The sequence below is a fragment of the Podarcis pityusensis genome (assembly GCF_964106645.2).
Source record: "Podarcis pityusensis genome assembly, chromosome: 2".
NCBI lineage: Eukaryota > Metazoa > Chordata > Lepidosauria > Squamata > Lacertidae > Podarcis > Podarcis pityusensis.
In genome coordinates this window covers 116,960,988-117,083,056 of record NC_138029.1, presented here as the reverse complement: position 1 = coordinate 117,083,056, position 122,069 = coordinate 116,960,988, and the positions used below count along the sequence as shown (strand labels likewise).

The 122,069-nt window shown below is 47.4% G+C and overlaps 5 protein-coding genes and 1 long non-coding RNA gene across 6 annotated transcripts; 1 reads left to right on the top strand and 5 right to left on the bottom strand.

Moving 5' to 3' along the window:
* Nucleotides 1–4,962: 4,962 nt before the first annotated feature.
* Nucleotides 4,963–10,127, bottom strand: LOC308469787 (uncharacterized protein). The gene is made up of 2 exons (XM_080992731.1): nt 10,012–10,127; nt 4,963–7,205 (listed from the first exon to the last, which is right to left on the bottom strand). The coding sequence occupies exon 2, from the start codon at nt 7,188–7,190 to the stop codon at nt 5,730–5,732; it is 1,461 nt and encodes a 486-aa protein (XP_080848857.1). The 5' UTR covers nt 7,191–7,205; nt 10,012–10,127; the 3' UTR covers nt 4,963–5,729.
* A 1,064-nt stretch (nt 10,128–11,191) lies between these two features.
* LOC308469964 (uncharacterized protein) lies at nt 11,192–16,883 on the bottom strand. Its single transcript, XM_080993119.1, has 2 exons — nt 15,992–16,883; nt 11,192–14,137 (listed from the first exon to the last, which is right to left on the bottom strand). Exons 1-2 carry the CDS (start codon nt 16,245–16,247, stop codon nt 13,338–13,340), a joined length of 1,056 nt encoding a protein of 351 aa, XP_080849245.1. The 5' UTR covers nt 16,248–16,883; the 3' UTR covers nt 11,192–13,337.
* Nucleotides 16,884–27,258: 10,375 nt separating this feature from the next.
* Nucleotides 27,259–58,276, top strand: LOC308470186. The gene is made up of 2 exons (XR_013982233.1): nt 27,259–28,226; nt 57,423–58,276. It is a non-coding gene; the product is annotated as an uncharacterized lncRNA (long non-coding RNA).
* Nucleotides 27,433–42,380, bottom strand: LOC308471807 (uncharacterized protein; the record flags this gene model as incomplete). Its single annotated transcript, XM_080996095.1, has 4 exons — nt 27,433–30,540; nt 33,042–33,228; nt 35,520–35,900; nt 42,219–42,380. The coding sequence occupies 4 exons, from the start codon at nt 42,378–42,380 to the stop codon at nt 28,733–28,735; spliced, it is 2,538 nt and encodes an 845-aa protein (XP_080852221.1). The 3' UTR covers nt 27,433–28,732.
* Nucleotides 58,277–59,965: 1,689 nt separating the features above from the next.
* On the bottom strand, nt 59,966–75,903 carry LOC308469399 (uncharacterized protein). Its single transcript, XM_080991789.1, has 4 exons — nt 75,771–75,903; nt 73,041–73,421; nt 63,781–63,967; nt 59,966–61,884 (listed from the first exon to the last, which is right to left on the bottom strand). The coding sequence occupies exons 2-4, from the start codon at nt 73,404–73,406 to the stop codon at nt 59,993–59,995; spliced, it is 2,445 nt and encodes an 814-aa protein (XP_080847915.1). The 5' UTR covers nt 73,407–73,421; nt 75,771–75,903; the 3' UTR covers nt 59,966–59,992.
* A 994-nt stretch (nt 75,904–76,897) lies between these two features.
* LOC308469507 (uncharacterized protein) lies at nt 76,898–120,570 on the bottom strand. Its single transcript, XM_080992071.1, has 5 exons — nt 120,438–120,570; nt 88,205–88,585; nt 87,624–87,810; nt 82,544–85,908; nt 76,898–77,583 (listed from the first exon to the last, which is right to left on the bottom strand). Exons 2-4 carry the CDS (start codon nt 88,568–88,570, stop codon nt 84,437–84,439), a joined length of 2,025 nt encoding a protein of 674 aa, XP_080848197.1. The 5' UTR covers nt 88,571–88,585; nt 120,438–120,570; the 3' UTR covers nt 76,898–77,583; nt 82,544–84,436.
* Nucleotides 120,571–122,069: the final 1,499 nt, after the last annotated feature.

Sequence of the window (122,069 nt, the reverse complement as noted above, 5' to 3'; positions counted from 1 at the left end):
CCCTCGAATTTGCAGCCCGCTGCTTCTGATCCTGGAGGTTCCGCTCTTAGCTGTCGGGGCAAATGGATTAGCCCTATGAGATCCGGTGCGCCGCAACCACAGTGTCGTCCGCGACTGGACCTAACGGTCAGGGGTCCCTTTATGAGATCTGGTCCATTCCTAGCCCTGGAAGAGCAGCAGGGAACAAGTCTTTGCACCCTTCTCTAGGGGTCTTCACACGCCACCATCGTGTCCCTGCGCCCACAAATCGCTGAGCTGTCCTAGCTCAGTCGGTAGAGCGTGAGATGAATAATCTCCTGGTTGTGGGTTCAAGCCCCAAATGAGAGAAAGTGGAAATAAAGTGTAATGTTACCTTAAAATCGTGTGCACAGTATTCCAATGGTTAAACACACACACACTTTCCCCCTTCTATACCCCTTCGTTTTCTTCTCTAATAAGTGGGGCTTTTTTATAGAAAGCTGTATCTCACATCAAAATTTATTACATTATTGGAATATATCTGGCATCTTATAAGCTATCCAGGGTGTTGCACTATTAAGTCTCCTTGTGATCAGGTGTTCAGTCACTGATTTCTAAATCCCCATCAGGAAATATTCCTGAAATAACATTTCATGAAGCTGGGACGATGCCACTCTGCAGCCCAAATGCCTGGCTGGAGGAGGCAGTCCAGTTCCCAGCTCATGCAATCGCTTAGCTCCAGCAACAGATGCCAGGATCAGGCTCTGTTATCTTTCCATACCCTCTATCATTTCTCTGATAGGGACATCCCGTTCTATGATGATTATTTTACTATTTATAACTCACACATCTTATCAGGTTGCCCTAGCACTCTGGGCAGCTTCCAACATATATAAAAACATAAAACATTTTAAAATGTCCCTATACGGGATTGCCTTCAGATGGCTCGGGGGTCAGATAACTCCATACCCTCCAGAATTTCTCCAATGATAAAAGGGACATCCTAAGGAGAAGCGGGACATTCTGGGATCAAATCAGAAACCGGGATGGCTTCTCTAAATCAGGGACATGCCTGGAATATAGTGGCACTTGGATGGTCTGTCTTTCCCTGCTTTTTCCTTTGCTGCCTCTGGTCTCTGGAGAGCCAGTGTGGTGTAGTGGTTAAGAGCGGTAGTCTCGTATTCTGGTGAACCAGGTTCGCGTCTCCGCTCCTCCACATGCAGCTGCTGGGTGACCTTGGGCCAGTCACACTTCTTTGAAGTCTCTCAGCCTCACGCACCTCACAGAGTGTTTGTTGTGGGGGAGGAAGGGAAAGGAGAATATTAGCCGCTTTGAGACTCCTTAAAGGGAGTTAAAGGCGGGATATCAAATCCAAACTCTTCTTCTTCTTCCTCTCCTGCCTCCATTCAGCAGAGGAGGGGAGGGGTTTTGGCCTTCATACTCCTCCCCCACCCCACCCCCCAAAAAAACCAAAAGCTCAAGGGGACACACAAACACCTTTTTCGAGTGAGGACCAAAAAACTGCAACCTTTTATTATTTTATTACTTATTTTCACAGTTTAATCAATCAGTTAGTTTTATTGTTTATAGCCAATGGCCACCACAATGCGATAGGAGCACAACTCACACAGCTGCAAAACAAAAGACATTGCATGCACCAGACCAGAACAAATATATAGTGTCTAAAATTTATTTTCACATTTGTTTCAATGGGAAGGATATAGGGCAGCATAGTCCAGGTGGTGAGCTCCAGATTACAGCTTCCATCATCCTTGACTGGTCATCCCTGCTGGCTGAAGCTGATGGGAGCTGGACAACAACATCTGGGGACACCTCAATGACTATTCTGTGATATACAGAATCTACAAAGGATTAAGGCACTGATCCAGAAGACAATGAACTGTGAATAGGCCCCACTGAATTATTTTGCAGCAAGTGTAGCTAGGAGGAGAATGCATTGGCATCAGGGTTTGGAAGCTGTTCCCTGACACAAATCCCCTTATTTCCTCCTCTGGAGATCTGAGGTCTACAAAGCAATGGGTTGTTTTATTCAGAATAAGCTCACTGAAATCAATGGAACTATCATCATCATCATCTCCTCTATGGGTGCCACTAAATGCTTTGAGCTTTTTGCTCTCCTAGTTTTAAGGCTCGCTGGTTTCTCTAAGTCTGGGGAAAGTGCTAAGGATGATGGTTTAATTTCCATAAATGAGAATGTTTTAAGATGGAGTTTCCTTTGACAGTAGCCCTCATGTGATTGGCTGACTGTGTGTCACATGAGGGAGGCATTCCATTCTGTTGAGACTGTTATTCCAGTAACTGTTGTTTTTAACTGCTTTTCTGTTCTTTTCTCTCTCTGTGCATGAGGGAGAATTGCTGCTGAGAGAGATGTCTCAGGATACTATTGTGTGTCAGTGTGATCTGTCTGAAGTGAAACAGTGGAAGATCACTAAATGCTAATAAGGAGAAACCTGTTCAAAAACAGAATTACTGCTGAGGTGAAAGTAAAAACCTTTCGTAAGAAACTGTAAGACAATTCAAGGGAGAACATGCCCGTGTTTGAATAAGCATGAGATTGTAAATATATTTTTCTCAGTTATATGTTTATGAAAGTAAAGTTCTTTTGAATATCAAGAGTCTGGACATTGTAGTCTGTAAAAAGGAACCATCACCTAGAACAGCTATTTAGCTTCTTAGCTATAAGCTACTCTGTTACTTTGGATATCATCAAAATTCACACACAGACTATAATGTTGCATACAGTATAATGTTACATACAGTATAATGGACCGGGAGCAAAGTTCTGTGAAGTGTTACCAGTCACCTGTTGAGTGAAACCGGGAACTGACTTGTCTGTTTTGACTGTTGGGCCCATCTTCCCTTGGAAATGCAATGGTGTCCAGCACGCTCCTGCTGTGCAGTGCTGAGTCATTCCGCTTCTCCCGGCTACAGCAGAGTTTTATCAGCAGTGGTATGCCAGTGTGTAAGGATTTATTAGCACGACAGTAAAGCTCTGACACAGCTTCTTTTATTCTTCTACTCTGCCTCACCCTCAGTTGACAGCTTGAGACAGAAATCTTTGGTACCTTGCAGATACCTTATCACTCTTTTGACACCATTCCAGGCAGTTACACTCGACTTTGTAGCCTCTCTGCTGAGCAGGTTTATAGCAAAGGCTATATTTGGTCTGCTCCATTGGGAAAGATATAGCAGACTCCCTAGAGCTGACTGAAAGACTTCGGGTTTCTCAAACTCAGATCTTTCCCCGAACTGTATTTCACAAAGTTCGTCTCCATGGGTGTTCTAACACCTGCACACTCCGACATTTGGAACTTCTCAAGTAACTGCTCAATTTTGCCTTTCTGACTGAGTAAGAAACTGCCGTCTTTGGTTCTATCAATCTGGACACCTAGGTACATTTTTACTGGTCCTAAGTTCTTGAGCTGAAAGTGACTTCCAAGCTCCTTGGCAAACTCTTGCACTTGTTTCTGAGTCATTGCCAGGTGGATGATGTCATCAACGAACACCAAAACCAGCTCCTGTTTCTCTACACACCCTTTAAGGTACAGGCAGCTGTCTGCAAGAATCTTCTGGAAACCCATGCTTTCCAAAGCATCATTCAGGCACATGTTCCAATTTCTGGCCAACTGCTTTAGGCCACAGATGGACTTGTGTAGTTTCCACACTTGATTTGGTTTTTTGCCTTCGACCCCTGGAGGAGGTAACATGTACAAATCCTCCTTTAGATCAGAGTTCAAATAAGCAACATCCACATCAAAGTGATAGACCTCTAAACCTCTCTGGGCAGCAATTGCTAACAGCATGCGTAGTGTTTCACTTCTGGAAGTTGGTGCATACATCTCCATATAATGCAACCCTTTCCTCTTTGTGAAATCTCTCGCTACCAGTCTCGCTTTGTACTGTAGCTGTCCAGTCAATGAGGGCTTGACCCTGTACACCCAATGACAGCTCACTGCCTGTTTTCCTTCTGGCAGTGTCATGGTGGAGAACAATCCTAGGGACCTCATAGAGTTTAACTCCTTTTCCATTGCCTCATGCCACTTATTGGCTTCTTCCTGAGGTAATTGCAAGACTTCCTCAAAGCTCTCTGGCTCACATTGAGCCAAACCAATCCACACACTAGTGGGTGAAAAACTTTCGGGAGGTTTTCTTTTTGTGGCGCGAGCAGATTATCTTAGCGCTACTTCAGATGCCCCCTCTGACCCAGATGTACTGGGTGCAGCCTGTGTGTCCTCAACCTCAGAAGGCTCTCCCTCTGATTTAATGTGTCTTCTGTGTCCCACAGGCTTGCCTTTGGGAGTTGTGGGCTCACTCTTTGCCTCTTGCTTTACTGCCTTAGGAGATGCCTGATCATGGTCTGGCTCCCCAGCAGATGTGGGTGCTAACTCTTCCTCTCCATCAGAGTCAATAGAAACCTCTGAGAGAATGTCAGGATTTCTGTGGATGCGTGCCCACCCATTTTGCTCACATAATTCAGCACTCCTGCTGAACAGAACCTGTGACTGGTTGCCTTCGGGGTAGCAAACCTCCATCCCTTTGTACCTAGTTCATACCCATAAAAAATCATTTTCCTGGACCTAGAGCCACCCTTTCAGCATTTGGCACCAGGACCCAAGCTTCATACCCAAAAAAGTGAAAGAAATCTACCTTTGGCTTCTTTCCCCGCAACAGAAAATAGGTGTGTCACCTACAGTAGAGTTGTAGGTTCAATTTAGCAAGAAATTTGCTGGTTTCCACACCTCAGCCCAGAAACTCTGTGGTAGGCCTGAATCGAACAGCATGGCCTCCACCACTTCCTGAAATGTTCGGTTCCGCCTCTCTGCTACACCATTTTCCTGTGGCGAATAAGAGTTCGTCAACCTATGACGAACTTTCTTGCTGAAGAAATTCTGCAACGCAGACCCAGTATACTCTCCACCCCTATCCGATTGGACTTGGCACACTTTTAGAGAGAACTGAAGTTTGACCGCAGCGACCCACTCCTTTAACATGATGACAGCTTTACTCTTTTCCTTTAGAGATATCACCCAACCCATTCTGGAGTAGTCATCAATTAAAGTTAACACATATCTGGCCCCACCAAAACTTGCAACAGGCATGGGACCACAAACATCAGTGTGAACCAACTCAAAAGGTTTTGTGGTTACCCTGTCAGACCTTGGATAACTGCACATCTTGACTTTTGCCTTTTTGCATGCTCTACAATCTAGAAACTTAGAACATGACTTCATATTGCACCCCTCAGCGCACACTTGCAGCTTCTTAACGTACCCCCAATTACAATGGGACATCCTTCTGTGCCACAAATGTTGACACAAGTGGTGAGTGGGTACATTCACACAATTTGACTTCGCTGTCTCGGTGTTACTCCTGCCTGTCTGTCCCATCCAGAACATACAACCCATCCTGGCATGCAATACTGACCAGCAGTTTCCCTTTCTTGGAAATTGAACACATATTATTCTCAAAACAGACTTTGAACCCATCTCCAACTAGAGATGACACAGACAGCAAACAGCACTTCATTCCTGGTAACAGAAATGCTTCAAGATCAGTTTGCAAACAGTTTACAAACACATTTCCAGCAGTTTGCAGCAACTTCCGTGAACCATCAGCTAAAGTAACAGTTTTCCCTTCAGGAACTGCTCTGCAGTTGCGCATTTGGACACCAGAGGGAGTCAGAATATGATGACTTGCACCGCTGTCAATCACCCAACGTTGATTGCTGGCCAACTCATCCTTCACTGTTGTCATGAAGCAGCCACATGGTATGACCCCTTATATCTGTTGCTCCCTTGTTGCTGTCGGCTTCCTTTGTAGTTTCTTCTGGTGCTCCACTGCTGGCCTGTTCCCCTTATCTGGTTGCTAGGAGCAACGGCCTTGGCAGCCTTTTGATCAGCTTCTTGGGGGCATTGTCTCTGCAGGTGGGCCTCAGATCCACAACGGTAGCACCGCCTAGTAGTAAAAGCTGGAACAGTGTCCTCGGCTTTAGCTGCACCCCCACTCCTCGAAGCAGAACCACCAAGGCTTTGGCCCCCCTCTCTCTGTCGTTTTTCCTCTTCATCGCACAAACGACTGGCCACAAACTGCATAGTTAAATCGGCCTGGGGCATTGCCTCAAGAGTTAAACACAGATTCTCATAACTCTTATCTAGGGAACTCAGAAGTATGTACACTTTCAACGCTTCTGGGAAATTGACATTTAACTGTCTCAGCTTGTTGAAAACAGCCAGCATCTTAGTTACATGCTCTTTGATGCTATCACCAGGCTTCAGCTTCAGGTCAAACAGACTTCTAGTGACGTGAATCTTGCCTCCTGCTCTCATCCGGTGATGGACACGCTGCAGCGCCTGCCAGACATCATGAGCACATTCCTGACCCTCCACAAGTGGCAACAGTGAGGAGTCAATGCTCAGCACTAGAACTCCCATTGCCCTCTGATCCTTCCTCAGAGCAGCAGCAGCCACAGCAACTTCGGCTGCAGCAGCACCGGGAGGAGCTTGGGCTGGAGGGGCTAGGGTACATTCCCAAAGACCCTTGGCTGTAAGCCAGGCCTTAACTCTTCGGGACCATTCTTCCCAATTTTTTCCATTGAGCCTCTCAAAAGGAACACAGTAGCTTTCCTGGACTTCAGCCACCCTTGAGCTATCAAGCCTGTGAGCTCTGGGACTCCTCACAAGTTCCTGGAGCCGAAGCGAGGCCTCTCGGGGCCCCTCGGCCTTCTGGTAGCAGAACCGCTGGAAGCTCTGCCGCTCCATCTCCGACCTCATGTTGGCGTCTTCTTCCTCCTCGTCCAGGATCTCCTCCTTCACTTTCACAGAGGAAATCTGCTCCCCTCCTTCCTCGTGTGCCTCCCCACTCAGTTCTGGCAGGGTCTGGTCTGTCCCCCCTGCTCTCCGGTTGGGCCATCGACTGGCACCCGCAGCTCCCCTGAAGGAGGCTGGAAGGACACCATGCCTAGAGAGGGGAGGACTGGGAGCCTGTGGGGTTTCCCACCGTGAACGAGGGGGGTGCATCGTCTTCAGGAAATCCTGCCACTGGGCATCCCAGTGCTGCTGCGGCTCCTCCTCCTCTGACTCCTGCTTAATTTGATGTAAATCTGCTTGAGATAGAAGGTCCCTGACGGTCCCAACTTGGCCCACAGGAGATTTTTTCCCTTTGGATTCCAGTCTCGCCCTTTGAATGGGTCTCCTCGGCCCCTTCTCTTCCATTTGTACGCTGCCCTGCTAGAAAGGAAATCAACACACACTAAAGCAACAGTATAGAATAAAACTCAAGAATAAAAACGAAAGCATATTTTTTAACCATTACAGTGGTGCCTCAGGTTACATTGCCTTCGGACTACGTAACCTTCTGCTTACCTTTGGGTTACTTCCTGGTTTTGACGCTCGCACATACACAGAAGCGCTAAACCACACAGCCGCATGCATACATTCGGGTTGCAGATGAGCCTCCGGAATGGATTATGTCTGCAACCCGAGGTTCCACTGTAGTCAGTTTTTGAAATATATTATTACTCCTAATTCTTATGTTCAGGCTGTGAATGACAATGTCACCCAAATGACCCCACCCATGCACAAGAGGAAGTTATCCAGACCTGGGAAAACCCCAAGGTTTATGGAAGTACAAATAATATTTGGGGGTAGGAGAACCAAGGCAGTGGGAGGGAAATCCAAAAATAACCCAGTGAGAGGACTGAGCATGTTCAGTGGACAGGGAATGCTGATCCAGGCTGCAACTTCTAGCATGTTGGAAAGGCAGCAACAGATCTTTCTATAGGGTTAAGGCTGTGACAGACCCACCTAACATTTAAAGTATATGACTTCACCCAAGAAACCCAAGTTCTTAAGGGTGCTGAGAACTGTAGCAATAAACTATAGTTCCCGTGATTTTCTGGGGGAAGCCACGTGCTTTAAATGTATGATGTCTGCACAGCCTAAGAAACAAGCAAAGAGAAGGAATATTGACCAACAAAATCAAATAACCCACTTCATGTGGCCTGCTGGTCCCTGTGGTTTCCATCTCTTGGCCTCATCATGTGATGAACCTCTCTGTCTGTCCCAGAGAGAGAGAGAGATGTCTAAAGAGCCCTTAAAGGTAAAGGGACCCCTGACCATTAGGTCCAGTTGCGGATGACTCTGGGGTTGCGGCGCTTATCTCGCTTTATGGCTGAGGGAGCCGGTGTACAGTCATGTGGCCAGCATGACTAAGCCACTTCTGGAGAACCACAGCAGCACACAGAAACACCATTTACCTTCCCGCTGGAGCAGTACCTATTTATCTACTTGCACGTTGATGTGCTTTCGAACTGCTAGGTTGGCAGGAGCAGGGACTGAGCAATGGGAGCTCACCACGTCGCGGGGATTCAAACTGCCAACCATCTGATCGGTAAGCTCTAGGCTCTGTGGTTTTGACCACAGCACCACCCGCGTCCCTTAAAGAGCCCTTAGAGAGATCCTTTAAACTCCAATCTCAGCAGGAATCAGCACAGTGCTGAAATGGGATAGAAGCCCTGATCTGGAGATAAATGATCCTGCTGGCTGCTCTTTAAAGAGGATTTCTAAAGAACAATCAGCAGGGTCTTTTTTCTTAGAAAAAAGAGCAGGGTCTTCATGTGCTCTTATTTTCCCCCACCCCAGAACTGGGGTTGGAAGGTCTAAACATGCTGATTGTGTTTGCAAGACTTGTATGTATGCTAGATGGCATGTCTGGTGAGTGTGTGCAGCACCTCTGGCGTGTGTGCATGTGACTTTATGGTCTGCATCTATTTTATGTGTGTGCATGCATGTGCATACATTGGCCACAGAGCTCACTGGAATGTGGCCTCCAGAATCAATGCAGCTTTAAGCCCATAAATGTTTCGTTCCTCCTGCTCTTTAGGAAAGAACAATCAAATTTGACAGTATCAGGAGGAGAGAACTCCTGGATCTACAGAGTTAATGTTCTCAAGATCCTATGGACACAAACTGCAATGAGATTTCCCTTTAATTGCTTTGAGATATTTTTCTGAAAAATATGAAACAGTATAGAAATGAGTAATAATCTGAACATGAATAGCTAATTTCAATTTTGCCTTCCTCAGTCTTTTACAATACTGTCTTCAACGTTTTTATTATCATTAATTCATTTACATGTGCCACACTTCTTAAGAATCCTCCTTTCCTCTGCATTCTCAAAACTGTCACCCACTTCAACTCTTTGTCTGAAAACTCAGCCGTATTACTGGGGAAGGTGGAAGATAAAACCTTTAACAAAACATGCTTTAAGGCTCTCTCACTTATCTACACGCAGACACACTAGCTTTGATAGCTTGGGGGAAAGTTCAGACGTGTTCTCCAGGGAATGGATCTATCAGCTGTTTTATTAGCCCTGACTAATAAAGGCACAGTGTACCTTGATTTGGGGCAGGCAAAAGAAGCCATTTCCTTGCTAAATGAATCGGATGGACATCATTGCCACAAGATGCGACGATGGTGGTGGCAAAGAGAGCTTTACAAGGCGATCTGACCAATTCATGAAGGAGGGTGATAGGTTTATCAATGGCACTGGCAGAGAAAGGGGGGCAGTAGTGGTCTGCAAAGGGTGTCACAGTAAGAGCCCCCCCCCCGCTGCACTGCTCTTCCTCCCCCCCCCCCGCCTCCCCTTCCCTCTCCGCCGTGGGGAGGACTGTAGAAATGGGCTGGGCTCCCTGATGAGGGACAGGGAGAGGGGCGGCAAAAGCCCCAGGTACGCCGCTGATCCGTGAGCGACTATATGCATCGTCCACCGCGAAGCAGCAGCTGCCTTGGACCCCTCATTCTGCCCCTTGAGCTCAGGACTGAAGGGAGCAGCTCCCCAGGGTCTCCGGCAGGGTCCGTGCCAGCCTGAGCCAGAGATGTTTGCCCCTGTGCCCTCCTGCAGATGCCCTGCCCCTCAGCTGCGCCCCTTCCCCTTCCTGCCCGGTTGGGGGGCGCCCTGCAGCCTCTGACTCCACTCGGGGCCTGATCCTGCCAGGCGCACGTGCTCTCCTCCCCCCCCTCCCGCCTCCTGCACCTCGGACTCCTCGCTCCGTCCCCGCACAGAAATCCGGCTCCTCTCCGGGGAAACTCGCCAGGCCACAGGCCGCTGCTCCTCCGCTCTCCTCGGCGGGGGACAGGAAAGTGCAGCCGCTCTCGAGTCCCCCTGGCTGGCCCCGTTTCCTGCCTCTCTGGGCATCGGAGCTCGCTGGCTGTGGGTTGGGCCCTGGGAGGCTGCGAGGCTGGATACGCCCCCTTGCGCTGTCCCTCAAAATTTATTGTATCATTGGAATCTACCTGGCATCTTATAAGATATCCAGAATGTTGCACAAATAAGTCTCCTTGTGATCCGATGTGCAGTCACTGGTTTCCTCATCAGTAAATCTTTTCAGAATGCTGGGACGATGCCACCCTGCAGCCATAGCTGTCAATTTTCAGATTTGAAAATAAGGGATCAGCAGCGGACTCGAAAATAAGGGATCAGCAGCCTCACCTGTCCCGGGGACAGTCTACAGGATATCTAACAATCCGGAATAGCAGCGGGAAATGGCACTGGAATAAGGGAATTTACGGCAAAAAAAGGGAAGGTTGACAGCTATGCCTGCAGCCCGAATGGGTAGCTGGAGGAGGCAGTCCAGTTCCCAGCTCTGCTGGTTGGGATCATGCAATCACTTAGCTCCAGCAACCGACCTTTCCAAACCCTCCAACATTTCTCTGATGAAAATAGGGACATCCCATTCCATAAATATAATTTTCCTATTTATACACCACACATCTTATTACGCTGCCCCAGCCACTCTGGGAAGTTTCCAACATATATAAAAAACATAATAAAACATTAAACATTAAAAAACGTTCCTATACAGGATGGCCTTCAGAGAGCCGGGGGTTGGATAACTCCATTCCCTCCAACATTTCTTCAATGAAAACAGGGACACCCTAAGGAAAAGCGTGACATTCTGGGATCAAATCAGAAACCAGGACGGCTTCTCTAATTCTAAACAGTGGCACTTGGAGGGTTTCTCTTTCCCTGCTTTTTCATTCGCTGCCTCTGGTCTCCTGCATCCATTTAGCAGAGGAGGGGCATGGTTTTGGCCTTATACTTCTCCACCCCCACCCCACCCCCAATATAACCAAAAACACCAGGAGACACACACACACCATTTTGGAGTGAGGACCAAAAAAATAAAATCCTTTTATTATTTTATTACTTATTTTTGCAGTTCAATCTACCGTTTCTATAAATTTTATAGTTTATAGCCAATGGCCACCACAATACAATATGAGTACAAATCACACAGCTGCAAAACAAAAGACATTGCATGCACCAGATCAGGATAAATCTATAGTGTCCAAAATTTATTCTCACATTTCTTTCAATGGGAAGGATATAGGGCAGCAGAGTCCAGGTGGTGAGGTCCAGATTACAATTTCCATCATCCTTGACTGTCTGCCCTGCTGGCTGAAGCTGATGGGAACTGGACAACAACATCTGGGGACACCTCAATGGTTATTCTGTGATTTACAGAATCGACAAAGGATTAAGGCACTGATCCAGAAGACAATGAACTGAGAAGAGGCCCCACTGAATTATCTTGGAGCAACTGTAACTGTAGTTTGTTAGTGTGATCTGTCTGAAGTGAAACAGATCACTATATAATAATAATAATTTATTATTTATACCCCACCCATCTGGCTGAGTTTATCCAGCCACTCTGGGCGGCTCCCAATCAAGTGTTAAAAACAGCACAGCATTAAATATTAAAAACTTCTCTAAACAGGGCTGCGTGTTTGAATAAGCAGAAGATTGTACAGTGGTACCTCGTGTTACATACACTTCAGGTTACAGACTCCTCTTCTATTCTTCTCAGTTATATGATTATGAAAGTAAAGTTCTTTTGAATAGCAAGAGTCTGGCCACTGTATAGTCTGTAAAAAGGAACTATCAACTAGAATAGCTATTTGGCTTCCTAACTATAAGCTACTCTGTTACTTTGGATATCATAAAAATTCAGAGACAGACAGACTTTAATGTTGTATACAGTGTAAGGCTGGGGAATTGAGAGGTGGGGAGAGCAAGCGGGGGGCGGGGGCGGGTAGAATACACTTTCATTATTTTACGAAGTTCATATGCAAGGTGTTTGTGTCAGTGTGACATGGGTAGCTTCTCTTCCTATTCATTTATTAGTTTTCATTGGAAGTGAGAAAGATCGAGGGGCCCAGGGCACAGTTGGTTGCCTTCAGTTGACTGCAGTAAAGGTGGCGGAGGCTGAACCATTTTGAGGACGTGAGTTGCAATTTGAAGAAGACATGAGTCGCAATTTGACATCATCTGGAGGGGCCACAGGCTACCCAACAGGTCCGTTTTCAGCGCCTTCACCTTCTCCTGGCGCAGCTGCCCTTGGAACTCTTCGTACTGGATGTGCTTTTGTCCTGTGGTGCCTCTGCAGGTGGGCCTTCTTCAGGACAGAGAGGGCCTCACCACAAATGAGGCACACAGGCATGCCTTTCAGCTCCACAAAGAATTTGTCGTGTGTCCACCTTTTTTGAAAATGCGGCACTCCAAATCTATCTTCCTCTTCTTGTGGAAACATTGATTGAAACAGACAATTAGGCAGACGGAGTTGTTCAAATATATGAGTCCTATGCTGCCTATAGCCAGCCCTGGTCAGTAATGTGTCTGCAGCTCTTTGAGCCATTGAAGTTTCTGAGCTCTTTTCAAAGGCAGCCCCAGGTAGAGTGTGTTAAAGTAACTCCTACGCAATGTGGCACCAGACTGCTTTCTTTTTTTGTAATTATCTGTTTGTTTTAAATTCTGTAGCTTAAATTCTCTTGATGCTTCTTTTTTTGAGAAGGGCCTCTTACAGTCACAAAGCAATGATTTTCAGTGCAGCTCCATAACATTGATTGTGCCCTCACACTGCCCCTTTTTGTGTGGGGATTTGGATCCAGAAAAGGAGCAGACGGGGAAAGGTTAAGCAGAATCCCACCCACCCCCTGCGCCACCCTTAGGTGTGCTCAGTCTTCGCCTGCTTCATGACTCCAGCTTCCACGAGAAGGCAGGACAGAGCTGCAGAAAACAGGAAGTGGTCCTTCAACCAGCCAGGACATCTCACCATCACAGACAGATCCAGTCTCCTGCTATGGAGTAAGGAGTGGCCCAGGGATGGCAGAGAGAGGAGGGGAAGGGGCCAGGGACAGAAGGAATGGCAGGGCTCCAGATGCTCCCTTGGACCCTTCCCCTGACACCAAGGGGAGCTCCTCTTCTGGGGCTGAAAGCATTAGGGTGTTTTGATTTTATCAGTATTGCAAGGAAGCATAGAAGGAAAGGTAAAAAACACCTATGCGGTTTATTAAAGTTTATTAAAGTATCTGTGGTTTTTCCCCTGTGTGAGTTCGTTGATGCATTCTAAGTGCTCCAGATTGACGGTAGCTGTTTCCACATTCCATACATTTAAATGGTTTCTCCCCTGTATGAGTTCGTTGGTGTATTCTAAGTGATCCACTTTCACTGAAACACTTTCCACATTCCATACATTTAAATGGTTTCTCCCCCGTGTGAGTTCGTTGGTGTATTCTAAGTGATCCACTATAACTAAAGCTCTTTCCACATTCAATACATTTAAATGGTTTCTCCCCTGTGTGAGTTCGTTGGTGTATTCTAAGTGATCCACTTTCACTGAAACTCTTTCCACATTCAATACATTTATATGGTTTCTCCCCTGTGTGAGTTTGTTGGTGTACTCTAAGTACTCCACTTTTGCTGAAACTCTTTCCACATTCAATACATTTAAATGGTTTCTCCCCCGTGTGAATTCGTTGATGTATTCTAAGGTATCCATTTTGACTGTAGCTCTTTCCACGTTCAATACATTTATATGGTTTTTCCCCTGTGTGAGTTCGTTGGTGTATTCTAAGTGATCCACTATCACTGAAGCTCTTTCCACATACAGTACATTTAAATGGTTTCTCCCCCATGTGAGTTCGTTGGTGTCTTCTAAGTTTTCCACTTTCACTGAAGCTCTTTCCACATTCAAAACATTCAAATAGTTTCTCTCCTTTGTGAGTTTGTTGTTGTATCCTCAGTTTCTTTGTTCTTCCCAATGAATTGACAGGTGGCTCCATAGAATTCTGACTTTCATCTTCCTCACCTGTTTGGGAGTCTGGGAGGAAAGAGAATCCTGTTAGACTTTCAGGAAAGACAAAAAAGGAATTGAACACATGTCAATTCCTATCTGCACCTTCTCTCATTGTAACACCTTCATTCTCCACTATCCTCTCTAGGTTCCAAATTTTACGAAAGCTGATGAGATAGTGGCAAGAGCAACACATGATCACTCCATTCAAACTTAATAAAGCACCATCATTTTATAATACAGATCTATGGTGGAATTGGCTTATTAGACACATCTCTGTATTTTTCTTTTTCAAGTGAGGAAATGATCTCAGGCTCAAGTAACAGTATTTCCCTTGTGAAATAAATAAAACTGAAGTGCTACATGTAACTGTAGAAATATTGCAATATATTGGAACCTAAGAAGAGCCTGCTGGATCAGGCAAAGGCCCACCTAGTCCAGCATCCTCTTCGCACAGAGGCCAACCAGATGCCTGTGGGAAACCGGCAAGCAGGATTGGAGCACAAGAGTCTTCTCTGCCTTCCTGTGCTTTCCAGAAACTTGTATCAAGAAGGATTATTGCCTGGACCATGAGGGCAGAGCAGAGATGTCAGTCTTATCCTTTTCTTCAAGCTATCCAAGTTGCTGTGTGTCACTGTCTCCTGTAGGATGGAAGTCCATAGATGAACTACGCTTCTGTTTATTCATCTTTGCAGCCCTTAAAAGCTGATAAATGTATTATGGCCTAAGCTTTTGTGGGCTGCAGTCTGACAAAGTGGACTCTTGACCAGGAAAGCTGGTGCCACTATAAACTTCTGAGTCTCTTTGTTGGCTTTGTGTACTTATTTTGAAATTTGCACCAAGCTTGTACCACAATATCTCCATGGAGGCTTAGGCAAGGACAAAATTACAGGGTGTCAGCTCTGTGAATCTCAAGCCTCTTGTGCCTCCGCTGACAGAGCCTGAGAAGGCAAGAGATGTGATTCGGTTGGAATGTGAAGCAGGGGAGGAGCAGCCAAGCTGCAGCAGGAGCAAAGAACAGGAAGGGGGGTGCCGGGGCGGGGCATAGACTGTTAGCTCCAGTTTGAGCTCTGACACAGGGACCCCAGAAATAGCCTGTCCAAAAACTCTTAGGCTCGAGAGAATCTGCGAGAAGAGGGGAAAAGAGAGCGAAAGTGGGGGCTTCTTTGCTGGAGGACTCGGCAACTGCAAGCTGGGTTGAACAGTCCGAAGACTGAGCTCCACAGTGATTTATGAGTTTGAGATAATTACTACTGGAGTTGTCTCACGTGTGTGCGGGAGAACCAAGCCATTACACAGTGGCGCTATAAATTATTATCCCACTCACTGACTCTCACAAACAACCCCAGTCTGTAAGATTTACACAATTTGCTTATAATACCAGACGCCCAATCCTAAGTGTAGAGCCTCCAGCCACAGGAATCGTGTATCATGATAACTGGTCCTTTGTCCCTGAACCCCACCAGACTGGGAAGGTGCGTGCATTTATTGTGTTTTGGTGCTGGTGGAATGTATCATTATGACCCTGTTTATAAACAATAAGAGTAATAGAAACAATTTATGTACATTAATTATAAATAATTATGGGAAACATTTCCATTCCCCTTCACCCATTCTTCAGGATTGGTGTGCAACATCATTATCATCAATTATTCCTGCCGTGGAAATAACACCTAAGATTTCAAAGCCTGGAGGAAGAAAATCTGCCCCCACTACTTTAGGAAAAGGATTCAAGAAACAAAGAGCTGCTTCGGAGAAGGCCTCACAACTTCCTTCTTCCTGTCAGGAACTTCCTTCCATTTGTCTCCTCTCCATCTTTTCCTCTTTCTCCCGCCACCTTCCATCTATCCCTCTCCCCATCTCCTCTCCCCTGGAACTCACCAGATTTCTCCAAGGGTCCTGGGAGGGAATGCTCAGAGGTTGTGGGGAGGGATGCGGGAGACAGCCTGACCAGGTCAACCGTCCATCTTCCTCCTTCCATCCTGGCCAGGGTTGCAGGTTCAGTCTCAGCTAGGTTTGCAGGTTCAGCTTCCTGAGGAGCGCAGAATCCAGAGCAAGTTGCAGCTTCCTGGGAGGGAGGGAAGAAGAAGCCAAGGGAGTCTGAGAGCCCCTGCAGGGATTCTCCTGCCCAAGGCATTCTGCTGCCCCTGGAGAAGTGCCAATTGGGCACCCCCTTCCCAAGAGCCCCCACCCATTTTCAAACACCTTTGGCAATTCCTTTCAGCTGCCTGTCCCACCTCCCTTCCTGTGAGTAGATCTCAAGAGTTGTTTACACCACGTGATCCCTTAAAGAGGACAATTCTTTAAAACTGAAGGCCATTTCTATAAAATGGAAGACTTCCAAAAACAGCCTTTTACAAGGAAAGTTTTGATGGTTTTTATTTTGTTGGAAGCTACCCAGATGGGCAGAGGCAACCCAGTCAGATAGGCAGGATGCAAGTAATAATAATAATAATAATAATAATAATAATAATAATTGCTTCCTGTCCTGGGACGCTGGTGGCGCTGTGGGTTAAACCATAGAGCCTAGGACTTGCCGATAAGAAGGTACATGACCCCAGTCAAGCTTGCAAAAGTATATCATTTGCCCGATAACAAATGTTGGAAATGCAAAGAGATTGAAGGTACATTCTTTCACCTTTGGTGGACGTGCCCAAGGATCAAGGCCTTCTGGGAAATGATATATAATGAACTGAAAAAGGTATTTAAATATACTTTCCCGAAGAAACCAGAGGCCTTCCTCCTGGGCATAGTGGACCAATCGGTGCTAAAGAAGGATAATTTTTTTTTATGTATGCTACAGCAGCAGCAAGAATTCTCATCGCAAAGCATTGGAAGACACAAGATCTACCTACCTTGGAAGATTGGCAGATGCAACTAATGGACTACATGGAGATGGCGGAAATGACTGGCAGAATCCGAGACCAGGGAGAGGAGACGGTGGAGGAAGATTGGAAGAAATTCAAAATTTATTTGCAGAAATACTGTAAAATTTATGAATGTTAAGGACATTGAAATGAATCGCAGGGACTTTAGCAACAAAGTAAAATGTAAGATTGGATTAACAACAGATAAATTAATAGGATATTAATTTGCTGAATTAATTTTTAAAAAAGGGATACAAGAACGGGAGATGTGAGGAAGTCCGGAAAATAAGCTAATTGAAGATGAGAAATTAAGAAAGAGGGAATTTTTGTTTTTTGTTATTATATGTGTTTTTATCTTTTTTTCCCTTTTTCTTTTGATGTGTTTAATGTTTGTGTTTTTGTATTGTATTGTTTTTTTGTGATTTTGTACTTTCTTTGTCTTTTATTGTGGAAACTTAATAAAAGATTTATAAAAAAAAAAAAGGTCGGCGGTTCGATTCCCCACGACGGGGTCAGTTCCCATTGCTCGGTCCCTGCTCCTGCCAACCTAGCAGTTCGAAAGCACGTCAAAGTGCAAGTAGATAAATAGGTACCACTCCGGCAGGAAGGTAAACGGCGTTTCCGTGCGCTGCTCTCCTTTGCAAGAAGTGGCTTAGTCATGCTGGCCACATGACCTGGAAGCTGTACGCCTGCTCCCTCAGCCAATAAAGCGAGATGAGCGCCACAACCCCAGAGTCGGTCACGATTGGACCTAATGATCAGGGGTCCCTTTACCTTTTTAAGCCTGTCCTGCTAGGCATGCTGATCAGAGACTCTGTCCAAACAACCCCTTCGAACGCAACAGGGCATCCTATTTTTACTGCTATCAGTGGGATCAGTCAAACCACGAAGCCACTGATCAACCAGAATTTCCTGTTTTTACCAAGTTCAGTTTGAAGTTAGCTTAATATCCCAGCTTGTTCCAATGCTGGCAGCTGTAGTTTCCTGGTTTGGGCAAAATGGAAAGTTTGTTCGTTATGGCTCATAAGAGACTGCCTGGTTTCATCACGGTTCACCCTCAGGGCCAGCCAAATCATGAGGTAGGCTGGGACAATTAGGTCAGGAGGCAGATGCAGGGAGATATGGGACCAGCACGTTCCCAGCTCCCCTGTTTGTTAGCCTTGCTGCCAGTGCAGGACCACAGCTGGTAGATTCGTGCAACTACCCATGCAGAGTCCTTTTCTTTTGCCCTCTCTCACTAAAGGTTGGGTGGGGGTCCTTCCTGGAGTGATGCATTCTGTTTGTGGGGGCCAGGAGACTGTGGTGGCGGCGGCTAGTTTTTTGTTTTGAACTTGGGTCAACTTAGGTTTTATCGTAATGTACCAAATGTACATTAGTACAGCAATGTACTAAAAACTGTTCCTATTTGTAACCCAGCTTTTCAGGCTGTGATTCAGTCATCTGAACATGGACATTATCTTAATAAATCTTGGAACAATCTTGCAAGGTAGGCCAGTGTTATTCTATTTGCACTGCACATGGCAGTGGTGAGGCTGCAAGACGTGCCAAGATTTTTATCTCAGTGGGGAGAAAAGAGCATTTTGGAAATGCACGCAATTTAGAGGAGGAAAAAGGGGGTTGGTGGAAGGACATCTCTTCTGACGTAGCTTCTGCTCTGATGAAATTCAGAGTTCCCTGCAGCTGTTTAGGTAAAGTAAGAAAAGAAGGAGATATGATCACAAAACTCCCATGTATAAGAAAGTTTGGTCTAGCAAGCCTGGTGGAATAAGTCCCACGATTGGATGTTGTTGTCTCCAACTGTACTGTTGGGAAAAGGGGAAGTCTATTCTCTGTACTGAGCACCGGATGTTAGCTCAGAGTGTCATCTGACCTGTACTGGAAGTACAGGGGTAGAGTTGTGACTCTTCTGATGGAGTCTGAAGGGTGCAGTCACGTTTCTATGTACTGCTGAATGACAGGAATAAAAGACATGTAAATAGGACTCCTGTCTGTCTCATTTCCCCTCCCTGGGGGGGAAAGCTGGGAGAGTGAAGCAGAGGGTGTGTTCTTCTCACATCTGAGGAGAATCGCCGAGTTACGACCTTGTCTGCCGGGAAGACGCAGACGGAAGGTAAACAAGTATCTCACTCAGTTTGCCCCGGGGGAGGCCAGTTACCTCTGACTGTGAGCTGAGATACTGACATATGGTAGCATTCGGTGGTTGCGATTCATCGAACATCTGCATGAGAGGCTGGTGGATTGTCCTCCTCTGCTCCAAGGGAGAAGATAAACGTCTGAGAGCAGCCAGAAGCTGGACAGACGGCTGGACCCAGAGGAAAGTGTTTTCCAAGCAACGGAGCTCAAGGTATGCTGCATTTCGGGCTAAAAGTGTGAACGCAGATTGATTTATTCTCTGGTTCACGGGAGCTGCGTTTCGGAAAAACAACAGCTCTGAGAGGAGAGGCCTGCAGCTCAGAGGCTCAGCCTGCATTCCACAAATTCTTGTGGTTGAGATAAGCTTTCCTGTATGCACAGTTGCTAAGCGACGCCCGTCAGAGACGTGGAAATTTACTGGCTGCGCAGATGGCTCTGAGAGAGTGCCTGGGAAGCGAAAGTTTGTTTTGACTATGTTTTCGATGCTGTGCAAGGTCTGAGAAACAGCTTGCAGTTTGCCTGGAAAGGCAGTAAACAATCCAGCAGAGGCTATTGGAGTTTTAGCAAGGCTGGAAAGTGAGAGAGAGGCTTGGCTTCAAGATGGATGCCAAGAAGGAGGGAGCCCTGCCTTATTCATCTCCCCTGACCAGTGGCAGTTATTCATCATGGTCTGGAAAGACGACTACCCCAGAAGGGGTGAGCAAGGATGATGCTGGCCAAGTTCCTAAGAGCTCATCGAAAGCTGAGGAGAGCTTTGACCCTAGATGGGGGAGCGAAGGAACTGTTCAAGATGCAATGGATGTTGCTGACAGGGGGAGGGAGGAACAAAGTTCTGACTCCCCCACTGCTAAAGCTACTGAGAAGCGTGCTGTAGCTTTGAGCGCTGTCCGATGTTACAATTGTGGACAGACTGGGCATCTACAAAGAAACTGTAGGAAGCCGCGCCAGTCAAGAGGAGCAAAGAGCAGCTCTATGAAGCCTGAGGCGTCAGGCAAAAGCCGTACCAAGTGCCAGGTGAAACCTGCAAAGGCTATGATGGCGAAAGGAACCACGCCAGATGTTGGGAACTCGTTTGTAATCGACACTGGAGCCACGGTTCATATGTGTCCGCACAGAGAACTGTTTTCAACGTTGAAGAAGCAAAGCTTCGCTGTGAAACAGGCCAACGGCCAGGAGCTGGAAGCGACCGGGATTGGGACTGTGTATCTTGAGAGTCTGAACTTGACTATAAACAATGTTTACCTGGTTCCAGAACTGAAATTTAATCTGCTGAGTGTGTCGCAGATTGCAAAGAAAGGACTGAAACTGTCCTATGATGCTAAGAGCTGCAAGATCTACAAAGATGGAGAACTGTATCTTACTGCCAGAGAGAAAGATGGACTGTATTTGTTGACTTTTGATCAAAGTGATTACATGAAATGTAATTCTTCTGATTCTAACGAAATCTCTCTTGCAGGTGTGACCAGTGTGAGCACCAGGAAGGTGACCAAGAAGGTCGACAGGGCATTTCAGCAGGTGTATGCTGATGTGATTGGTCCTCTAGAACCATCTAGAGGCGGTGCGAAATTTTACCTTGTGTGTGTGGATTGTTTCACAAATTATTCTTGGGTTTTTGTGATGCAGAAACCACAAGAGATCTTAGAAAGGTTTCAGGAGTTTTGTGACAAGGTTAAAAATATGCATGATGCTAACATTGACTGTCTCTTCACAGATGAGAAGCCAATTTTTCTGTTACAGAAGTTTCAGAAGTTCCTGGATGGAAAAGGGATAGACCACAAAGTTGCTGTTTCAACCGAAGCATGGAACAGGGGGGTCTGTGTGAGGGTGAACAAGGAATTGCAAAAGGGGATGCATGCGCAATTGCTTAGTTCACATTTGCCACATGAATATTGGGCCGAGTCACTAGCGTCCTATCTTCACGTGTGGGTGAGAAAGGTCTCAACAGAGTTGGGATGTTCTCCTTTTGAGAAGCTGTTCCATAGAAAACCTTCTGTTGCCTATTTTAAGGTTTTCGGGTCTCATGTGAGAACAGAAGCTCCAGGTGGAGTGAAGAATGCCAGAGGCATTTTTGTGGGTTATGAAAAGGGTCTCTACAGAGTAATTTTGTCTGAATCTGGTCAGGTGATTCTCACAAAGTTTCTAGAGAGTGCTCCAGAACAAGAGCGGGTAGTAGTACACACATTTCCCACAGGTGACAATTCAGATGATGATGATTTTTCTGATTACACAGATTACAGTAGAACTGATGATGACAGTGATAGCTCAGAGAGTTCAGTTGTAACAGTCATTGAGAGAAAATCTCACACAATGGATAGACCTTCACAGGTGAAGGAAGAACCACTGTTTGCCATTGCTACTGGTTCTCAACAAAGTCCAGAGGTTGAACCAGTGAGCACAGAGGATCAGCACCTCATACGCAGGTCTGAGAGAGTTACGATGGGTGTACCACCAAAGAGGTACTCAAAAGAGTTTGCTAACTTAGCTGTTGCATGTGTTGCTATTGTTAACAACTCAAAACAGGTTAAAGCAGTGTCTAAGTCAGAGACAAAGACACAACAGAGAGTAGCTAGCTAAAGTAATGCAGAAGCACTCATTCCTTGGAAGCCAGACAACCAGAGAGGTACACTGGTGAAACCAGTGGTGGGGAGTTCCAAGGGTGGAACTGAAACAACAGGGGACTGTTATATGTATAACAACTGTTTGTTTTCTTCTCTGGATCATGTTTTGCCTATTGATGCTTTTGGGGGAGGTTGTTGGGAAAAAGCACCAATGCAAAAGCCAGCTGCAAGTGGCTGGAAAGCAAAACAGGATGTTGTTGTCTCCAACTGTACTGTTGGGAAAAGGGGAAGTCTATTCTCTGTACTGAGCACCGGATGTTAGCTCAGAGTGTCATCTGACCTGTACTGGAAGTACAGGGGTAGAGTTGTGACTCTTCTGATGGAGTCTGAAGGGTGCAGTCACGTTTCTATGTACTGCTGAATGACAGGAATAAAAGACATGTAAATAGGACTCCTGTCTGTCTCATTTCCCCTCCCTGGGGGGGAAAGCTGGGAGAGTGAAGCAGAGGGTGTGTTCTTCTCACATCTGAGGAGAATCGCCGAGTTACGACCTTGTCTGCCGGGAAGACGCAGACGGAAGGTAAACAAGTATCTCACTCAGTTTGCCCCGGGGGAGGCCAGTTACCTCTGACTGTGAGCTGAGATACTGACATCCCCAAGCCAAACGGAGGACATAGATGATGCCTTCCTGGAACAGATGGCCAAGCATGCAAAAGGAAGGGAGATAGTAGTAATGGGGGACTTCAATTACCAGGATATTTGTTGGATGTCAAACTCAGCCAAGAGCATAAGGTCAAACAGATTCCTCACTGGCCTTGCAGACAACTTCATTGTCCAGAAAGTGGGAGAAGCAACAAGAGGAACAGCCATTTTAGATCTGGTCCTAACCAATGTTGATGACCTGGTTAGTGGGGTAGAAGTGGAAGGATCATTAGGCGCGAGTGATCATGCTCTTCTGAAGTTTACTATACAGCAGAAAGGAGCAGCCAAGTATACTAGGACTCAATTTCTTGACTTTAAGAAAGCCGACTTCATAAAACTTAGGGAAGTGCTGGGTGAGATTCCATGGACAGTAATACTAAAAGGAAAGGGAGTTCATGATGGCTGGGAGTTTGTTAAGAGGGAGATAGTAAAAGCACAACTTCAGGCAATACCAATGAGACGGAAACATGGAAGGTGCCTAAGGAAGCCATGGTGGCTATCTAAAGAACTTTTACAACTGAATTAAGATTAAAAAAGGATGTGTACAAAAAATGGAAAAGGGGGGAAACCACCAAAGAGGAATTCAAACAAATAGCCAGCACATGTAGACACAAAGTCAGAAAAGCTAAAGCACAGAATGAACTCAGGCTTGCTAGAGAGGTTAAAAGCAACAAAAAAGGCTTTTATGGGTATGTCCGTAGCAAAAGGAAGAACAAAGAAACAGTGGGGTCACTCAGAGGAGAAGATGGTGAAATGCAAACAGGGGACACAGAAAGGGCTGAACTCCTCAATGCCTTCTTTGCCTCAGTCTTCTCCGATAAAGAAAACAATGCCCGACCTGAAGAATTTGGAGCAAATGATTCAGCAGAGGAAACACAGCCCAGAATAACTAAGGAGATAGTACAAGAATACTTGGCTAGTTTAGATGTATTCAAGTCTCCAGGGCCAGATGAACTGCATCCAAGAGTATTAAAAGAACTGGCAGATGTGATCTCAGAACCATTGGCAGTCATCTTTGAGAATTCCTGGAGAACAGGCGAAGTCCCAGCAGACTGGAGGAGGGCAAATGTTGTCCCTATTTTCAAAAAGGGGAAAAGAGAGGACCCAAATAATTACTGCCCAGTCAGTCTGACATCAATACCAGGGAAGATTCTGGAGCAGATCATTAAGCAGTCTGTGAGCACCTAGAAAGGAATGCTGTGATCACCAATAGTCAGCATGGATTTCTGAAAAATAAGTAATGTCAGACTAACCTGATCTCGTTTTTTGACAGAATTACAAGCCTGGTAGATGAAGGGAACGCAGTGGATGTAGCCTACCTTGATTTCAGCAAGGCATTCAACAAGGTGCCCCATGATATTCTTGTAAAGAAGCTGGTAAAATGCGGTCTTGACTATGCTACCACTCAGTGGATTTGTAACTGGCTGACTGACCGAACCCAAAGGCTGCTCATCAATGGTTCCTCTTCATCCTGGAGAAGAGTGACTAGTGGGGTGCCACAGGGTTCTGTCTTGGGCCCGGTCTTATTCAACATCTTTATCAACGACTTGGATGATGGATTCAAGGGCATCCTGATCAAATTTGCAGATGACACCAAACTGGGAGGGGTGGCTAACACCCCAGAGGACAGGATCACACTTCAAAACGACTTTGACAGATTAGAGAACTGGGCCAAAACAAACAAGATGAATTTTAACAGGGAGAAATGTAAAGTATTGCACTTGGGCAAAAAAAAATGAGAGGCACAAATACAAGATGGGTGACACCCGGCTTGAGAGCAGTACATGTGAAAAGGATCTAGGAGTCTTGGTTGACCACAAACTTGACATGAGCCAACAGTGTGACGCGGCAGCTAAAAAAGCCAATGCAATTCTGGGCTGCATCAATAGGAGTATAGCATCTAGACCAAGGGAAGTAATAGTGCCACTGTATTCTGCTCTGGTCAGACCTCACCTGGAGTACTGTGTCCAGTTCTGGGCACCACAGTTCAAGGAGGACACTGACAAAGTGGAACGTGTCCAGAGGAGGGCAACCAAAATGGTCAAACGCCTGGAAACGATGCCTTATGAGGAATGGCTAAGGGAGCTGGGCATGTTTAGCCTGGAGAAGAGGAGGTTAAGGGGTGATATGATAGCCATGTTCAAATATATAAAAGGATGTCACATAGAGGAGGGAGAAAGGTTGTTTTCTGCTGCTCCAGAGAAGCGGACACGGAGCAATGGATCCAAACTACAAGAAAGAAGATTTCACCTAGGATGAAGATCTCTGTCTGTCCTGGAGAGAAAGATGCCTAAGGGCCCTTAGAGAGATCTTTTAAACTCCAATTTCACCACAAACCAGCACAGTGCTGAAATGGGGTAAAGGCCCTGCTCCAGAAATGATCCCTCTGGCTGCTCTTTAAAGAGGATTTCTAAAGAACGATCAGAAGGGTCTTTTTTCCACAGATCTCCTTGCTAATTCAGCAGGGTCTTCTGGTGCTCTTATTTTCCCCCACCCCAGAACTGGGGTTGGAAGGTCTAAACATGCTGATTGTGTTTGCAAGACTTGTATGTATGCTAGATGGCATGTCTGGTGAGTGTGTGCAGCACCTCTGGCGTGTGTGCATGTGACTTTATGGTCTGCATCTCTTTTCTGTGTGCGCATGCATGTGCATACATTGGCCACAAAGCTCACTGGAATGTGGCCTCCAGAATCAATGCAGCTTTAAGCCCATAAATGTTTCGCTCCTCCTGCTCTATCAGAAAGAACAATCAAATCTGAGACTATCAGGAGGAGAGAACTCCTGGATCTACAGAGTTAATGTTCTCAACAACCTATGGACACAAATTGCAATGAGATTTCTCTCTAATTACTTTGAGATTTTTTTCCTTAAAAATATGAAGCAGTATAGAAATGAAAGGAGTAATAATCTGAACATGAATAGCTAATTTCAATTTCGCCTTCCTCAGTCTTTAACAATACTGTCTTCAATGTTTTTATTATCATTAATTCATTTCCATATGCCACACTTCATAAGAATCGTCCTTTCCTCTGCATTCTCAAAACCGTCACCTACTTCAACCCTCAGCCTTCATCTGTAAACTCTGCTGCCTTACTGAGGAAGGTGGAAATAAAACAATTAATGAGACAGGTTTAAGCCTGTCACACTTATTCACACGCAGACACAAGAGGTCACTAGCTTTGATAGTTTGGGGAAAGATCAGATGCATTCTCCGGGGAAAAGATCTATTAGCCGTTTTATTAGCTGTGACAGATCAACAGAGCCTCCATGTGTAGGCACAGTGTACCTTGATTTGGGGCAGGCAAAAGAAGCAATTTCCTTGCTAAATGAATTGGATGGACATCATTGCCACAAGATGCGGTGATGGTGGTGGCGGCTAAGAGTGCTTTAGAAGGCGACCAATTCATGAAGGAGGGCGATAGGTTCATCAATGGCACTGGCAGAGGAAGGAGGGCAGGAGTAGTGGCCTGCAAAGGGTGTCAGGGGGCTGCACAGTAAGAGCCCCCTTCCGAGCTGCACTGCTCTTCCTTTCCCCCTGCCTCCCCTTCCCTCTCCCCCGTGGGGAGGACCGTCGAAATGGGCTGGGCTCCCTGCTGAGGGACAGGGAGAGGGGCGGCAAAAGCCCCAGGTACGCCGCTGATCCGTGAGCGACTATATGCATCGTCCATCGCGAAGCAGCAGCTGCCTTGGACCCCTCATTCTGCCCTTTGAGCTCAGGACTGAAGGGAGCAGCTCCCCAGGGTCTCCGGCAGGGTCCGTGCCAGCCTGAGCCAGAGATGTTTGCCCCTGTGCCCTCCTGCAGATGCCCTGCCCCTCAGCTGCGCCCCTTCCCCTTCCTGCCCGGTTGGGGGACGCCCTGCAGCCTCTGGCTGGGCTCGGGGCCTGATCCTGCCAGGCGCACGTGCTCTCCTCCTCCTCCCCCCCCCCCCGCCTCCTGCACCTCGGACTCCTCGCTCCGTCCCTGCTGCGGAATCCGGCTCCTCTCCGGGGAAACTCGCCAAGCCACGAGCCGCTGCTCCTCCGCTCTCCTCGGCGGGGGACAGGAAAGTGCAGCCGCTCTCGAGTCCCCCTGGCTGGCCCCGTTTCCTGCCTCTCTGAGCATCGGAGCTCGCTGGCTGTGGGTTGGGCCCTGGGAGGCTGCGAGGCTGGATTCGCCCCCTTGCGCTGTCCCTCAAAATTTATTGTATCATTGGAATCTACCTTGCATAAGATATCGAGAATGTTGCACAAATAAGTCTCCTTGTGATCCGATGTGCAGTCACTGGTTTCCTCATCAGTAAATCTTTTAAGAAAGCTGGGACGATGCCACCCTGCAGCCATAGCTGTCAATTTTCAGATTTGAAAAAAAGGGATCAGCAGCCTCACCTGTCCCGGGGACAGTCTACAGGATATCTAACAATCCGGGATACCAGCGGGAAATGGCACTGGAATAAGGGAAATTCCAGCAAAAAAAGGGAAGGTTGACAGCTATGCCTGCAGCCTGAATGGGTAGCTGGAGGCGGCAGTCCAGTTCCCAGCTCTGCTGGTTGGGATCATGCAATCACTTAGCTCCAGCAACCGACCTTTCCAAACCCTCTAACATTTCTCTGATGAAAATAGGGACATCCCTTTCCATAAATATAATTTTCCTATTTATACACCGCACATCTTATTACGCTGTCCAAGCCACTCTGGGAAGTTTCCAACATATATAAAAAACATAATAAAACATTAAACATTTTGAAACGTCCCTATACAGGATTGCCTTGTCAGAGGGCCCGGGGGTCGGATAACTCCATTCCCTCCAGCATTTCTTCAATGAAAATAGGGAGACCCTAAGGAGAAGCGGGACATTCTGGGATCAAATCAGCAACCAGGACAGCTTCTCTAAATCAGGGACATCCCTGGAAAATAGTGGCACTTGGAGGGTTTCTATTTCCCTGCTTTTTCTTTCGCTGCCTCTGGTCTCCTGCATCCATTTAGCAGAGGAGGGGAGCGTTTTTGGCTTTCATACTTCTCCACCCCCCACCCCATCCCCAATATAACCCAAAACACACACACCATTTGGGAGTGAGGACCAAAAAAATATAAAAATCGTTTTATTATTTTATTACTTATTTTTGCAGTTCAATCGACTGTATCTATAAATTTTATTGTTTATAGCCAATGGCCACCACAATACAATATGAGCACAAATCACACAGCTGCAAAACAAAAGACATTGCATGCACCAGACCAGGATAAATCTATAGCGTACAAAATTAATTTTCACATTTCTTTCAATGGGAAGGATATAGGGCAGCAGAGCCAAGGTGCTGGGGTCCAGATTAGAGTTTCTATCATCCTTGACTGTCTGCCCTGCTGGCTGAAGCTGATGGGAACTGGACAACAACATCTGGGGACACCTCAATGACTATTCTGTGATATACAGAATCTACAAAGGATTAAGGCACTGATCCAGAAGAGAATGAAATGAGAAGAGGCCCCACTGAATTATCTGAAGTGAAGCAGAGGAAGATCATTATATAATAATAATAATTTATTATTTATACCCCGCCCATCTGGCTGAGTTTCCACAGCCACTCTGGGCAGCTTCCAATCAAGTGTTAAAAACAGTACAGCATTAAATATTAAAAACTTCCCTAAAAACTTCTGTGCTTTCACGCACACAGCAACCCTGCGAGGGAGGTTTCGCATAAAGATGGTGACCAGCTTTAAGTTGCCCAATCGGCTTCACGACTGAGGAGGGATTTGAATAGTCCCCGGCATTTGTGGACCTAGATCCTTGAACTCCAGCTCCCATGAGCCCCAGCCAGCGTGGCCAGCGGCTAAAGAAGACGTGAGTTGCAATTTGACATCATCTGGAGGGGCCACAGGTACCCAACAGGTCCGTTTTCAGCGCCTTGACCTTCTCCTGGCGCAGCTGCCCTTGGAACTCCTCGTACTGAATGTGCTTCGTCCTGCAGTGTGTCTACAGGTGGGCCTTCTTCAGGACGGAGAGGGCCTCACCACAAATGAGGCTCAGCTCCACAAAGAAATAGTCATGGGTCCATTTCTTATTAAAAATGCTGCACTCCAAATCTATCTTCCTCTTCTTGTGGAAACATTGATTGTGTTCAGAAACAGACAATTAGGCAGACGAAGCTGTTCGAATATGGGAGTCCTATACTGCTCTTTGAGCCATTGAAGCTTCTGAACTCTTTTCAAAGGCAGCCCCAGGTAGAGTGTGTTAAAGTAACTGCTACGAAATGTGGCACAGGACTGCTTTCTTTTGACACCAAGGGGAGCTCCTCTTCTGGGGCTGAAAGCATTGGCATGGTTTGATTTTGTCAGTATTGCAAGGAAGCATAGAAGGAAAGGTAAAAAACACCTATGCAGTTTATTAAAGTATCCGTGGTTTTTGCCCTGTATGAGTTCGTTGATGTCTTCTAAGTGCTCCATATTGGCTGTAGCTCTTTCCATATTCAATACATTTAATTGATTTCTCCCCCGTGTGAGTTCGTTGATGTCTTCTAAGTGTCCCACTTCGACTGAAGCTCTTTCCACACTGCATACATTTAAATGGTTTCTCCCCTGTGTGAGTTCGTTGGTGTATTCTAAGTGATCCACTATCCCTGTAGCTCTTTCCACATTCCATACATTTAAATGGTTTTTCCCCTGTGTGAGTTTGTTGGTGTATTCTAAGTTCTCCACTTCGACTGTAGCTCTTTCCACATTCAATACATTTAAATGGTTTCTCCCCTGTGTGAGTTCGTTGATGTCTTCTAAGTGTCCCACTTCGACTGAAGCTCTTTCCACAATCCACACATTCAAATGGTTTCTCCCCTGTGTGAGTTTGTTGATGTCTTCTAAGTGCTCCACTTTCATGGAAGCTCTTTCCACACTGCATACATTTAAATGGTTTCTCCCCTGTGTGAGTTCGTTGGTGTATTCTAAGTGATCCACTATCCCTGTAGCTCTTTCCACATTCCATACATTTAAATGGTTTTTCCCCTGTGTGAGTTCGTTGGTGTATTCTAAGTTCTCCACTTCGACTGTAGCTTTTTCCACATTCAATACATTCAAATGGTTTCTCCCCTGTGTGAGTTTGTTGATGTCTTCTAAGTGCTCCACTTTCATGGAAGCTCTTTCCACACTGCATACATTTAAATGGTTTCTCCCCTGTGTGAGTTCGTTGGTGTATTCTAAGTGATCCACTATCACTGTAGCTCTTTCCACATTCCATACATTTAAATGGTTTTTCCCCTGTGTGAATTCGTTGGTGTATTCTAAGTTCTCCGCTTCGACTATAGCTTTTTCCACATTCAATACATTCAAATGGTTTCTCCCCTGTGTGAGTTTGTTGATGTCTTCTAAGTGCTCCACTTTCATGGAAGCTCTTTCCACACTGCATACATTTAAATGGTTTGTCCCCTGTGTGAGTTCGTTGGTGTATTCTAAGGCCTTCACTTTGACTGTAGCTCTTTCCACATTCAGTACATTTAAATGGTTTCTCCCCTGTGTGAGTTCGTTGGTGTCTTCTAAGATGTCCACTTTCACTGAAGCTCTTTCCACATTCAATACATTTAAATGGTTTCTCTCCCGTGTGAGTACGTTGGTGTATTCTAAGTGATCCACTATCATTGAAGCTCTTACCGCACTCCATACATTTAAATGGTTTCTCACCTGTGTGAATTCGTTGGTGTATTCTAAGTGCTCCACTTTCACTGAAGCTCTTTCCACATTCAATACATTTCAATGGTTTATCCTCCGTGTGTATTCGTAGATGACTTCTAAGGGTTCCACTTCGACTGAAGCCCTTACCGCACTCCATACATTTAAATGGTTTCTCCCCTGTGTGAGTTCGTTGGTGTATTCTAAGTGATCCACTATCCCTGTAGCTCTTTCCACATTCCATACATTTAAATGGTTTTTCCCCTGTGTGAGTTCGTTGGTGTATTCTTAGTGCATCATTTCGACTGAAGCTCTTTCCACATTCAATACATTCAAATGGTTTCTCCCCTGTGTGAGTTCGCTGATGTATTCGAAGTTTCCCAGTGGTACTGAAGCTCTTTTCACATTCAATACATTCAAATAGTTTCTCTCCTTTGTGAGTTTCTTGTTGTATCCTCAGTTTCTTTGTTCTTCCCAATGAATTCACCTGTGGCTCCATAGAATTCTGACTTTCATCTTCCTCACCTGTTTGGGAGTCTGGGAGGAAAGAGAATCCTGTTAGACTTTCAAGAAAGACAAAAAAGGAACTGAACACATGTCAATCCCAATCTGTACCTTCTCTCATTTTAACACCTTCATTCTCCACTGTCCTCTCTAGGTTCCAATTTTTTTGCAAAGCAGATGAGATAATGGCAAGAGCAACACATGATCACTCCATTCACACTTAATAAAGCACCATCATTTTATAATACAGATCTATGGGGGAATTGGCTTATTAAACACATCTCTGTATTTTTCTTTTTCAAGTGAGGAAATGATCTCAGGCTCAAGTAACAGTATTTCCCTTGTGAAATAAGTAAAACTTAAGTGCTACATGTAACTGAAAAAATATTGCAATATATTGGAACCTAAGAAGAGCCTGCTGGATCAGGCAAAGGCCCACCTAGTCCAGCATCCTCTTCTCACAGAGGCTAACCAGATGCCTGTGGGAAACCGGCAAGCAGGATTGGAGCACAAGAGTCTTCTCTGCCTTCCTGTGCTTTTCAGAAACTAGTATCAAGAAGGATTATTGCCTAGGATTGCGAGGGCAGAGCAGAGACGTCAGTCTTATCTTTTCTTTCAAGCTATCCAAGTTGCTGGCTCTCACGGTCTCCTGTAGGATGGATTCCATAGATGAACTACGCTTCTGTTTATTCATCTTTTGCAGCCCTTAAAGGCTGATAAATGTATTATGGCCTAAGCTTTTGTGGGCTGCAGTCTGACAAAGTGGAATTTTGAGCAGGATACGTGATGCCACAGGGACGTGGGGACAGGTGAGGCTGCTGATCCCTTATTTTCAAATCTGAAAGTTGACATCTATGAACCAGCATGTTTAGACCTTCCAACCCCAGTGCTGGGGTGGGGGAAAATAAGAGCACAAGAAGACCCTGCTGAATTAGCAATGAGATCCATGAAAAAAGACCCTTCTGATTGTTCTTTAGAAACCCTCTTTAAAGAGCAGCCAGTGGGATCATTTATCTCCAGATCAGGGCTTCTATCCCATTTCAGCACTGTGCTGATTCCTGCTGAGATTGGAGTTAAAGGATCTCTCTAAGGGAACTTTAAGGGACGCGGGTGGCGCTGTGGTCTAAACCACAGAGCCACGGCTTGCCGATCAGAAGGTTGACGGTGCGAATCCCCGTGACAGGGTGAGCTCCCGTTGCTCGGTCCCTGCTGCTGCCAACCTAGCAGCTTGAAAGCATGTCAAAGTGCAAGTAGATAAATAGGTACCGCTCCGGCGGGAAGGTAAACGGCGTTTCTGTGCGCTGCTCTGGTTCACCAGAAGTGGCTTAGTCATGCTGGCCACATGACCCGGAAGCTGTACACCGGCCCCCTCAGCCAGTAAAGCGAGATGAGCGCCACAACCCCAGAGTCAGTCACGACTGGACCTAATGGTCAGGGGTCCCTTTACCTTTACCTGGTGCCACTATAAATCTCTGAGTCTCTTTGTTGGCTTGGTGTACTTATTTTGAAATTTGTACCAAGGTTGTACCACAGTATCTCCATAGAAGCTTAAAGGTAAAGGTAAAGGTAACTCTGCCCGTACGGGCCAGTCGTGTCCGACTCTAGGGTTGTGCGCCCATCTCACTTAAGAGGCCGGGGGCCAGCGCTGTCCGGAGACACTTCCGGGTCAGGTGGCCAGCGTGACAAAGCTGCCGTGGCGAGCCGGCACCAGCGCAACACACGGAAACACCATTTAACTTCCTGCTATAAAGCGGTACCTATTTATCTACTGGCACTTAGGGCTGCTTTCGAACTGCTAGGTGGGCAGGAGCTGGGACCGAAAGATGGGAGCTCACCCTGCCGCGGGGATTCGAACCGCCGACCATGCGATCGGCAAGCCCTAATCGCTGAGGTTTTACCAACAGCGCCACCCGCGTCCCACCGCCACCCGCGTCCCACCCATAGAAGCTTAGGAACGGAGAAAATTACAGGGGTGCTAGAAATTATTATCCCACTCACTCACTCTCACAAACAACCCCAGTCTGTAAGATTGGCAAGTTAACACAATTTGCTTCTAATACCAGACGCTCTTGGACTTTATATGTCCAATCCTAAGTGTAGAGCCTCCAGCCACAGGAATTATGTATCATGATAACGGGTCCTTTGTCCCTTAAGTCCACCAAACTGGGGAGCTGCATGCATTTATTTTGATGCTGGTGGAATGTATCTGACCCTGTCTATAAAAAATAAGGGTAATAGATTAATTATAAATAATTATGGGAAGCATTTCCATTCCCCTTCACCCTTTTTTCAGGATTGGTGTGCCACATCATTATCATCAATATTCCTGCTGGGGAAATAACATCTAAGATTTAAAAGCCTGGAGGAAGAAAAGCTGCTTTGGAGAAGGCCTCACCCCTTCCTTCTTACGTTCAGGAACCTCCTTCCATTTGTCTCAACTCCATCTTTTCCCCTTTCTCCCTCCACCATCCATCTATCCATCCATCCATCCATCCATCCATCCCTGTCCCCATCTCCTCTCCCCTGGAACTCACCAGATTTCTCCAAGGGTCCTGGGAGGGAATGCTCAGAGGTTGTGGGGAGGGATCCGGGAGACAGCCTGACCAGGTCACCCGTCCATCTTCCTCCTTCCATCCTGGCCAGGGTTGCAGGTTCAGTCTCAGCTAGGTTTGCAGGTTCAGCTTCCTGAGGAGCGCAGAATCCAGAGCCAGTTGCAGCTTCCTGGGAGGGAGGGAAGAAGAAGCCAAGGGAGTCTGAGAGCCCCTGCAGGGATTCCCCTGCCCAAGACATTCTGCTCCCCCTGAAGAAGCCCCAATTGGGCACCCCTTCCCCAAGATCCCCCACCCATTTTGAAACACCTTTGGCAATTCCTTTCACCTCCCTGTCCCACCTCCCTTCCTAAGGCTGGCATGGTATGTACATTAGCGGCCTGAGAGTAGGTCCCTTGGAATTTAAGAGTTCATCTGCAAAGAACTGCTCTGAATACTTGAGTGGCCCTTGCATGGAGAAGAAGGAAGCCCCTTGCTTGCATCAGGACCCCCTGGGAGAGGCGGGCGATCCGCCCACTGCTCCCTCTGTCCTCCCTGACTCCTCTGTTCTTCTGCCCTGCTAACACCTTTTGCTCTTGTTCCTCAGGGGAGAGAGGCGGCTGGTGGAAAGAGCCTTCAAACCCATCCGTTTCCTCCACTGCTCCCCCTCCTGTCCTTTTGGGAAACAGGAACTTTGGTCAGGAGTAAACAACTTAGATGGCAAGTTTGCAAGATAAGCACTTTAGAGCACTGCTTGCTCCCACTATGTTTGTCTGTGTGTGTTTGGACGTAGAGGACGACATACATGTTTACACCAAGTGATTCCTTAAAGACGGCAATTCTTTAAAACCGAAGGCCATTTCTACAAAATGGAAGACTTCCGAAGGCAGCCTTTTACAAGGAAATTTTTGATGGTTTCTATTTTGTTGGAAGCTACCCAGATGGGCTGAGGCAACCCAGTCAGATAGGCAGGATGCAAATAATAATAATAATAATAATAATAATAATAATAATTGCTTCCTAAGCCTGTCCTGGGACTCGGGTGGTGCTGTGGGTTAAACCACAGAGCCTAGGACTTGCCGATCAGAAGGTTGGCGGTTCGAATCCCTGTGACAGGGTGAGCTCCCGTTGCTCGGTCCCTGCTCCTGCCAACCTAGCAGTTCGAAAGCACATCAAAGTGCAAATAGATAAATAGGTACAGCTCCGGCAGGAAGATAAAGGGCGTTCCCATGCACTGCTCTGGTTCACAAGAAGCGGCTTAGACACGCTGGCCACATGAACAGGAAGCTGTACGCTGGCTCCCTCAGCCAATAAAGCGAGATGAACGCCACAACCCCAGAGTCGGTCACGACTGGACCTAATGGTCAGGGGTCCCTTTACCTTTTTAAGCCTGTCCTGCTAGGCATGCTGATCAGAGACTCTGTCCAAACAACCCCTTCAAATGCAACAGGGCTTCCTATTTTTACTGCTATCAGTGGGATCAGTCAAAGCACGAAGCCACTGATCAACCAGAGTTTCCTGTTTTGAGCAAGCACAGTTTGAAGTTAGATTAATCTCTCAGCTTGTTCCAAAGCTGGCAGCTGTAGTTTCCTGGTTTGGGCAAAATGGAAAGTTTGTTAGTTATGGCTCATAAGAGAGTGCCTGGTTTCATCACAGTTCACCCTCAGGGCCGGCCCAATCATGAGGTAAGCTGGGACAATTAGGTCAGGAGGCAGATGCAGGGAGATATGGGACCAGCACGTTCCCAGCTCCCCTGTTTGTTAGCCTTACTGTCAGTGCAGGACCACAGCTGGTAAATTTGTGCAACTACCAATGTAGAGTCCTTTTCTTTTGCCCTCTCTCACTAAAGGTTGGGTGGGGGTCCTTCCTGGAGTGATGCATTCTGGTTGTGGGGGCCAGGAGACTGCGGTGGCGGCTAGAGTTTTTGGTTTTCAACTTGGGTCAACTTAGGTTTTATTGTAACTTTGCTGCAGCAATGCATTAAAAACTGTTCCTATTTTTAACCCAGCTTTTCAGGCTGTGATTCAGTCATCTGAATCTGGCCATTATCTTAATAAATCTTGCAACAACCTTGCAAGATGGGCCAGTCTTATTTAATGCGACTACACATGGGATTGCTGAGGCTGCAAGACGTGCCAAGATTTTTACCTCAGTGGGGAGAAAAGAGCATTTTGGAAATGGAGGCAATTTAGAGGAGGAAAACGGGGGTTGGTGGAAGGACCCCTCTTCTGACACAGCTTCTGCTCTGATAAAATTCAGAGTCCCCTGCAGTTGTTTAAGTAAAGTAAGAATAGCAGGAGATATGATCGCAAACCTCCCATGTGTAAGAAAGTTTGGTCTAGCAAGGCTTTTTAAAGTGGATTAGAGTGGAAGTGCAGGGAGGAGGAATATTCACCACCAAAGCTAAACAGAACCTCCATGTCTAGAAGCAGTGGACCTGTGACCTCCAGGTGCTGGAAACCCAGGTGAGAGGAGGGCACTTACCTTTCCCAGAAGCCCCTCAGTGTCTGGGAGCAGGGTCTGGTCTGTCCCCCCTGCTCTCCCACTGGGCCACCGACTGGCATCTGCAGCTCCCCTGAAGGAGAGGACACCATCCCCAGAGTGGGGAGAACTGGGAGCCTGTGGGGTTTCCCACCCTGAACGAGGGGGCTGCATCGTCTTCAGGAAATCCTGCTTCTGGGCCTCCCAGTGCTGCTGCGGCTGCCCCTCCTCTTGCTCCTGCTTAATTTGACATAAATCTGCCCGAGGCAGAAGATCCCTGATGGTCCCAACTTGGCCGGCAGGAGGTTTCTTTCCTTTGCACTCCAGTCTCTCCCTTTGAATGGGTCTCCTGGGTCCCGGCTCTTCAATTTTTACGCCACCCTGCTGGAAAAGAAATAAACACAAAGTAAAATGAAATCCAAGAATAAAAACAAAAGCACATTTTTTAACCATTTGCCAGTTTTTGAAATATATTATTACTCTTTCTATTTCTAATGTTCAGGCTGTGAATGACAATCATTATGTCACCCAAATGACTCCACCCAGGGACGAGGGGAAGTTATCCAAAGACTGGGGGAAACATCAAGGTTTATGGAAGTACAAATAATATTTGGGGGGGGGGGGACCAAGGCAGTGGAAGGAAATCCAAAAACAACCCAGTGAGAGGACTGAGCATGCTCAGTGGACAGGGAATGCTGATCCTGGCTGCAACTTCTAGCATGTTGGAAAAGAAACAACAGATCTTTGTATATGATTAAGGCTGTGACAGACCCACCTAACATTGAAAGTACATGGCTTCACCCAAGAAATCCTGTGAGCTACCGTTTGTTAGGGGTGTTGAGAGCTGTAGCAATAAACTACAGGTCCCGTGGTTCTCTGGGGGAAGCCACATGCTTTAAATGTATGGGATCTGCACAGCCTAAGAAACTAACAAAAGGAATATTGACCAACAAAATCAAAGAACTCACTCCAAAATATTCTATAATAATAATAATAATAATAATAATAATAATAATAATAAATTTTATTTATATCCCGCCCTCCCCAGCCGAAGCTGGGCTCAGGGCGGCTAACAACAATCAAAATAGTTCAACATTCTAAAACATTCATTATAAAATTAATTAAATCAAATTGAAATCAAATTAATGGCAACCATCAAGCAAAATTTTGTGCAGATTGCCAGAGGAGGGGGTCAGGCTGCGCCCTGACAAAAGGCCTGGTGGAACAGCTCTGTCTTGCAGGCCCTGCGGAAGGATGTCAGGTCCTGCAGGGCCCTAGTCTCTTGTGACAGAGCGTTCCACCAGATTGGAGCCGCGGCCGAGAAGGCCCTGGCTCTAGTTGAGGCCAGCCTAACTTCTCTGAGGCCTGGGATCTTTAGGGTGTTTTTATTTGCAGACCGTAAATTTCTCTGTGGGACATACCAGGAGAGGCGGTCCCGTAGGTACGAGGGTCCTAGGCCGTATAGGGCTTTAAAGGTTAAAACCAGCACCTTAAACCTGATCCTGTACTCCACCGGGAGCCAGTGCAGCTGGTACAGCACCGGATGGATATGATCTCGCAGCGGAGACCCCGTAAGGAGTCTCGCCGCGGCATTCTGCACCCGCTGGAGTTTCTGGGTCAGTCTCAAGGGCAGCCCCACATAGAGCGAGTTACAATAATCCAGTCTGGAGGTGACCGTCGCATGGATCACAGTGGCTAGGTCAGGGCGAGAGAGATAAGGAGCCAACTGCTTAGCTTGGCAGAGATGAAAAAATGCCGCCTTTGTTATAGCTGTAATCTGCGCCTCCATAGAGAGGGAGGTATCGAAGATTACACCCAAACTCTTCACGGATGATGCTGGCACTAATTGCACCCCCGCAAGAGACGGGAGTTGCCCCCTCAATCCCATATCGCTCCGTCCCAGCCAGAGGACCTCTGTCTTCGAAGGATTTAACTTCAACCGGCTCCCACGTAACCATCCAGCCACAGCTTCCAGACATCTGGTCAGTGTATCTGGGGCCGAGTCAGGATGGCCATCCATCAACAGATAGAGTTGGGTGTCATCGGCATACTGATGGCAACCCAGCCCAAAACTCCGGACAAGCTGGGCGAGGGGGCGCATAAAGATGTTAAAAAGCATCGGGGAGAGAATCGCACCCTGAGGCACTCCACACACCAAGGAGTGGCGCGATGACAATTCCCCCCCAAGCGCCACCCTCTGTCCCCGACCGGAGAGAAACGAGAGCAGCCATTGAAGGACTGTGCCCTGGATCCCCACGTCGGCAAGGCGGTGGTCCAGGAGTTCGTGATCGACCATGTCGAAGGCTGCTGACAGGTCTAGAAGAATCAGCAGCCCCGACCCGCCTCGATCCAGCTGCCTGCAGAGATCATCTGTTAGGGCAACCAGAGCCGTCTCGGTCCCATGACCAGCGCGGAAGCCGGACTGGAATGGGTCGAGAGCAGATGTTTCATCCAGAAACCTACCAAGCTGTTCAGCAACCGCTCTCTCAATCATCTTACCCAGGAATGGAAGATTCGAAACCGGGCGGTAATTGGATAGATCTAAAGGATCTAATGATGTTTTCTTTAAGAGCGGACGCACCACTGCCTCCTTCAGTTCCCCTGGGAATATCCCAGTGCCAAGGGACAAATTGATGATATCACCCAGGGGGGCCTGCACCTCGTCTGGACACGCTCTAATCAGCCAGGACGGGCACGGGTCAAGAGGACAAGTGGTGGGCTTTCCAGCTTGGAGGAGTCTGTCCACATCGGCTGGGGATATCCGGTCAAAGTGGTCCAATACTGGACCCGAGGACAGTCGAGGGGCCTCCAGTTCCTTCATTGTATCCAAATTGGCAGGGAGGTCATGGCGGAGCAACAGGACCTTCTCCGCAAAAGAGCTCGCAAATGCCTCGCAGCTGTGTGTCGAATTGTTATTTAAATTTGGCTGTCCTTCGAGGGATGTTAAAGACCTAATTATACTAAATAATTGCGCCGGGCGAGAGCTAGCGGAGGCAATGGAGGCCGAGAAGTAGGAATTCTTAGCGGCCTTCACTGCCATCTCGTAGGTTTTCATAAAAACCCTATAAGATGTTCTTGAAGCTCCGTCACGGGCACCCCGCCATACTCGCTCTAGCCGTCTGAGGCCCCGCTTCATTTTCCGAAGCTCCTCGGTAAACCAGGGAGCCCGGTTTCTGCGGGGTCGCAGAGGGCGCCTAGGTGCGATCTCATCGATGGCTGCCAGGAGCTGGATATTCCAGCCCTCAACAAGCTCAGTCAATGAGTCGCCAGGGGGAGCAAGGTCCCGCAAGGCCTGACGGAATCTATCAGGGTCCATCAGCCTCCGCGGGCGAGCCCAAATCGGCTCGCCACCTAAGCAGGGTGGGGGTGGAAAATCAATCCTGGCTTTCAGTGCGTAGTGATCAGACCATGGCACCTTCATCGAGGGAGACATGATCACATCTATACCGGCGCCAAAGATCAAATCCAGCGTGTGGCCTGCTTGATGTGTGGGGCCCGAAACAAACTGGGAGAGCCCTAGTGTCGCCATGGAAGACACCAGGTCCAGAGCCTGTGAGGAGGGAGTGGCATCAGCGTGGATGTTGAAGTCCCCCAGTACCAATAGGTTGGGGAACTCCAAGGCCCAGCCGGCCACCGCCTCCAGCAGGCCTGACAGGGTGGCTGCTGGTGCGCTAGGTGGCCAGTACACCAGCCAGACAGCCAAGCTCTCCTCGGAGCCCCACACTAGGCCAACACATTCAATGCCGGGGATCGATGGCGATGGTAGAGCCCTGAAAGAACAGTCTTCTCGGATTAATAATGCCACCCCTCCCCCCCGGCCCACAGTCCGCGACTGGTGGAGGACGGAGAAACCCGGGGGCGCCATCTCTCGTAAGGTAACAGTTTCCCCTTCGCGCACCCAGGTCTCCGTCACACAAGCCAGGTCAACCCCCTGCGAGGTGAAGAAGTCTCGCAGGGTGGCGGTTTTTTTGCCTATAGACCTGGCATTGCACAACACCAGTGACGGAGGTGAGTAATCCTTGCTCACCCTACCTTCGTCCCTCGGGATGGGGCGCAGATTGGAAGGGGTACGAGCATATCCATATCTCGATCCCCTTCGCCTATGACATCTGCCCCCACCGCCATACCTCCCTCGCCCCACTATGGTAGCAATCCCAAGCCTCAAACCAACCTCCATTTACAGAATAGAAAACAAATCAAATCAAAAACAATTGTACCAACACAACAAATCCCCACCCCACTCAATAGCTAACCCCAAACCAAAATAAAACGGAACAAAATAGAAATATATCAATAAAAACCACCGTTCATGGTGGTACAACAAAGTAAAAAGTAAAAACCCCTATAAAACATTTTAAAATATATAAAAACATTTTAAACATTTGCCGCGGCAACACCAGTGTCCTTAAAACAGTAGCGGTGGCGAGTGTGGGCCCCGCCCCCTAGGCCTGGAGGAGTGTGCCTACAGGAGGGAGCGGCCTTCCTCAACCCCCACGGTGAAGCCGCAGCAGTGGTGTCCCGGTGCCTCATGAGGCCTCTTAAGACAGGAGAGTCCTCCTGGGCAGCAAAGCGCAGCAGTCCCTGTGAGTCCTTCAGGCCCCGCCCTGGGCCAGGTGGTGTGTGGCAGGAAGGAGCAGGGCCCTCAAACACTCACACAGGAGAGTCCTCCTGGGCAGCAGAGCGCAGCAGTCCCTGTGAGTCCTTCAGGCCCCGCCCCGGGCCAGATGGTGAGTGGCAGGAAGGAGCAGGGCCCTCAAACACTCACACAGGAGAGTCCTCCTGGGCAGCAGAGCGCAGCAGTCCCTGTGAGTCCTTCAGGCCCCGCCCTGGGCCAGGTGGTGAGTGGCAGGAAGGAGCAGGGCCCTCAGACACCCACACAGGAGAGTCCTCCTGTGGCCACAAACTCTCTTGACTGAAGACATTCTAACTTACAGTCCATTGGCTGCATATGGCTTGCCAAGCCTCAGGGTGTGTCCTGCTAGTCCCTGCCGTTTCCATCTCCTGATCTGATCATAGGATGAAGATCTCTGTCTGTCCTGGAGAGAAAGATGCCTAAGGGGCCCTTAGAGAGATCTTTTCAACTCCAATTTCAGCACAAACCAGCACAGTGCTGAAATGGGGCAAAAGGAAAATAAATGATCCCTCTGGCTGCTCTTTAAAGAGGATTTCTAAAGAACAATCTGAAGGGTCTTTTTTCCACAGATCTCACTGCTAATTCAGCAGGGTCTTCTTGTGCTCTTATTTCTCCTCCAGCCCAGCACTGGGGTTGGAAGGTCTAAACACGTTGTTTGTGTTTGCAAGACTTGTATGTATGCTAGATGGCATGTCTGGTGAGTGTGGGCAGCATCTATGGCATGTGTGCATGTGACTTTATGGTCTGCATCTCTTTTCAGTGTGTACATGCATGTGCATACATTGGCCACAAAGTTCACTTGAATGTGGCCTCCAGAATCAATGCAGCTTTAAGACCATAAATGTTTCGTTCCTCCTGCTCTATCAGAAAGAACAATCAAATCTATCAGGAGGAGAGAACTGGATCTACAGAGTTAATGTTCTCAACATCCTATGGACACAAATTGCAATGAGATTTCTCTCTAATTACTAATTAGATTTTTTTCTTAAAAATATGAAGCAGTATAGAAATGAAAGGAGTAATAATCTGAACATGAATAGCTAATTTCAATTTCGCCTTCCTCAGTCTTTAACAATACTGTCTTCAACGTTTTTATTATCATTAATTCATTTCCATATGCCACACTTCTTAAGAATCCTCCTTTCCTCTGCATTCTCAAAACTGTCACCCACTTCAACCCTCAGCCTTCATCTGAAAACTCAGCTGTATTACTGAGGAAGGTGGAAATAAAACAATTAATGAGACAGGTTTAAGCCTGTCACACTTATTCACACGCAGACACAAGAGGTCACTAGCTTTGATAGTTTGGGGAAAGATCAGATGCATTCTCCGGGGAAAAGATCTATTAGCCGTTTTATTAGCCGTGACAGAACAACAGAACCTCCATGTGTAGGCACAGTGTACCTTGATTTGGGGAAGACAAAAGAAGCAATTTCCTTGCTAAATGAATCTGATGGACATCATTGCCACAAGATGCGGTGATGGTGGTGGCAAAGAGAGCTTTCAAAGGCGATCAGACCAATTCACAAATAAGGGCGATAGATTTATCAATGGCACTGGCAGAGGAAGGGGGGCAGTAGTGGAGGCTTGCAAAGGGTGTCGGGGGGCTGCAGAGTGAGAAGGGCACCTCCCTGCTGCACTGCTCTTCCTTCTCCTCCCCGCCTCCCCTTCCCTCTCCGCCGTGGTGAGGACCGTCGAAATGGGCTGGGCTCCCTGCTGAGGGACAGGGAGAGGGGCGGCAGACTCAGTGACCGCCCCGGGAGGCAACAGCCCCAACGACGCCGCTGATCATCGGACGACTATATGCATCGTCCACCGCGAAGCAGCAGCTGCCTTGGACCCCTCATTCTGCCCCTTGAGCTCAGGACTGAAGGGAGCAGCTCCCCAGGGTCTCCGGCAGGGTCCGTGCCAGCCTGAGCCAGAGATGTTTGCCCCTGTGCCCTCCTGCAGATGCCCTGCCCCTCAGCTGCGCCCCTTCCCCTTCCTGCCCGGTTGGGGGGCGCCCTGCAGCCTCTGGCTGGACTCGGGGCCTGATCCTGCCAGGTACACGTGCTCTCCCCCTCCTGCACCTCGGACTCCTCGCTCCGTCCCTGCAGCGGAATCCGGCTCCTCTCCGGGGAAACTCGCCAGGCCACAGGCCGCTGCTCCTCCGCTCTCCTCGGCGGGGGACAGGAAAGTGCAGCCGCTCTCGAGTCCCCCTGGCTGGCCCCGTTTCCTGCCTCTCTGAGCATCGGAGCTCGCTGGCTGTGGGTTGGGCCCTGGGAGGCTGCGAGGCTGGATTCGCCCCCTTGCGCTGTCCCTCAAAATTTATTGTATCATTGGAATCTACCTGGCATCTTATAAGATATCCAGAATGTTGCACAAATAAGTCTCCTTGTGATCCGATGTGCAGTCACTGGTTTCCTTATCAGCAAATCTTTTCAGAAAGCTGGGACGATCCCACCCTGCAGCCATAGCTGTCAATTTTCAGATTTGAAAAAAAGGGATCAGCAGACTCGGAAAAAAAGGATCAGCAGCCTCACCTGTCCTGGGGACAGTCTACAGGATACCTAACAATCCGGGATAGCAGCGGGAAATGGCTCTGGAATAAGGGAATTTCCCGCAAAAAAAAGGGAAGGTTGACAGCTATGCCTGCAGCCCGAATGGGTAGCTGGAGGAGGCAGTCCAGTTCCCAGCTCTGCTGGTTGGGATCATGCAATCACTTAGCTCCAGCAACCGACCTTTCCAAACCCTCCAACATTTCTCTGATGAAAATAGGAACATCCCATTCCATAAATATAATTTTCCTATTTATACACCACACATCTTATTACGTTGCCCCAGCCACTCTGGGAAGTTTCCAACATATATAAAAACATAATAAAACATTAAACATTTTGAAACGTCCCTATACAGGATTGCCTTCTCAGAGGGCCCGGGGGTCGGATAACTCCATTCCCTCCAGCATTTCTTCAATGAAAATAGGGAGACCCTAAGGAGAATCGGAATATTCTGGGATCAAATCAGAAACCAGGACAGCTTCTCTAAATCAGGGACATCCCTGGAAAATAGTGGAATTTGGAGGGTTTCTATTTCCCTGCTTTTTCTTTCGCTGCCTCTGGTCTCCTGCATCCATTTAGCAGAGGAGGGGAACGGTTTTGGCCTTCATACTTCTCCACCCCCCACCCCACCCCCAATATAACCAAAAACACACACACCATTTGGGAGGGAGGACCAAAAAAATATAAAAATCGTTTTATTATTTTATTACTTATTTTTGCAGTTCAATCGACTGTATCTATAAATTTTATTGTTTATAGCCAATGGCCACCACAATACAATATGAGCACAAATCACACAGCTGCAAAACAAAAGACATTGCATGCACCAGACCAGGATAAATCTATAGCGTACAAAATTAATTTTCACAATTTCTTTCAATGGGAAGGATATAGGGCAGCCGAGCCAAGGCGGTGGGGTCCAGATTAGAGTTTCTATCATCCTTGACTGTCTGCCCTGCTGGCTGAAGCTGATGGGAACTGGACAACAACATCTGGGGACACCTCAATGACTATTCTGTGATATACAGAATCTACAAAGGATTAAGGCACTGATCCAGAAGAGAATGAACTGAGAAGAGGCCCCACTGAATTATCTGAAGTGAAACAGAGGAAGATCATTTAATAATAATAATAATAATAATAATAATAATAATAATAATAATTTATTATTTATACCCCGCAGACAGACAGACTTTAATGTTGTATACAATGTAAGGTTGGGGAATTGAGAGGTGGGGAGAGCAAGCCGGGGGGAGGGGTAGTACACTTTCATTATTTTCAAAGTTCATATGCAAGGTGTTTGTGTCAGTGTGACATGGGTAGCTTCTCTTCCTTTTCATTTATTAGTTTTCATTGGCAGTGAGAAAGATCGGGGGGGGGGGGCAGGGCATAGTTGGTTGCCTTCAGTTGACTGCAGTAAAGGTGGTGGAGGCTGAACCATTTTGAGGAAGAGATTGTTGTAATTCTTGTTGTGACGTGGGGTTTGTGATTTCAGCTCTCTTGATATAACATGCTGGAGACAGTTCTCTAGTAACACTTCTTTATTAAAGCAACAAGACTAAAGACTGGGGAGAGGAAAGCTACATTTATAGGGACAGGGAACTAGCAAGAAAGGATACATTTTGGAGGGAACAATATCAGGCAATCACAGTCCTGCCTTTTGGAGGGAACCAATAAGACAGAGGATCCAAATACAGCAGCTTAAATGAACCAATAGTAGCTGTACCCTCTGGAACCAAAAGGCAGTTACTTTACCCTAATGCAAATACAGACAATCATAATACAGATATAAAATCCTTTGACTCAATACACAACACCCCTCCCCCCCAGTGAGCACAGCAGACGTAATCTCTCAGGTACTGTGGGGTCCTACAACTTCTACTTGATCTCCTGACAACAGGTGTTGCAGGTTCTGGATTGGGTGTTACCTGTGGTAGAGGGGCTGCTCTAGGGGTTTCGTCAGGAACAGATGGAGTCCCAGACATCTCAGGGTCCCCTATCTGTACCTCGTCATCGTGAGGACTAGCAGACCCTGGTTCATTTGTTAAAGCCCCTGGTGACTGCACCTCTAGGCCATTTTCACTCTGGTCTTGCAGCTCTGCATCGTTAGCCAGGGATGAATTATCTGGCTCCTCCCTGCTGAGCGCCCGGCGCCTCAGCTGATCTATATGTCTCTTCCACACTTGCCCATTTTCCAAGGTCACATAATAGGACACAGGTCCACTAGCCCGGGTGACCACACCAGCCAGCCACCGCGAACCTCGTGAATAGTTCCTCACCCAGACCAGATCTTCAGGGGCGAGATACCTTGTTGTGTCAGTCTCAGCCTGGGGTGTTGCTCTTGAATTACGGTTTGGCATTTTATCCGGGTGGACATAATCCAGCACCGTTACCAGTCTCCTACCCAACAGCAGCTCAGCTGGCGACTTGCCCGTCGCGGTACACGGCGTTGCATGCTGCAAAAATAACATTCGTGCGATGCGAGCTGACCAGTTACCCTCCATTAAGCGCGCAATGGATTCTTTGGCTGTTCTTACCATGCGCTCTGCCTGCCCATTGGAGGATGGGTGAAAGGGCGCGGATGTGACCCCTCTTATGAAGTTATCAGCCAAGAATGCCCTGAATTCTTGGGATACAAAAGCTGCCCCATTATCTGATACAATGGTCTCAGGTAACCCGTGGGTTGCAAACAGCTGCCTCAACACCTTGATTACGGCAGCTGATGCCATGCTAGGGACCATCGCCACTTCTAACCATTTGGAATATGCATCAACGATAACCAAAAAGACCTTTCCTTAGAATGGCCCAGCAAAATCTAAGTGCAGCCGGCTCCAGGGAGATCTGGACTGCTCCCACCAGTGGACTGGTGCTCTGGCCACTTCTGGCCGCACCTCTTGGCATGCCTTGCATGTTCGTACCCATTGTTCTATGTTCTGGTCCATTCCAGGCCACCACACATAACATCGGGCTAGTGACTTCATCCTGACCATTCCCGGGTGTCCCATGTGAAGCGTCTCAAGAACCCTGTTTCTCAGCGGTCCTGGGATGATCACCCTATCTCCCCACAAGAGACAACCCTTATGCATGGACAACTCGTGCTGCCTAGTCGCATAAGGCCTGAATTTGTCTTCATGCGGACCACCTGGCCACCCCCTCCCCACCCAAGTGAGCACACGGGAGAGAACAGCATCTTTCCTCGTTTTCTCAGCTATATCAGTAGCCGTTACAGGAGCCCCCGGAAGTGTTTCCAGCATCATTATGTGCTCCGCTGGAGCGGGATCCTCATTGCTCCCGCCAGGGAGCGGCAATCGACTCAGCGCATCAGCATGGCACAACCGTTTCCCCGGCACATGGTTCAAGGTGTACTGGAACCCGTTCAGGAATATAGACCAACGTAACATTCTGGGGGAGAGAATTTGTGGCGTTTGTTTGTTTGGGTTGAACAACCCTAACAGTGGCTTGTGGTCCGTTTCAATGTAGAAATGGCGACCGTACACATAATCATGGAACTTTTTGATTCCTGCCACAATTGCAAGCGCCTCTTTGTCAATTTGAGCATAGTTGCGCTCCGTGGGCGACAATGTACGAGAATAGAAAGAGATGGGCTTTTCCGACCCATCCGGTTCCCTATGACTCAGCACAGCCCCCAGGCCGTATTGAGAGGCATCACATGCCAGGACCAGCGGCTTTGACTCATCATAATGAGCAAGGACGCTCCTGCTACTCAACATTCCTCGTAAGGAGTCAAAAGCCTTCTGCTGCCCCTGCCCCCATCACCACACATTCTTTTTCTGCAACAGTCTATGTAATGGTTCAGCTACCGAAGCTTTCTGGGGTAAGAACGAATGATAAAAGTTAATAAGTCCCAGGAATGACTGCAACTCCGTCTTGTTCTGTGGTCGTGGTGCCTCAATGATGGCCTTAATCTTAGCATCTGTGGGGTAGATGCCTGATGCATCAATTTTAAACCCCAAGAAATCCACAGTTGGCACCCCAAAACTGCATTTTTCCTTTTTCAGTTGCAACCCCACCTCCTTGAACTTGAGCAACACTGCACGAACACGCGTAACCAGTTCCTGTGGGTCTTTTCCAGCAATCAAAACGTCATCAAAAAATGGCAAGACCCCCGGCAGACCTCTTAACAGGCGTTCCATGAGCCCTTGAAAAATCCCTGGGGCCACACAAACTCCAAATTGTAATCTGTTAACTCTGAACGCCCCTTTATGTGTGACAATAGTCTGTGCTTCCGCTGATTGTGGGGTTACTGGCAGCTGTTGGTAAGCTTGTGCCAGGTCAATTTTGGCGAACACCTTGCCCCCAGCCAGTTTAGCCAACAGATGTGATACGACTGGAATGGGGTATGAGTTTCCCCTGAGTGCCTTATTGATAGTGCATTTGTAATCTGCACAGATCCTGACTTCCCCATTTGCTTTAAGGGGCGTGACGATTGGAGTCTCCCACTTAGCAGAGTCCACGGGTGAGAGAACTCCCTGCTTGACCAATTTATCCAGCTCTGCTTCGATCTTGGGTTGCAGTGCAAATGGCACTCGCCTTGGTTTGAGTCGGATTGGGGCCACCCCAGGGTCCAACTCGAAGTCAACTGGGGGCCCTTTATAACAACCCAGTTTTCCATTAAAGAGACCAGCAAATTCTTTGCATAATGCCTCGCTCATCTCGGGGCAAGTTTGGATTGAATTAAGCCCTGATATACTCAGTCCCAGGGCGGGGAACCAGTCAGTGCCCAGGAGACTGGGGCGACTGCCCTTCGCAATCACCAGTTTGAGTACAGCCTGTTTGTCCCGGAACTGTACTCTCACGGCACACATTCCCATAACATGGATGCGGCCCGCTGAGTATGACTGCAAGGTTGCCGGGAAGGGCTCCAGAGGGGGCAACTTACCCCTGGGGAAGAATGTCCTCGCGGTCTGGTCCGACACGATAGTGAATCCAGATCCGGAGTCCACCTCCATGTCGCACTGCTGACCCTCAATCTTCACCTTGACGTGTGCCTTGCCTTGCGCTGGGAACTGCACGACCCTCCCGTTGATTTCTGTTACATAGTGGCAGTCCTTTAGAAAATGGGTTGCTGTGGGCGGTCTGCGATGCTCCAGTCGAGGTGCTCCTGTCGCTCCCAACGCCGCCGATCTACAGACCCTGACAATGTGACCTGTCTTCCCGCACGTCCAGCACATAGCATCCCGGAAACGACAACTCTTCCGCTCATGGTTTCCGCCACAACCTGGACACCTGCCTCGGTGATCTTTGTGCACTGTGCAGGCCTGACACACTGACTCGACCCCACAGACTGGGCTCTGGCTCGGAGTAGCCTCTAGCTCGTCCATGGCATGCGCAACTTCTATCTGTGGCTTAGGGGCCTTGCGACTGGCATCAAGCTCCTCTCTTTCATAATTCTCCGTGGCGGTGGCCTCCTTCAAGGCTGAAGCAAGGGTAACCTCTTCTTTAGCCACGATGCGTCTTCTGGCTTTCTTGCTGTTCAGACCACCGACAAACCGATCCAGGAGAGTCTCTTCCAGATTTTGGAAGTCGCAGTGCTGAGCGAGCTTCCGCAGTTCAGCTAGAAATGCAGATACAGACTCCCCAGTACGCTGCTGCCTCTTATGAAACTCCATTCACCGGGCCATCTTGGTCTCAGTAGGCGCCAAGTGGCTTGTTAGGCAGGCAAGAATATCTTTGAGAGATGTCTCACTTAGCTTCGCTGGAGCAAGCAATGCCTTGGCCAGCTTGAAGGTCTCAGGCCCACAGTAGCTCAGGAATGTGGCCCTTCTTTTGCTGGCATCGGTGATCCCTTGAGCCTCTGCGAAGAACTCAAAGCGTTCGACGTAGTCTTCCCACGTGTGGGGCTCTGATGGCTGGAAGGGCTCCAATACCCTCGGACTCTCCATTGTCCTGTGGGCAGGGTCGTCTTCTCAGCTGGCCAGTGAGTCTTGTTCTTAGCTGCAATCCGGACTCTGAGGCAGGGCTGCGTTTAACCGCTCCTCAGCATTCCGGATCCCACCTTCGTCGCCAGTTGTTGTAACATGGGGTTTGTGATTTCAGCTCTCTTGATATAACATGCTGGAGACAGTTCTCTAGTAACACTTCTTTATTAAAGCAACAAGACTAAAGACTGGGGAGAGGAAAGCTACATTTATAGGGACAGGGAACTAGCAAGAAAGGATACATTTTGGAGGGAACAATATCAGGCAATCACAGTCCTGCCTTTTGGAGGGAACCAATAAGACAGAGGATCCAAATACAGCAGCTTAAATGAACCAATAGTAGCTGTACCCTCTGGAACCAAAAGGCAGTTACTTTACCCTAATGCAAATACAGACAATCATAATACAGATATAAAATCCTTTGACTCAATACACAACAATTCTTGGTTTGGTCCTTCAAGTAAAGGTAAAGGTGAAGGGACCCCTGACCATTAAACCCAGTTGTAGACAACTCTGGGGTTGTGGCGCTCATCTCGCTTTACTGGCCGAGGGAGCCGGCGTACAGCTTCCGGGTCATGTGGCCAGCATGACTAAGCTACTTCTGGTGAACCAGAGCAGCGCACAGAAACGCCGCTTACCTTCCCGCCAGAGCAGTACCTATTTATCTACTTGCACTTTGATGTTCTTTCGAACTGCTAGGTTGGCAGGAGCAGGGACCGAGCAACGGGAGCTCACCCCGTTGCGGGGATTTGAACTGCTGACCTTCTGATCGGCAAGCCCTAGGCTCTGTGGTTTAACAACCAGCACCACCCGCGTCCCTTCAAGTACTTGTTGAAGTACCCTTCAAGTACTTGTTGTTAAAGTATTTCCGAGGAATTCCTGATCTGGACCTTGTGTGGAAATGAATTCTCTCCATCACAAAAATAAGTTTTGAAGCTTTACCGCAGAACAGTCTTAAACAGTCTAACAATAAGATAAGCATGATAAAGTAGCACACTGCAAACAATGTTCAGTCCTTTATGTAATTCAGTCAGCTTTCCTATCCCTCGTCCCAGAGGGAGATCCTAAGCTTCTTCAACATTGCATGACTTATTTGCAACTGCTGCTGCTGCTTCTCCTAGCCATCTCCAGCAAGAACACACTGGCTTCTCAAGTTTAAGCTTCCTTCCGTGAGAGCTCTGCAGTTTATGCCTCCAGTGATGAATTATGAGGAAAGATCCAGCCTCCTCTGATGCTTTTGTCAGAGTGGAACCTCTTGCCTAAGTCTAAGAGAAACTTCCCTTTATAGTATTTTTATTACAATGCATTCAAGCACAGCATTATATGTACATTAAACTTACAGGACTTGTTCCCTTCCAAGTAACAATGACACTTACAAGCAGCTTGTCACTTTCTTTTTCTATGTCTGCTTCGTATGCCCCAATGTTCTCTCTCTTTCCCCTCAAATGCTCCAGGCGACCACAGATGAGTGTCTAAAGAGAAACCAAAAGCTCAGAGTTTGGGGGTGGGGTGAAGCCTTGAACATCAGGTTGCCTCCTAGTGCCTGGGGGGCCAGCTATTAGATTTCTATTTGGTAAGTGTTGTAGGAGTTTTAAGGTTTTTTAGCTGTATATTTAAAAAACAAGGCTCTTGTGAGATGTTTCATTATTTTGTTATTCTGACATTGCATTGCACAGGAGCACCTTTGCACAGCTGTTTGAATTTTTTTATGAAAAAAGAATAAGAATGCATTCTAAAGGGTTTCTTTAGAAGCAGAACAAGTATTTTATTTTTAATAACAGAGGAAATGATGCCCAATTCTGAGTGCTCATCCTGGCTTTAAGGTTAGCAGCCACAAAACCCTCACAAAAAGCTATGAAAGGATTTTGTTAGCAAGATTCAAGGCAAATTCCTGCCTTGTATTCCTGGGCTGCCTCTTCCTTGAGAACCAAAATTTTAAAAGATGATGCTGTTAAGGTGCTACACTCAATATGCCAGCAACTCTGGAAAACTCAGTAGTGGCCAGAGGACTGGAGAAGGTGAGTCTACATCCCAATCCCAAAGAAGGGCAGTGCCAAAGAATGTTCCAACTACCGCACAATTGCACTCATTTCACACGCTAGCAAGGTTATGCTTAAAATTCTACAAGGCAGGCTTAAGCAGTATGTGGACTGAGAACTCCCAGAAGTTCAAGCTGGATTTCGAAGGGGCAGAGGAACCAGAGACCAAATTGCAAACATGCTGGATTATGGAGAAAGCTAGGGAGTTCCAGAAAGACATCTACTTCTGCCTCTCTGACTACATAAAAGCCTTTGACTGTGTCGACCACAGCAAACTATGACAAGTTCTTAAAGAAATGGGAGTGCCTGATCACCTCATCGGTCTCCTGAGTGTTATGGAAAAATCTAGGTGTGAGGCTGTTCAGTCAAACCAGCTCATTGGGAAGAGCCCGCGGGTCCCTTGCGTAATAAAGGAAGGAATCCAGTCACCAACTGGAGCAAATAGCTGTAGACCAAAGTTTATTGCGCAACAGGTTCAAAGAGGAATTTTGGACCCCAAGCATGGGGTGACAAAGACTTTAAAAACTTTCCCACCATATCCCAGAATACAGTTCGTAGAGCATCATTGCTATATGATTGTTACATCACTGACATGTCACAATAGTGGAGGGGTAGACAGGGGTTACACTAGTCTAACCTTGGCAAACATGTCCAGACAAGTCCTTGATAAAAGATTAGCATAAGCATGCCCATGTCAGGGCAAGACTCAGGCATAAGATTAGCATAGGCAAACACCTCTGAAGTCCCATCACCCAAAGTACAATAGAACTTCCTTTGCATGTCTGGCCCCTTGGCACGTTTGGTGATAGGATTAGGCTTTCCTTGGTCCAGCTCAGCAATTGTCACCCCTGGACACTTCCTGGAGTCCTTTTTCAAGGGGAAAATAGCTTTGGAATGGAGGAAACTGGCAAAGGTGTTGATTTTATATTATTTTTAAAGCTAGGTACCGTATTTTTCGCTCTATAAGATGCACCAGACCACAAGACGCATCTAGTTTTTGGAGGAGGAAAACAAGAAAAAAAGTATTCTGAATCTCAGAAGCCAGAACAGCAAGAGGGATCGCTGCGCAGTGAAAGTAGCAATCCCTCTTGCTGTTCTTGCTTCTGTGATAGCTGTGCAGCCTGCATTCACTCCATAAGACCCACACACATTTCCCCTTACTTTTTAGGAGGGAAAAAGTGAGTCTTATAGAGCAAAAAATATGGTAACTTCCCTGAGCTGTCAAGTTGAACGGATACATTCAGGCATAATATCTGTAACATTTAATAACTTTAAAGATGTGCCCCCCCTAATTTCCTTAACATAAGAAATCTATATGTGGGACAAGAAGCTACAGTTAGAACTGGACATGGAACAACTGATTGGTTCAAAATTGGGAAAGAGTACAACAAGGCTGTATATTGCTCCCCGCTTATTTAACTTCTATGCGGAATTCAACATCCGAAAGGCTGGAGTGGATGAATCCCAAGCCAGAATTAAGATTGCCGGAAGAAATATCAACAACCTCAGATATGCAGATGACACAACCTTGATGGCAGAAAGCGAGGAGGAATTAACCTCTTAATGAGGGTGAAAGAGGAGACCACAAAATATGGTCTGAAGCTCAACATCAAAAAACCGAAGATGATGGCCACTGGTCCCATCACCTCCTGGCAAATAGAAGGGGAAGAAACGGAGGCAATGAGAGATTTTACTTTCTTGGGCTCCATGATCACTGCAGATGGCTCCATGATTACTGCAGATGGTGACAGCAGTCACGAAATTAAAAAGCGCGACAAGGTTGCCCAATTTCCCTATTGCTTTTTATATCGGACCTGGAGGTTCTCTTAAATATGATTAGAAGGGACCAATTGGTTAAAGGTATACAAGTCGGAGCCAAACAGTACAAATTGAAAGCATTTGCTGGTGATCTAGTATTGACATTACAGGAGCCAGAATCTAGCACTAAAAGAGTATTGGAACTGATTCAAGAATTTGGTCAGGTTGCAGGATTCAAGTTGAGTAAGTTAAAAACTAAGGTTTTAGAGAATAACAGTGACTGAGAGGGAGAGGTTTCAGAAGGAGACAGGTTTAACATTGGTTAAGAAAGTGAAATACCTGGGGGTTAATATGACTGCCAAGAATGTGAATTTATTCAAAGATAATTATGAAAAATGCTGGACGGAAGTGAAAAAGGATTTAGAAATATGGTCAAATCTGAAGCTTTCATTGCTAGGCCATATTGCTGTGATAAAAATGAATGTATTGCCAAGAATGTTGTTTTTGTTTCAAACAAATGTTGTTTTGTTTCAAGATTTGTCTGGCAGGGCAAGAAGCCCAGAATAAAATTTAAAATACTAACTGATGCAAAAGAAAGAGGTGGATTTGCCCTGCCAGACCTTAAAATTTACTATGAATCAGCTGCTTTTTGCTGGCTGAAAGAATGGCTTCCTCTTGAAAACTCAGACATTTTGGATTTAGAAGGTTTCAATAATGTATTTGGGTGGCATGCATATTTGTGGTATGATAATGTAATGGTTTGGAGTTACTCGTGCGTAAGCCGACCCCGTTTGGGCCTTGGTTGCCTGGTTAAACCCTTCGGACTGCACAGCCCATGTCCGCGTGGCTGCCTCAGTCACTGGCAGAATCTGTCTGTGGGCGTTTCTTAAACCTCTGCCAGCATAAAAGCTGTTTGACACCCAATCGTCTCCGCCTCTCATTGCGCGGGAGTCTCCTGTGCAGGGTGGGCGTGGGTAGCGGAGTGCCTGGACTCTCTTCACTGACTTCCAGGGAAGAATCCTGGAGCCCTTCCACCTCCTCTTCCCATTGCTCTCCTGGACTCTTGGTGTTATGCGTATTTCCTTCCCCTTCCACCAAGCTGAGTCTCCCCCTAGTGCTAGGACCTTCACCTGCAGAATCGGAGACCCTCTCCTTCTCCCGTGTCTCTGATGTCAGTTCCCTGACATCCACCTCCCCCCCAGGGCCCCCTTCACTCCCCGATCGACCTGTGGGCTCTATCTCTTCCTCTTCTCTGGTCGGTGAGACAGGAAAACCCCGGAAGGAGCTGTCCTTCTCCTCCGTGGGTGCGGAAACCTCTTCCCACCTGCCAAGGTTCCCACCCATGGGGTGACCCTCCCAGTCCGATTCTTCCTCGGATTCTGAAAACCCTTCGAAACTCTCTTCGTCATCTGTGGTGCCAAATTGTTCCTCCCAGAATCTCTCTAAGGGCTGGGGCTTATCCGGGAACCGGCGGTGGAACACTTCCACCATATGCTCGTCACCAACTGCTTCCGCTGGCACCCACGTGTTTTCCGACAAGGGCTCTCCTTCCCACGCCACCAAGTACTCCACTTGCCGACCTCTCCACCTTGAATCAACTATTTCCGCGGCCGAGCTTTGGTGTTCCCTTTCTTCTACCTGTGGTTGTGGCATGACTTCTACTTCCCGCCCCACGAACTCCCGCCCCTCTCTGTGTGGTGAGAGCAAGGATCTGTGGAACACAGGATGTATTTTCATACTGTCGGGCAACCTGAGCTTGAATGCCACGGGGTTTATCTGTTGTGTAACTTCAAATGGCCCCAGCCATCTAGGCTGCAACTTCTTGTACCCTCCTTTAAAGGGTAACCCTTGAGTGGATAGCCACACTCGATCCCCCACCCGTATGGTTTCCCCTTCCCTGCGGTGCTTATCTGCTTGCTTTTTGTAATTCGCCTTGGCCCTCTCTAGGTTCATCTTAAGTTGTTGGTGTAGAGCTTCCATTTCTTCCACAAACTGTTCAGCAGCGGGCACACTCCAGCTTTGTTCCTCGCTACCCGGAAATGCCTTGGGATGACACCCATAGTTGGCCATAAACGGACTCATTCCCGTGGACACATGTTCAGCGTTATTGTACACAAATTCCGCTAACGCTAGTTTCTCTACCCAATCATTCTGCCTCTCGCTTACGTAGCAGCGCACGTATTGCTGGAGTATGCTGTTTGCCCTTTCCGCTTGCCCATTGGTTTCTGGGTGTCTCACTGTCGAGAAACTCACCTCGACTTCCAGCAGACTCATGAGCTTCCTCCAGAACCGGGAAGTAAATTTTTTTCCGCGGTCGGAGAGAACCCTCAAGGGGGCACCATGCAACCTAAAAATGTGCACTACAAACAACCATGCCGTTTCTTCTGCTGTCACTGCGTGTGAGCAGGCTATGAAAAGGCACATTTTGGTTAGCAAATCGACTACCACCATTACTGCTGTTTTTCCCCTTGATTTGGGCAAATCCGTCATAAAATCAATAGACACCACCTCCCAGGGTTTGTTTGGTGTGGGTAAGGGTTCCAGTAAACCCGCTGGTACCGTGCGTTCCCCTTTGGCCCTTTGGCAGCGGTCGCACCCTCGTACATATTCTCGTACATCTTCCCTCACCCTTGGCCACCAGAATTGTCTGGTCACCAACATCATAGTTTTGTGTTGTCCAAAGTGTCCCGCTGTGGGGGTGTCATGTAGTTGTTTGAGTACCCTTCTTCTTAGAACTTCCCCCGGTACGTACATCGCCCCCCTATAGTACAACACCCCTTCCTTCTCTTCAAACCCCTCTGGTGCTCCCCTCCCATTTTGGAGTTCCCTGATTTTTGTTCGGGCGAATTCATCGTTCCTAGTGAGCCCTGCCAGTTCCCTCGTGCCCACTAGAGTTCCCCCACACACCCATTGGTCCTCAGGTATGACGTGTCGTGTCTCCGGCGGCCCCTCTCCTTCGAAGTACTCTGGTTTTCACAAAAGAGCGTCTGCTCTCACGTTTTGCTCTCCTAGCACATACCGGATTTCAAAAGAAAACTTGGAGAATTCCTGCGCCCAGCGAATCTGTCTCTGGTTGAGCACTCGTGCTGTCCTCCAGTATTCCAAGTTTTTGTGATCTGTACAAACCTGGATCTTCCGCTGGGCCCTATCAGCAGATGGCGCCACCGGCGAAAGGCAGCGTAGATTGCGAGCAGTTCTCGGTCGTACACGGTGTAGTTTTGTTCCGACTTGCTCAGCTTCCTCGAGAAAAAGGCACACGGTTTCCATTCTTGCTTGCCCAATCCTGACTGCAAAAGAACAACCCCGATGGCTCTGTCTGATGCGTCTGTCTCCAACCTCAGTGGTTTCTCCAAATCCACGTGTAATAGTTGCTCTATTAATGCCTTAAGAGAGAATATTATGAAAATGATATACAGGTGGTACATGACACCAGTTAGGCACGCAAAAATATATCATTTGCCTGACAATAAATGTTGGAAATGTAAAGAGACTGAAGGTACATTCTTTCACCTTTGGTGGACGTGCCCAAGGATTAAGGCTTTCTGGGAGATGATCTATAATGAAATGAAAAAGGTATTTAAATATACGTTTCTGAAGAAACCAGAGGCCTTTCTCCTGGGCATGGTTGGCCAGTTGGTGTTAAAGAAGGATAGAAATTTTTTAATGTATGCTACAACAGCAGCAAGAATACTTATCGCAAAGTATTGGAAGACACAAGATCTACCCACCCGGGAAGAATGGCAGATGAAGGTGATGGGAGTACATGGAACTGGTGGAAATGACTGGCAGAATCCGAGACCAGGGAGAAGAGTCGGCAGAAGATTGAAAGAAATTTAAAGACTATCTACAGAAACATTGTAAAATTAAGGAATGTTAGAAGGATGCTGGAATGAAGTTATGCGGTTTTAGCAGTAATGTTATAGAATTAGGTAAAATTCAGATGCAAGTAATGGACTACATGGAAATGGCGGAAATGACTGGCAGAATCCGAGACCAGGGAGAAGAGTTGGAGGAAAATTAAAATTTATTTACAGAAACATTGTAAAATTTTTGAATGTTAATGGCATTGAAATGAACTGAAGGGGTTCTAGCAACAAGGTAAAAAATAAGATTGGATTGATAATAGATAAATTAATTGGATATGAATATGCTGAACTAATTTTCAAAAGGGATACAAAAAAGGCAGACGTGAGGAAGTCAGGAAAATAAGTGAATCAAAGATGAGGAATTAAAAAGAGGGATTTTTGTGGTGTTTTTTTAATGTGCTTTTTTCTTTCTTTTTCTTTTTTCTTTCTTTTCTAAGTTAAACTTTTGTATTTTTTGTATTTTATAATTTTATATTTTTGTGTATGTGTTTTTTCCTTTTTCTGTTTGTTGTTATTCTCAAAACTTAATAAAATATCATTTAAAAGACAACAGATCATGAATAGGTGAGAATGTAAAGTTACAATATATTAAGATAAATCATTAAGATAAAAGCAAAAATGGAAAGGATTTGCTGAAGTAACTAATTGAACTAGAATACAAAAAAGGGAGGTGTGAGGAGGTCAGGGAAACAAGTAAATGAAAGACAAGACATGTAAAGATTGATTTGTTTTTAATTGTTTTTATTTTTCTGTACTTTGTTTTTTTCTGTTTTCTTTTTATTTTTGTAATTCTTTGAAACTTTAATAAATGTTATTTATTTTTATTTTTTTAAAAGAATTATGGTGCTGGAGGAGACTCTTGAGAGTCCCATGGACTGCAAGAAGATCAAACCTATCCATTCTGAAGGAGATCAGCCCTGAGTGCTCACTGGAAAGACACATACTGAAGCTGAGGTTTCAATACTTTGCCCACCTCATGAGAAGAGAAGGCTCCCTGGAAAAGACCCCCCTGATGTTGGGAAAGATGGAGGGCACACGGAGAAGGGGACGACAGAGGATGAGATGGTTGGACAGTGTCCTCAAAGCTACGAACATGAGTTTGACCAAGCTGCAGGATGCAGTAGAAGACAGGAGTGCCTGGCGTGCTCTGGTCCATGGGGTCATGAAGAGTCGGACACAAATAAACGACTAAACAATAATAAACTTGCCAAATGAACCTTATATTGGCCCGTTTGACAAGACCAGCTACCATGTTTGAGTTGTTGTTGTTTTTTTGGGGGGGGGGAGGGGAAAGGCTTAAGCATAATTTTGGGAGGCAGCAAATGGTCACATTTATTTATTTATTTTTAATAATATTTATTAAGGTTTTAAAGGTTACAAAAAGAAAAAAATAATATCATATTAAACAACATCAAAAACAACACATCATAATAGGAAAAGAAAAAAAAGAAAATACAAAAACAGAAAAAAGTCCATTAAAAAAATAAAACATCGAATCTTCCCATAACTTATCATTTGTTAGCTTGTTTTCTTGACCTCCTCACACCTCCCTTTTTTGTATTCTAGTTCGGTTAACTATTTCAGCAAATCCTTTCCATCTTTTTACAATTTTTGTCCTGTAATTTATCTTAATATGATATAACTTTACTTTCCCTCGTTTCACCAATTAACAGTCTATTTTTTCCTAATCCTTTATAACATTTCTGCTAAAACCACATAAGTTCATTCCAATATCTTTCTAACATTCATTAATTTTACAATGTTTCTGTAAATAGTCTTTAAATTTCTTCCAATCTTCTTCCACCGACTCTTCTCCCTGGTCTCGGATCCTGCCAGTCATTTCCGCCAGTTCCATATAGTCCATCACCTTCATCTGCCATTCTTCCCTGGTGGGTAGATCTTGTGTCGCAAATGGTCACATTTAAGAACTGTGGAATCGGTTATCTGTCACATGAGAAACAAGGCCTGATTCCCGCCCCCACCCCTTAATCCTCTCTAGCTATTTGCTGATCCATCAACTCTGATGGAACTAAAAATATTCCTAGTTCCCCGAATTCCTGTCAAAACTATCCCAAGGTGGTGTCAACCATAAATTTTCTCTACTATTTTGAACACATCAGATGAATTGATTCAATTCAATATTCATAAGCATGGAAATGAAAATGCTCCCCTAAGTTTCCTTGGTTGTCCACTTCCAATCTCAGCTCTTGGCAGACTGTTTCTGAACTGGGAGGCATTGGCTGGTTCCTGTCACCTGACAGCCGGAGGTTTCCAGAGAGAGAGTGCAGAGTGCTGAGGAACCAGATGCTGAGACTTCAGCTAGAGTTCAACAACACATGTGCTTGCTATATGCAATTTGGAGACAAAGAATCCTTTATTTTCAGTCAGATTCAGAACTATTTCCTGTCCTCTTACCCATGAATTACATTTCTGTTCCACACTCCCCTCATCAAGCCCACCACAAGATATATTCCTTTCACGCACACAGCAACCCTGCGAGGGAGGTTTCACATAAAGATGGTGACCAGCTTTAAGTCGCCCAATCGGCTTCATGACTGAGGAGGGATTTGAATTGTCCCCGGCATTTGTGACCTCGATCCTTGGACTCAAGCTCCCATGAGCCCCAGCCAGCGTGGCCAACGGCTAAAGAAGACGTGAGTTGCAATATCACATCATCTGGATGGGCCACAGGTTACCCAACAGGTCCGTTTTCAGCGCCTTGACCTTCTCCTGGCGCAGCTGCCCGTGGAACTCCCTTGTACTGAATGTGCTTCGTCCTGTGGTGCCTCTGCAGGTTGGCCTTCTTCAGGACGGAGAGGGCCTCACCACAAATGAGGCACACGGGCATGCCTTTCAGCTCCACAAAGAAATAGTCGTGTGTCCATCTTTTTTGAAAATGCGGCACTCCAAATCTATCTTCCTCTTCTTGTGGAAACATTGATTGTGCCCAGAAACAGACAATTAGGCAGATGGAGCTGTTCTAATAGGGGAGTCCTATTCTGCCTATAGCCAGCCCTGGTCAGTAATGTGTCTGCAGCTCTTTGAGCCATTGAAGTTTCTGAGCTCTTTTCAAAGGCAGCCCCAGGAAGAGTGTGTTAAAGTAACTCCTACGCAATGTGGCACCAGACTGCTTTCTTTTTTAGTAATTATCTGTTTGTTTTAAATTCTGTAGCTTAAATTCTCTTGATGCTTGTTTTTTTGAGAAGGGCCTCTTACGCTCACAAAGCAATGATTTTCAGTGCAGCTCCATAACACCGATTGCGCCCTCACACTACCCCTTTTTGTGTGGGGATTTGGAACCAGAAAAGGAGAAGACGGGGAAAGATTAAGCAGAATCCCACCCACCCGCTGCGCCACCCTTAGGTGTGCTCAGCCTTCACCTGCTTCATGACTCCACCTTGCATGAGAAAGGATGGAGCTGCAAGAAACAGGAAGTGGTCCTTCAACCAGCCAGGACATCTCATCATCACAGACAGATCCAGTCTCCTGCTGTGGAGTCAAGAGTGGCCCTGGGATGGCAGAGAGAGGAGGGGAAGGGGCCAGGGACAGAAGGAATGGCAGGGCTCCAGATGCTGCCTTGGACCCCTCCCCTGACACCAAGGGGAGCTCCTCTTTTGGGGCTGAAAGCATTGGTGTGGTTTGATTTTATCAGTATTGCAAGGAAGCATAGAAGGAAAGGTAAAGAACACCGATACGGTTTATTAAAGTATCTGTGATTTTTCCCCTGTGTGAGTTCGTTGATGTCTTCTAAGTGCTCCACTTTGACTGTAGCTCTTTCCACATTCAATACATTTAAATGGTTTTTCCCCTGTGTGAGTTCGTTGGTGTATTCTAAGTGATCCCCTATCACTGAAGCTCTTTCCACATTCCATACATTGAAATGGTTTCTCGCTCGTGTGACTTTGTTGGTGTCTTCTAAGTTTCGAACTTGTACTGAAGCTCTTTCCACATTCAATACATTTAAATGGTTTCTCCCCTGTGTGCGTTCGTTGGTGTCTTCTAAATGATCCACTATCAATGAAGCTCTTTCCACATTCAATACATTTAAATGGTTTTTCCCCTGTGTGAGTTCGTTGGTGTATTCTAAAATGTCCACTTTCACTGAAGCTCTTTCCACATTCCATACATTGAAATGGTTTCTCCCTCGTGTGACTTCGTTGGTGTCTTCTAAGTTTCGAACTTGTACTGAAGCTCTTTCCACATTCAATACATTTAAATGGTTTCTCCCCTGTGTGAATTTGTTGGTGTATTCTAAGGTCTCCACTTGTACTGAAGCTCTTTCCACACTCAAAACATTCAAATGGTTTCTCCCCTGTGTGAGTTCGTTGGTGTCTTCTAAGTGTATAATTTTGACTGAAGCTCTTTCCACATTCCATACACTGAAACGGTTTCTCCCCTGTGTGAGTTCTTTGGTGTATTCTAAGTGCTCCACTTATGCTAAAACTCTTTCCACATTCAATACATTTAAATGATTTCTCCCCTGTATGAGTTCGTTGGTGAATTCTAAGTTTCCCACTTGTACTGAAGGTATTTCCACATTCAATACATTTAAATGGTTTCTCCCCTGTGTGAGTTCGTTGGTGTACTCTAAGTGCTCCGCTTATGCTAAAACTCTTTCCACATTCAAAACATCTAAATGGTTTCTCCCCTGTGTGAGTTCGTTGGTGTACTCTAAGTGCTCCGGTTATGCTAAAACTCTTTCCACATTCAATACATTTAAATGGTTTCTCCCCTGTGTGAGTTCGTTGGTGTATTCTAAGGTCTCCACTTGTACTGAAGCTCTTTCCACACTCAAAACATTCAAATGGTTTCTCCCCTGTGTGAGTTCGTTGGTGTATTCTAAGTGCTCTGCTTGTACTGAAGCTCTTTCCACATTCAATACATCTAAATGGTTTCTCCCCTGTGTGAGTTCGTTGGTGTACTCTAAGTGCTCCGCTCATGCTAAAACTCTTTCCACATTCAATACATTTAAATGGTTTCTCCCCTGTGTGAGTTCGTTGGTGTATTCTAAGGTCTCCACTTGTACTGAAGCTCTTTCCACACTCAAAACATTCAAATGGTTTCTCCCCTGTGTGAGTTCGTTGGTGTATTCTAAGGTATCCATTTTCACTGTAGCTCTTTCCACATTCAATACATTTATATGGTTTCTCCCCTGTGTGAGTTTGTTGGTGTACTCTAAGTACTCCACTTTTGCTGAAACTCTTTCCACATTCAATACATTTAAATGGTTTCTCCCCCGTGTGAATTCGTTGATGTATTCTAAGGTATCCATTTTGACTGTAGCTCTTTCCACATTCAATACATTTATATGGTTTTTCCCCTGTGTGAGTTCGTTGGTGTATTCTAAGTGATCCACTATCACTGAAGCTCTTTCCACATACAGTACATTTAAAAGGTTTCTCCCCTGTGTGAGTTCGTTGGTGTATTCTAAGTTTTCCACTTTCACTGAAGCTCTTTCCACATGCCATACATTCAAATAGTTTCTCTCCTTTTTGACTTTTTTGTTGTATCCTCAGTGTCTTTGTTTTCCCCCATAAATTCACCTGTGGCTTCATAGAATTCTGACTTTCATCTTCCTCACCTGTTTGGGAGTCTGGGAGGAAAGAGAATCCTGTTAGACTTTCAAGAAAGACAAAAAAGGAACTGAACACCTGTCAATCCCAATCTGCACCTTCTCTCATTTTCACACAGTCTCCATTCTCCACTGTCCTCTCTAGGTTCCATATTTTTTGAAAAGCTGATGAGATAGTGGCAAGAGCAACACATGATCACTCCAATCACACTTAATAAAGCAGCATCGTTTTATAATCCAGATCTATGGTGGAATTGGCTTATTAGACACATCTATTTTTTCTTTCTGAAGTGAAGAAATGATCTCAGGCTCAAGTAACAGCATTTCCCTTGTGAAATAAATAAAACTTAAGTGCTACATGTAACTGTAAAAATATTGCAATATATTGGAACCTAAGAAGAGCCTGCTGGATCAGGCAAAGGCCCACCTAGTCCAGCATCCTCTTCTCACAGAGGCCAACCAGATGCCTGTGGGAAACCGGCAAGCAGGATTGGAGCACAAGAGTCTTCTCTGACTTCCTGTGCTTTCCAGAAACTAGTATTAAGAAGCGTTATTGCCTAGGATTGCGAGGGCAGAGCAGAGACGTCAGTCTTATCCTTTTTTTCAAGCTATCCATGTTGCTGGCCGTCACTGTCTCCTGTAGGATAGATTCCATAGATGAACTACGCTTCTGCTTATTCATCTTTTGCAGCCCTTAAAGGCTGATAAATGTATTATGGCCTAAGCTTTTGTGGGCTGCAGTCTGACAAAGTGGAATTTTGAGCAGGAAAGCTGGTGCCACTATAAACTTCTGAGTCTCTTTGTTGGCTTTGTATATTTATTTTGAAATTTGCACCAAGGTTGTACCACAGTATCTCCATGGAAGCTTAGGAACGGACAAAATTACAGGGTGTCAGCTCTGTGAATCTCAAGCCTCTCGTGCCTCCGCTGACAGAGCCTGAGAAGGCAAGAGATGTGATTCAGTTGGAATGTGAAGCAGAGGAGGAGCAGCCAAGCTGCAGCAGGAGCAAAGAACAAAGAGCAGGAAGAGGGGGTGACGGGGGGGGGGCACAGACTGTTATCTCCAGTTTGAGCTCTGACACAGAGCCCCCGAAATAGCCTGTCCAAAAAATCGTAGGCTCTAGAGAATCTGCAAGAAGAGGGGAAAAGAAAGTGAAAGCGGGGCCTTCTTTGCTGGAGGACTCGGCAACTGCAAGCTGGGATGAACAGGCCGAAGACTGAGCTCCACAGTGATTTATGAGTTTGAGATAATTACTACTGGAGTTGTCTCATGTCTGTGCGGGAGAACCAAGCCATTACACAGGGGTGCTAAAATTATTATCCCACTCACTCACTCACTCACTCACACAAACAACCCCAGTCTGTGAGATTGGCAAGTTTACACAGTTTGCTTATAATACCACCTGCTCTTGGACTTTATATGCCCAATCCTATGTGTACAGCCTCCAGCCACAGGAATTGTGTATCATGATAACTGGTCCTTTGTCCCTTAAGCCCACCAAACTGGGAAGGTGCATGCATTTATTGTGTTTTGATGCTGGTGGAATGTATCATTCTGACCCTGTCTATAAAAAATAAGAGTAATAGAAACAATTTAAATACATTAATTATAAATAATTATGGGAAGCATTTCCATTCCCCTTCACCCATTTTTCAGGATTGGTGTGCAACATCATTATCATCAATTATTCCTGCCATGGAAATAACACCTAAGATTTCAAAGCCTGGAGGAAGAAAATCTGACCCCACTACTTTAGGAAAAGGATTCAAGAAACAAAGAGCTGCTTTGCAGAAGGCTTCACCTCTTCCTTCTTCCTGTCAGGAACTTCCTTCCATTTGTCTCCTCTCCATCTTTTCCTCTTTCTCCCTCCACCATCCATCTGTCCCTGTCCCCATCTCCTCTCCCCTGGAACTCACCAGATTTCTCCAAGGGTCCTGGGAGGGAATGCTCAGAGGTTGTGGGGAGGGATGCGGGAGAGAGCCTGACCAGGTCAACCGTCCATCTTCCTCCTTCCATCCTGGCCAGGGTTGCAGGTTCAGTCTCAGCTAGGTTTGCAGGTTCAGCTTCCTGAGGAGTGCAGAATCCAGAGCAAGTTGCAGCTTCCTGGGAGGAAGGGAAGAAGAAGCCAAGGGAGTCTGAGAGCCCCTGCAGGGATTCTCCTGCCCAAGACATTCTACTACCCCTGGAGAAGCCCCAATTGGGCACCCCCTTCCCAAGGGCACCCACTTCCCAAGGTGCATTTTCAAACACCTTTGGCAATTCTTTTCACCTGCCTGTCCCACCTCCCTTCCTAAGGCTGGCATGGTATGCACATTAGTGGCCTGAGAGTAGATTCTTGGGAACTTAAAAGTTAATCTGCAAAGGACTGCTCTGAATACATGGGTGGCCCTTGCAGGGAGAAGAAGGAAGCCCCTTGCTTGCATCTGGACCCCTTGGGAGAGGCGGGGGATCCGCCCACTGCTCCCTCTGCCCTCGCTGCCTCTTCCTCTGTCCTCCTGGCCTGCAAACACCCTTTGCTCTTGTTTCTCAGGGGAGAGAGGCAGAAAGAGCCTTCAAACCCATCCGTTTCCTCCTCTGCTCCCCCTCCTGTCCTTTTGGGAAACAGGAACTTTGGTCAGGAGTAAACAACTTAGACGGCAAGTTCGCAAGATAAGCACTTTGGAGCACTGCTTGCTCCTACCATGTGTGTGTCTGTGTGTGTTTGGACCTAGAGGACAACATACATGTTTACACCAAGTGATTCCTTAAAGAGGGCAATTCTTTAAAACCGAAGGCCATTTCTACGAAATGGAAGACTTCCGAAGGCAGCCTTTTACAGGGAAAGTTTTGCTTGTTTTTGTATTGTTGGAAGCTACCCAGATGGGCAGAGGTAACCCAGTCAGATAGGCAGGATGAAAATAATAATAATAATAATAATAATAATAATAATAATAATAATAATTGCTTCCTAAGCCTATCCTGGGACGTGGGTGGCACTGTGGGTTAAACCACAGAGCCTAGGACTTGCCGATCAGAAGGTTGGCGGTTCGAATCCCCGCGACAGGGTGAGCTCCCGTTGCTCGGTCCCTGCTCCTGCCAACCAAGCAGTTCGAAAGCACATCAAAGTGCAAGTAGATAAATAGGTAGCGCTTTGACAGAAAGGTAAGCAGCGTTCCCGTGCACTGCTCTGGTTCGCAAGAAGCGGCTTAGTCATGCTGGCAACATGACCCGAAAAGTGTACGACGGCTCCCTCGGCCAGTAAAGCGAGATGAGCTCCGCAACCCCAGAGTCGGCCACGACTGGACCTAATGGTCAGGGGTCCTTTACCTTTTTAAGCCTGTCCTGATTGGCATGCTGATCACAGACTCTGTCCAAACAACCCCTTTGAATGCAACAGGGCTTCCTATTTTTACTGCTATCAGTGGGAACAGTCAAACCACGAAGCCACTGATCAACCAGAGTTTCCTGTTTTGACCAAGCAAAGTTTGAAGTTAGCTTAATATCCCAGCTTATTCCAAAGCTGCCAGCTGCAGTTTCCTGGTTTGGGCAAAATGGAAGGTTTGTTACCTATGGCTCATAAGATATTGCCTGGTTTCATCACAGTTCCAAATCAGGGCCGGCCCAATCATGAGGTAAGGTGGGACAATTAGGTCAGGAGGCAGATGCAGGGAGATACGGGACCAACACGTTCCCAGCTCCCCTGTTTGTAAGCCTTGCTGTCAGTGCAGGACCACACCTGGTAAATTTGTGCAACTACCCATTTAGAGTCTTTTTCTTTTGCCCTCTCTCACTAAAGGTTGGGTGGGGGTCCTTTATGGAGTGATGCATTCTGGTTGTGGGGGCCAGGAGACTGCGGTGGTGGCTAGAGTTTTTGGTTTTAATCTTGAGTCAACTTAGGTTTTATCGTAACTTTGCTGCAGCAATGCATTAAAAACTGTTCCTATTTTTAACCCAGATTTTCAGGCTGTGATTCAGTCACCTGAACCTGACCATTATCCTAATAAATCTTGCAACAACCTTGCAAAATAGGCCAGTGTTATTTAATGCAAGTACACATGGGATTGCTGAGGCTGCAAGACATGCCAAGAGATTTACCTCAGTGGGGAGAAAAGAGCATTTTGGAAATGAAGGCAATTTAGAGGAGGAAAATGAGGATTGGTGGAAGATCACCTCTTCTGACGTAGCTTCTGCTCTGATGAAATTCCGAGTCCCCTGTGGTTGCTTTACTAAAGTAACAACATCAGGAGATATGATCACAAAACTCCCATGTATAAGAAAGTTTGGTCTAGCAAGCCTTTTAGAAGTGGATTAGAGAGAAAGTGCAGGGAGGAGGAATATTCACCACCAAAGCTAAACAGAACCTCCATGAGAGGAATGGGACCAAGATGGCGCCGAGGCAAGTCACGCTCTCCGGCGCTCACTTTTATTTTTTAAAAAACCTTATCTTAATTGCCCTCCGGATGCCAATTTTTAACAAACGGAAAACATTTTAAAGACTCTGAACATTTTTATAACTCCTGTCGGCTCTGCGAGCTTCAGCTTGTCCCAGCCTGCTCCCTCCCTCCTTATCAGCTGCCCGGTCAAGGTGGCCAGAGAGGAGAGAACGCTGCTGCCTGAACTGAGAGCAGAGAGACAGAAGAGGTCTAAAGACAGAACTGTGAACTGCTTACCTGACCAACGGTGCCTGGAGAAGGAGGGTAAGGAGAGATACGACTGTGAGCTTTGCTTTGAGATTGGCCCATAGACACCCAGCTCTGCTGAACACAGAGAAAGATAAAGCTTGGAGATTCGGGGGTTAACTGAACTGACTGACCCCCGCCCAGCTGGGGGGCTGTGTGAACTAGCTGGGGACAACATTCCTGCTTAGTTGAAGAGGAAGTGCTGTAGCTGGAAAGGCTCTTCATTTTAATAAACTCTTTCGAGGAGACCAGCTTTTATATTCTCAGAAACTCCTGGTGAAGGCACCCTGAGTTTTTTACAGGAAGTTTTTAATCTACACAATAACTTCACAACAGTGTATCGGATAGGACCCTCTGGAGGTTTGGAAAACTGGCTTCAGCAAGATATCGTTCCGTGCCCTGCCTTATGTGGTAGGCCTTTGAAAGACTACCTAGAAGGAATCAGCGAACCAGCCCACAGAAAGTTTCCCTTCTGGGGCTCTTGGATATCCTTCGTTCAGTATAGGGCGGTAGAAGATGGCCTCTAAAGACTAAGCTAGGCCTCTAAAGACTAAGCTAGGACCCGAAATACAAGGTTATCATAGCTGTACATGCGCTATAGCCAAACTCCACTATTATCCTTTTCCAGCTGCACATAAATTGCCTAAATAAGGCAATTTTAATTTTAATGTAGTTTTTAGCCGTTTTATTACTGCTGTCTCTTTGGCAGCATTGTTTTATTATTATATTCTGACTAGGTTGCAGCATTTGTGAAACAGCGCTGGTCGCATGATTGAGGTGAAAACTACAGGCTTAGGACAATTGCCAAGATCTAATAGCAGAGAACTCAAAATAGAGAAATATATTGAGGCTGTTGATGAGCACATCAGGAAGCTGTTGCAGAGAGCAGGTGAGAATATAGATTGATACCCCCACTTGCCCCCCAATCTAAGGCAGTCGCACCTGGGGTAAACTGCCCTCTCTCTATATCAAGACCACTTTTACCATGGTTTTTACTAGAAGAAAATACAAGGAGTTGGGTATACTGCCTGACTCGGCAATCAGCCCCTCGGGCCCTGGTAAAAGACAAAGCAAAATCACAAATTACTTTCCTAAGATGGAGGAGGGTAAGAGTCCACAAAAAGAGTTAATTCTTGATGAAGTAATACCCCCCTCTCTTACTGTTCTTGATTGGACGTCTAATTTTAAAGAGATATACCAAGATACTGGAAATATTAACTCCCCATGCAGCCTAGCGCAAGAACTAGCTTTAGCCGAGGAACTTCAGGAGGGAAATACCTCTATTACTAAGGAACAGCTGCCCACGGAATAAATTACATCAACCCATCAAAACCAGATACCTACTCCAAAATACTCTCAAACAGAATTGAGTGACGGTCGCCCTTTGGATTATTCCCTAGCAATAAGTTCTGATTTAGCCAACATAAAAAATTATCTAACAATAACAAACGGGCTACTGCTGACGTTAGTAGAAAATTTCACATCTCAATTAAAAGAGTTAGAATTAAATGATATGCCACAAGAACATAAAACAGTTGAGCTAGCGTCGACGAACAAACCAGTAATAAATAAGAATCTACAAAGACATAACTCAAGGGTAAAAGTGAAGAAAAGTAAAAATATTAAAACAACAAGGAAAGCCAAGTATACCCGCAGTAATCGAAACATACATTGGCAGAAATTGTTTAAACTTCTTCCCTCAGCCCCAAATAAATTGACCACACGGGGCAGCAAAAAGAAGGGTAAAAAGAGAGAAACAACACAGCAACCGGCTAAGGAGAACTCGCCAAGGCTGACTCCAGTAGCAAGTGAGAAGGCAGAAGTAACAACTCAGTCCTTGGATAACCAACTTTTTAATAAACCTGATGCTGCGGAAGTAGAGGCCTCTTCCTATGAAGGCAATAAAACACTTAGCAAATCGAACAGCGGGGAAGAGGAAGCGTTTAGTAGAGATGATACCCCCCTTCAGACCTGGCAAGCCTCCAGTCAGGAAAGAGATTGGAATTTGATCCTAAATCCCCAAAAACTGGTATTCACGAACTTCCCAAAGCCTAAGGGCTTCCTTACAGGGAAACAGCGAATAATGAATTTTGTATCTAGTCTAAATGACATACTGCCAGGAATGATTAATGCTAATGATATCACCTCGGTGGAATATTTACATTATGATGGTCACTCAGTGAGAGCACTGACCACTTTTAGGGATCAGAACCTGACCAAGTATATTTTTAGGTCAAGACCTGCCTTTTTAAAAGCACGGACAACAATACTTAGGCTCTTTGAAAATAAGGCTCCTTTGAGCCCCCTTTTGAAAACTAAGCAGGCAAATCTTAGAAAGGGGAAACAACTCTCAAAATTCTGGCCTGACAAACAGAACCCGCAATGCCTTGCAAGCAAAGGTGAGGATTTCTTTACTATGGAAGAAAATATCCTAATTGACCAATTCTGGATGTTCCCAGCATTAATACAAACTGACATCTTGGGAAGACTAGATAAGCTAAGAGATAAGCTGGCCGAGAGAGCTTCAGGCAATGAGGTTATCAAGGGGGACCCAAAAAAGTCCACAACACGTAACCTTCAGATCAAAGCGGAGATTAACTTTCCACCAAGAGAGAATGTGCCACCCTTCAAGGAGAGTACTCCATCACCCCCCCGAAGGAGAAATATCCCCAAGGTGACCCCACAAGACGTATGGGACAAAATGAGATACCTAGACGAAACAGAATTGGGCCAAAATCAGGCCAAAACAGACTATCCACAGAAGGAACTTATGCATAATAAAGATCTGGTGTTCACAAACGTGAGCACTTTGCATCCACCTATTGAAATCATAGAGCGGCTGGATAGCCCACCATACAAAGACGATAGGCGTCCGATACATAAAGCGACAAACCCTAAAAGTACGTTAGCTAATAATTGACAAAGATTCGATTGTGATAAAGCCAATCTTAAATTTCTATCATGGAACATTGCTGGTTGGCTCAACAAGGCGACTGACCAATCATTTGTCAATTTTATCCAAGATCATGATATAGTCTTCTTGCAAGAGACATGGCTAACAGGGGATTTAGATGTAAATGGTTTTGCCTCATTTTCGCTCGCAGGTTCACCAAGCAACAAAGGGGGACGAGTTAAGGGTGGGCTAGGCATTCTAATATCCACAAGGCTGAGAGCATCTTTCGTCGAGCTGGAGCCTCTGAGCAGTGTGGCCATGGCATTATTAATGAAATGCAGATATTGCACACTTCTATTGATTAATATATATGCCCCTCCCCAAAGAGGCAAGCAGCTTATCAAAAATCTCTGGCATAGGATAGAATCTTATGTCGATGAGCTAATGAATCAAACTCCTGCTGCGGCAGTGCTGCTGGCTGGGGATTTAAATGCCAGAATTGGCCAATCAGACGAAGCGTTATACGCTCATTTTCACGACGTACCTCCCATTTCTGAAGAAGCCCATTCTATTCCCCCAAGGCTCTCAAAAGACAAGGGCTGCAATTACGCAGGCCTATGCCTTCTACGTTTTTCCAACAATCTGGATTTGACTGTATTAAATGGTCGTGTCGACAGAGAACCCAGTGGGGAATTTACATTTATATCCAACATGGGAGCCTCCACTATCGATTACGTCCTGGTGTCATCTAACCTTTTGAGCAGAGCACGGGAATGTAAAGTGGTGGAGAGGGTTGATAGCGACCATCTACCGCTCTGTTTATTACTGGATGTAAGAAAAGATTTATTTTGCTCTGATAAACTTGTAGCCCCATGCTTTGAAAACATGGAGCTAAGATACTCACGTATTAAATGGTCCAGCAAATTGAGTGATGAAATATCGGAAAGACTTCACTCAGATATTTTTCTTGCTAGAAAGGAGAACCTCGTTAATTCCCCAACTCCTGAGGCTAGATTAGACATGTTCCGGGAACTGATTTCGTCGCTACAACCTTATCTGACCAACAAAAAAACGCCACGGCGATCTCTACACTTTAATAAATCCAAACCTTGGTTTGACCAAGAATGCATGGCTATGAAACGCCTCCTGCTGGATAAGTACAGGAACTATAGAACAGCGAACTTACCTTCGCTTCCATTAGACTGGTTTGAGTCAAAACGCAGTTATAAAGCTTTGATTAGCAAGAAAAAGCTCCAGGCACAAAGGGAGGAATGGCAGTGCCTAGTGGAGGCCTCCCAAAGGAAAGATTCTGCCACGTTTTGGAAAATAATTGCAAAAAGCTGGAGAGACTCCCCGATTGAAATCGAATACTCTATACCCGCTGGAGCATGGGAGGCTTATTTCCTCTCATTATATTCATCAAATCAAGTGGCCCCAGTTCTGCTTCCTGCTTCAAGTGAATTTGGTAAGGAATGGCCCCCTGTAACCACAGAAGAAATTACTGGCCGTATTCAAGCTCTTAAATCAGGGAAAGCCCCGGGTGCTGACAATATCCCACCAGAAATTCTTAAGGCAAATGTCGAATGGTGGGCCCCTGTGCTAGCCGCCTTGTTCACTAGTATAAATCAAGCGGCTATTATCCCCGAGGACTGGGGTTTAGCCATCATCATTCCAATATTTAAGAAAGGAAACAGAACTGAGCCAGCTAACTATAGACCAATCAGTCTATTAAGTATTATTAGCAAACTGTATGCTGCTCATTTATGTGATAAATTAGTGGAGTGGATGGAAAGAGAGCATATTCTATCAGAAGCTCAAGCTGGTTTTAGAGCAAAGCATTCAACTATAGACCAGGCCCTTACCCTTCAACACCTGGCAGAAAAATACTCTAGAAAAGGGGGGTCTTTATATGCAGCATTCGTGGATTTTAAATCGGCGTTTGATCTAATACCAAGGGATAGACTCTGGGAAAAGCTTGGCGCTACAAACATAGATAAACGCTTATTATGCCTTATCCGTGGTCTATACGAAAACACCAGGGTGAGGGTAAGATGCGATCGGTCAGGCCATCTAACTAAAGAAATTCAAACACACTATGGGGTTAAACAAGGATGTGTCCTCGCGCCAACGCTATTTAATTTCTATATCAACTCTCTAGCAGTAAATATGGCGAAAGAAAATGCCCACCCTCCCAAACTGGCAGGTATTCCCATCCCGGTGCTTCTGTATGCGGACGACGCAGTCCTACTCTCCTTTTCCTGCGTTGGCCTGAGGAAGCTTTTGAGATCACTTGCTGACTATTGTCAAGCGGAACAACTATCAATAAATTACAGCAAATCTAAAATTATGGTGTTTTCAAAAAAAAGAAGGAAACACAAATGGAGAATTAATGGTCAACCTATTGACCAGGTAGCAACTTTCAAATACCTGGGAATAACTTTTCAGGAAAGGGTCTCGTGGCACCAACAGATGAAAAACGCCATTGCCAACGCAGGAAGGGCCAATAAAGCCCTTACAAGATTTTTTCACGGGAAAGGGGGTAAATACGTTCCGGCGGCCTCCCAGGTTTTTGCTGCAAAAATACTCCCACAACTCACTTATGGATCCCAGGTTTGCAGTTTTAAAAATTTTGCGCCTATGGAGGCATTTCAAACAAAATTCTATCGGTGTTTATTGGGGATCCCCCCCTGTGTATCTAATATAGCTGTCCGCTTAGAAGTTGGACAACCACCCGTTAATGCGCGGCTGTGGATTCTAAAGATACACTACTGGTTAAAACTTATTTTTTTCCTGGCCGGTTTGGCTCCTTTAACACTCTTAGACACCTTTCATTCCACCTGGAAAGCTTCCCTGTTTGAAAAGATAAGAAGCTTGGGATTCTCCCCGCAGATCTTGATAGCGGCAGGATATGAGAGAGCCAGAAGTCAAGTGCTCCAGCGCATTAGGGACATAGAGCTGCAATGTCATATGGGCAAAATGGATAAACATGCCATAATTAGAGACTTTGGGAGAGGGTTCTCACCCGCAAATTATTTGGCTGATTTACAAATACCTAAGTACAGACACTCCTTTACCCTGGCCAGATTTAACGTTCTGCCCTCTGCCCTGCTGCTAGGCAGATATGAGGGCAAACCATATGAGTCACGTGTTTGCCCATGTGGCTCATCGGAAGTGGAAACAAGTCTGCATGTATTGCTGCACTGTAGTTACTACGAGGATCTACGTTTGACCTTTATTGCCCCAATTCTACAAAAGCTTAAAAATGAACCAGAACTCCAACGAATGAGAGCCTTGGTAGAAGATAAGGTTCCTGAAATTACGATCAATGTGGCCAAATTTTGTGTAGCCGCTATTAGGCGCAGGAAACAAGAGCTTTCCAATGTCAATATGCAGGCGAAGGCAAATACTTAATTTTATTTATGCTGCCTAATTTTAAATTGCAGTTATGTATCGAAATTGTCCTTTGTTTTTTCCGGTGTTATGCTTCGCTGACTAGCTGTACGAGTTAATCTGGTCTGTGACCGTTTAATAAAATTTGATTTGATTTTTTTGAACCTCCATGTCTAGAGGCAGTGGACCTGTGACCTCCAGGTGCTGGAAACCCAGGTGAGAGGAGGGCACTTACCTTTCCCAGAAGCCCCTCAGTGTCTGGGAGCAGGGTCTGGTCTGTCCCCCCTGCTCTCCCACTGGGCCACCGACTGGCATCCGCAGCTCCCCTGAAGGAGAGGACACCATCCCCAGATTGGGGAGGACTGGGAGCCTGTGGGGTTTCCCACCCTGAACGAGGGGGCTGCATCGTCTTCAGGAAATCCTGCTTCTGGGCCTCCCAGTGCTGCTGCGGCTGCCCCTCCTCTTGCTCCTGCTTAATCTGACATAAATCTGCCCGAGGCAGAAGATCCCTGATGGTCCCAACTTGGCCGGCAGGAGGTTTCTTTCCTTTGCACTCCAGTCTCTCCCTTTGAATGGGTCTCCTGGGTCCCTGCTCTTCCATTTTTACGCCACCCTGCTGGAAAAGAAATAAACACAAAGTAAAATAAAACTCAAGAATAAAAACAAAAGCACATTTTTTAACCATTTGCCAATTTTTGAAATATATTATTACTCTTTCTATTTCTGATGTTCAGGCTGTGAATGACAATCATTATGTCACCCAAACGGCTCCTCCCAGGGAGAAGGGGAAGTTATCCAAAGACTGGGGGAAACATCAAGGTTTATGGAAGTACAAATAATATTTTTTGGGGGGGGGAACCAAGGCAGAGGGAGGGAAATCCAAAAACAACCCAGTGAGAGGGCTGAGCATGTTCAGTGGACAGGGAATGCTGATCCTGGCTGCAACTTCTAGCATGTTGGAAAGGCAGCAACAGATCTTTGTATATGATTAAGGCTGCAACAGACCCAGCTAACATTTAAAGTACATGGCTTCACCCAAGAAATCCTGCCAGCTGCGGTTTGTTAGGGGTGTTGAGAACTGTAGCAATAAACTACAGGTCCCATGGTTCTCTGGGCGAAGCCACGTGCTTTAAATGTATGGGATCTGCACAGCCCAAGAAACTGACAAAAGGAATATTGACCAACAAAATCAAAGAACTCACTCCAAAATATTTTAAATTTGATGGTCACAAACTCTCTTGACTGAAGACACTCTAACTTGCAGTCCATTGGCTGCATATGGCTTGCCAAGCCTCAGGGTGTGTCCTGCTAGTCCCTGCCGTTTCCATCTCCTGATCTGATCATAGGATGAAGATCTGTCTGTCCTGGAGAGAAAGATGCCTAAGGGGCCCTTAGAGAGATCTTTTCAACTCCAATTTCACCACAAACTAGCACAGTGCTGAAATGGGGTAAAAGCCCTGCTCTGGAAATAAATGATCCCTCTGGCTGCTCTTAAAAGAGGATTTATAAAGACCAATCAGAAGGGTCTTTTTTCCACAGATCTCATTGCTAATTCAGCAGGGTCTTCTTGTGCTCTTATTTCTCCTCCACCCCAGCACTGGGGTTGGAAGGTCTAAACATGCTGATTGTGTTTGCAAGACTTGTATGTATGCTAGATGGCATGTCTGGTGAGTGTGTGCAGCACCTCTGGCGTGTGTGCATGTGACTTTATGGTATGCATACATTGGCCACAAAGCTCACTGGAATGTGACCTCCAGAATCAATGCAGCTTTAAGCCCATAAACGTTTCGTTCCTCCTGCTCTATCAGAAAGAACAATCAAATCTGAGACTATCAGGAGGAGAGAACTCCTGGATCTACAATGTTCTCAATATCCTATGGACACAAACTGCAATGAGATTTCCCTTTAATTGCTTTGAGATTTTTTCCCTTAAAAATATGAAGCAGTATAGAAATGAAATGAGTAATAATCTGAAAATGAATAGCTAATTTCAATTTCGCCTTCCTCGGTCTTTTACAATACTGTCTTCAACGTTTTTATTATCATTAATTCATTTCCATATGCCACACTTCTTAAGAATCCTCCTTTCCTCTGCATTCTCAAAACTGTCACCCACTTCAACCCTGCTGCCTTACTGAGGAAGGTGGAAATAAAACAATTAATGAAACCAGGCTTAAGCCTGTCTCACTGATTTACACGCAGACACAAGAGGTCACTAGCTTTGACAGCTTGGGAAAAGATCAGATGCGTTCTCCGGGGAAAAGATCTATTAGCCGTTTTATTAGCCGTGACAGAACAACAGAGCCTCCATGTGTAGGCACAGTGTACCTTGATTTGGGGCAGGCAAAAGAAACCATTTCCTTGCTAAATGAATCTGATGCACATCATTGCCACAAGATGCAGTGATGGTGGTGGCGGCTAAGAGTGCTTTAGAAGGCGACCAATTCATGAAGGAGGGCGATAGGTTCATCAATGGTACTGGCAGAGGAAGGGGGGCAGGAGTAGTGGCCTGCAAAGGGTGTCAGGGGGCTGCACAGTAAGAGCCCCCCCCCGTGCTGCACTGCTCTTCCATTTCCCCCCTGCCTCCCCTTCCCTCTCCCCCGTGGGGAGGACCGTGGAAGAGGACGGGGCTCCCTGATGAGGGACAGGGACAGGGGAGGCAAAAGCCCCAGGTACGCCGCTGATCCGTGAGCGACTATATGCATCGTCCACCGCGAAGCAGCAGCTGCCTTGGACCCCTCATTCTGCCCCTTGAGCTCAGGACTGAAGGGAGCAGCTCCCCAGGGTCTCCGGCAGGGTCCGTGCCAGCCTGAGCCAGAGATGTTTGCCCCTGTGCCCTCCTGCAGATGCCCTGCCCCTCAGCTGCGCCCCTTCCCCTTCCTGCCCGGGTGGGGGGCGCCCTGCAGCCTCTGGCTGGACTCGGGGCCTGATCCTGCCAGGTACACGTGCTCTCCCCCTCCTGCACCTCGGACTCCTCGCTCCGTCCCTGCACCGGAATCCGGCTCCTCTCCGGGGAAACTCGCCAGGCCACGGGGCCGCTGCTCCTCCGCTCTCCTCGGCGGGGGACAGGAAAGTGCAGCCGCTCTCGAGTCCCCCTGGCTGGCCCCGTTTCCTGCCTCTCTGAGCATCGGAGCTCGCTGGCTGTGGGTTGGGCCCTGGGAGGCTGCAAGGCTGGATGCGCCCCCTTGCGCTGTCCCTCAAAATTTATTGTATCATTGGAATCTACCTGGCATCTTCTCGGATATCCAGAATGTTGGACAAATAAGTCTCCTTGTGATCCGATGTGCAGTCACTGGTTTCCTCATCACTAAATATTTTCAGAAAGCTGGGACGATGCCACCTTGCAGCCATAGCTGTCAATTTTCAGATTTGAAAATAAGGGATCAGCAGCCTCACCTGTCCCGGGGACAGTCTACAGGATATCTAACAATCCGGGATAGCAGTGGGAAATTGCACTGGAATAAGGGAATTTCCCGCAAAAAGAAAAAGAAAAAAAGGGAAGGTTGACAGCTATGCCTGCAGCCCGAATGGGTAGCTGGAGGAGGCAGTCCAGTTCCCAGCTCTGCTGGTTGGGATCATGCAATCACTTAGCTCCAGCAACCGACCTTTCCAAACCCTCCAACATTTTTCTGATGAAAATAGGAACATCCCTTTCCATAAATATAATTTTCCTATTTATACACCGCACATCTTATTACGCTGCCCCAGCCACTCTGGGAAGTTTCCAACATATATAAAAAACATAATAAAACATTAAACATTAAAAAACTTTCCTATACAGGATTGTCTTCTCAGAGGGCCCGGGGGTTGGATAACTCCATTCCCTCCAGCATTTCTTCAATGAAAATAGGGAGACCCTAAGGAAAAGCGGAATATTCTGGGATCAAATCAGAAACCAGGACAGCTTCTCTAAATCAGGGACATCCCTGGGAAATAGTGGCATTTGGAGGGTTTCTCTTTCCCTGCTTTTTCATTCGCTGCCTCTGGTCTCCTGCATCCATTTAGCAGAGGAGGGGAACGGTTTTGGCCTTCATACTTCTCCACCCCCACCCCCACCCCAATATAACCAAAAACACACACACCATTTTGGAGTGAGGACCAAAAAAATAAAATCATTTTATTATTTTATTACTTATTTTTGCAGTTCAATCTACCGTATCTATACATTTTATTGTTTATAGCCAATGGCCACCACAATACAATATGAGCACAAATCACACAGCTGCAAAACAAAAGACATTGCATGCACCAGACCAGGATAAATCTATAGCGTCCAAAATTTATTTTCACGGTTGTTTCAATGGGAAGGATATAGGGCAGCAGAGTCCAGGTGGTGAGGTCCAGATTAGAGTTTCTATCATCCTTGACTGTCTGCCCTGCTGGCTGAAGCTGATGGGAACTGGACAACAACATCTGGGGACATCTCAATGGTTATTCTGTGATATACAGAATCTACAAAGGATTAAGGCACTGATCCAGAAGAGAATGAACTGAGAAGAGGCCCCACTGAATTATCTGAAGTGAAACAGAGGAAGATCATTTAATAATAATAATAATAATTTATTATTTATACCCCGCCCATCTAGCTGAGTTTCCCCAGCCACTCTGGGCAGCTTCCAATCAAGTGTTAAAAACAGTACAGCATTAAATATTAAAAACTTCCCTAAACAGGGCTGCCTTCAGATGTCTTTTAAACATAGGATAGCTGCTTATTTCCTTCACATCTGAAGGGAGGGTGTTTCACAGGGTGGGCGCCACTACAGAGAAGGCCTGGTTCCCTGTTGTTATGTAGTGTAGTTTCACCCTGGGCCAACAGGGGGATACTGTATATAGTTTTCACTCAGGTCTGTAGATAGTTTTCACTCAGGTCCGCGGCAGTTATTTTAGGCGGGAACTCTGGGCTGTTGTGGTTACAATGTTGACAGCCGGCTGCCTATAAATACAGGCCGGCTGAGCTGTTCGCAGTTAGTTCTATTCCAGCTTACCATAATAAAGAGCTACTTGAAGAAATCGCTGTGCCGGCTGCTATGTCAACCCACCACCTAACACTGGCGACGAGGATGGGATTGATGGACATCAGAGCACAGCCAGATGCGGCCAGCCTCTGAACTGAGCTGAATCACTGAGCTGAATCACAGAGCGAAATCACTGAGCGAAATCACTGGGCAGAACCAATTCAGAGCTGACTGTTCTGGCTAGAGCACTGTGTTCCATCCATCGCCCTTCAACGCCGGCATCGGAATCATGGCTTCACTTGTGCCTCTACCGCCGTTTGCGCCAGCCTCTGAATCATGGGACTCCTACCTCGCTCGGTTCGACTGCTACCTCCAAGCCAACGAGCTGACAGAAGTATCACAGGAGCGGAAGCGGGGCCTATTCCTCAGCCTCTGTGGGCCTGAGGTGTTTGAGACGGCCCGAGCGTTGGTTGCGCCTGAAGCAGTCCAGGCAACACCATGGGACACGATCCAAGAGAAGCTCCGCAACCACTACGCACCAAAGCCGTCCAAGATTGCTGCCCGCCATGCGTTCTACCACCGGAACCAGACAGAGGGGGAGTCAATCAACAACTACACCACCGCCCTGCGACAGGCTGCAATGCACTGTGAGTTCCGAGACTTAGACGATGCCCTGATGGATCGAATCGTCTGCGGGGTCCGGGACATCCATCTGCAACGGCGCCTCCTAGCCAAGCCAGACCTCACGCTACAGAAAGCCATTGAGGAGGCTGTGGCCTCAGAAGCTGCTGAACGCTCCGCCCAGGAGATCCGCAAGTCCAGCAGCCCGCGTCTTGCTAGGGAGCCAGTTCCGGTGCATCATGAAAAGGCCAGCAGTGAGGAGGCATCCTCCAGTGAAGACGATGACGTGCACCAGACAAAGCGGGAGCGCAGGAAGTTCCAACAGAAGTCCAAGGGCCAACCGGAATGTGCTGGCTGCGGAGGCAACCATTCCCGTGCCAAGTGTCGATTCAGAGACGCCATCTGTAGGAAGTGTTCCAGAAGGGGCCACATCGCTAAGGTCTGCCGATCGGCTCCGTCTGACACCCCCCCCTTCATCAATTCACAAGTCCAAGTCTTCACTCCAGTCTGCCAAGGAAAGTTGTTTCGCTCTCACCAACTGCCGCTGCCCGTCTGGAACCACGATTGGCCAAACCGACTCGCCTACGCGACGCAAGCTGAACGTCACGGTGCTCATTGAAGGAGCTCCATGTGACATGGAGATCGACACCGGCTCTGCCCTGTCCATCGTGTCATGGAGCACCATCAAAAGACTGGTACCCAGAGTGTCCAAAAGGCAACTCGACTCTCACCGCGTACACCTGAGAGACTACCAGGGAAACGACATTCCCGTGGTAGGCGTTGGCCGGTTCCGGATCGCCTTCAAGGATTTTTCGGGCCTGCTCCGGTTGGTGGTGGTCGAAGGTCAGCGGCCAAGCCTCCTAGGGCTAGACTGGTTTGATGCCCTCGGCCTGGAAGTCACCGGCATCAACTGCATCTCTAACGCAGAGACTGAGGGTCTGGTCAAAGACTTTGCCGAGGTTTTTGACGGCACCTTGGGCCAATATACAGGTACGCCCATCTCCTTTAGCCTTGATCCACAAGTCGCCCCCATCAAGCTAAAGCCACGCCGGGTTCCCTTTGCTCTCAAGGCTAAGGTGGATGAACAACTGGACAAACTGATCGCCCAAGGAGTTTTGGAGCCGGTTGACCACGCAAAGTGGGAAACCCCCATCGTCACGCCTGTCAAGCCAGATGGGTCGGTGAGAATCTGCGCTGACTACAAGTGCACGATCAACAAGGCACTTCAGCAGCACGCTTATCCGGTTCCTGTTGTCCAACACCTGCTGCATTCCCTGGGTGAGGGTAAGGTCTTCGCTAAGCTGGACCTTGCCCAAGCCTATCAACAACTGCCAGTCGATGATGCCACTGCTGAAGCCCAGACGATCGTCACCCACCGGGGGGCTTTCCGTTGCCGCCGGTTGCAGTTCGGGGTGAGTGTGGCTCCTGGCATCTTCCAAAGCCTTATGGAGCGTCTCCTGCAAGGGCTTCCGGGCGTGGTACCATATTTTGATGACGTCTTGGTGTCTGCAGACTCACACCAGCAGCTGTTCGAGCGCCTCCGTGCCGTGCTGACCAGGTTCCAGGAGGCCGGGCTCAAGGTAAAGAGGGAGAAGTGCCAGATCGCCGTTCCACAGGTAGAGTTCCTGGGCTATCTTATCGATGCCTCCGGTCTTCATCCAACCACATCCAAGATCCGCGCTATCCAGCAGGCCCCCACCCCAAAGAACAAAACGGAGTTGCAGGCATTCCTGGGGCTGCTGAACTTTTATAACATGTTCCTGCCCCACAAAGCCACAGTGGCTGAGCCTCTTCACCGACTCCTTAGCACTAAGACGCCTTGGGCCTGGGGTCATCGGGAGACGGCGGCTTTCAACGCGGTCAAGGCTCTCCTTTCTTCAGACAGTGTGCTGGTACAGTACAGTGAATCCAGGCCGCTGGTCCTTGCCTGCGACGCCTCACCTTTTGGCATCGGTGCTGTCCTTAGTCACCGTTTTCCAGATGGAAGAGAAGCACCGCTCGCCTACTTTTCCAGGACACTATCTCCGACGGAACGGAATTACAGCCAGCTCGACAAGGAGGCATTGGCACTTGTGGCTGGAGTGAAGAGGTTCCATGAATACCTCTATGGCAGGACTTTTGACCTCATCACTGACCACAAGCCACTCCTGGGCCTCCTCGCCGGTGATCGTCCAACTCCACCGGTCCTCTCACCACGCATGCTGCGATGGACTGTTTTCCTGGCTGCCTACCACTACCGGCTCATCCATCGCCCGGGGAAATCGATGGGCCATGCCGACGCCCTCAGCCGTTGCCCTCTTCCAGCATTTGTGGAAGACCCGGCTCCAGCTTCATCGCTCCTTCTGATTGAGGATCTTCCGGCAGCGCCTGTATCGGCTGCCACTGTGGCCTCCGCATCTGCCCAGGATCGCACCATCAGCCGGGTGCTCAACTGGGTGTGGAGGGGGTGGCCACAAGGGCCTTTTGCATCGGAGTTCCAGCCCTTCGCAACCAGACAACATGAACTCTCAGCTCATCGTGGCTGCCTGCTGTGGGGAGACCGCGTCGTGATTCCCCAGGGACTCCGTCAGCGCGTCCTGGAGGCTCTGCACGTTGGCCACCCGGGAATTGTCAAAATGAAGGCGTTGGCTCGGTGTTACGTCTGGTGGCCTAATATGGACGATGCCATCACTGCCTGGGTGTCCGCCTGTCAAGCGTGCCAGGAGTCGAGGCCTGCACCACCGGCAGCTAAGGGACACACCTGGGAGACGCCAAAGACACCCTGGTCGAGGGTGCACATCGATCTGGCTGGCCCCTTTCACGGCCGGACCTTTATGGTAGTGGTGGACGCCTATTCCAAATGGCTGGAGGTCGCCCTGATGCCCTCCACCACTACCGAAGCTGTCATCCGGGTGCTGCGAGGCCTGTTTGCAACGCATGGGTGTCCTGATGTCCTTGTCTCTGACAACGGACCGCAGTTCACGTCAGGCACGTTTGAGCGGTATCTTTTGGGACTGGGCATCCGCCATGCCCTAACGGCACCTTTTCATCCATCCAGCAACGGGCAAGCGGAAAGAATGGTGCGCTCGACAAAAGAGGCACTGGCGCGCCTGGACCGGGGAGACTGGCATGAGCGGGTCGCCGAATACTTGTTCGTGCAACACATCACCCCTCATGCGGCCACAGGGAGGAGTCCTGCTGAACTGCTTATGGGCCGCCGCCTCAGGTCACCGCTCGACCGGCTACACCCAGACTTTGCCGTGGCTGAACCCCCAGGCTGTGCCAACGCACCACGGTCATTTGTCCCAGGAAACCAGGTCTTTGCCCGGAACTATGTGGGGGACATCCCTTGGGTGCCAGCCACAGTAGTGGGAGTCACTGGACCTCGCTCGTACCAGGTGGCACTCGAAGACGGACGCTTGTGGCGACGGCACATAGACCAGCTTAGGCGCAGGGTTGGGGACTTGGACACTACCGAGGTGCCCCCAACTGCGCTTGCGGCTCCAGAAGAGACACGTACAGATGGCGAGGCCCCACCTACACCTCCCTCACAAACTGCCAGCGTGGAGCCGAACCAAGCCGTTTCAGAACAGGCTCAGACCACTCCACTTGCGGAGGCTCCACCCACAGCAGCGGATCCAGGGGAGTTGGTTCCAATGCCACCTAGGGTCGCACCACAGCCTCAGCGAGAACTGTGTGGCCCTCCGGACTTGGCTACCAGTCCCCGGCGGTCTGGCAGAGTTTCCAAGCGCCCAACTTATTTAAAGAACTATGTTGTTGGACAGGTATCACTGTTGGTCTAAGTATGGGAAATGTAACTGATATGCTTTTGTGCTTAATTGAACCATTACGCGTAGTGCTGTATATAAGGAAACCATTACGATTGTAACTAACGCCTTATCTCGGTGGGGAGGGGTGTTATGTAGTGTAGTTTCACCCTGGGCCAACAGGGGGATACTGTATATAGTTTTCACTCAGGTCTGTAGATAGTTTTCACTCAGGTCCGCGGCAGTTATTTTAGGCGGGAACTCTGGGCTGTTGTGGTTACAATGTTGACAGCCGGCTGCCTATAAATACAGGCTGGCTGAGCTGTTCGCAGTTAGTTCTATTCCAGCTTACCATAATAAAGAGCTACTTGAAGAAATCGCTGTGCCGGCTGCTATGTCAACCCACCACCTAACACCTGTAACCTCACTTCTCGCAATGAGGGAACCACCAGAAGGCCCTCGGCGCTGGATCTCAGTGTCCGGGCTGAACGATGGGGGTGGAGATGCTCCTTCAGGTATACAGGACCAAGGCCGTTTAAGGCTTTAAATGTCAGCACCAACACTTTGAAGTGTGCTCAGAAACGTACTGGGAGCCAATGCAGATCTCTCAGGACCGGTGTTATGTGGTCCCAGTGGCCACTAAATGTTAATAAGCAGAAACCTGTGCAGAAACAGGGACAATACTGCTGATGTGAAAGAAAAATGTTTCATAACAAACTATAAGAGAATTCAAGGGAAAACGTGCCCGTGTTTGAATAAGCAGAAGATTCTACAGTGGTAACTCAGGTTACATACACTTCAGGTTACAGACTCCTCTTCTTCTCAGTTATATGATTATGAAAGTAAAGTTCTTTTGAATAGCAAGAGTCTGGCCACTGTATAGTTTGTAAAAAGGAACTATCAACTAGAATAGCTATTTGGCTTCCTAACTGTAAGCTACTCTGTTACTTTGGATATCATAAAAATTCAGAGACAGACAGACTTTAATGTTGTATACAGTGTAAGGCTGGGGAATTGAGAGGTGGGGAGAGCAAGCGGGAGGGAGGGGTAATACACTTTCATTATTTTACAAAGTTTATACGCAAGGTGTTTATGTCAGTGTGACATGGGTAGCTTCTCTTCCTATTCATTTATTAGTTTGCATTGGCAGTGAGAAAGATCGGGGGGGCAGGGCACAGTTGGTTGCCTTCAGTTGACTGCAGTAAAGGTGGCGGAGGCTGAACCATTTTGAGGACGTGAGTTGCAATTTGAAGAAGACGTGAGTTGCAATTTGACATCATCTGGAGGGGCCACAGGTTACCCAACAGGTCCGTTTTCAGCGCCTTGACCTTCTCCTTGCGCAGCTGCCCTTGGAACTCCTCGTACTGGATGTGCTTTTGTCCTGTAGTGCCTCTGCAGGTGGGCCTTCTTCAGGACAGAGAGGGCCTCACCACAAATGAGGCACACGGGCATGCCTTTCAGCTCCACAAAGAAATAGTCGTGTGTCCATCTTTTTTGAAAATGTGGCACTCCAAATCTATCTTCCTCTTCTTGTGGACACATTGATTGTGTCCAGAAACAGACAATTAGGCAGATGGAGCTGTTCTAATATGGGAGTCCTATGCTGCCTATAGCCAGCCCTGGTCAGTAATGTGTCTGCAGCTCTTTGAGCCATTGAAGTTTCTGAGCTCTTTTCAAAGGCAGCCCCAGGTAGAGTGTGTTAAAGTAACTCCTACGCAATGTGGCACCAGACTGCTTTCTTTTTTTTTAAATTATCTGTTTGTTTTAAATTCTGTAGCTTAAATTCTCTTGATGCTTCTTTTTTTGAGAAGGGCCTCTTACGGTCACAAAGCAATGATTTTCAGTGCAGCTCCATAACACTGATTGTGCCTTCACACTGCCCCTTTTTGTGTGGGGATTTGGATCCAGAAAAGGAGCAGACAGGGAAAGGTTAAGCAGAATCCCACCCACCCCCTGCGCCACCCTTAGGTGTGCTCAGTCTTCGCCTGCTTCATGACTCCAGCTTCCACGAGAAGGCAGGATAGAGCTGCAGAAAACAGGAAGTGGTCCTTCAACCGGCCAGGACATCTCACCATCACAGACAGATCCAGTCTCCTGCTGTGGAGTCAAGAGTGGCCCAGGGATGGTGGAGAGAGGAGGGGAAGGGGCCAGGGACAGAAAGAATGGCAGGGCTACAGATGCTCCCTTGGACCCCTCCCCTGACATCAAGGGGAGCTCCTCTTCTGGGGCTGAAAGCATTGGGGTGGTTTGATTTTATCAGTATTGCAAGGAAGCATAGAAGGAAAGGTAAAAAACACCTATGCGGTTTATTAAAGTATCTGAGGTTTTTCCCCTGTGTGAGTTCGTTGATGTATTCTAAGGTATCCATTTTGACTGTAGCTCTTTCCACATTCAATACATTTAAATGGTTTCTCTCCCGTGTGAATTCGTTGGTGTTTTCTAAGTGATCCATTTTGACTGTAGCTCTTTCCACATTCAATACAATTATATGGTTTTTCCCCTGTGTGAGTTCGTTGGTGTATTCTAAGTGATCCACTATCAATGAAACTCTTGCCACATTCCATACATTTAAATGGTTTCTCCCCTGTATGAGTTCGTTGGTGTATTCTAAGTGATCCACTATCACTGAAACTCTTTCCACATTCAATACATTTAAATGCATTCTCCCCCGTGTGAGTTCGTTGATGTCTTCTAAGATTTTCACTTCTACTGAAGTTCTTTCCACAATCCAAACATTCAAATGGTTTCTCCCCCGTGTGAGTTCGTTGGTGTCTTCTAAGTGTTTCATTTTGACTGTAGCTCTTTCCACATTCAATACAATTATATGGTTTTTCCCCTGTGTGAGTTCGTTGGTGTATTCTAAGTGATCCACTATCAATGAAACTCTTTCCACATTCAATACATTTAAATGGTTTCTCCCCTGTATGAATTCGTCGGTGTACTCTAAGTGCTCCACTTTTGCTGAAACTCTTTCCACATTCAATACATTTAATTGGTTTCTCCCCTGTGTGAGTTTGTTGATGTATTCTAAGGTATCCATTTTCACTGTAGCTCTTTCCACATTCAATACATTTATATGGTTTTTCCCCTGTATGAGTTCGTTGGTGTATTCTAAGGGTTCCACTTGTACTGTAGCTCTTTCCACATTCAATACATTTAAATGGTTTCTCCCCCGTGTGAGTTCGTTGATGTATTCTAAGGTGTCCATATTGACTGAAGCTCTTTCCACATTCAATACAATTATATGGTTTTTCCCCTGTGTGAGTTCGTTGGTGTATTCTAAGTGATCCACTATCACTGAAACTCTTGCCACATTCCATACATTTAAATGGTTTCTCCCCCGTGTGAGTTCGTTGGTGTATTCTAAGTGATCCACTATCACTGAAGCTCTTTCCACATTCAATACATTTAAATGGTTTCTCCCCTGTGTGAGTTCGTTGATGTATTCTAAGGTATCCATTTTGACTGTAGCTATTTCCACATTCAATACATTTATATGGTTTCTCCCCTGTGTGAGTTCGTTGATGTCTTCTAAGTGTTTCACTAAGACTGAAGCTCTTTTCACATACAGTACATTTAAATGGTTTCTCCCCTGTGTGAGTTCGTTGGTGTCTTCTAAGTTTTCCACTTTCACTGAAGCTCTTTCCACATTCAAAACATTCAAATCGTTTATCTCCTTTGTGAGTTTGTTGTTGTATCCTCAATTTTTTTGTTTTCCCCCATAATTTCACAGGTGGCTCCATAGAATTCTGACTTTCATCTTCCTCACCTGTTTGGGAGTCTGGGAGGAAAGAGAATCCTGTTAGACTTTCAAGAAAGACAAAAAGGGAACTGAACACCTGTCCATCCCAATCTGCACCTTCTCTCGTTGTAACACCTTCATTCTCCACTGTCCTCTCTAGGTTCCAAATTTTTTGCAAAGCTGATGAGACAGTGGCAAGAGCAAAACATGATCACTCTATTCAAACTTAATAAGGCAGCATCATTTTATAATACAGATCTATGCTGAAACTGGTTTGTTAGACACATCTCTATTTTTATTTCTCAAGTGAATGATCTCAGGCTCGAGTAACAGTGTCTCCCATGTGAAATAAGTGAAACTTAAGTGCTACATTTAACTGTAGAAATATTGCAATATATTGGAACCTAAGAAGAGCCTTCTGGATCAGGCAAAGGCCCACCTAGTCCAGCATCCTCTTCTCACAGAGGCCAACCAGATGCCTGTGGGAAACCGGCAAACAGGACTGGAGCACAAGAGTCTTCTCTGCCTTCCTGTGCTTTCCAGAAACTAGTATCAAGAAGCATTATTGCCTAGGACCGCGAGGGCAGAGCAGAGACGTCAGTGGACTTTTGACCAGGAAAGCTGGTGCCACTATAAACCTCTGAGTCTCTTTGTTGGCTTTGTGTACTTATGTTGAAATTTGCACCAAGGTTGTACCACAGTATCTCCATGGAAGCTTAGGGACGGACAAAATTACAGGGTGTCAGCTCTGTGAATCTCAAGCCTCTCGTGCCTCCGCTGACAGAGCCTGAGAACGCAAGAGATGTGATTCGGTTGGAAAGTGAAGCAGGGGAGGAGCAGCCAAGCTGCAGCAGGAGCAAAGAACAAAGAACAGGAAGGGGGGTGCCGGGGCGGGGCATAGACTGTTAGCTCCAGTTTGAGCTCTGACACAGGGACCCCAGAAATAGCCTGTCCAAAAACTCTTAGGCTCGAGAGAATCTGCGAGAAGAGGGGAAAAGAGAGCGAAAGTGGGGGCTTCTTTGCTGGAGGACTCGGCAACTGCAAGCTGGGATGAACAGGCCGAAGACTGAGCTCCACAGTGATTTATGAGTTTGAGATAATTACTACTGGAGTTGTCTCATGTCTGTGCGGGAGAACCAAGCCTTTACACAGGGGCGCTAAAATTATTATCCCACTCACTCTCACAAACAACCCCAGTCTGTAAGATTGGCAATTTTGCACAATTTGCTTATAATACCAGACGCTCTTGGACTTTATATGCCCAATCCTAAGTGTAGAGCCTCCAGCCCCAGGAATTGTGTATCATGATAACGGGTCCTTTGTCCCTTAACCCCACCAAACTGGGGAGGTGCATGCATCTATTGTGTTTTGATGCTGGTGGAATGTGTGATTCTGACCCTGTCTATAAAAAATAAGAATAATAGAAACAATTTATGTACATTAATTATAAATAATTATGGGAAACATTTCCATTCCCCTTCACCCATTTTTCAGGATTGGTGTGCAACATCATTACCATCAATTATTCCTGCCGTGGAAATAACACCTAAGATTTCAAAGCCTGGAGGAAGAAAATCTGCCCCCACTACTTTAGGAAAAGGATTCAAGAAACAAAGAGTTGCTTCGGAGAAGGCCTCACCCCTTCCTTCTTCCTGTCAGGAACTTCCTTCCATTTGTCTCCTCTTCATCTTTTCCTCTTTCTCCCTCCACCATCCGTCTATCCCTGTCCCCATCTCCTCTTCCCTGGAACTCACCAGATTTCTCCAAGGGTCCTGGGAGGGAATGCTCAGACGTTGCGGGGAGAGATGCGGGAGACAGCCTGACCAGGTCAACCGTCCATCTTCCTCCTTCCATCCTGCCCAGGGTTGCAGGTTCAGTCTCAGCTAGGTTTGCAGGTTCAGCTTCCTGAGGAGCGCAGAATCCAGAGCAAGCTGCAGCTTCCTGGGAGGGAGGGAAGAAGAAGAAGCCAAGGGAGTCTGAGAGCCCCTGCAGGGATTCTCCTGCCCAAGACATTCTGCTGCCCCTGGAGAAGCCCCAATTGGGCACCCCCTTCCCAAGATCCCCCACCCATTTTCAAACACCTTTGGCAATTTCTTTCACCTGCCTGTCCCACCTCCCTTCCTAAGGCTGGCATGGTATGCACATTAGTGGCCTGAGAGTAGACCCCATAGAACTTAAGAGTTAATCTGCAAAGGACTGCTCTGAATACATGGGTGGCCCTTGCATGGAGAAGGAAGAATATTCACCACCATAGCTAAACAGAACCTCCATGTCTAGAGGCAGTGGACCTGTGACCTCCAGGTGCTGGAAACCCAGGTGAGAGGAGGGCACTTACCTTTCCAAGAAGCCCCTCAGTGTCTGGGAGCAGGGTCTGGTCTGTCCCCCCTGCTCTCCCACTGGGCCTCCGACTGGCATCCGCAGCTCCCCTGAAGGAGAGGACACCATCCCTGGAGTGGGGAAAATTGGGAGCCTGTGGGGTTTCCCACCCTGAACGAGGGGGCTGCATCGTCTTCAGGAAATCCTGCTTCTGGGCATCCCAGTGGTGCTCCAGCTGCCCCTCCTCTGCCTCCTGCTTAATTTGACATAAATCTGCCCGAGGCAGAAGATCCCTGATGGTCCCAACTTGGCCGGCAGGAGGTTTCTTTCCTTTGTACTTCAGTCTCTCCCTTTCAATGGGTCTCCTGGGTCTCTGCTCTTCCATTTTTACACCACCCTCCTGGAAAAGAAATAAACACAAAGTAAAATGAAACCCAAGAATAAAAACAAAAGCACATTTTTTAACCACTGGCCAGTTTTTGAAATATATTATTACTCTTTCTATTTCTGATGTTCAGGCTGTGAATAACAATCATTATGTCACCCAAATGACTCCACCCAGGGACGAGGTGAAGCTATCCAAAGACTGGGGGAAACATCAAGGTTTATGGAAGTACAAATAATATTGGGGGGGGGGGGGCGGGAACCAAGTCAGTGGAAGGAAATTTAAAAGCAACCCAGTGAGAGGACTGAGCATGTTCAGTGGACAGGGAATGCTGATCCTGGCTGCAACTTCTAGCATGTTGGAAAAGAAACAACAGATCTTTGTATATGATTAAGGCTGCAACAGACCCACCTAACATTTAAAGTACATGGCTTCACCCAAGAAATCCTGCGAGCTGCGGTTTGTTAGGCTGTAGCAATAAACTACAGGTCCTGTGGTTCTCTGGGGGAAGCCACGTGCTTTAAATGTATTGTATCCGCACAGCCTAAGAAACAAACTGACAAAATGAATATTGACCAAAAAATCAAACAACCCACTCCAAAATATTTTATATTTGATGGTCACAAACTCTCTTGACTGAAGACATTCTAACTTGCAGTCCATTGGCTGCATATGGTTTGCCAAGCCTCATGGTGTGTCCTGCTAGTCCCTGCCGTTTCCATCTCCTGATCTGATCATAGGATGAAGACAGGGACGCGGACTTATAAAAAATATTGGGGGGGCCCGGGAAAGCTCATGAATAATAAATAAGCTCATGAATATGCAAATAAAGTGGCGCCGCCTCCTCGTGAGCCAACAGGGGAGAGCGTGCTGCGCCTATTAATCAGCTCCGGAGCGGAAATTGGGTGGAGCTTTTGCTCGGGAGGGAGGGCAGGAGGCATGCAGCCCGACCCTGTGCATTTTGGGCTGGGGGAGGGGCGGCGATGGCGCTCTGCTGGAGGGGCGCCGGAGATTATTGGGGGGGCTGAGCCCCCCCAAACGAATTTTTGAGGGGGCTCGGGCCCCCTCAAGCCCCATGGAGTCGGCGCCTATGGATGAAGATCTCTGTCTGTCCTGGAGAGAAAGATGCCTAAGGGGCCCTTACAGAGATCTTTTAAACTCCAATTTCACCACAAACCAGCACAGTGCTGAAATGGGGTAAAAGCCCTGCTCTGGAAATAAATGATCCCTCTGGCTGCTCTTTAAAGACGATTTCTAAAGAACAATCTGAAGGGTCTTTTTTCCACAGATCTCCTTGCTAATTCAGAAGGGTCTTCTTGTGCTCTTATTTCTCCTCCACCCCAGAACTGGGGTTGGAAGGTCTAAACATGCTGATTGTGTTTGCAAGACTTGCATGTATGCTAGATGGCATGTCTGGTGAGTGTGGGCAGCACCTCTGGCGTGTGTGCATGTGACTTTATGGTCTGCATCTCTTTTCTGTGTGCGCATGCATGTGCATACATTGGCCACAAAGCTCACTGGAATGTGGCCTCCAGAATCAATGCATCTTTAAGCCCATAAATGTTCCTCCTGCTCTATCAGAAAGAACAATCAAATCTGAGACTATCAAGAGGAGAGAACTCCTGGATCTACAGAGTTAATGTTCTCAACACCCTATGGACACAAACTGCAATGAGATTTCCCTTTAATTGCTTTGAGATTTTTTCCCTTAAAAATATGAAGCAGTATATAAATGAAATGAGTAATAATCTGAACATGAATAGCTAATTTCAATTTTGCCTTCCTCAGTCTTTTACAATACTGTCTTCAACGTATTTATTATCATTAATTCATTTCCATATGCCACACTTCTTAAGAATCCTCCTTTCCTCTGCATTCTCAAAACTGTAACCCACTTCAACCCTCAGCCTTCATCTCAAAACTCTGCTGCCTTACTAAGTTGGAAATAAAACCTTTAATGAAACAGGCTTAAGCCTGTGTCACTTATTTACACGCAGACACAAGAGGTCACTAACTTTGATAGCCTGGGAAAAGATCAGATGCGTTCTCCAGGAAATAGATCTATTAGATGTTTTATTAGCCTTGACAGAACAACAGAACCTCCATGTGTAGGCAGAGTGTACCTTGATGGGAGGAAGGCAAAAGAAGCCATTTCCTTGCTAAATGAATGTGATGGACATCATTGCCACAAGATGCGGTGCTGGTGGCGGCAAAGAGAGCTTTCAAAGGCGATCAGACTAATTCACCAAGGAGGGCGATAGGTTTATCAATGGCACTGGCAGAGGTGGGGGGGCAGGAGTAGTGGCCTGCAAAGGGTGTCACGGGTCTGCAGGGTGAGAGGGACACCTCCTTGCTGCACTGCTCTTCCATTCCCCCCTGCCTCCCCTTCCCTGTCCGCCGTGGGGAGGACCATGGAAGAGTACGGGGCTCCCTGATGAGGGACAGGGAGAGGGGCGGCAAAAGCCCCAGGTACGTCGCTGATCATCGGACGACTATATGCATCGTCCATCGCGAAGCAGCAGCTGCCTTGGACCCCTCATTCTGCCCCTTGAGCTCAGGACTGAAGGGAGCAGCTCCCCAGGGTCTCCGGCAGGGTCCGTGCCAGCCTGAGCCAGAGATGTTTGCCCCTGTGCCCTCCTGCAGATGCCCTGCCCCTGAGCTGCGCCCCTTCCCCTTCCTGCCCGGTTGGGGGGCGCCCTGCAGCCTCTGACTCTACTCGGGGCCTGATCCTGCCAGGCGCACGTGCTCTCCTCCTCGCCCCCCCCCGCCTCCCGCACCTCCGTCCCCGCACAGAAATCCGGCTCCTCTCCGGGGAAACTCGCCAGGCCACGGGCCGCTGCTCCTCCGCTCTCCACGGCGGGGGACAGGAAAGTGCAGCCACTCTGGAGTCCCCCTGGCTGGCCCCGTTTCCTGCCTCTCTGGGCATCGGAGCTCGCTGGCTGTGGGTTGGGCCCTGGGAGGCTGCAAGGCTGGATGCGCCCCCTTGCAAGGCGAGGGCTGCGAGACCGCCCTGCTGCTTCCCCTGCCCTCGAATTTGCAGCCCGCTGCTTCTGATCCTGGAGGTTCTGCTCTTAGCTGTCGGGGCAAATGGATTAGCCCTATGAGATCTGGTCCATTCCTAGCTCTGGAGCAGCAGGGAACAAGCTTTTTGCACCCTTCTCTAGGGATGGTCACACGCCGCCATCTGTGTCCCCTGTACACAAATCACTGAGTTGTCTTATTGTCTTAACTCAGTCAGTAGAGCGTGAGGTGTTTTATCTCAAGGTTGTGAGTTCGAGTCCCATGTAAGGAAAAGCGGAAATAAAGTGTAATGTTACCTTGAAATTGTGTACACAATAGTCCGATGGTTTTTAGAGAAACCCAAAAACTTCCCCTTTCTATACTCTTTTGTTGTCATCAAGCAGTTGGTCCCTTACCTTTCCCGCCCCAACCTGGCCACAGTGATCCATGCGACGGTCACCTCCAGGCTTGACTACTGTAATTCGCTCTACGCAGGGCTTCCCTTGAAGCTGTCCCAGAAACTCCAGCGGGTGCAGAATGCTGCAGCCAGGCTGCTCACGGGGTCTCTGTCATGGGAGCATATTCACCCAGTACTTTTCAAGCTGCACTGGCTCCTGGTGGAGAACAGGGTCAGATCTAAGGTGCTGCTTTTGACCTTTAAAGCCTTTCACAGCCTAGGACCCTCGTACCTACGGGACCGCCTCTCCCGGTATGCTCCACGGAGAGCCTCAAGGTCCATAAATAGCAACACCCTGGGTCCCGGGCCCTAAGGTGGTCCCGGGCCCTAAGGAAGTTAGATTGGCTTCAACCAGAGCCCAGGGCCTTTTCAACTCTGGCTCCGGCCTGGTGGAATGCTCTGCCTCATTAGACCAGGGCCCTGCAGGATCTGATTTCTTTCCTCAGGGCCGGTAAGACAGAGTTGTTCCGCCTAGCCTTTGGCTTGGTGCCAAATTGATTCCCTCCCCCTCTTTCTTTTTCTTTTCCTTTCTCTTCCTGCGATGAGGCTACATTTTAATATTTTAATGTTTCAATATTCTAATGTATTTTAATTTTGTTTTTAAGTTGTAATCATTCAACTTGTTTTTATTATTGCTTGTAAGCCGCCCTGAGCCCGGCCTTGGCTGGGGAGGGCGGGGTATAAATTATTATTATTATTATTATTATTATTATTATTATTATTCTGTAATAAGTGGGTTTTGTTTGGAAAGCTGTCTCTCAAAATTTATTAGAACATTGGAATGTACCTGGCATTTTATAATCTCTTCAGTATGTTGCACAAATAAGTCTCCTTGCGATCAGTATGCAGTCCCTGGTTTCCAAATCCTCCAGAGGAAATATTCCTGAAATACCATTTCATGAAGCTGGGACGATGCCACCCAGCTGCCTGAATGCCTAGCAGCTGGAGGAGGCAGTCCAGTTCCCAGCTCTGCTGGCCTAGGTCATGTGATCACTTAGCTCCAGTAACAGATTCCAGGGCTGGGCTCTGTTATCTTTCCATACCCTCCAACATCTCTCTGATGAAAATAGGGGTGTCCTGTTCCATAATGATAATTTTACTATTTATACCCCACACATCTTATTAGGTTGCCCCAGCCACTCCAGGCAGCAACCAACACATATAAAAACATAAGAAAACATTTAAAAAATTTCCTATACAGGATTATATTCAGACAACTTGGGGGTTGGATAGCCCCATACCCTCTGGCATCAAGTCAGAAACTGACGACAGCTTCTGTAAATCAGCGATGTTAAGTCGTGGGTTGACATAGCAGCCGGCACAGCGATTTCTTCAAGTAGCTCTTTATTATGGTAAGCTGGAATAGAACTGACTGCGAACAGCTCAGCCGGCCTGTATTTATAGGCAGCCGGCTGTCAACATTGTAACCACAACAGCCCAGAGTTCCCGCCTAAAATAACTGCCGCAGACCTGAGTGAAAACTATCTACAGACCTGAGTGAAAACTATATACAGTATCCCCCTGTTGGCCCAGGGTGAAACTACACTACATAACACCCCTCCCCACCGAGATAAGGCGTTAGTTACAATCGTAATGGTTTCCTTATATACAGCACTACGCGTAATGGTTCAATTAAGCACAAAAGCATATCGGTTACATTTCCCATACTTAGACCAACAGTGATACCTGTCCAACAACATAGTCCTTTAAATAAGTTGGGCGCTTGGAAACTCTGCCAGACCGCCGGGGACTGGTAGCCAAGTCCGGAGGGCCACACAGTTCTCGCTGAGGCTGTGGTGCGACCCTAGGTGGCGTTGGAACCAACTCCCCTGGATCCGCTGCTGTGGGTGGAGCCTCCGCAAGTGGAGTGGTCTGAGCCTGTTCTGAAACGGCTTGGTTCGGCTCCACGCTGGCAGTTCGCGAGGGAGGTGTAGGTGGGGCCTCGCCATCTGTACGTGTCTCTTCTGGAGCCGCAAGCGCAGTTGGGGGCACCTCGGTAGTGTCCAAGTCCCCAACCCTGCGCCTAAGCTGGTCTATGTGCCGTCGCCACAAGCGTCCGTCTTCGAGTGCCACCTGGTACGAGCGAGGTCCAGTGACTCCCACTACTGTGGCTGGCACCCAAGGGATGTCCCCCACATAGTTCCGGGCAAAGACCTGGTCTCCTGGGACAAATGACCGTGGTGCGTTGGCACAGCCTGGGGGTTCAGCCACGGCAAAGTCTGGGTGTAGCCGGTCGAGCGGTGACCTGAGGCGGCGGCCCATAAGCAGTTCAGCAGGACTCCTCCCTGTGGCCGCATGAGGGGTGATGTGTTGCACGAACAAGTATTCGGCGACCCGCTCATGCCAGTCTCCCCGGTCCAGGCGCGCCAGTGCCTCTTTTGTCGAGCGCACCATTCTTTCCGCTTGCCCGTTGCTGGATGGATGAAAGGGTGCCGTTAGGGCATGGCGGATGCCCAGTCCCAAAAGATACCGCTCAAACGTGCCTGACGTGAACTGCGGTCCGTTGTCAGAGACAAGAACATCAGGATACCCATGCGTTGCAAACAGGCCTCGCAGCACCCGCATGACAGCTTCGGTAGTGGTGGAGGGCATCAGGGCGACCTCCAGCCATTTGGAATAGGCGTCCACCACTACCATAAAGGTCCGGCCGTGAAAGGGGCCAGCCAGATCGATGTGCACCCTCGACCAGGGTGTCTTTGGCGTCTCCCAGGTGTGTCCCTTAGCTGCCGGTGGTGCAGGCCTCGACTCCTGGCACGCTTGACAGGCGGACACCCAGGCAGTGATGGCATCGTCCATATTAGGCCACCAGACGTAACACCGAGCCAACGCCTTCATTTTGACAATTCCCGGGTGGCCAACGTGCAGAGCCTCCAGGACGCGCTGACGGAGTCCCTGGGGAATCACGACGCGGTCTCCCCACAGCAGGCAGCCGCGATGAGCTGAGAGTTCATGTTGTCTGGTTGCGAAGGGCTGGAACTCCGATGCAAAAGGCCCTTGTGGCCACCCCCTCCACACCCAGTTGAGCACCCGGCTGATGGTGCGATCCTGGGCAGATGCGGAGGCCACAGTGGCAGCCGATACAGGCGCTGCCGGAAGATCCTCAATCAGAAGGAGCGATGAAGCTGGAGCCGGGTCTTCCACAAATGCTGGAAGAGGGCAACGGCTGAGGGCGTCGGCATGGCCCATCGATTTCCCCGGGCGATGGATGAGCCGGTAGTGGTAGGCAGCCAGGAAAACAGTCCATCGCAGCATGCGTGGTGAGAGGACCGGTGGAGTTGGACGATCACCGGCGAGGAGGCCCAGGAGTGGCTTGTGGTCAGTGATGAGGTCAAAAGTCCTGCCATAGAGGTATTCATGGAACCTCTTCACTCCAGCCACAAGTGCCAATGCCTCCTTGTCGAGCTGGCTGTAATTCCGTTCCGTCGGAGATAGTGTCCTGGAAAAGTAGGCGAGTGGTGCTTCTCTTCCATCTGGAAAACGGTGACTAAGGACAGCACCGATGCCAAAAGGTGAGGCGTCGCAGGCAAGGACCAGCGGCCTGGATTCACTGTACTGTACCAGCACACTGTCTGAAGAAAGGAGAGCCTTGACCGCGTTGAAGGCCGCCGTCTCCCGATGACCCCAGGCCCAAGGCGTCTTAGTGCTAAGGAGTCGGTGAAGAGGCTCAGCCACTGTGGCTTTGTGGGGCAGGAACATGTTATAAAAGTTCAGCAGCCCCAGGAATGCCTGCAACTCCGTTTTGTTCTTTGGGGTGGGGGCCTGCTGGATAGCGCGGATCTTGGATGTGGTTGGATGAAGACCGGAGGCATCGATAAGATAGCCCAGGAACTCTACCTGTGGAACGGCGATCTGGCACTTCTCCCTCTTTACCTTGAGCCCGGCCTCCTGGAACCTGGTCAGCACGGCACGGAGGCGCTCGAACAGCTGCTGGTGTGAGTCTGCAGACACCAAGACGTCATCAAAATATGGTACCACGCCCGGAAGCCCTTGCAGGAGACGCTCCATAAGGCTTTGGAAGATGCCAGGAGCCACACTCACCCCGAACTGCAACCGGCGGCAACGGAATGCCCCCCGGTGGGTGACGATCGTCTGGGCTTCAGCAGTGGCATCATCGACTGGCAGTTGTTGATAGGCTTGGGCAAGGTCCAGCTTAGCGAAGACCTTACCCTCACCCAGGGAATGCAGCAGGTGTTGGACAACAGGAACCGGATAAGCGTGCTGCTGAAGTGCCTTGTTGATCGTGCACTTGTAGTCAGCGCAGATTCTCACCGACCCATCTGGCTTGACAGGCGTGACGATGGGGGTTTCCCACTTTGCGTGGTCAACCGGCTCCAAAACTCCTTGGGCGATCAGTTTGTCCAGTTGTTCGTCCACCTTAGCCTTGAGAGCAAAGGGAACCCGGCGTGGCTTTAGCTTGATGGGGGCGACTTGTGGATCAAGGCTAAAGGAGATGGGCGTACCTGTATATTGGCCCAAGGTGCCGTCAAAAACCTCGGCAAAGTCTTTGACCAGACCCTCAGTCTCTGCGTTAGAGATGCAGTTGATGCCGGTGACTTCCAGGCCGAGGGCATCAAACCAGTCTAGCCCTAGGAGGCTTGGCCGCTGACCTTCGACCACCACCAACCGGAGCAGGCCCGAAAAATCCTTGAAGGCGATCCGGAACCGGCCAACGCCTACCACGGGAATGTCGTTTCCCTGGTAGTCTCTCAGGTGTACGCGGTGAGAGTCGAGTTGCCTTTTGGACACTCTGGGTACCAGTCTTTTGATGGTGCTCCATGACACGATGGACAGGGCAGAGCCGGTGTCGATCTCCATGTCACATGGAGCTCCTTCAATGAGCACCGTGACGTTCAGCTTGCGTCGCGTAGGCGAGTCGGTTTGGCCAATCGTGGTTCCAGACGGGCAGCGGCAGTTGGTGAGAGCGAAACAACTTTCCTTGGCAGACTGGAGTGAAGACTTGGACTTGCGAGTCGATGAAGGGGGGGTGTCAGACGGAGCCGATCGGCAGACCTTAGCGATGTGGCCCCTTCTGGAACACTTCCTACAGATGGCGTCTCTGAATCGACACTTGGCACGGGAATGGTTGCCTCCGCAGCCAGCACATTCCGGTTGGCCCTTGGACTTCTGTTGGAACTTCCTGCGCTCCCGCTTTGTCTGGTGCACGTCCTCGTCTTCACTGGAGGATGCCTCCTCAATGGCTTTCTGTAGCGTGAGGTCTGGCTTGGCTAGGAGGCGCCGTTGCAGATGGATGTCCCGGACCCCGCAGACGATTCGATCCATCAGGGCATCGTCTAAGTCTCGGAACTCACAGTGCATTGCAGCCTGTCGCAGGGCGGTGGTGTAGTTGTTGATTGACTCCCCCTCTGCCTGGTTCCGGTGGTAGAACGCATGGCGGGCAGCAATCTTGGACGGCTTTGGTGCGTAGTGGTTGCGGAGCTTCTCTTGGATCGTGTCCCATGGTGTTGCCTGGACTGCTTCAGGCGCAACCAACGCTCGGGCCGTCTCAAACACCTCAGGCCCACAGAGGCTGAGGAATAGGCCCCGCTTCCGATCCTTTGATACTGCTGTCAGCTCGTTGGCTTGGAGGTAGCAGTCGAACCGAGCGAGGTAGGAGTCCCATGATTCAGAGGCTGGCGCAAACGGCGGTAGAGGCACAAGTGAAGCCATGATTCCGATGCCGGCGTGAAGGGCGATGGATGGAACACAGTGCTCTAGCCAGAACAGTCAGCTCTGAATTGGTTCTGCCCAGTGATTTCGCTCAGTGATTTCGCTCTGTGATTCAGCTCAGTGATTCAGCTCAGTTCAGAGGCTGGCCGCATCTGGCTGTGCTCTGATGTCCATCCATCCCATCCTTGTCGCCAGTGTTAAGTCGTGGGTTGACATAGCAGCCGGCACAGCGATTTCTTCAAGTAGCTCTTTATTATGGTAAGCTGGAATAGAACTGACTGCGAACAGCTCAGCCGGCCTGTATTTATAGGCAGCCGGCTGTCAACATTGTAACCACAACAGCCCAGAGTTCCCGCCTAAAATAACTGCCGCGGACCTGAGTGAAAACTATCTACAGACCTGAGTGAAAACTATATACAGTATCCCCCTGTTGGCCCAGGGTGAAACTACACTACATAACAAGCGACATCCCTGGAAGATAGTGACACTTGGAGGGTCTGTCTTTCCCTGATTTTTCCTTTGCTGCCTCCATTCAGCAGAGGAGGGAGCCTTCATACGGAGAAGGATCGGGGCCAACAGGGCATAGCTGGTGCCTTCAGATGACTGCAGTGAAGGGAGAACCATTTGGGGGAACAGATTGTTGCAATTTTGGAAAGGGATGGAAAGAGCACAGCTACATCGTGGTTTGGTTCTTCAGGTACTTGTTGTTCAAGTTGTTCCATGGAATTCCTGATCTGGACCTTGTGTGGGAAATGAGTTCTCTCCATCACAAGAAAAAAAAATTGAACCTTTACTGCACAACAGTCTTAAGCAGTCTTACAATAAGATGTACATGATAAAGAAGCACGTTGCAAACAATGTTCAGTCCTTTATGTAATCCTGTGAACTTTCCTCTCTCTGGTCCCAGAGGGAGATCCTAAGCTTCTTCATCATTGCAGAACTTATTTGCAACTGCTGCTGCTTCTCCTAGCCATCTCCAACAAGCACCCATTGACTTCTCAAGTTTAAGCTTCCTTCTGTTAGAGCTCTGCAGCTTCTGTTTCCAGCGATGAGTTATTAGGAAAGATACCAGCCTCCTCTGCTGCTTTTGTCAGAGTGGAACCTCTGAGTGGAACCTCTTGCCGAAAAGGTTGCACTCTTTCTTCTTCTATGTTTGCTTCATATGCCACAATGTTCTCTCTCTTTTTCTCAAATGCTCCAGGTGACCACAAATGAGTGTCTAAAGAGAAACCAAAAGCTCAGAGTTGGGATGGGGGGGGGGGCGTGAATATCAGGTTGCCTTGTAGTGCCTGGGGGCCCTGCTATTAGATTTGTATCTCGTAAGTGTTGTAGGAGCTTTTTGTTTTTTTAGCTGTATATTTAAAAAACAAGGCTCTCATAAGATATTTCATTCTTTTGTTATTCTGACATTGCATTGTACAGGAGCACATTTGCACAGCTGTTAAAAATAGTGATTTTTTAATATGAAAAAAGAAAAATGCATTCTAAAGGGTTTCTTTAGAAGCAGAACAAGCATTTTATTTTATTTTAAATAACAGAGAAATGAGGCCCAATTCTTAGTGCTCATCCTAGGTTAAGGATTAGCAGCCACACCCTCACAAAAAGGATTTTGTTAGCAAGTGTCAAGGTGAATTCCTACCTTGTATTCCTGGGCTGCCTCTTCCTTGAGAACCACAGTTCTCACTAATAAGGAAGTCCTATGCTGCCTAGAGTCAGCCCTGGTCAGCAATGTGTCTGCAGCTCTTTGAGCCAGTTGAACTTTCTGAGCACTTTTCAAAGGCAGCCCCATGTAGAGCGTGTTACACTGACCCCTACACAATGTGGCACCAGACTGCCTCTTTGGGGGGGGGGGTATTATCTGTTCTAAACATGTGTGTGTGTGTGTGTGTGTGTGTTTCTTTCTTTCTTTCTTTCTCTCTCTCTGTGTGTAGTTTAAATTCTCTGAATGCTTGTTTTTTGAGAAGGGGCTCTTTGGGTCATGAAGCAATGCCTTTCAACTCAGCTGCATAACATTGATTGCGCCCTCACACTGCTCCTTCTGGTGCGGGGATTTTGATCCAGAAAAGAAGCAGATGGGGAACGGTTAAGCAGAAAACCCCCCCCCGGGTCACCCTTAGGTGTGCTCAGCCTTCACCTGCTTCATGACTCCACCTTGCATGAGAAGGCAGGATGGAGCTGCAGGAAACAGGAAGTGGTCCTTCCACTGGCCAGGACATCTCATCATCACAGACAGATCTAGTCTCCTGCTGGGGAGTCAGGAGTGGCCCTGGGATGGCAGAGAGAGGAGGGGAAGGGGCCAGGGACAAAAGGATGGTAGGCTCTAGATGCTCCCTTGAACCCCCCCCTCCCTTGACACCAAGGGGAGCTCCTCTTCTGGGGCTAAAAGCATTGCCGTGGAGGTTTCATTTTTGTCATGCTTGCAAGGAAAGAAGGGAAGGTAAAACCACCACCAACCACACACAAACACAAAGAACTGAATGAAAATAGCCCTGTCTGAGCGATTAGCTACTGTAGAGCATAATGGGGGGTTTAGCTGTGATGCTCACCTGCCTCCCTGGATGAGTCTTTTCTTGGTGTCAGGGAGCTGGGGAGCAACATGAAGTTCCCAGGTTACATTTCCTTCTGGTCAGCTATTCAAGCTCTTGTCTGCTCCCCATTTCTTTATGGAGGGGCAAAGGCTATGCACTTTGTATAGATGCAACTATAACCAACAACTGGTGTCTTCTGGGTGCACTGAGCTCCTCCCCCCCCCCCGGCCTTCTCTCCTTCAGATATAATACAGATTCCATCCGCATCCTTTCCCCACCCTCCAGAAGGCAAATAAATCCGATTGTTTATTTAGGACATCATTATATTGAATGAAATATCTTTTCTTTTTTTTAACAGATATTTATTAGAATTTTGCAAAATGAAAAAATAAAAAATAAAAATACAAAATAAAAATAGATAGAGAACAATTCCATCTTTCCATCACTTTCTTTCATTTGCTTATTTCCCGGACGTCCTCGCACCTCCCTTTTTGTATTCCAGTTCAATTTGTTAGTTCAGCAAATCCTTCCCCTCTTTGTTTATCCTAATCTTTAATCTTGAAATAATGTGTAACATTAACTTTTGACTGTTAATACCCCGTTTTTTTCATACTCCTTATACTCCTTATACTCCATACTCCAAAGATTGCACCAAAAAACAATAATAAAGTTCCAGAGGTCCCAGTTCTGCACTGCAGTATATCTGTTCCGTTCTGAGACACCCTCCCAGGGTTCTGGGGTATGCGAAGCCTTGTTTCCCTGTTTTTAACTCCATTACCAAAAGCGTCTCCCCCTCCAAGATGGGAATGCGGAGAACACGCATCCTTCTGCAGCGAGCGGTTCCTTATGCCGCTCCTTATGCATGTTCTCCGCTCTCCTGTATTGGAGGGGGAGACGCTTTCGGAAGCAGAGTTAAAAACAGGTAAACAAGGCTTCATACACCCCAGAACCCTGGGAGGGTGTCTCAGAACAGAACCACTTGCTGGCTGCAGCGGCAGGAGCAGTGAGCCAGTTGAGGGCCGGAGAGGGGCTGCCTTAAATGGCAGCCATCGAGTAATCACGCTGGCACAAACAAAGCCCAGGCCCTAGGCTCTAGGAGGAGGGAGGGAGGAGGGAGGAAAGAACTTTGCAACCAATCAGAGGGAAACAATGCAGCTGGCACCAATCATAGGCTAGCCCCCTTCCTCCGAAGGGTGGGGGAGAAGCCAGAAGAAGGGAGGGAGGGGTGCCGCGGTCAGGAAGAGAGGAAAAAATGGTCCAGCCCAAACTATATGAATCAGAACCATGAGGCGATTTCTGGGCCATCTGCGGGCCGGATCCGAACCCCATTTGGACCGGAACTAGCCCGCGGCCCTTAGGTTGTGGATCTCTGTTCAGAGACTTGACAGCCATCTTCACTTCACTCCTCAGTCCCTTTCATTAATCTCCCCTAGCCGTAATTCTTTCACACATTCCTTTAAAACATTTCTGTGAACTAAGAAACACAAAAAAAACACCCTCACTGGTCACCTTCCACAGATCAAAAGCCAATGCAGAAAATATTTAATAAAAACAGCTCAAAACAGGAACACAAGAGTACAGAAAAAAGGAGATGAGTTTTAAAAGCAATACCACATGGACCTTTCATTCAGCTGGAAAATGCTATCAGTAAAAAGGTCTTCAATAGATTATGCAAAGTTCACGTAATGAGTGCCTGGAATGCTGATCTACAAGATAAGGGCAGCCCATCATTTTGGCAGTGAAAGGCGGACCTGAAAACTCAACTGGAACTCAAGTGGAACTGGAAGCGTGGAAGGCATTTATTCTGGTAGTGAAGAACTTTTTTGGCAACAATAAGGCCAGAAACTGCGCAGAACTTGTCAACAACATGCTGACTGCTTTCAGAAACCTGGGCTGCAACATGAGCGTCAAGATGCACTACCTATTTTCACATATGGACCGGTTTCCTAATAACCTGGGTTCAATGAGTGACGAGCAGGGGGAGAGATTCCATCAGGAGATGAAAGAGATGGAGACCAGGTATCAGGGACGCTGGGACGCAGTCATGATGGCTGACTACTGTTGGACTCTGAAGAGATACCTCCCTGCCGCTGAGCATCCCAGGAGTTCCAAGAAAAAGAAGTTCAAGCCCCGAAGTTTGAAAAATGGTGAAGCAACATGCAATTTACGTGTACTGCCAACCTAGCAGTTCGAAAGCACCCCCAAGTGCAAGTAGATAAATAGGGACCACTTACTAGCGGGAAGGTAAACAGCGTTTCCGTGTGCGGCTCTGGCTCGCCAGAGCAGCTTCGTCACGCTGGCCACGTGACCCGGAAGTGTCTGTGGACAGCGCTGGCTCCCAGCCTATAGAGTGAGATGAGCACATGTGGTAACCAATTGACGGAAACCAGCCGTCATTTTGGGGTGCAAGGCAAAGAAAAACACACACAAAGGCAATATTTCCATGGACGGAGGGTAAAAAGCTCCTTCCTCTCTCTCCTCCGATTTTTATTATCCTTTGTTCTCTCCAGCCGCATGGCTGCATTCCAATGTCTCACGTTACCTACATCCGGTCAAGGCTTTTACCCACCCACAAACGATATAGGGTTACACTGCCCAGGGGGGGGGGGGACATAACTCCATATGAGGTCATGCATTCCAATACATTGTAAAGCTCAGAGTGCTGGTCAGCCGAGGTCAGCAAGGCACCAGGTGGCACTACAAGCCTTTACCATGACTTCCTGGCTCCCACATGCCCTCTTTCTTTATTTATTTAATCAGAGTCATATATGTCAGTACCAATACGGTTATATCGAGCGCGATAGGCGACTCTTGTGAGACCGGAAGCGGGCCGCGGACTGGAGAACCATGCAGTACATACAGAAATTAAAGAAGGAATACATTGTATACAGCAACACAAAATAATGCAAATAACTACTATAATGATCACTAAAATCAATAAATGTCGAAGCCAACTTCCATCTGGAAGCCAAGAATATAAGAATTCTGATTCCAAGCTGCATGGTAGCTTCCTTTCTAGTTTATTAGCCATGCACTGGTGTCACTTCTATAGCACTGAAATTGGTCACTGTATGTTCCTGTAAGAGAACAAGAGCTATTAAAAGTGAAATTCAATGTATATTGACAGTTTGGATATATGCCCCATGATTCTTTCCCCTCCTTAATTTGAAAATAAATGGGTGCAGGCTCATGGAGGGTCAAGTGTACTGGGGGCCAAAAAGATTGCTTAGGGGATATAATATTTGTAAATTGAAAAGATCCATTGACAGGCACATCATGAAGCATTATGCCTGAATGACTGGCAAAAGGCGGCATGTGCATACATAACCAACATTTAGAAGCATGCAATAAACTGGTAAACTTAATCATATCTTGCACAAAAATATTATTCCTCCATATCTTATGATAATTTTCTCCCCTAAAAGTCTTATTCAACAATGCTGTTCTTATAGTTCGAGAGTGGCTGAGCCGTGGATGCTGCCAGCCAGAGTAGGATTCAGGCGACAGCTGCTTGCCAGCCGATAAGGTAAAATATGGTGGCTGCAACTGGATTGTGTCGTCTGCTTCTCTTCCTTGTATAATGATGCAGCAAAAGATGGCAAGGCAAATGGTTAGGAAGGCACTTCCGCAGTTGAAGGGACTCGCCATGGCCGCACGCATCGAGCTGGAACCCACAAAGGCTTGTCCTCGACGTCCACTGCCGCTTACCCTCGTCCCCACGTGATCAGCGGGACAGGTCCATGCCACGCAGGATCGGGCAAGCGTCGGTACACCACCAAGGGGCGGGGGAGTGCCTCCTCCTTCCTAAAATGCAATTAAGCGGGGGTATGGGTCCTAAGATGTGGACATAAAAATATGGTTAAGTACAAAAAGAACTTGGTGAACAGCCGAAGGGATATCTGCTGTTGGTATGCTTCGGCCGCCAAGCTGTTTAAGCAATAGTGTTTTGAACGTCAGGTGTGCTCTTTCCACCTGTGGAGTTAAAGGGTATGCCATGAGTTAATTTCACATTCCACAACATACAAAATTCTGAAAATGTTTTAGAGATATATGCTGGACCATTATCAGTTTTGATACGCGCAGGTTTACCCATGACTGAGAAACAGCGGATAGTGTGCTGAATGACATGCTATAGTATAGGATCAGAAAAGAGAGAAAAGGCAGAAATGTTCTCAGAGCCGCATCTGCTCTTGCATTGCCCTCTGCTAAATACCCTGGGTGCGATGTGTGGGAGCGAAGATGTGCAACATAATAAAGGAACTCTCTGTGCTGAAGTAAGCTTGCAGGGAAAGAAACAAGGAAAACAAGTCAGAATCCAAGGAAGGAGTTATATAAGATATTGGTAAAATAGCAAAAAGGCGATATACATACTGAGTATCCACAATAAGATTGAAAGGTTGGGTAGAAAAGGATTGAAAGGCAAGAATCACAGCCGCTAGCTCTGCTCGCTGGGCAGAAGACTGAAGGGGTAAATAACCATTTCCATTTTCCTCCCTCCTCCCATGTCACCACCCCCCTACTTTTCGTTCCATCCGTGAAGAGGGTTAAAAATGATGACACCTATAAAATCATCTAAAGCAATTTGCATGGCAGCATTTGTTATCAATAAATGCTGCTGTTCAGTCTGTGAGAAAAGTAAATAAATTGAGGTAACATCATAACCGCTTAAAGCTTTGCTCGTGAACGTCCTTTGATAACAATGTCTGATGTGGATTCAATTACGGAATAAATGTTTTTTGGTGGGGTGTGCGGTAGATGTAGCCATTCTATAATGCAGATAGTCTTCTTCTTGTTCCGCCTGAGCATATAAATTCCTGTTGGCAACAAGGTGTAGCAAACACTGCCAGATGCAGCTTGTGTGCAGCACCTCTAGGTGGCGCATGCGGAAAGGTTTCAATGCTTCACTCACAAAATGTTGACAAAGTGTAGGGGAGTTCCGCATGCCTTGAGCATCCACTGACATCGCTGGGTGGGCTGCGAATTGTGATATACTGGCAATATAAAGGCAAACTGTTCCTTGTCTGCTGGAGCCAGTGGGATGAAGATGGTTCAATGTGGCCGAAAGTCAATTGTTCAGAAATAAGCTGTTCAGAAACAAGATGGTGCCATTGCTGCGGATTTTCCTTTTGGTGGAGGCCACCGTTCTACCCACACTGAGGTATCGGTGATCCTGGTTTGCCACGCTGGAAACGTTGTATCGGTGGCTACAGGCTGGTTTTTATTTTGCGCTGCCACCAGCAGATGAGCTGCTGTACCTACAGACTGACAAATGCGAAGCATGGCTGCTGTGTCTGTGGCAGGATTGTGTATTATCGGTTGTAACGCAACCTTACAATCCTCATTGGCATTTCCAAAGGCCAATTGTTTGATAATTATTTGTTTGGCTTCAGGATTTTCAATTTGGCTACTCACTGCTGTAATCAGCCTGTCCATAAAGGAAGAATATGATTCTCTTGCCTCTTGCCTGATTGAACTCCACCTTGACTGAATACTGGTGGGTTCTGGGATTTTTCTCATTGCTTGTTTAGCAGCAAGAGCAGTATCCCTCAATAAGATCTGCAGCAGTGTGGCTTGTGCTGAAGCCTGAGCGAAAGGGTCACGCCCCATCATGGCATCTACGATGTCTGCAAGGGTTATATTTGGATTATTTCCCCTGATTTGTTGTAACAAGGCTGGAGCACGGCAGGCAGTTTCCCATTCGTGGGCAAACAAAACACCTGCTGATGGGGGTAACACTGTACGTGCCAAAAGCTTGATGTCATCTGGAACCAAAGGCTGGGCTAATGTGGCTTCCAAAAGACCCTGTGTAAATGAGGCTTGAAGTCCATTTGTCCTTACTGACAATTGAAGCTTTTTCAAGATTTTAAAGTCAAAAGGTTGGTGCTGGGCTTGAGTTCCTGCTGGAGCACCAGCAGGGGGCACAATAACAGGGAATGCCACAGTATCCTGAGATAAGGAACAGGCAAGGGCTGCACGTTGAAAGGGGGTAGCTGGGTCTGCCTCTGAAAGATTAGGACTATTGCCAGCCAGACCATGGTATTTTTGCAGGATTGGGTCCTCTGGTGAGAAACTGTAGTCCGGAGGTTTGGGGTCTGGAGCTGCTGGCAGGGCAAGGATTGGGACAGATGGCAGAACAGCAGACTGAATTAAAGAAGCTGGAGGTTGTGCTGGCAATGCAGCCAGGGAGATATTTTTTGGTGATAAAGAACCCATGGCGTAATGAACCTTGCACCATGCACTTAAAATCCGAACACTTATGTTGGGGAGCTCATGAAAATGTTCACCAATCTTGTCCCAATGTTTTAATTCGCATGTTCCATTCAAAGGGAACCAGGGATAATGTTCATCAATGCACAGAATGAGCTGTATCAAATCACCCTCAGGAACTTCCAATTTGTTGGAGGAGAGGAGAAATTTTAAGTCTTTTAAAAATTTCTGTTGGGGAGTAGTCAAAGAGCTGCCCATTTTTCAAAAATCAATATAATAGAAGGGATCGAACTCACCGGGATCTTTTTAAGATGATTAGCGCTTGCAATCCTTGCCGGACGTAGTGAGCCGATGATATGCACTGCTTGGATCGAAAATCCTCTCACAGTTTCTTTTAAAATCCTCTTAGTCTGCCTCAGACTGTTTGCTTCAAGTTGCTTCTTTTTTCTCTTTTAAAAACCTCAGCCGTATCCTTTTATTCTGCCTCAGAGAAGGCACCACTTGTGGTAACCAATTGACGGAAACCAGCCGTCATTTTGGGGTGCAAGGCAAAGAAAAACACACACAAAGGCAATATTTCCATGGACGGAGGGTAAAAAGCTCCTTCCTCTCTCTCCTCCGATTTTTATTATCCTTTGTTCTCTCCAGCCGCATGGCTGCATTCCAATGTCTCACGTTACCTACATCCGGTCAAGGCTTTTACCCACCCACAAACGATATAGGGTTACACTGCCCAGGGGGGGGGGGACATAACTCCATATGAGGTCATGCATTCCAATACATTGTAAAGCTCAGAGTGCTGGTCAGCCGAGGTCAGCAAGGCACCAGGTGGCACTACAAGCCTTTACCATGACTTCCTGGCTCCCACAAGCACACAACCCTAGAGTCTGTCAAGACTGGCCCGTACGGGCAGGGGTACCTTTACCTTTTTACCTTTATCAATGCCCACCATTCAGTTTACAGCAATCGATGTTTCTATCAGGTAATCAATATATGTTGTTGGAAAAACATTTTTATCTCTTAAAAACATATTTAGGATGATATGTGTTGACAAAAATCAGCTGATAATGCCACAAAAATGTAATTGATTTTGTCACAAGATCTGATTTTTTTCAAATCAACATAGCACAAAAACCTGACCTGATGGAGGGAAACAGATGCCATTTCCTGATTCAGCAGTGCAAAAACACCCTAAATCAGTTGTAGAAATCTAGACAACATTATAAAAAGTAAAAAATTGTTGCCCAGTGTAATTGTTAGGGCAAATGAGGACAAGGAAACAGGCATAAAACATCCGAATAAAATACAAGATTAAACACAGATAATGGATGGATTAAAAAGTAATAATTAAAACAGATGAGAGCTAAAAACCGACAAAGACTTGCAGATAAGACAACTATAAGAGGCTACAGAGTAGAAGCCTCTTAAATAGAGGACACTCACAACGTTAAAAACTGCTGTGCAAATATGGTTAAAACAGACAGTTAAAACAATATACAACACGAAATCTAGAAACAATGTACAACAATAAACTGTCCCAGGGAGTTGACTCAGAATCACCCATGGAACCGTGTTTGGGGCTTTTCATGCTGGACTATTTTGAGTTGGGCGATGGTCTGCGCCTACAGATCTGTAGACAGAATCTGGCGACCATCCAGGTCATCCAGGTTCAATGTCAGCCATTTGTAAATTGATGTTAGGCAGATGCTAGCCTCCACTCTCATCATCCCCGTTTCCAATCTAACCCATGTGTTTGAGACACATCTGGGGACCTGGAAGAGAGCTCTAAGAAGTCTGGATTGAACTCTCTCAAGTGGGGAGAAAGCAGAGGAAGGCGGGTCCAAAAAGGAACCATAGAGGAGTTGTGCCAAAGTTTTGGCCTTGTATAATTTTAGAGCTGCAGGGACAAAGAAGCCCCCTTGTGCTCTGAAGAATTTAAGGATACAATTTGCGTTTTTTTCCACTGAACTCCCGGTGGAGTTTATGTGTAATTTGTTGGTTCCTGAGGCCTGTACCACCATTCCTAGATACTTGTAGTTTGTGACTTGTTCTAATTTATGGCCTTGGAGTTCCCAGCTTCTAAGCTTTGGTTTTCCCCCAAAAGCGAGTATCTTGGTCTTTTGATAGTTGATTTTGAGACGTTCAGATTCGCAGTATGCTGCGAGCTTTCTTAGTGCTCTTTTGAGTCCAATGGGGGTTCTAGATAGAATTACCGCATCATCGGCATATAGCAGGACCGAAATATGCCGATTTGCAAGCTTCGGGGGGGGGGTGGAGTTCTGAGTCATTGAGTGCAGATACTAAGTTATTTAGATAGAAATCAAATAGTAGAGGGGCCAATAGGCGCCCTTGCCTGACTCCTTTGAAGGTTTTTATTGGGTCCGTTAGGTGTCCTAGGCGGCAGCACCTGACTCTAAGAGCCATGTTTGCGTGCAGTGCCTGAATTAGGAGCAGGAGCCTTCTATCTATATTGGTACCCTGTAGTCTGTCCCAGAGTCTGGTTCTGGAGACTGTATCAAATGCTGCTTTTAGGTAGACGAAGGCCACGTATAGTGAGGCCTGCCCTCCTGATTTGTATTTGTCGATGAGATGTTGTAACGTTAGACAATGATCTATCATGGACCTTCCGGGTCTGAAGCCCGCTTGTTCTATTGCCAGAATATCTTCATTCTCTGGCCATTCTGTAAACTTATTAAGGAGGTGCTTTGAGTAGAGTTTACTAATCACACTTAATAAGCTAATCGGCCTATAATTTGCTGGGTTCCCTCTGTTGCCCTTTTTATAGATTGGGACTATTATGGCTGTTCCCCATTCCCTTGGGATGCGGCCAGTGTCATCTATGTAAGTGAAGAGGTTGGCTAAGAAAGGTGCCCACCAATCCACCTGTGCTTTTATCACTTCTGGTGTAATGCCATCTGAGCCTGGGACTTTGACCGTTTTCAGTTGGTTTATATATGATTTCACTTCAGTTATTGAAACTGGAGGCCATTTAGCCAGTTGTTCTATATTATAATTCCATAGTGGAGGTTCAGCGTCCTCGTATAAAGATTGGAAGAATGAGACCAATCTTTGTGAGGTTAAGGGGGGAAAAGATTTATGGGTGCCAGAAGCTACCAGTTTCCAGAATAGTGTCTGATCTTTTGCTTTTGCCACACTAATTAATTCCAGCCAACATTTTCTGGTATAGGCATTGATGTCCACTTTGACTGAAGCTCTTACCGCACTCCATACATTTAAATGGTTTCTCACCCGTGTGAGTTCGTTGATGTATTGTAAGTTCTCCATTCGTACTGAAGCTCTTACCGCACTCCATACAATTAAATGGTTTCTCCCCTGTGTGAGTTCGTTGGTGTATTCTAAGTTTCCCACTTTCACTGAAGCTCTTACCGCACTCCATACATTTAAATGGTTTCTCCCCCGTGTGAGTTCGTTGATGTATTCTAAGATGTCCACTTTGACTGAAGCTCTTACCGCACTCCATACATTTAAATGGTTTCTCACCCGTGTGAGTTCGTTGATGTATTCTAAGATGTCCACTTTGACTGAAGCTCTTACCGCACTCCATACATTTAAATGGTTTCTCCCCCGTGTGAGTTCGTTGATGTATTCTAAGTTTCCCACTTTCACTGAAGATCTTTCTACATTCAATACATTTAAATGGTTTCTCCCCCGTGTGAGTTCGTTGATGTATTCTAAGATATCCACTTTCACTGAAGCTCTTACCGCACTCCATACAATTAAATGGTTTCTCCCCTGTGTGAGTTCGTTGGTGTCTTCTAAGTTCCTCACTTTGACTGAAGCTCTTAGCGCACTCCATACATTTAAATGGTTTCTCACCCGTGTGAGTTCGTTGATGTATTCTAAGATATCCAACTTTGACTGAAGCTCTTACCGCACTCCATACATTTAAATGGTTTCTCCCCCGTGTGAGTTCGTTGATGTATTCTAAGTTTCCCACTTTCACTGAAGCTCTTACCACACTCCATACATTTAAATGGTTTCTCCCCCGTGTGAGTTCGTTGATGTATTCTAAGATGTCCACTTTGACTGAAGCTCTTACCGCACTCCATACATTTAAATGGTTTCTCACCCGTGTGAGTTCGTTGATGTATTGTAAGTTCTCCATTCATACTGAAGCTCTTACCGCACTCCATACATTTAAATGGTTTCTCCCCCGTGTGAGTTCGTTGATGTATTCTAAGTTTCCCACTTTCACTGAAGATCTTTCTACATTCAATACATTTAAATGGTTTCTCCCCTGTGTGAGTTCGTTGATGTATTCTAAGATATCCACTTTCACTGAAGCTCTTACCGCACTCCATACAATTAAATGGTTTCTCCCCTGTGTGAGTTTGTTGGTGTCTTCTAAGTTCCTCACTTTGACTGAAGCTCTTACCGCACTCCATACATTTAAATGATTTCTCACCCGTGTGAGTTCGTTGATGTATTCTAAGATATCCACTTTGACTGAAGCTCTTACCGCACTCCATACATTTAAATGGTTTCTCCCCCGTGTGAGTTCGTTGATGTATTCTAAGATGTCCACTTTGACTGAAGCTCTTACCGCACTCCATACAATTAAATGGTTTCTCCCCTGTGTGAGTTCGTTGGTGTCTTCTAAGATGTCCACTTTGATTGAAGCTCTTAGCGCACTCCATACATTTAAATGGTTTCTCACCCGTGTGAGTTCGTTGATGTATTCTAAGATATCCAACTTTGACTGAAGCTCTTACCGCACTCCATACATTTAAATGGTTTCTCCCCCGTGTGAGTTCGTTGATGTATTCTAAGTTTCCCACTTTCACTGAAGCTCTTACCACACTCCATACATTTAAATGGTTTCTCCCCCGTGTGAGTTCGTTGATGTATTCTAAGATGTCCACTTTGACTGAAGCTCTTACCGCACTCCATACATTTAAATGGTTTCTCACCCGTGTGAGTTCGTTGATGTATTGTAAGTTCTCCATTCATACTGAAGCTCTTACCGCACTCCATACATTTAAATGGTTTCTCCCCCGTGTGAGTTCGTTGATGTATTCTAAGTTTCCCACTTTCACTGAAGATCTTTCTACATTCAATACATTTAAATGGTTTCTCCCCTGTGTGAGTTCGTTGATGTATTCTAAGATATCCACTTTCACTGAAGCTCTTACCGCACTCCATACAATTAAATGGTTTCTCCCCTGTGTGAGTTTGTTGGTGTCTTCTAAGTTCCTCACTTTGACTGAAGCTCTTACCGCACTCCATACATTTAAATGATTTCTCACCCGTGTGAGTTCGTTGATGTATTCTAAGATATCCACTTTGACTGAAGCTCTTACCGCACTCCATACATTTAAATGGTTTCTCCCCCGTGTGAGTTCGTTGATGTATTCTAAGATGTCCACTTTGACTGAAGCTCTTACCGCACTCCATACAATTAAATGGTTTCTCCCCTGTGTGAGTTTGTTGGTGTCTTCTAAGTTCCTCACTTTGACTGAAGCTCTTACCGCACTCCATACATTTAAATGATTTCTCACCCGTGTGAGTTCGTTGATGTATTCTAAGATATCCACTTTGACTGAAGCTCTTACCGCACTCCATACATTTAAATGGTTTCTCACCCGTGTGAGTTCGTTGATGTATTCTAAGATGTCCACTTTGATTGAAGCTCTTACCGCACTCCATACATTTAAATGGTTTCTCACCCATGTGAGTTCGTTGATGTATTCTAAGATGTCCACTTTGATTGAAGCTCTTACCGCACTCCATACATTTAAATGGTTTCTCACCCGTGTGAGTTCGTTGATGTATTCTAAGTGCTTGACTATGACTAAAGCTCGTTCCACACTTCATACATTCAAATAGTATCTCTCCTTTGTGAGTTTGTTGTTGTATCCTCAGTTTCTTTCGTCTTCCCAATAAATTCACATGTGGCTCCATAGAAGTCTGACCTTCATCTTCCTCACCTGTTTGGGAGTCTGGGAGGAAAGAGAATCCTGTTAGACTTTCAGGAAAGACAAAAAGGTAATTGAACACCTGTCAATCCCAATCTGCATCTTCTCTCATTTTCACACAGTCTCCATTCTCCTCTGTCCTCTGTATGTTCCAAATTTTTTGGAAAGCAGATGAGATAATGGCAAGAGCAACACATGATCACTGCATTCACACTTAATAAAGCACCATCATTTTATAATACAAATCTATGGTGGAATTGGCTTATTAGACACATCTCTGTATTTTTCCTTTTCAAGTGAGGAAATGATCTCAGGCTCAAGTAACAGTGTCTCCATTGTGAAATAAGTTAAGTGCTACATGTAACTGTAAAAATATTGCAATATATTGGAACCTAAGAAGAGCCTGCTGGATCAGGCAAAGGCCCACCTAGTCCAGCATCCTCTTCTCACAGAGGCCAACCAGATGCCTGTGGGAAACCGGCAAGCAGGATTGGAGCACAAGAGTCTTCTCTGCCTTCCTGTGCTTTCCAGAAAATAGTATCAAGAAGCATTATTGCCTAGGACCGCGAGGGCAGAGCAGAGACGTCAGTCTTATCCTTTTTTTCAAGCTATCCAAGTTGCTGGCTGTCACTGTCTCCTGTAGGATGGATTCCATAGATGAACTATGCTTCTGTTGATTCATCTTTGCAGCCCTTAAAAGCTGATAAATGTTTTGTGGGCTGCAGTCTGACAAAGTGGAATTTTGAGTAGGATACGTTTTGCCACAGGGGCGTGGGGACAGGTGAGGCTGCTGGTCCCTTATTTTCAAATCTGAAAGTTGACAGCTATGAACCAGCATGTTTAGACCTTCCATCCCCAGTGCTGGGGTGGGGAAAAATAAGAGCACAAGAAGACCCTGCTGAATTAGCAATGAGATCCATGAAAAAAGACCCTTCTGATTGTTCTTTAGAAACCCTCTTTAAAGAGCAGCCAGAGGGATCATTTATCTCCAAATCAGGACTCCTATCCCATCTCAGCACTGTGCTGATTCCTGCTGAGATTGGAGTTAAAGGATCTCTCTAAAGGAACTTAAAGGGACGCGGGTGGCGCTGTGGTCTAAACCACAGAGCCACGGCTTGCCGATCAGAAGGTTGGCAGTTCGAATCCCCGTGACAGGGTGAGCTCCCGTTGCTCGGTCCCTGCTCCTGCCAACCTAGCAGTTTGAAAGCATGTCAAAGTGCAAGTAGATAAATAGGTACCGCTCCGGCGGGAAGGTAAACGGCGTTTCTGTGCGCTGCTCTGGTTCACCAGAAGTGGCTTAGTCATGCTGGCCACATGACCCGGAAGCTGTACGCCGGCCCCCTCAGGCAGTAAAGCGAGATGAGCGCCACAACCCCAGAGTCAGTCACAACTGGACCTAATGGTCAGGGGTCCCTTTACCTTTACCTGGTGCCACTATAAACCTCTGAGTCTCTTTGTTGGCTTGGTGTACTTATTTTGAAATTTGTACCAAGGTTGTACCACAGTATCTCCATAGAAGCTTAAAGGTAAAGGTAAAGGTAACTCTGCCCGTACGGGCTAGTCGTGTCCGACTCTAGGGTTGTGCGCCCATCTCACTTAAGAGGCCGGGGGCCAGCGCTGTCCGGAGACACTTCCGGGTCAGGTGGCCAGCGTGACAAAGCTGCCGTGGCGAGCCGGCACCAGCGCAGCACACGGAAATGCCATTTCCCTTCCCGCTATAAAGCGGTACCTATTTATCTACTGGCACTTAGGGCTGCTTTCGAACTGCTAGGTGGGCAGGAGCTGGGACCGAAAGACGGGAGCTCACCCCGCCGCGGGGATTCGAACCGCCGACCATGCGATCAGCAAGCCCTAATCGCTGAGGTTTTACCAACAGCGCCACCCGCGTCCCACCACCACCCGCGTCCCACCCATAGAAGCTTAGGAACGGAGAAAATTACAGGGGTGCTAGAAATTATTATCCCACTCACTCACTCTCACAAACAACCCCAGTCTGTAAGATTGGCAAGTTTACACAATTTGCTTCTAATACCAGACGCTCTTGGACTTTATATGTCCAATCCTAAGTGTAGAGCCTCCAGCCACAGGAATTATGTATCATGATAACGGGTCCTTTGTCCCTTAAGTCCACCAAACTGGGAAGCTGCATGCATTTATTTTGATGCTGGTGGAATGTATCACTCTGACCCTGTCTATAAAAAATAAGGGTAATAGATTAATTATAAATAATTATGGGAAGCATTTCCATTCCCCTTCACCCGTTTTTCAGGATTGGTGTGCCACATCATTATCATCAATATTCCTGCTGGGGAAATAACATCTAAGATTTAAAAGCCTGGAGGAAGAAAAGCTGCTTTAAAAGCCTGGAGGAAGAAAAGCTCACCCCTTCCTTCTTACGTTCAGGAACCTCCTTCCATTTGTCTCCTCTCCATCTTTTCACCTTTCTCCCTGCACCATCCATCTATCCATCTATCCCTGTCCCCATCTCCTCTCCCCTGGAACTCACCAGATTTCTCCAAGGGTCCTGGGAGGGAATGCTCAGAGGTTGTGGGGAGGGATGCGGGAGACAGCCTGACCAGGTCACCCATCCATCTTCCTCCTTCCATCCTGGCCAGGGTTGCAGGTTCTGTCTCAGCTAGGTTTGCAGGTTCAGCTTCCTGAGGAGCGCAGAATCCAGAGCCAGTTGCAGCTTCCTGGGAGGGAGGGAAGAAGAAGCCAAGGGAGTCTCAGAGCCCCTGCAGGGATTCTCCTGCCCAAGACATTCTGCTCCCCCTGAAGAAGCCCCAATTGGGCACCCCCTTCCCCAAGAGCCCCCACCCATTTTGAAACACCTTTGGCAATTCCTTTCACCTGCCTGTCCCACCTCCCTTCCTAAGGCTGGCATGGTATGCACATTAGTGGCCTGAGAGTAGATCCCTTGGAAGTTAAGAGTTAATCTGCAAAGAACTGCTCTGAATACATGGGTGGCCCTTGCATGGAGAAGAAAGAAGCCCCTTGCTTGCATCAGGACCCCCTGGGAGAGGCGGTGGATCCGCCCACTGCTCCCTCTGCCCTCGCTGCCGCCTCCTCTGTCCTCCTGCCCTGCAAACACCCTTTGCTCTTGTTCCTCAGGGGAGAGAGGCGGCTGGTGGAAAGAGGCTTCAAACCCATCCGTTTCCTCCACTGCTCCCCCTCCTCTCCTTTTGGGAAACAGGAACTTTGGTCAGGAGTAAACAACCTAGATGGCAAGTTTGCAAGATAAGCACTTTAGAGCACTGCTTGCTCCCACTATGTTTGTCTGTGTGTGTTTGGACGTAGAGGACGACATACATGTTTACACCAAGTGATTCCTTAAAGACGGCAATTCTTTAAAACCGAAGGCCATTTCTACAAAATGGAAGACTTCCGAAGGCAGCCTTTTACAAGGAAATTTTTGATGGTTTTTATTTTGTTGGAAGCTACCCAGATGGGCAGAGGCAACCCAGTCAGATAGGCAGGATGCAAATAATAATAATAATAATAATAATAATTGCTTCCTAAGCCCGTCCTGGGACTCGGGTGGCGCTGTGGGTTAAACCACAGAGCCTAGGACTTGCCGATCAGAAGGTTGGCGGTTCGAATCCCCGCGACAGGGTGAGCTCCCGTTGCTCGGTCCCTGCTCCTGCCAACCTAGCAGTTCGAAAGGACATCAAAGTGCAAATAGATAAATAGGTACAGCTCCGGCAGGAAGATAAAGGGCGTTCCCATGCACTGCTCTGGTTCGCAAGAAGCTGCTTACTCATGCTGGCCACATGACCCGGAAGGTGTACACCGGCTCCCTCGGCCAATAAGGCGAGATGAGCGCCTCATCCCAAGAGTCGGTCACGACTGGACCTAATGGTCAGGGGTCCCTTTACCTTTTTAAGCCTGTCCTGCTAGGCATGCTGATCAGAGACTCTGTCCAAACAACCCCTTTGAACGCAACAGGGCTTCCTATTTTTACTGCTATCAGTGGGATCAGTCAAAGCACGAAGCCACTGATCAACCAGAGTTTCCTGTTTTGAGCAAGCACAGTTTGAAGTTAGATTAATCTCTCAGCTTGTTCCAAAGCTGGCAGCTGTAGTTTCCTGGTTTGGGCAAAATGGAAAGTTTGCTAGTTATGGCTTATAAGAGACTGCCTGGTTTCATCACAGTTCCCCATCAGGGCTGGCCCAATCATGAGATAAGCTGGGACAATTAGGTCAGGAGGCAGATGCAGGGAGATACGGGACCAGCACATTCCCAGCTCCCCTGTTTGTTAGCCTTGCTGTCAGTACAGGACCACAGCTGGTAAATTTGTGCAACTACCCATGCAGAGTCCTTTTCTTTTGCCCTCTCTCACTAAAGGTTGGGTGGGGGTCGTTCCTGGAGTGATGCATTCTGGTTGTGGGGGCCAGGAGACTGCGGTGGTGGCTAGAGTTTTTGGTTTTAAACTTGGGTCAACTTAGGTTTTATTGTAACTTTGCTGCAGCAATGCATTAAAAACTGTTCCTATTTTTAACCCGGCTTTTCAGGCTGTGATTCAGTCATCTGAATCTGGCCATTATCTTAATAAATCTTGCAACAACCTTGCAAGATGGGCCAGTCTTATTTAATGCGACTAAACATGGGATTGCTGAGTCTGCAAGACGTGCCAAGATTTTTACCTCAGTGGGGAGAAAAGAGCATTTTGGAAATGGAGGCAATTTAGAGGAGGAAAACGGGGTTTGGTGGAAGGACCCCTCTTCTGACACAGCTTCTGCTCTGATAAAATTCAGAGTCCCCTGCAGTTGTTTAAGTAAAGTAAGAATAGCAGGAGATATGATCGCAAACCTCCCATGTAAGTTTTGGTCCAGAAAGCCTTTTTAAAGTGGATTAGAGAGAAAGTGCAGGGAGGAGGAATATTCACCACCATAGCTAAACAGAACCTCCATGTCTAGAGGCACTGGACCTGTGACCTCCAGGTGCTGGAAACCCAGGTGAGAGGAGGGTACTTACCTTTTCCAGAAGCCCCTCAGTGTCTGGGAGCAGGGTCTGGTCTGTCCCCCTGCTCTCCCACTGGGCCACCGACTGGCATCTGCAGCTCCCCTGAAGGAGAGGACACCATCCCCAGAGTGGTGAGAACTGGGAGCCTGTGGGGTTTCCCACCCTGAACGAGGGGGCTGCATCGTCTTCAGGAAATCCTGCTTCTGGGCATCCCAGTGCTGCTGCGGCTGCCCCTCCTCTGCCTCCTGCTTAATTTGACATAAATCTGCCCGAGGCAGAAGATCCCTGATGGTCCCAACTTGGCCGGCAGGAGGTTTCTTTCCTTTGCACTCTAGTCTCTCCCTTTGAATTTTAACCATTAGCCAGTTTTTGAAATATATTATTACTCTTTCTATTTCTGATGTTCAGGATGTGAATGACAATCATTATGTCACCCAAACGGCTCCACCCAGGGACGAGGGGAAGTTATCCAAAGACTGGGGAAAACATCAAGGTTTATGGAAGTACAAATAATATTTGGGGGGGGGGGGGAACCAAGGCAGTGGAAGGAAATCCAAAAACAACCCAGTGAGAGGACTGAGCATGTTCAGTGGACAGGGAATGCTGATCCTGGCTGCAGCTTCTAGCATGTTGGAAAGGCAGCAACAGGTCTTTGTATATGATTAAGGCTGCAACAGACCCACCTAACATTGAAAGTACAGTGGTGCCCCGCAAGACGAATGCCTCACAAGACGAAAAACTCGCTAGACGAAAAACTCGCTAGACGAAAGAGTTTTTCGTTTTTTGAGGTGCTTCGCAAGACGAATTTCCCTATGGGCTTGCTTCTCAAGACGAAAACGTCTTGCGAGTTCTTGCGAGTTTGTTTCCTTTTTCCTAAAGCCGCTAAGCCGCTAATAGCCATGCTTGGCAAGACGAAAAAACCGCAAGACGAAGAGACTCGCAGAACGGATTAATTTCATCTTGCGAGGCACCACTGTACATGGCTTCACCCAAGAAATCCTGCGAGCTGCAGTTTGTTAGGGGTGTTGAGAACTTTAGCAATAAACTACAGGTCCTGTGGTTCTCTGGGGGAAGCCACGTGCTTTAAATGTATGGGATCTGCACAGCCTAAGAAACTGACTAAAGGAATACTGACCAACAAAATCAAAGAACTCACTCCAAAATATTTTAAATTTGATGGCCACAAACTCTCTTGACTGAAGACACTCTAACTTGCAGTCCATTGGCTGCATATGGCTTGCCAAGCCTCAGGGTGTGTCCTGCTAGTCCCTGCCTTTTCCATCTCCTGATCTGATCACTGGATGAAGATCTCTGTCTGTCCTGGAGAGAAAGATGCCTAAGGGGCCCTTAGAGAGATCTTTTCAACTCCAATTTCAGCACAAACCAGCACAGTGCTGAAATGGGGTAAAAGCCGTGATCTGGAAATACATGATCCCTCTGGCTGCTCTTTAAAGAGGATTTCTAAAGAACAATCTGAAGGGTCTTTTTTCCACAGATCTCCTTGCTAATTCAGCAGGGTCTTCTTGTGCTCTTATTTCTCCTCCAGCCCAGCACTGGGGTTGGAAGGTCTAAACATGTTGTTTGTGTTTGCAAGACTTGTATGTATGCTAGATGGCATGTCTGGTGAGTGTGGGCAGCACCTCTGGCGTGTGTGCATGTGACTTTATGGTCTGCATCTCTTTTCTGTGTGCGCATGCATGTGCATACATTGGCCACAGAGTTCACTGGAATGTGGCCTCCAGAAGCAATGCAGCTTTAAACCCATAAATGATTCGTTCCTCCTGCTCTATAGGAAAGAACAATCAAATCTGAGACTATCAGGAGGAGAGAACTCCTGAATCTACAGATTTAATGTTCTCAACATCCTATGGACACAAACTGCAATGAGATTTCACTTTAATTGCTTTGAGATTCTTTCCCTTAAAAATATGAAGCAGTATAGAAATGAAAGGAGTAATAATCTGAACATGAATAGCTAATTTCAATCTCGCCTTCCTCAGTCTTCTACAATACTGTCTTCAATGTATTTATTATCATTAATTCATTTCCATATGCCACACTTCTTAAGAATCCTCCTTTCCCCTGCATTCTCAAAACTGGCACTCACTTCAACCCTCAGCATTCATCTGAAAACTCAGCTGTGTTACTGAAGAAGGAGGAAGATAAAACGTTTAACAAAACAGGGTTAAGGCTCTCTCACTTATTTACACGCAGACACAAGAGGTCACTAGCTTTGACAGCTTGGGAAAATATCCTATGCATTCTCCAGGGAATAGCTCTATTAGCTGTTTTATTAGCCTTGACAGATCAACAGAACCTCCATGTGTAGGCACAGTGTACCTTGATTTGGGGAAGACAAAAGAAACCATTTCCTTGCTAAATGAATTGGATGGACATCATTGCCACAAGATGCGGTGATGGTGGTGGCAAAGAGAGCTTTCAAAGGCGATCAGACCAATTCACCAAGGAAGGCGATAGGTTTATCAATGGCACTGGCAGAGGAAGGCGGGGGCAGGAGTAGTGGCCTGCAAAGGGTGTCAGGGGGCTGCAGGGTGAGAGGGACACCTCCCTGTTGCACTGCTCTTCCATTCCCCCCTGCCTCCCCTTCCCTGTCCGCCGGTGGGAGAGCGTGAGCTTGTGCCTGTGCTGCGGCCCCCGGAACCCACTCATCGCCCTTGCAGCCCCCGCAGGGAGGCAGAAGCAGGCGAGAGGGAAGGACAGTCGGGGCGGAGGGAGGACGGGGCTCCCTGGTGAGGGGCGGCAGACTCAGTGACCGCCCCGGGAGGCAAAAGCCCCAACGACGCCGCTGATCATGGGACGACTATATGCATCGTCCATCGCGAAGCAGCAGCTGCCTTGGACCCCTCATTCTGCCCCTTGAGCTCAGGACTGAAGGGAGCAGCTCCCCAGGGTCTCCGGCAGGGTCCGTGCCAGCCTGAGCCAGAGATGTTTGCCCCTGTGCCCTCCTGCAGATGCCCTGCCCCTCAGCTGCGCCCCTTCCCCTTCCTGCCCGGTTGGGGGGCGCCCTGCAGCCTCTGGCTGGACTCGGGGCCTGATCCTGCCAGGCGAGGCGTACGTGCTCTCCTCCCCCTCCCCCCCGCCTCCCGCACCTCGGACTCCTCGCTCCGTCCCTGCACCGGAATCCGGCTCCTCTCCGGGGAAACTCGCCAGGCCACGGGCCGCTGCTCCTCCGCTCTCCTCGGCGGGGGACAGGAAAGTGCAGCCGATCTCGAGTCCCCCTGGCTGGCCCCGTTTCCTGCCTCTCTGAGCATCCGAGCTCGCTGGCTGTGGGTTGGGCCCTGGGAGGCTGCGAGGCTGGATGCGCCCCCTTGCAAGGCGAGGGCTGCGAGACCGCCCTGCTGCTTCCTCTGCCCTCGAATTTGCAGCCCGCTGCTTCTGATCCTGGAGGTTCTGCTCTTAGCTGTCGGGGCAAATGGATTAGCCGGATGAGATCTAGTCCATTCCTAGCTCTGGAGCAGCAGGGAGCAAGTTTTTTGCACCCTTCTCTAGGGATGTTCACACGCCGCCATCTGTGTCCCCGTGTACACTAATCCCTGAGCTGTCTTAACTCAGTCGGTAGAGCGTGAGGTGGTTTATCTGAAGGTTATGAGTTCGATTCCCATGTGAGAAAAAGTGGAAATAAAGTGTAATGTTACCTTGAAATTGTGTACACAATAGTCCGATGGTCTTTAGAGAAACCCAAAAACTTCCCCTTGCTATACCCTTTCGTTGTCTTCTGTAATAAGTGGATTTTGTTTAGAAAGCTGTCTCTCAAAATTTATTCGAACATTGGAATGTACCTGGCATTTTATAAGCTCTTCAGTATGTTGCACAAATAAGTCTCCTTGCGATCAGTATGCAGTCCCTGGTTTCCAAATCCTCTACAGGAAATATTCCTGAAATACCATTTCATGAAGCTGGGACGATGCCACCCAGCTGCCTGAATGCCTAGCAGCTGGAGGAGGCAGTCCAGTTCCCAGCTCTGCTGGCCTAGGTCATGTGATCACTTAGCTCCAGTAACAGGTGCCAGGGCTGGGCTCTGTTATCTTTCCATACCCTCCAACATCTCTCTGATGAAAATAGGGGTGTCCTGTTCCATAATGATAATTTTACTATTTATACCCCACACATCTTACTAGGTTGCCCCAGCCACTCCAGGCAGCTACCAACATATATAAAAACATAAGAAAACATTTTAAAAAATCCCTATACAGGATTACCTTCAGACAACTTGGGGGTCACATAACCCCATACCCTCTGGCATCAAATCAGAAACTGAGGACAGCTTCTGTAAATCAGGGACATCCCTGGAAGACAGTGACACTTGGAGGGTCTGTCTTTCCCTGATTTTTCCTTTGCTGCCTCTGGTCTCCTGCCTCCATTCAGCAGAGGAGGGAGCCTTCATACGGAGAAGGATCGGGGCCAACAGGGCATAGCTGGTGCCTTCAGATGACTGCAGTGAAGGGAGATGGAGGGTGAGGGAACAGCTGCAGTCGCCTGCAGTTCCTGCGCAATGTTTGCCATCTTGCCAAAGGTTGCAGGCAGCTTTACCTGCAGCAATTGTATGTTGATTGCTCTCTTAGAAGACAAAGTCCAGCAACTGGAGGAACATGTAGCTACGCTCCAAAGAATTAGAGAGCTGGAGCTCTTCTTGGAAGCAACAGAGAACACCGTCTCCACCGAGGAGGAGACAGGGGACACCCCTGAGAAGGAGGCTAGCTCACCAACACAGGTGCCAGATA

Bases quoted from the DNA above. Each gene is read 5' to 3' on its own strand.
- LOC308469964 (XM_080993119.1), bottom strand. From the start codon at position 16,247: ATGCCTTGGGCAGGAGAATCCCTGCAGGGGCTCTCAGACTCCCTTGGC. The intron at 14,138-15,991 runs GTGAGTTCCAGG...CTTTCCTCCCAG, and splicing joins AGGACCCTTGGAGAAATCTG to ACTCCCAAACAGGTGAGGAA.
- LOC308469787 (XM_080992731.1), bottom strand. From the start codon at position 7,190: ATGGAAGAGAAGGGGCCGAGGAGACCCATTCAAAGGGCGAGACTGGAA.
- LOC308469399 (XM_080991789.1), bottom strand. From the start codon at position 73,406: ATGGAAGAGCAGGGACCCAGGAGACCCATTCAAAGGGAGAGACTGGAG. The intron at 63,968-73,040 runs GTAAGTGCCCTC...CCTTCCTCCCAG, and splicing joins CTGAGGGGCTTCTGGGAAAG to GAAGCTGCAACTTGCTCTGG. The intron at 61,885-63,780 runs GTGAGTTCCAGG...CTTTCCTCCCAG, and splicing joins AGGACCCTTGGAGAAATCTG to ACTCCCAAACAGGTGAGGAA.
- LOC308469507 (XM_080992071.1), bottom strand. From the start codon at position 88,570: ATGGAAGAGCAGAGACCCAGGAGACCCATTGAAAGGGAGAGACTGAAG. The intron at 87,811-88,204 runs GTAAGTGCCCTC...CCTCCCTCCCAG, and splicing joins CTGAGGGGCTTCTTGGAAAG to GAAGCTGCAGCTTGCTCTGG. The intron at 85,909-87,623 runs GTGAGTTCCAGG...CTTTCCTCCCAG, and splicing joins AGGACCCTTGGAGAAATCTG to ACTCCCAAACAGGTGAGGAA.